The sequence below is a fragment of the Cydia splendana genome, chromosome 26, assembly GCF_910591565.1.
Source record: "Cydia splendana chromosome 26, ilCydSple1.2, whole genome shotgun sequence".
Taxonomy (NCBI): Eukaryota; Metazoa; Arthropoda; class Insecta; order Lepidoptera; family Tortricidae; genus Cydia; species Cydia splendana.
The window spans coordinates 902,337-1,041,117 of NC_085985.1; the positions used below are offsets into that span (position 1 = coordinate 902,337).

General features: G+C 38.6%; 10 protein-coding genes and 2 long non-coding RNA genes across 12 annotated transcripts; 7 read left to right on the forward strand and 5 right to left on the reverse strand.

Moving 5' to 3' along the window:
• Window positions 1-7,657: 7,657 nt before the first annotated feature.
• LOC134803230 (small nuclear ribonucleoprotein Sm D1-like) lies at window positions 7,658-8,210 on the reverse strand. Its single transcript, XM_063775921.1, has one exon. The coding sequence runs from the start codon at window positions 8,097-8,099 to the stop codon at window positions 7,719-7,721; it is 381 nt and encodes a 126-aa protein (XP_063631991.1). The 5' UTR covers window positions 8,100-8,210; the 3' UTR covers window positions 7,658-7,718.
• Window positions 8,211-10,060: 1,850 nt separating this feature from the next.
• LOC134803484 (small nuclear ribonucleoprotein Sm D1-like) lies at window positions 10,061-10,613 on the reverse strand. The gene has a single exon (XM_063776283.1). It carries the CDS (start codon window positions 10,500-10,502, stop codon window positions 10,122-10,124), a length of 381 nt encoding a protein of 126 aa, XP_063632353.1. The 5' UTR covers window positions 10,503-10,613; the 3' UTR covers window positions 10,061-10,121.
• Window positions 10,614-12,148: 1,535 nt separating this feature from the next.
• Window positions 12,149-14,862, forward strand: LOC134803148 (uncharacterized). Its single transcript, XM_063775854.1, has 5 exons — window positions 12,149-12,306; window positions 12,716-12,809; window positions 13,448-13,621; window positions 14,285-14,397; window positions 14,745-14,862. The coding sequence occupies exons 1-5, from the start codon at window positions 12,181-12,183 to the stop codon at window positions 14,802-14,804; spliced, it is 567 nt and encodes a 188-aa protein (XP_063631924.1). The 5' UTR covers window positions 12,149-12,180; the 3' UTR covers window positions 14,805-14,862.
• A 293-nt stretch (window positions 14,863-15,155) lies between these two features.
• On the forward strand, window positions 15,156-16,909 carry LOC134803094 (uncharacterized). The gene is made up of 2 exons (XM_063775803.1): window positions 15,156-15,294; window positions 15,380-16,909. Exons 1-2 carry the CDS (start codon window positions 15,291-15,293, stop codon window positions 15,763-15,765), a joined length of 390 nt encoding a protein of 129 aa, XP_063631873.1. The 5' UTR covers window positions 15,156-15,290; the 3' UTR covers window positions 15,766-16,909.
• A 1,424-nt stretch (window positions 16,910-18,333) lies between these two features.
• On the forward strand, window positions 18,334-19,223 carry LOC134803397 (protein D2-like). The gene has a single exon (XM_063776215.1). It carries the CDS (start codon window positions 18,398-18,400, stop codon window positions 18,956-18,958), a length of 561 nt encoding a protein of 186 aa, XP_063632285.1. The 5' UTR covers window positions 18,334-18,397; the 3' UTR covers window positions 18,959-19,223.
• Window positions 19,112-19,938, forward strand: LOC134803408 (eukaryotic translation initiation factor eIF1). The gene has a single exon (XM_063776228.1). The coding sequence runs from the start codon at window positions 19,244-19,246 to the stop codon at window positions 19,574-19,576; it is 333 nt and encodes a 110-aa protein (XP_063632298.1). The 5' UTR covers window positions 19,112-19,243; the 3' UTR covers window positions 19,577-19,938.
• Window positions 19,939-21,583: 1,645 nt separating this feature from the next.
• LOC134803097 (BRCA1-associated RING domain protein 1-like) lies at window positions 21,584-23,817 on the reverse strand. The gene has a single exon (XM_063775806.1). The coding sequence runs from the start codon at window positions 23,703-23,705 to the stop codon at window positions 22,125-22,127; it is 1,581 nt and encodes a 526-aa protein (XP_063631876.1). The 5' UTR covers window positions 23,706-23,817; the 3' UTR covers window positions 21,584-22,124.
• A 3,751-nt stretch (window positions 23,818-27,568) lies between these two features.
• LOC134803232 (dynactin subunit 1) lies at window positions 27,569-84,882 on the forward strand. The gene is made up of 32 exons (XM_063775925.1): window positions 27,569-27,762; window positions 28,733-28,916; window positions 32,165-32,298; window positions 35,147-35,179; window positions 37,349-37,399; window positions 42,497-42,608; window positions 43,950-44,063; window positions 45,561-45,758; window positions 46,889-46,988; window positions 48,268-48,378; window positions 51,039-51,187; window positions 52,306-52,485; window positions 53,256-53,390; window positions 54,455-54,587; window positions 55,127-55,327; window positions 55,676-55,760; window positions 55,890-55,995; window positions 56,822-56,984; window positions 57,140-57,306; window positions 58,560-58,697; window positions 61,350-61,535; window positions 62,870-62,998; window positions 64,305-64,427; window positions 66,012-66,151; window positions 66,641-66,765; window positions 68,846-68,884; window positions 70,223-70,258; window positions 76,822-76,906; window positions 79,959-80,121; window positions 80,807-80,926; window positions 81,392-81,600; window positions 82,637-84,882. Exons 2-32 carry the CDS (start codon window positions 28,743-28,745, stop codon window positions 82,719-82,721), a joined length of 3,924 nt encoding a protein of 1,307 aa, XP_063631995.1. The 5' UTR covers window positions 27,569-27,762; window positions 28,733-28,742; the 3' UTR covers window positions 82,722-84,882.
• Window positions 84,883-89,044: 4,162 nt separating this feature from the next.
• LOC134803214 (uncharacterized) lies at window positions 89,045-90,426 on the reverse strand. Its single transcript, XR_010145959.1, has 2 exons — window positions 90,357-90,426; window positions 89,045-90,169 (listed from the first exon to the last, which is right to left on the reverse strand). It is a non-coding gene; the product is annotated as an uncharacterized LOC134803214 (long non-coding RNA).
• Window positions 90,427-118,431: 28,005 nt separating this feature from the next.
• LOC134803181 (homeobox protein notochord-like) lies at window positions 118,432-126,117 on the forward strand. The gene is made up of 4 exons (XM_063775883.1): window positions 118,432-118,790; window positions 124,171-124,243; window positions 124,835-124,976; window positions 125,507-126,117. Exons 1-4 carry the CDS (start codon window positions 118,472-118,474, stop codon window positions 125,621-125,623), a joined length of 651 nt encoding a protein of 216 aa, XP_063631953.1. The 5' UTR covers window positions 118,432-118,471; the 3' UTR covers window positions 125,624-126,117.
• Window positions 126,118-128,567: 2,450 nt separating this feature from the next.
• Window positions 128,568-137,380, forward strand: LOC134803534 (serine hydrolase-like protein 2). The gene is made up of 6 exons (XM_063776333.1): window positions 128,568-128,726; window positions 129,387-129,548; window positions 130,529-130,743; window positions 135,491-135,717; window positions 136,402-136,509; window positions 136,806-137,380. The coding sequence occupies exons 1-6, from the start codon at window positions 128,675-128,677 to the stop codon at window positions 137,107-137,109; spliced, it is 1,068 nt and encodes a 355-aa protein (XP_063632403.1). The 5' UTR covers window positions 128,568-128,674; the 3' UTR covers window positions 137,110-137,380.
• On the reverse strand, window positions 130,567-132,567 carry LOC134803135 (uncharacterized). The gene is made up of 3 exons (XR_010145944.1): window positions 132,413-132,567; window positions 131,591-131,752; window positions 130,567-130,610 (listed from the first exon to the last, which is right to left on the reverse strand). It is a non-coding gene; the product is annotated as an uncharacterized LOC134803135 (long non-coding RNA).
• Window positions 137,381-138,781: the final 1,401 nt, after the last annotated feature.

The following is a 138,781-nucleotide window of genomic DNA, read 5'->3' on the forward strand; positions in this document are numbered from 1 at the left end:
TACATCGAGATACTACCCCACGCGCCCACCGCCTTTGAGACCATCGGTATTCGACATATACATACTTACATATAATAAGTTTATAATTACATATATGCTCACTCATGATGACTCTTGTTTTTTAAAAGTCTTCATGACTCGTTATTTCATAGCCAAGTAACAGTTATTTCAGTTATTTGTTTTACAAGGGGTCAAAGTTGTTGTTTAACCTCTCGTGCTAATGTTGATTCCAATATTGAATCACGAGCGTGGCGAGGGGTTCGAAAAATGGGATTTAAAAAATCGACATTTTTGGTTTAAACACAAGCATGCATTAAGTCCGACTCACGCTTGACTGCAAATTTCTAATTGGTTTTCCTTTCATCTATAGGTAAAGAACTATTTTGTGTAATTTTTTCAAAATTTTAGACCCAGTAGTTTCGGAGATAAGGGGGGGGGGGCATTTTTTGGCTATTTTCTTAAATAACTTCTAACCTATGTATTTAAAAATTATAAAAAAAATATGGCGTAAGCGATTGGCATTTTGGCTACGCGGCCTGCTACTCAACACTAGATGTCACGTGTGTCGCGAGTGACGAAAAGTATATTTCTATATTTCTCAACAATTTACAACTAATATTACAAGCAGGGGCCCATTTCTCGAACGATATTAGTCTAATATTATTAGTGTGTTGTCATGGCAACCCATACGATTTGACAGTTCGTGGACTAATAATATTAGTCTAATATCGTTCGAGAAATGGGCCCCAGAAGGAGTTGAAAATAGAGTTCCGGTTAATCCGGTTATAATATTTGTAACGCATTCCTGTTGCCATTCAACCGCCCAGCCAGCCAAGCCACGTCATCGCCCCACTACCACCAGCCCCGCCATGCTGCCTAGCCGAGCCTCGGAGTGGGAGATGACAAGCCAGCCTATAAAAGCCAGCGCACCCTCATTTTGGGTGTTCATTCTGATTGATAAACTACTAAGTGGAAACTCTGTCCGATTAATCATAATTAATTATAAATAAAATAAATCACCGATCACAAAGTATTTGACTTCTCGCCGTCCCATTTCACCTGCTAATTTACATTCAGAAATTGGGATACGAGTACCTACAATTTAATGATGACGCGAGCGGCAACAAAAAAACGACCACGACCACCTGACTGGAACACTGAACACGTGGCCGCTTCCGCCAGTGACGAAGACATCGAAATTACGGACGCTACTTACGATCAAGATGAAGAAGACGGTACGTCTACGCCACCAGCAAGAAAAATTCTTAAAAGTCTTTTGACCCAAGAAGTGCATAAAGCCTTTGAAGCCTTGGAAGACGATATACCGGTGCTAGCACGTACAAAACACCATCGTGCTGCATCCCTGATCCCTGAATTCGACCCTGATAATGAGGACTGTACCGTTCAGACGTGGCTTAAGAAAATCGACCAATTAGGAGACATCCACGGTTGGAATGATAAAACAAAATCATTCCATCTCCAGGACAAGTTGCGTGGCCAAGCTCGTAAGTGGTATAATCGCCTTGAAGAGTACGATCATTCATGGGAAGACTGGAAGGAAATGATTCTTCGTGCTTTTCCGAAACATCGAGATTATTCGAATATACTAGAAGAAATGCTTAACAGGAAGAAAATGCCGAACGAAAGCATGACAAAGTACTACCAAGAAAAAATCGCCATGTGTCATCGGTGCAAGCTGTCCAACGCCGCTACAGTATCCTGCATCATCCGCGGCCTCCCGCCAACCCTGCAATCAAATGCGAGAGCATTCCAATGCGATCAGCCGACGGAGTTGTACGAGCGTTTCCTGTCTGCGTTGGACGACTACCGTGCGCCATTTTATGGCGCCGATGTAACTCGTGCCGGTTCTAAGGACGGTACACGTCAGTCTACTGAAAAGAAAGCGCCGGTAAATATTGAGGCAGATCCGTGCCCACGCTGTAAGAAAACCGGGCATTTGGTACGGAATTGCCCTTTACCTGACCAGCGCACCTGTTTCAAGTGTGGCGCAAAGGGGCACATTGCACCACGTTGCCCAGATAACCTAAAAACTCGAGACGAGACGACTCCAGCTGTAAAGGAAATCAAGATGATTCAAAAGCATAATAACATCTACAAGAAGACCGCTCAAATCAACGACGTCTACGTGAAGGCCTATTTGGACACCGGAAGCGAGGTCAACGTTCTCAATTCGGAAATCGCAGATCTGCTCAACTTAGAAGTGAAACCATCACAAGTCGCATTTAAAGGATTTTATGGCGACAGGGTGGAGAGCAAAGGTGAAGTCGAGTTTAAACTACAAATTGACAGCCTGGACGTAAATTGCCAAGCATATCTAACGGACGTCGAGATGACCGATATTGACTTAATAGTTGGCCAGCCTATTATTAATAAGGACGGCGTGACCCTGATAGTCAACAGAGGCGCAGCCACTTTAAGTATCACCGAACAAGATTTTATGGCAAACATGGATGTGGATAGCGAAACCCAGCGCTTCAAGGTTGTTACCGCGGTGAAGGAATGCTTGCCACCAGGAACATCCATCATCAAGGTTCGCATACTTGGGAACCGACCTGATAATGATGTGGTCACACCTGCGCGACACCACGACTTGCACGGAGTTACCTACTCGCTGCCCGCTACTCTTCTTCGCGGCGAAGCTGGCTACCTGAAAGTCGTCAACACTGGCAGCAAGGACGTGGAATGGAGCGAGGGCACCGTTCTGCTGCGTGCCGAGAGCTGCATGGAAGCCCAGGTTAGTCAAAATTCCGATTTATTGCCATCTTCCTCAGCCCAAAATGTTTTATGCATCAGCTCAGCCGATTCAGCTAGTAAACAACATATTATAGGGGGTGTTAAAATAGTAGATTTGAAGATAGGTCCGTTAAATGAAACGCAGCATAAGGTTCTTGTCGATTTATTATCCGAGTACAGTGATTGTTTTGCCAACGACACGAAGAATTTAGGCTGTTCCAATTTAGTTCAAATGCAAATCAATTTGAAAAATGATAATCCTATTTACTATCGTCCTTATAGACTCTCTCTCAGTGAGCAAGCGGTCCTAAAGTCTAAAATAGCCGATTTATTAGGTGCAGGCATTATCAAAGAGTCAGAATCAAGCTACGCCTTTCCAGTTATCCTCGTTAAAAAGAAAAATGGCGATTATCGCCTCTGTGTCGATTATCGATCACTTAATGCCATTACTATACGCGATCGATATCCTTTGCCTAACATAGACGACCAGCTGTCTAGGCTGGCCGGTAAAAATTATTTCACTAGCTTGGATCTGGCTCAAGGATACCACCAAGTCAATATAAGGCCTGAGGATACACATAAGACAGGATTTATTACGCCTCAAGGACATTTTGAGTATACACGTGTCCCGTATGGTTTGGCCAATTCGCCGTCAGTTTTCATGCGCTTGATTAATAAGGTAGTAGAATCTGTAGGCGATCACGAAATTCTAGCTTTCCTAGACGATATATTGCTACCATCAATTGACGTCGAGTCCGGTATTGAACTACTAAAGAAAGTCTTGGTCCGTTTGAAAGCTGAAAACCTGAAATTAAATATGAGTAAATGTTCATTCCTGCAAAAAGAAGTTACCTATCTAGGTCACCAAATTTCTCCGAATAGCATACAACCTAGTGAATTAAAGCTGGCAGCCGTATCTCAATTCCCAGTCCCACGTAATGTGCACGAAATCAGGCAATTTATAGGCCTCTGTAGTTATTTTCGCAAATTCATATATAATTTTGCAACTATAGCTCGCCCGCTTACGACACTAACACAAAAAAACACTCCATGGGTTTGGGGCGAACAACAAGCACATAGTTTCGATGAACTTAAACGTAAGCTATGCGAAAAGCCCGTGCTAGCAATATACGATCCCTTACTGCAAACAGAGATACATACTGACGCGAGTAAGCTAGGCATCGCAGGTATATTATTACAGAAACAATCCGATGGCACCTTACGTCCCGTTATGTATTTTAGCCGCGTCACGAGTAGAGAAGAAAGTGTTTATCATAGCTATGAATTAGAAACATTGGCGGTAGTTGAATCGTTGCGCAGATTTCGTGTGTATGTATTCGGAAAAAGAGTGAAGATAGTCACAGATTGCACGGCTGTCACCGCCACGTTAACAAAACGCGACCTCATTCCCCGAATCGCGAGATGGTGGCTGTTGATACAGGACTTTGACATTGACATTGATTATAGACCGGGCGAGCGAATGAAGCATGTAGACGCACTTAGCCGAAATCCCGTGGATTTAAATTCTTTGATAACGAAAAGTAAATCGGAGTGTGTATCGGAACGTCCCTCGCCGGCCATAGATAGTGTCAATGTCAATCGCCTCGAAGTGACAGATTGGTTTCTTACGGTTCAACAACAAGACGAAAAACTTAAAACTGTGATCGACTTGATAAATAGTGGGTGTACGGACTTGGATATAGTAAATAACTATGCCTTAATTAATGATAGACTTTATCGTAAAACGCTCAACGGTAATCGGCTTATAGTTCCCAGTTTCGCGCGTTGGAAAATCCTACAGATGCATCACGATGACATCGGTCATGTAGGTCTGAAAAGATGTACCGAGTTAATCAAATCGGTGTACTGGTTTCCTAAAATGTCGCGGTTTATTAGGAAATACGTCTCGAGCTGTCTTCACTGTGCATATGGCAAGGGTGATTACGGAAAGAAAGCAGGTAAATTACATCCTATACCTAAACCCTCGGAGCCCATGAAAATGATACATATAGACCACCTGGGACCCTTTTGCAAAACAAAAAAAGGGTACCAGTATATGTTAGTAGTGACAGATTCCTTCTCCAAGTTTGTTATTGCGGAACCTACGCGCACTGTTAACTCTGTCGAAACTATACGCGTGCTTAGGAAGATATTCAGCTTGTTCGACGTTCCTGAACGGATCGTATCCGATCATGGGAAAGCTTTTACCAGTAGGTATTTTAAAAAATTTTCACTTGAAAAACAGTTTCGTCATACGCTGTGTACCATTGCTTGCCCAAGGGCGAACGGCCAAGTGGAAAGGTCAAACCGTACGATTCTTGACGCGTTAAGGGCTACTGACCCTAGTAGTGCTAGCAACAATTGGGCTAATAGTTTACCTAACATAATTTGGGGTATTAATAACACTCTGAATGCCTCCACTGGATACAAACCATTTGATTTAATGTTTGCTAGGGTCAGTAGGTCTGTGTGTGATCTTGCGGTTCCGGGTCAGGTTCAGGAACCCATACAAACTAGGCGTGAAAAGGCAGTAGCTCGAAACAAGGTTGCTAGTGCTAGGATGAAACGACAATATGACAAAAAGCGTAAAAACAGTGTTCTATATAAAAAGGGAGACCTAGTTCTCTGGAACCAGGCCCCTGTAAGTAGTGCTAGCAAGGTAAATTCCAAATTAGATGATTTGTACTCCGGTCCTTATATAGTGGTTAAAGTGTTAGGTAATGACAGGTACAAAGTTAGGAGTATAAAAGGGGTAAGAGGGTACAAAAAGTTCATGGGACTTGTCTCTGCAGATGCCATAAGACCATACAAAAGTGTAGCATGTATGTCAGATAGTGAGAGTAGTACTGATGAGCAATTAGAAACTGAGGACCTTATTGATCTCTTGGAAAGTTAGAATTTTAATGATGCATGTGTCTATTTATTCGATTATTAATAGTGTATTCTCTCCCCATTGCGGGAGCAATTGTTTCAGGACGGCCGAGTGTAACGCATTCCTGTTGCCATTCAACCGCCCAGCCAGCCAAGCCACGTCATCGCCCCACTACCACCAGCCCCGCCATGCTGCCTAGCCGAGCCTCGGAGTGGGAGATGACAAGCCAGCCTATAAAAGCCAGCGCACCCTCATTTTGGGTGTTCATTCTGATTGATAAACTACTAAGTGGAAACTCTGTCCGATTAATCATAATTAATTATAAATAAAATAAATCACCGATCACAAAGTATTTGACTTCTCGCCGTCCCATTTCACCTGCTAATTTACAATTAGCTGGAAGTTGTTGAGCATTAGACTTTTCGTTCGTCGCGACATCTATTATAGAGTAGCAGTACCATGTAGGCATGTACTGATAACTCTATGCTTATTATTTCTCTATGCGCACGCCTCACCTCGCATTCAATGCTCTTTCAACTCGCTCGCGAATCGCTAGTGTAATAGCGCCCTTACTAGCGGCATCTAGTAAACATATCAAGTACCTGTCTACTTTTTCAGTTCTGCTACTCGTCGACAGATGGCGAACGTTTTCCATGTGTTTCCACATTTTTATATTAGATGGCGCCACTTATTTACTGTTTATTGTAACGGGGTAAAAGAGCAGAAACTTTGGCAGAAATAGAGGAAAAGTGGACATTTTCAATCTCGGGCTAGACTCGAACTCGCGACTTTTCCATTATTTCCATTAACGGCCTCCTAGCCTAGTCTGTAGTGACCTTGCCTACGAAGCTGGAGGTCCCGGGTTCGAATCCTGGTAAGGACATTTATTTGTGTGTTTATCAATGGTTTATCACAAATATTTGTTCCTCAGTTGTTTGTGCTGGATGTTTTCATGTATATAAGTATTTATATATATGTGTATATTATATATATCGTCGTCTGGTACCCACAACACAAGCCTTAGGTAAGACCATGGATGGTAGAGACAAAGAGAATAGTACAGGTGAATTCAAAACTACAAGGGTGATTTTAGTCCCCAGGTAACTAAGGGACCTGATGATGAAGGCGGCCACAGGATGTCTGTTTTAACAGAACATGTATAACTTGCCTTCCTATTTCCTTCTGTCTTTGAAATGGTCACTTAGTGCCTCTTGCACCATCCCACTAACCCGGGGTTAACAGTCAATTTGAAATACATATACTTAATAGGGTATTATAAATGCGAATGTAACTTGTCTGTTATCTCTTCACGCTTCAACCACTGAACCAATTTAGATCAAAATGTGGCATTTTCAACTTCAACCTAAATGGTACCACTTTGTCAGTTGTGAAGTTATTTGGAAATAGCGCCTTATTGACAACCAACAATAAGTACCCTTTTGGTTGAGAATGACACAAATTTAGTAAGGAGATAGTTTGAGGCCTGGGGAAGGAAATAGGATAGTTTTTATCAACCATCATCATTATTGCAAGCTAACAAAGATGCGGGCAGAAAGAAGTGGATCCATAATTTGGTTAAGGCTTTTCAGAATAATTTTGAAGAGCAGTTAACATGTGCAATGTTAATAGTTTGCAATAAGCCTGATACCATAAATAAAAAACCGGACAAGTGCGAGTCGGACTCGCCCACCGAGGGTTCCGTACTGTTTAGTATTTGTTGTTATAGCGGCAACAGAAATATTATTATCTGTGAAAATTTCAACTGCCTAGCTATCACGGTTCATGAGATACAGCCTGGTGACAGACGGACGGACGGACGGACAGCGGAGTCTTAGTAATAGGGTCCCGTTTTTACCCTTTGGGTACGGAACTCTAAAAATGTTGCCAGAAACTTGTTTAGACTCGAGCAGGACAACCAAGCAATCTTAGAAAGGCTAGTAATAAATCACGGGCCTAGTCAAACCTAGCTTCAAAAATTATTTAAGCACACCTACCTTGAGGGATATGATAATTAGAAATAAAAACACCGGATTAAGAATAAACTTATACTTAATAATCACGCACAATCTTAGGTTGTAGCTTATGAACTAGTTTATCGTCGTCCGCGACCTCTGCCTCCTCGGCCTCCTCGGCCGCCTCTTGGGCCTCCGCGGCCTCTGCCGCGACCGCCGCGAGCGCCGCCGCCTCTCGGGAATCCTTCACGCTTGCCACGGCCTCTCGGCGCATCATCAATGAGAAGGGTCTCCAAAGGTAGACTGTCAGGCAACAGGTAGTACCTAATATTGTTCCCGCGGATGCTTAAAGTCTCCAACTGCAGTTCTTCTTTGTTTTTAAGCGTAACTTTAACAGCCTTTAAATGCGTGTTCATGGCGACATCGACGCCTGTGATTGTTCCGTGTACAACGCTGCCATTCTTCAGTTCTATAGTCACTGTTTCATGACTGAGTTTCATCAAAAAACGCACCAGTTTCATGGTTAAGTTTAATTTTAGCTAGTTAAATACAAAAACAATTCCGGCGTCTGCCCGCCTATTATAACCTCAAACCGCAAACAATGCAAGATGGCGGCGTCAATTTTTTTTTCTGATAAACAACTGACAACAGTAATGTAAAGTTACCATTATAAAAAATACGTAACTATGAAATTGAAGTCGGTTAAAAATGGTAGAATTTAATTCTAATTTTAAATTCTGTCGAATAAAATCTCTTTCTTCAGTGTTTAATTAATTTACTGGCAGGTTACTGTAACCTCTATTCTACTCTTTTGACGGACTTCAATACTTTAGAGATTTATTTGTAATTTAATGGTAACTGGGCAGTGTTCTTAAGTGTATAAGTTAATTAAATCTAAGCCGAAACAAACTGAAACTTTGTTTCTAGTCCTCGTTTCTGTTTTTTTTTTTTCAAATTTATTAACACAATAATAATGTCATTCGATGAACTATCAGCCATCGTTGGTATTGTGGAAGAAAATAAGACGGAGTTAGTAAACAAACCAATCTTTGCTCGGCTAAAGTTCACACTGGAACAGGTAAATTACTTAATATTATGTACTACTACAAACCACAAGATGAAGACCTTAAATACTTAAATGAAATGAACGCAGCATGTAAAGACCGGAGACTACAAGATGAGTAGATGGACCGATGATCGGCAAAACCGTGGTTGATTTAGCGTGACGAGTGACTGATCAGGTACTTGAGAGAGGCATTCCACTATTAGACGTCTTTGGACTTATGAAGATGTAGTAAGGTTAATGTGATGAAGACCGTCTAGAGGAGTATGTATGACTATTCGTTTTATTGCTAGCCTGAGGCATCTATCAAACAAAACCATAACATACTCATACTCATTTATTCATAATATTCTTCAAATATTACATGTCAACATCATAAAATAAAATACATGTTATCATCACATTATTGAGAATAATAAAAAATGTATGTCTAGAATTAAAATTACAATAATCATTATGTTCATTAAATTAAAAATACAATTGAAATAATATGTCAAGATTAAAATAGGTATCATGTCATGTTAGTAGGTACACAGTTATAGTTAGGTTAGGTTGCCTTCCTATTTCCTTCTGTCTTTGAAATGGTCACTTAGTGCCTCTTGCACCATCCCACTAACCCGGGGTTAACAGTCAATTTGAAATACATATACTTAATAGGGTATTATAAATGCGAATGTAACTTGTCTGTTATCTCTTCACGCTTCAACCACTGAACCAATTTAGATCAAAATGTGGCATTTTCAACTTCAACCTAAATGGTACCACTTTGTCAGTTGTGAAGTTATTTGGAAATAGCGCCTTATTGACAACCAACAATAAGTACCCTTTTGGTTGAGAATGACACAAATTTAGTAAGGAGATAGTTTGAGGCCTGGGGAAGGAAATAGGATAGTTTTTATCAACCATCATCATTATTGCAAGCTAACAAAGATGCGGGCAGAAAGAAGTGGATCCATAATTTGGTTAAGGCTTTTCAGAATAATTTTGAAGAGCAGTTAACATGTGCAATGTTAATAGTTTGCAATAAGCCTGATACCATAAATAAAAAACCGGACAAGTGCGAGTCGGACTCGCCCACCGAGGGTTCCGTACTGTTTAGTATTTGTTGTTATAGCGGCAACAGAAATATTATTATCTGTGAAAATTTCAACTGCCTAGCTATCACGGTTCATGAGATACAGCCTGGTGACAGACGGACGGACGGACGGACAGCGGAGTCTTAGTAATAGGGTCCCGTTTTTACCCTTTGGGTACGGAACTCTAAAAATGTTGCCAGAAACTTGTTTAGACTCGAGCAGGACAACCAAGCAATCTTAGAAAGGCTAGTAATAAATCACGGGCCTAGTCAAACCTAGCTTCAAAAATTATTTAAGCACACCTACCTTGAGGGATATGATAATTAGAAATAAAAACACCGGATTAAGAATAAACTTATACTTAATAATCACGCACAATCTTAGGTTGTAGCTTATGAACTAGTTTATCGTCGTCCGCGACCTCTGCCTCCTCGGCCTCCTCGGCCGCCTCTTGGGCCTCCGCGGCCTCTGCCGCGACCGCCGCGAGCGCCGCCGCCTCTCGGGAATCCTTCACGCTTGCCACGGCCTCTCGGCGCATCATCAATGAGAAGGGTCTCCAAAGGTAGACTGTCAGGCAACAGGTAGTACCTAATATTGTTCCCGCGGATGCTTAAAGTCTCCAACTGCAGTTCTTCTTTGTTTTTAAGCGTAACTTTAACAGCCTTTAAATGCGTGTTCATGGCGACATCGACGCCTGTGATTGTTCCGTGTACAACGCTGCCATTCTTCAGTTCTATAGTCACTGTTTCATGACTGAGTTTCATCAAAAAACGCACCAGTTTCATGGTTAAGTTTAATTTTAGCTAGTTAAATACAAAAACAATTCCGGCGTCTGCCCGCCTATTATAACCTCAAACCGCAAACAATGCAAGATGGCGGCGTCAATTTTTTTTTCTGATAAACAACTGACAACAGTAATGTAAAGTTACCATTATAAAAAATACGTAACTATGAAATTGAAGTCGGTTAAAAATGGTAGAATTTAATTCTAATTTTAAATTCTGTCGAATAAAATCTCTTTCTTCAGTGTTTAATTAATTTACTGGCAGGTTACTGTAACCTCTATTCTACTCTTTTGACGGACTTCAATACTTTAGAGATTTATTTGTAATTTAATGGTAACTGGGCAGTGTTCTTAAGTGTATAAGTTAATTAAATCTAAGCCGAAACAAACTGAAACTTTGTTTCTAGTCCTCGTTTCTGTTTTTTTTTTTTCAAATTTATTAACACAATAATAATGTCATTCGATGAACTATCAGCCATCGTTGGTATTGTGGAAGAAAATAAGACGGAGTTAGTAAACAAACCAATCTTTGCTCGGCTAAAGTTCACACTGGAACAGGTAAATTACTTAATATTATGTACTACTACAAACCACAAGATGAAGACCTTAAATACTTAAATGAAATGAACGCAGCATGTAAAGACCGGAGACTACAAGATGAGTAGATGGACCGATGATCGGCAAAACCGTGGTTGATTTAGCGTGACGAGTGACTGATCAGGTACTTGAGAGAGGCATTCCACTATTAGACGTCTTTGGACTTATGAAGATGTAGTAAGGTTAATGTGATGAAGACCGTCTAGAGGAGTATGTATGACTATTCGTTTTATTGCTAGCCTGAGGCATCTATCAAACAAAACCATAACATACTCATACTCATTTATTCATAATATTCTTCAAATATTACATGTCAACATCATAAAATAAAATACATGTTATCATCACATTATTGAGAATAATAAAAAATGTATGTCTAGAATTAAAATTACAATAATCATTATGTTCATTAAATTAAAAATACAATTGAAATAATATGTCAAGATTAAAATAGGTATCATGTCATGTTAGTAGGTACACAGTTATAGTTAGGTAACAATTAATTAGTTATTGCATTTTTCAGTGTCAAATAATTGCATTACAGTATAAAAAGTTCTATCAATAAGCCATTTTTTTAAGTTTGTTAATAAACATATTAGTACTATCCAACATTTTGATGTCATTGGGCAGTGCATTATAAATCTTTGGACCTAGGACATACATAGGACCTAGGATATACACTATATTAAGACACACCAACAATACTATGTATAATAACACATATTTATGTGATATGTAATAACTTAAGCGCCGAGCTATCTAGGAGTCGAAGTGGTCGCCATGGTCGTAATTGGCCGGAAGAATCATCATCATCATCAATAACTCAATAAGTGAACTAATGAACTTGTGATTTTCTGGTTTGCTACACCCTTTTCAGGGTCCATGTATATTTATAAAATACATGGTATGCAAATAAAGAACTCTATCTCTATATATCTAAGTACATTACAATACAATACTCTTTATTGCACATTACTGTGTATATTAAAAAGTAGGTAGGACAGGTAGGTACATAACAGGCAACATTATAGCTAAGAGGCTGTTTGATCGATGCGGTCATAGCCCTGTAGATGTAGTACACAATGGAGGACAACATACTTTCGGTCACTGCCGAGTTCTCGCTTGAGAAAGAGGAAAAAGTTACGGAAACAGAAGAAATCACTGGCAACCGTGAAATTCACGCCAAACTTACGTTTACAAAAGAACAGGTGGATGCAACAACTTTGTTAACATTTTTTTAGCCTATTTGTGTGTCCCACTGCTGGGTAAAGGCCCCTCTCCCTTTCCAATCCTCCCTGTGCTGAGCAAGATCCCGCCAATCCCGCTGGAACGCTTGTCAACATTATTCAATTTAATATCACAGTAGTGATCGCCTGTTAGCGGAGTTTAGGCGTATATCTAATGTCATTTCTGTAAAGGAAAATATCGTGTGGAAACCTGTATCAGTCGGCCACAATAGTAGATATTTAATCTGCCAAGATATTTAATGGTGTTTATGAAGTCCTCTATTCGCTTAGGTCTGGCATAAATACTACCCTTGTAAGAGGATACCTGTTTCCAACAGTAGCTAAGCTATATTTAGTTTTTACTTACAGCATTTCACCTTATTCATTATAGGAAAATGATTTGCGTGAGGCATTTAATCTGCTGGATTACACTGGAGAAGGGAAAATGAACGCTCAAGATTTTCGAGTGGCTATAAAAGCTCTTGGTATGATATAATAAATAACAATTTGAGGTGTCTAATGGTATTTATATCTAGGTCACAGTCAGACCTAACTGTGCAATTACACTGGGTAATTCACCGTAACTAAACGTTGGTGATTGCCTAGCAACCTCATCACAAGCGCTTATCTTCACCGTCGCCAGCCACTTTATGAAAGGAGGCTGACCGGCTATCCTAAAAAAAGTTCCCGGCGACCGTATAGTCTGTTCGGAAAGAGAAGAGTCGTGGAATGTATGGGGCCCAATACATTCCACGACTCTTTCCGAACAGACTCTAGATGGAATAACTCTTTTGAACTAAGACTTTAGTACAAACGTATACAGGGTGGCCAAAAAATAAGTGCATTCCCGTTGCCAGGGAAGCTTTGGGATTATACTGAGCAACTTTTACTATAAGACCAACCCCGAAATCGTGAAAAATAAATTTGGCTGTTTCATACATTTTGGCTGGTCCATTTTCTACGGGAGAGTAATTTTTTTAGTGATTTCGGGGTTGGTCCCACAGTAAAAGTTGCTCAGTATAATCCAAACCTCCCTGGCAACGGGAATGCACTTATTTTTTGGCCACCATGTAGGTATATCTCGAGCATATTATTTTGCTGACGTTTACTTACTAACCTCCAGGTTACGAACCAACGTTTGAGGAGCTACAGCAAATGATCAACGGCGTCGACAAGGGAGGCTCCGGAAAATTAAGCTTCGAGAATTTCCAGACGCTTCTCATGCGTAAAGTCATGGCGCTGGACACTGACGGGGACATCATGAAAAGTTTTCGTCTCTTCGACGTGGATGACACTGGTACCATTTTTTATTGCCATTGTGACAGGGTTCGGAGCACGAGCTTCTTCAAATTTATCAATGTGTTAATATATTCGGCAATTTTACACTTACTAATTCAGATATCTAAAACTGTTCTGTTCTACACATTTATGATTGATATGAGGACAATCATAACTTCCCGAAACAACGAGAACAGCCTCATGAGACCCAGGGTAAATATTGCGCTATTGAATTTGGAATCTTCTTTTATTTCTACATTGGTATGAGTTCAAAACTCGAATTGAATTGTATTTGTATCGCCCATATTGTTAACTACATCGGTAGACCTTATGCCTTTTGTAATTAGGTCTACCGATGTATTTATTAGGAGTGTTGCTGTTTGTACATGTAGGCTGGGACTTACGAGGCTAGATGATGGGAAATGGCGGCGGCAGATGATCAAGATGATCAGTGGCGGATTTGCAGTGTTGGCCGCCCTAGGCCCCAGGGGCCCAGGCCCTGTAGTAACTATTAGCCGCCCCTTTTTCAGCGCCCATCTGCCGCTCCTAATATATTGCCGCTCTAGGCCCGCCACTGATGATGTTGATTATGAGGTCTACAAACGGTCGATTAAGTTTTCGTAGTTTTGTTACGCATTTGTTGCAGAGTGCACATTTTAACCACTATTTATTTTCTGTGCAGGTTCCATAAGTTTTGAGAATGTGAAGACGGTTACAGAGATTCTAGGCACGTATCTTACGGATGAAGAAATTGAAGAGATGATGGACGATGCCGATAAAGATTACGATGGAGTTGTAAGTAATCATTTCTACATTAGAGTCTGTGCGGAAAGTGATGAGTCGTGGAATGTATGGGGCCCAATACATTCCAAGACTCTTCTCTTTCCGAACAAAATCTAACGTGTGTGAAATGGCCCTGTTTATTTACAATTAATACAAGTAATATAAGTAAAACTGTTGTTTTCCTTTACAAGATTTTAAAGTGTATTCCCATTTGTCTCCTCCCCACTTGACCGCCATCATACTCATACATGAAGCGGGACAACTGGGATTGTATTTGTTTTTAAAAATATTAAAATGTTATTTATTTACATTTTTTTTTTATTTTACTTACTTTATTATATGGTTATACTTTGTTTTAGGTCTCAGTGGAAGAATTCATGAAGATGATAAAGAGCAGTGTTGATATTGTGACTCCTTGATTCCATATTAGTATAATATTATTAATATTTAATAAATTTATGTAACATTTAACCTTTTCATTGCTTGTTAGTAGTTATTTTAGTTTAGCTCTGGCAAGTCTAGTAGAAAAAGATATTTTATAAGGATACATTGAAGCATGATTCACGAAACATTTAATTTTAAGTAGGTTTTATTACTTCTTTTAGTTCTTTTTCAATCTTTCTGAGTTTTTATATTAGTTTTATTTTTATATTAATCTCATTTACTATTTACCTTAATTTTAACATACTGTTATCACATGAAAGAACTCTAAAAAAATAAACACGGGCAGTAATGTTGCCACATTTTAATTTTAGTATGTTGAAAATGTCAAATTGTCAAAATTAACGACTTTTTAAGAACAGAAAGATTCCTGTTCAATTTGGTTGTTTTTAATTTTAATTTTCCTTACAAGTCGAGCAATTACAATTGTTTTAAGTATAAAATTAAAGCTAATCTTATGAATAATGGGTACGTACTTCAATAAATACATAACAACGATGTATACACACTAAAAGCATTCTGTTTAATAAAATAAAAACAAACTGATTTTCAGACGTCGACGAGCTATCATTAGTGGAGAGATGCGAGAATTTAATGACTGCGGTCGTGGAGACTCGCAAACAGTATGGAAAGAAATGTATTGACTACCAGCACAAAACTTCTCGCGTGGAAAACCAGTTGCTTCAACTGCGACTCGAAAGCTTCGCGAATTACGAGAAACGGAAGCTCCCTCAGTTCGATATCGACGACATGGCCCTGAACATCGAAGATATCAAGGCAGAGATTATGGAGAAGCAGATGAGGATCGAGAATTTGTGTAAAAGACTTAACGATACTCAGGAAGTGTTGTTGCAAGTTCAAAACGATAATGTAACGAGGAAAATGCATCAGCCGGTTACGATAGAGACGCTTATGGCGCGAGCTAAGGCTAGACAATAGACATGGAGGGGAGATGTAAGGTGCCCATGTATAGTCTGACAAAAAAGAATAGAAATTAAAAAGTGGCAATACCACAGAAAAAATAATAGTACTAGGTACAGAAGACTCACTCTCTAACAAAACGCGTCTGTTACGATCAGCACAGATATGGCCGCTAGGTGCCGACTGCGCCACACGCGGCTTATGGCTTTCCCCAAAATTGGGGCAAAACGGATGTAATTTTAGCTACCTATAGCAAAGTGACGAAATCGCGGAGTGAGCCACGCCTGGCAAAACTACAGTATTCATCGTCCCGTTTTCTTATATAGATTGATTTGAAAAGGACGACACAACAGTATCAGAATCAAGTATTTAATTTGTGATAAACTTAAAACTAAAATTACATACTAGAGTTTAACTAAATACTACAAATATTCATAAAATTTGTAAGCGTTAAAGTTTACCATGAAATGGGCTCGCCTCAGCATAACACTGACCCGAAAGTCAGCGCTGATCTTCCAGTGAAACCATTACAACAGTATTGCCACTTTTTAATTTCTACTCTTTTTTGTCAGACTATAGAGGTATCAGTGTCTACATAATTACTTGTTTGGCTGCATTTCCACCAGAGATGTACGAGAATGCATAGCGAGGAATGTGTTTGTTAAGAACCTATAGAATCATTTCATTTACCTAGGGCAATATTCTATTGGTTCTTAACTAATACATCTTTTACTATGCATCCTCGCACATCTCTGGTGGAAATGCAGCCTAAAGGTGTTAGGAAGTGGACTTATAAATTCATATAACTTGGAAAACTTTGTTAAATTTTGGCCCTGTCTAACAAACAAATCTTAAAATGACAGATAGGGCAAACATTTAAACTTTTTTTTTTATAAATGATGGCTTTTACTCCTAGCTAAATTTAGCAAGGTAGATTCTGCCAATGTTGCGGTGTTGACTTTTGACTTGTGAGACGAGAATGGTCAGTAAAATTTTGATTTTTGTGGAAGGATAGACAATTTTACTGTCAAGGACTTGTTACACTTGACAAGTTTATGAATAACTCCTAACATTACAAATATTTATGTATGTCTTCCAAACCTTGATAATTATAATTATGTTCTAATTCTTTAATTAAATATTAGAAACTAGAATTGATGATCAGTCCTTTTTGTCATTGACTACATTGCTCTTAGCCCTTACTTATCTTTCTGTAGTGCACAATGTTAGAAATCACTTTTCCAAATGTCCAAACATTGCCAAATATGAGATACATTACATATGACAAATCTAATTTTAAATTTAGTGATTAATTTTTGTATAGGTGGGTTAAAACATATTATTAATTCTAAAAGTGTGTAGACATGCATCTGTGCGTTGTAATATATATAGTTCGTTTTTTTAGCATTAGAAAGAACTTGAAAGAAGGTAAGCAATCTTGACATGTCTTTTAATTGAAAAACGCATTTTAAAAATCAGTAACTATTACTTATGAAAGCAGAAGAATATAAATGATCGTATTAGATTCATAATTGTTACATCTTTGCCGTAACTTATTTTTAAAATGTGTTTTTCAACTAAAAGACACTTCAAGATTACACCTTATTTCTAATGCTAAAAAAAACCAACTACCTATAGATCCGTATTAGAGATGGCACACTGCTTGTATGACATGTGTATGCACAGCTCCAGCATGTATGCCCACGCGCATTTCTATGTCTATGCGTATGCAGCCAGTATGTTCTGGCCTTAAATACTTCTTCAAAATATATTCCACAAAAAATTTAAATATCATTATACCACAATAGTTACAGCAATAAATATGTTTTGTAATTAAAGTATTTAAATATTTTATTTGACCTTTTATTTTTATTTATAATTACCGGCCCAAGTTACCGGCAGTTGGCATAATTGCAGGAAAAAATTATTAATACTACTTTTCTTGTGGTGCAATTTTTAGTATATCTTCATTGCAGTTGCAGTTGAGTATGTGCAATGTTCATACTTTATTCATCAGTCCTTACAGGATACATATTATTATAGGTATATCGGAGAGTTACCAGTGTTTGTTCAGATATTTTTAAGCATCTTGGCCGCTTCGATGTTTGATAGCGACTAGGATAGTCGTAAAAAGTAGATATAAAATAATCGCGATAATAGATATGAACTTTGTATTTCGCGGTAAGAGCGCTGTTCACTCATGATTAAAGTAGTTTGACTTGTATTGGAAATGCATTAAGGTTTAATTTTGATTGAAAGCTGATGAAACTGCGATTACAAATTTGAGTCTGGTAACACGTAAAACTAAGTTGTCAGATTAAAAAAAGATTAACCATAAACAATTTGGTTTTTATGAGTGGCTTTCTTTACAGCTGTATTTTTGTTATTAATTTAGTTCATTAAAATATAAAGCAAAATTGGTTAATTCAATTATTTTAATTTTTATCGCTTTAGTTCATACACCAAATTGTTTTATTAGTTATTTTAACAAATACTATTTGAAGTGGTTGTAAACAAGCTTAGAGGATATGATTAAGAAACATACTCCTTAATTTTTTTTTTGTTGGTTTCTTAGTAACGAGATAAATAGAATTGACTTGCTTGTATTGACGTTTTCCAAGGTTTTATTGAACAAGATTAAACGTATATAATGTCAGATATCCAAGGCATTTTTAAGCAACACTGTGTTTTACCTGATGTAATAAATGCAGCGCCTTCAGAGTTACTGACTATTCGATACAATAGCGGTGTTAGTGTTGAGACTGGAAAGGAGCTAACCCCTACACAAGTCAAAGAAAAGCCTGATGTCAAATGGGCGGCTAAAGATACTGAGTATTATCTTCTAGCTATGGTTGATCCAGATGCACCTAGTCGAGAGAAACCGAAGTTTAGAGAGTGGCATCATTGGCTGGTGGGAAATATTCACGGCGGTGACATGAATAAAAGCGAAGTGTTGTCTGAATACATAGGATCAGGCCCACCAAAAGGCACTGGTCTACATCGATACGTGTTTTTGATCTTTAAACAACCTGAAAAGAGTGATTATTCAAAAATTCCGAAATTGCCAAGTACCTCTGGAAAAAATAGAGGCAACTTCTCTATTGCTAAGTTTGCTCAGCAATTTAAACTTGGTTCACCCGTTGCTGGGAATTTTTATGTAGCTCAATGGGATAATTATGTACCTAAACTATATGCAAAACTTAAAGATTAATTTGTTCACTTTTCGTAACATAATTCTCAAAAGTTAGTGAATGGTCGGCATTAAATTTATAAGTAAAAATACGATTGTCTATGGTTTCGATCGATAACAATTTCCGCCTCCGCGTGACATTCTCATTTTTTCGGTCCGCCATATCGTCCGCCATTACATTTCTAGAGTTTGCGTAAATTGGTCGTTGCTGTGTGCGATCATCAACCTACATCGGTTATCAGTGACATTTTACGTGCGTCGTGTCGCAGCGTTTCGTTAAAACAAAGAGACTGTACGTTCAATCGTATGTCCATCCAGAATCTCAACACATTCGACCCGTTCGCCGATGCTATCAAAAGCTCGGAAGACGACGTTCAAGATGGATTAGTCCACGTCCGAATCCAGCAGAGGAACGGGCGTAAGACGCTGACGACGGTGCAGGGCCTGTCATCGGAATATGACCTGAAGAAGATCGTGCGGGCATGCAAGAAGGAGTTCGCGTGCAACGGGACCGTGGTCGAGCATCCCGAGTACGGAGAGGTGCTTCAGTTACAAGGCGACCAGCGCGAGAACATTTGCCAGTGGCTCACCAAGTCGGGGCTCGTTAAGCCCGAGCAGCTCAAGGTGCACGGCTTCTAAGCCGCGCCGCGGTCGTCCGACGACCCTAACATGTCCGCATCGTGAAATCATCATAGTCCTCTAAATAAAATGAGAACGTGCGCGTTATAACCCTATCGAAAATGTATTTAGAAAGTACCGATGTTTACAGAGAAAATCGTATAACGAGGCTTAGGCCTCCCGCGCCCTGTGCCTTTCTGACTCCCGTGTATAATAAAGTAAATATTATCGAGCAACGCTCCCGCGTTCCTGGAAAGCTTTAGTTGCAATTGTACGCCGAACGAAATAGTAATAATCACTTTGTTTTTTACGACATTAATACTTATTAAATTGCTGTAATGATTATATGATGTGTCTCGATTAAACATGTTTTTCTAAGAAAACTGGTTTCTTTATTGCCACGGGTACACTTGCAGGCTGATAACGGGACTCCAACGTCGACAATAGCAGGTAATAGTGAAAGTAGGAACGAGAGTTCGCGCCTTTGCGGCAATTCCTAATTGTCACGCGACGCGGACACTGCATATTTTTTGTTGCCATGCGACCTACTCTCATTACGAACTAAACTACGAGCATTACAAGTTTACAACTAATTTGCAAGGTGGTGGAATTGTATTTTTTTTAAATAGCATGTTTTTTTTTAACTTTATAAGGTTTATTATTCAGCTTCCTGTTAGTGGCAAATTATTCATACTTCCTAGTATTGAGTTGAGAACGTGCTATCCGAGAGAAACAATTCATTTGCCTTGTGTCTGACATCGATAACGTGACGCATAACGGCTCGGCCACCCGCGGACTTCGCCATATGACTCATTTCTCAATTTAGGAAACGGCGGTAGCCACGGCGAGGACAAAGCAATCAAAGCATCAATCATAGGTTTTGTATCTTTCTAGAATTGGTGCTTCAGCAAGAATGTCTTACTCAACTCAAAGTCAGCGAATCTAATGTAGTTCTGTCACCTTTATTCAATTACCCGCAGAGCGAGAGGGACGAACAGGAAAACGCTACGTTAGCCACAGGAAATCATAAACTTTATACCTAACTATACTTTGCGTTAAACTTAATGTCAGGTTGGTGACAGCCGCCCGATAGTTAACGGTAAACGGTCACCGCAACCTATGGACGCTAGCATTGCTAGCAACCCCAGGGGGTGTCACAAGAACGTGGCCGATGTGAAGCGTTTTATCCTGGTGGTTGAATTCGACTTTTACTCCTTACAATACGATTCTGGTATCTAATATGGTGACGAATGATCAAATTCCACCATATCTGGCTAGCCTAGATGACGTCATTTGAAAACAATGTCATTGACTCTCCACGTTCCGTCGGTGGCACAATTAGTTGACCAATTCTAATCCTTATTTCAAGGATATTAGAGTTTGCCAATGGTTGTTCAGTTTGTCACAGTACACAGTCAATTCATTATTTACAAATGTGTAACAACTGTTTCAAAACTCAATATCATTTATTGCACACCTATTACTAATAATATAGACCCTATAAGGGACGGCAACTTAAATAAATACTTTAGTTAGGCCTTATTATTATTATGTACATTTAAATTCTCCACAGATTATTCTGGCCCGATTTTGAAGGTGTAAAAGCTTTAGAGATGAACATAGGACACTTATAGTTCGTTTTTTTTGCATTAGAAAGAACTTGAAAGAAGGTAAGCGATCTATACATGTCTTTTAATTGAAAAACTCTTTATAAAAATCAGTAACTATTACTTTTGAAAGCAGAAGAATATAAATGATCGTATTAGATTCATAATTGTTACATATTTGCCGTTACTTATTTTTAAAACGCGTTTTTCAATTATAAGACAAATCATGATTGTTTACCTTATTTCTAATGCTAAAAAAAACGAACTATAGTTATGATTAACATAGGAGATGAACATAGGATACTTAGTTATAAAAATATGATATGATTTCAGCTACCTATTAGTTTTATGGAAGAGAGAAAATATGCTTGTAGAGGTTTTTTATTAAAGAATCAGTTATGAATGAATTAAATTAACAATAATGCCCATTTCTGGATGGATGGAGAACTCTGTCAGGAGTACTCTGCGACAACAGTATGCCAATCAAACTTAAGGGTAAAGTCTATAAAACAGCGGTTAGACCAGCCATGCTATATGGTTCCGAGTGTTGGGCTGCGAAAAAGACTCACGAAAATAAACTGCACGTGAACGAAATGAAAATGTTGCGATGGTCGGCCGGCGTAACAAGGCTCGATAGGATACGCAACGAATACGTCATAGGCTCCTTCAAAGTCGCACCCATAGGGGATAAGCTGGTGGAGAGACGAATGCGTTGGTTTGGCCATGTTATGAGAAGGGACGAAGAGTACCCAGTCAAAAAGGCCTTGGCTATCCCGGAAGAGAGAAGAGGAAGAGGGCGCCCGCTAGCTACGTGGTGGACAACCGTAGCCAAAGATCTGGAACGGGCACAGCTGAACACAGAGACAACCCAGGACAGGTGGTCCTGGCGCCTAAGGACGAGGAGAGCCGACCCCAAATGAAGGGATAAGGCAAGGAAGAAGAAGAATAATGCCCATTTCTCTTCACCAAGGTTCACAGAGCTGGTATTTCTCAATGCACTCAATGAGCCAGCCGATGGGCAGCACCTTCAGATGTGCCATGTTGTAGAGCGGCTCGTACATGTCCTTGTATATAATGTAATGTGAACAGTTGTACAGCTTGCCGTCCCTCTGAGCATGGTATGGTACCAACTTCTCTGCTTCCGGTATCGACTCTGGGTTTGGAGCTCGTCTGAGGGCTACTCCTCCTGCATCCGTAACCAACTTACTTAAAATTGCTTTGGTAACTTCTATTTTATCTGAAATCTTATATTTTGTATTAAAGTTATGGAAGTAAAAATGACAGCCGTTGAAAATTCCAGGCAAATGCTTATATTTGTTGTACCGAGCGTTTTTTGGGCCTCTGTATGTAGTTGTACCGACACCAAGCACTTCATACTCTTCAAAGGATTCTAAGTTATCATCGGTAGATGCAGTCACCCATTTTGTAGTTAAAATCCACAGGTTATTGACAATGCCTTGTAGGACTTCAAGGCTGGAGTCACAGATGCCATCTTCAGCATCAACTATGAGATGTGTTACTTTATTACTAAATTTTAGTTCAACACGGAGATTGCTGTGATGTTTTGTTAGGGCTCTCAGCTTATTAGTGATGGCATGAGACTGTGACACACAGTAAACCCTAATATCTTCACGATCCAGTTCAATCTGCCTATGTATAAGTTCAAAATCAAAACTATCTTCTGTTATAATTCTTTTTGCAGCAGCATCTTGTATAATAACTCTTATATCAGGAGCAGCAAGGGTTAGTGGTGTCTCTCCTTTACAGTTTCTAGCATTAATATCAGCTCCATGAGCAACTAGATCTTTCGCAATGTCTATGTGGTTGTACCGAATGGCTTCATGCAGCGGAGTTTCATTGCCCTGCCCTGGCACATTAACCAGCGTATTGTGTCTCAGTAAAAGCCTGACCAAGTCCTGCCGGCCGTTCTGCACAACCTCATGCAACGGAGTCCAGCCAGCATTATCTTTAGTATTGGTACTCGCTCCTTCGCTCAACAGTTTGGCTAGTTTATCAGCTTTTCCCATTCTACAGGCTATGTGTAACGCTGTCTCACCTTTGTTGTTTATTTTCTCCGCTATTTTACTTAGAAAAGATACATTAGAAGCTAGAGATAATGTCGAATTATTTAAAATATCTTGTTTGGAGGCAGCAGTTCGTTTAGGAGCTTTAGCATTAGATAAAGGCTTGTCAGATAAAGATTCACTGGTTTTAGCAACCATATCCATGTCGGGCGATTCGTCGACAGAGACGACAGAATCACAAAAAATATTTTCTTTGAAAGGCTCGATCATTGCCGTCAAGTTCTTCGCGGCGTGAACTGCAACATTCAATTTGTCGTCCGACCAAGTTGTACAGCCTTCTAGAGACACTTTACACTTCGGACAATGAGACATACTTTGAAAATGCTCGGAGCAGATCAAATGGAAACATTTACTTAGCGTCACTGGATTTTTGCAAAACTGATGGCATTCTACACAGAATAAACACTTATTCATGTCGTCCAGAGCTTTAAATAAATGATGATATTCTGTTTTAGACATTTTTAACACTATGTTACAGTTTTGGTACTATTAAAGTTATAAAACTTTGCTTTTTTGAGCGGGAAAATTCACAGTAGATTGAATGAAACATAGACATACCCATAACTTTATAAAACAAGGAGAAAGAAGATGGAAAGAAGACTGAGGCGCTACCGCGAAAACCGAAATTCGCAAATTGCGGGGATCTGTCTCTTTTACTCCAATGAAGGCGTAATTAGAGTGACAGAGAAAAATGCCCGCAATTTGCTAACTTCGATTTTCGCGGTAGCCCCTCTGACCATAGTAGACATAGACCATAGACCTATTACACGGACTAGCCTGGTTATGGTCCTTGCCTATTTAGTAAAATTTAATACCAAAAAAATCTATTTTACCACCCTAAAATCATGAATGATCACCAAAATTATAACACCATTTTAATGTGAAATGATTACCAATTTTATTACATTTTACTATCCTTTTAAAGGAAATGACACCAAACTAATCATTATTAACCCAAAAACAGTCAATGATTACCAAATTTCAAACCCCATTTTAATGTGAAATGATAACCAAATTTTTACATCTTGCTATCCTATTAAAGAAAATGACACCAAAATAATCATTGTAAACCCAAAAATAGTAAATGACCACCAAAATTAGAACTCCATTTTAATGTAAAATGATAACCAAATTTTTAAATCTTGCTATCCTATTAAAGCAAATGGCTCCAAAATAATCATTGTAAACGCAAAAATAGTAAATGATCACAAAAATTGTAACCACATTTTAATTAAAAATGTGCAAACATTTAATATATCGTTATCCTATTAAATTAATTAATCCACTACGTCACCTTTTTCTAATAGCATTTTATTTCTGTAACAGTCGCAGTTCTAACCTAACCTAAGCCACTTTTCTAGTAGCATTTTGTTTCTGTAAGGGTCGCAGTTCAAACCTAACCTAACCCACTTTTCTAGTAGCATTTCTTTTCTGCAAGGGTCGCAGTTCAAACCTAACCTAACCCACTTTTCTAGTAGCATTTCGTTTCTGTATGGGTCGCAGTTCAAACCTAACCTAACCCACTTTTCTAGTAGCATTTCTTTTCTGTAAGGGTCGCAGTTCAAACCTAACCTAACCCACTTTTCTAGTAGCGTTTCGTATCTGTATGGGTAGTAGTTGAAACTTAACCTAACCTACTTTTCTAGTACCATTTCGTTTCTGTAAGGGTCGCAGTGCTAACCTAACCTAACCCACTTAACTGACAGCAGTTTAACTTACTTTTCTAGTAGCATAACGAAATGCTACTAGAAAAGTAGATTAGGTTAGGTAGGTATGCGGTGCGGGCTACGGGGGGTTGAGCGGGAGGGGCTAGTAATTTTGGCATCAGTTTACTTTATTTGGTAATATGTATAATTTTTTTGGTAATCATAGTGGTTTATTTAGGTGAAAATATCGCATTAATTTGGTCTTCGAGATTTGGTGATCATTAATGATTTTTGGTGATCATTCAATATATTTGGTATTTGAATACAATTTGAAGTGCGGTCGTAATTAAAGTGGTGGTACTTTTGTATTTTTAGGCCTTATTTATTTGGTGTTCAGTAATTTTTTTTGGTAAGCATGATTTTTTTATTTAGGGTACCAAAGTATTTTTTGGTGGTCATTATATTTGTAGCCTTATAAATATATTTCAGTGACATAGACTGATAAAAACGAGAGTTCGTTATCAGCCTCTCTCATGAAGTTATAAGATGGAGTGAACTGTCACTTTTTTTGCCATACTAAATTTAACCTTATCACCGAGCCAGAAAGACGTTCGTACCAGACTAGAGAAAACGGTCCACTTGAGATAGCAAAGGTGGGTCGCGGTGTCTCACTCGCACATGTTGCCAATGTTAAAAATATACCATTGTGGTAGTATTTATGTCAATATACTACTGAATGTAAATACCTTCTTATATTATTTAAGTGCTATATTTAGAGTAAGGTTCTGATATCTTTTAAGAAATTTGTAAATAATTATGATGTCAATATTAAAACTGATTTAACCAAGCATGTGCACAACAAAAAAATAATAATTTTGATATGGTAGACATTGTAGTAACTTTGAATATTAATTGGTATCCCTAACGTGTGATGACATGTTATCAAAACACGTGAATGAAAAATTTCTTAAAAATGGTGAATAAATGTTGCGTTAAAGGTTGTAGGAGTGAAAGAATTTCTAATTGTGGAATATTGTTTCACAAGGAAGCCACAATTATTACATTTTGCGATAAAAATACAAGTCAACATTGTCAAACTCATTAGGGTGACCATGATGTCGGCACGATGAGAATCAGTGTTACACAATTCTTATTACGTACTTAAAAGTAAGTTTATATGACTAGGTATGTATTTATTTCGGCATGTTTAAATTGGTGAAATGAGAGCACATACAGAATAAATAATTGGCAAAATTGAAATCCAAAGTCCTTAGAGTTAGACCGAGAAAAGTCTGCAGCGATTTTGATAGCCAACGCGGGGCAAGTGTTATTTACGTCATAATTTCATAGAAGTTTGACGTTTAAAATTACACTTGCACTGCGTGGGCTATCAAAATCGCATAAACATTACAGATACATTTATAATAAAAGAAAAATAGAACTTTATGGTAATTTACTGACATTTGGGACGATACCAGAAACGTTACTGGGAATTTACCCTCTTTGGAAAATTTACTGGGAACGGCACATCACTAGTTTCTTTACGTTTCACGACTCTTCTCTTTTCGCACAGATGGCCTACCACCGTGAACACCGAGGTTCGCAAATTGCGGGCATCTTTCTCTTTTACTCCTATAAAAGAGTAATTACAGAGACAGCGAAAGATGCTCGTCAAACGATACAAACTTCGGTGTCTATGCTCCAGTGACAAGCGTCCTAGTTAAAAACTATAGCAAACGGCCGTAGCGGTCCCACGCTACCCTGTGGCAGTGGCGGATTTGCCCTAAGGCCGAGTAGGCCCGGGCCTAGGGCGGCCAGATATTTTAAGCGGCAGTCTATAATTATGATGGGTGCTGAGAAAGGGGCGGCTAGTGCTTGCTATGAAGGGCCTGGGACCTAACGCGGCAAAGACTGTAAAAGGCTCTCAGGACAGTGGGGGTGTCCTGAGAGCCTACCCCGAGCCGCTTTCGACGTGTTGCCTCTTTGTAGCACTTTCGTACGTAAGTGTGGCAGAGGGGCGACACGTCGAATGCGGTTCGCGGTAGACCCTCTGGTTCTGTCAGCATATCTGTCTCCCTATCTCTCTCACTCATACCTGTATTCTTGACAGACGTTACGGCGGACCACCTTCTGAGGATCGACCATGTTCGTGGTCAGCATCTACGCCTATTAATAACAGTTTTTAGAACAACTAAATTAAGTGTTGTGTGAAGCGTTGTACAGAAGAGAAAATAAAAACTATATCCATCCCTTTTTAGGCTATAATACTAGTACAGCGAAAAGACAGTATGATTCTTTATAACTAATATAACTATGCACGAATAAGAAAAGATCCTGGCCAAACTATATATTCAATGTTATCCTAATATCCCACATACATATGACTTATGGTCACCCTAATTAGAAAGAGATGCAACGGCCCACCTTGACTTCTCATGTGGACACACTTTTTGGCTAATGTACACTATCCGGTTTACTCTCTAGGTCCGTGGCCTCTCTATCGCTCTTGCTCATTTCGATTTTTGTTTTTCGACGTTTTTCGCTGTAGGGCCTCAAAAACTGTGATTCTTGGAAAACACAAGAAATAAAAAATTAATAAACAATACCTTGCACCGTTTTTTTTTTTTTTTTTTTTTTCAGTTTTAGAAAAATTCAAGCTTTTCTTTTCAATTTTCCATTCTGTGCAATAACGAAACGTTTCGCCATCAGAAAATTTGACGTATATTGACTTGACATTTCTTAATTTGCTAAATGTTCAATTTCGTCAATACTTTCGTGTATTATTGTTACTGAATTTTGTTAATAAACGTGAAACATGTTTTAATCTTGGACCATCTTGGAACAATTATATTCTCGTAAATAACATACAGGTATATATACTCTCGTTTTACAGTTATGAGCCATAGAGAGTATGGAGTAATAGTATTACTCATATGTTCGTTTTTTTTACTAGTTAGCTTCACCGTTTTACTTTACACTAAATCTATCATAATTCCTATACGATAGATTAAGTAATGTTAGAAATTATTACGTAGTATTCAATCATTTGCTGCTTATGAAATGACCAGAGAGAGCAAAAACCATGAGCAAGTTTTTCTGTGTTAACATTCAAGCTGAAACTCCTATTATTGAAAATATTCTTTCGTGTACATATGCAACTCGAAATTCTTTTCAAAATTATGTCTGGAAACCAATATGCATGTTTTACTTACTTACTAATTACAAAATAATGCAAAACACACATTTTGCATTGGGGTGAACTGTTTTAGTTAGTATTCATATGTTCATATGTATTATCTCTGTTAAAAAATTGCTATAGAGTCAGAGGTTTTTAGGCAAAGTATCAGCTTACTATCAAAATATTAAAAACTTATTTATGTTCAATATTTAGCCTAGGTGTGTACTTTTAAAATCAAAATTTATGTGATATACGACTTTGAATAAATGGGTATTAATTAACCTCTTGTTTGTGTATAATAAGGATGCTGACCGAATTTTGCGTTTTTTTTGGGTGTTGAGCTCACGGTTCAAAGTTATTCTTAAAACATTAATTTAGTCAATGTAATGGAGTCATACATACTTAAGCAATGCGATAGAGAGCTTTAAATTTTTTCAACAATGGCCTTTATTTAAAATAATATTTCAGCAAAATTGGGGAATCATCCATCACATAGATTTGGAGAAAAAAAATTGTTTTGGGGTTTATCGGGTATTGTGGACCCGAGGGGGTCAGAGGGGTTTGAAATGTTGTATTATCCTCTTTAAAGGGCATCATTTGGCTATAGTTTCGTACCAAATGCTTGGAAAGGCTATCCTGCTACACCCTTCTGAATTTTGCAGTTGATACAAGATGTCCGAGAAGTTGACACTAGGGCAGCGGGTGAAGGTGGTGGGCAAGGATGTGAAGGGCTCCGTGGCGTACGTGGGGCACCCCACCTTCGCCACCGGCAAGTGGATCGGGGTCATACTGGACGAGCCTAAAGGAAAGAACAATGGGACCATTCGGGGACACGCCTACTTTACTGTGAGTTGATTTTGTGTTACTATTATTATTTATCTGTTATATTTTAGTCAAAGACAGCCTGACAAAGAAAACTAGAAAAGAAAAGAGTAAAAGCATACATAAATATAACACAGATAGTTACTTCTTGTATAATTGTAAAAGAAAATGTAAAATGTATATGTCAGGAGTAAAGGCTATTTCAATTCAATTATATTTTAGTTAGTTTTGGCCATAGGCCTAGAGTACGTTAATTGTACGTACTGGGCATTTTTCGCACCATTGTGCCTATTTATTAAAATAAACTCAGAACAAAAAAAATAAACCCATGACATGACCCATGAACATGAGCATGACACAAACAAAAAAACTACATATACTATTCCTAAATAATGTTTTGATTGAAAATTTTAATTGTTTTTCTCTTTAAAAAGGTTAAATTTAAAACAAATAAAATGTGACGTCGCACGGGTAAAGGTACCTTATGGTGGTTGGCGCCTATGCTATTATTATCGCCGCTCCAATATTATTCCGGCGCTATGCGACGTAAGCGCCAGCCGCCATACCTTTTGCCGTGGAACGTCACAAATATCAGTTAAAACAACAAGAAGGCCCCGTTCGCACGGCAGCTTTTTCAACGCGCGTTAAAAAAGCGTTTGAATGACACAAATGGATAACCATGTATGTATTCACACGACAGCGGTGGCGCTTTTTATCAAACGTTTTTGGATTTTTGCCTTGGTCGTTAAATCGAATTTAGAGTGCAGACAGATTCAAGCGCTTTTTTAACGCGCGTTGAAAAAGCTCCCGTCCGAATGGGGGCGAACGCAATTTAAGTTTTTCAGTGTTAAATAGTAGGTAGTTTGATATTGTACTCATATTTTTTTCTGGAGGTAGTTTCACATTTGTACAGAACTGTGTGCTATCATTTTTATATTTTGACAAATAATTTATAGTGAAATAATTAACGTAATTCATAGTTTAGTGTAAATAAAGGATATCTTAAATCAAAAATATATTTGAGTGGAACAATTAAAGAATTAGTGTTAAAAAAAAATGAGTTTAGGAGAGATTGAACCCTTTGACTTAACGTCCAACTGGGCACATTATATCGACCGTTTAGAACAGTATTTAATTCTAAACAAAGTACCAAAAAAACACAAAGTCTCAGCCCTAGTAACTCTAATGGGTAAAGATGCCTACAGCCTGCTAGTTCAATTGTGTTTACCAAAAAGTCCTATGACAAAAACATTTAAAAAACTAGTAAAAATCATGAAGATACATTTAGACACAACTCCAAAGCTCAAGGAGCGGAAATTTAGTCAACGCATACAAAATACAAGTGAATCTATCATGGATTTCGCAACAGATTTGAGAAAATTGACAAAACTCCGTGACTGTAAGGATATTGACAGTATTCTATGTGACCAATTTATATTTGGATTGGTTGATGATGATGTCAGGAGACGACTTCTTAAGGAAGATAAATTGATGTTTACTAAGGCAGTCAAGCTAGCGCTTAAAATGGAGAAATGTGAAAAAGTGGCATCGAAGGAATCCCGTGCATTTAATGTAGAAGAGACTTTGCAAGAAGATACTAGCATAGAATGTTTATGTATAGATCAGTGCAATAGTATAACAGGTCCAGAAACATCATATTTGAGTGTAGAAAACAAAAAAGTCATTGGTCAAAGCAAACTTAGTGTTACGGTACTTCCTAATATTTCCATACCAAGTGATACTTCAAATTTTGAACCAGTCAAACCATTTCAAGATGGCGGTGAGAACTATAAAATAGTCAAAGCAGCGCTCAACTGTTCAATAGCTATCACAGAATGCCGTCTAGCTCTGATACAGGCGAATAAACAAGGATGCTATTACCACAGAGCAGAAACATGCAATACAGCTATAAAGGCAGCTTTAAACTATGCTATAGTAGTCGCAGAGAGTCGGTTAGCAGCGTTACCAGACCATAGTCAATATAAGGACAGTGTAGATATATGCAGCCGGACTGTGAAATCTGCTCTACAGTTTGCCATTGCTGTAACTGAGAATCAGCTTATAGAACCTGCTAAAAAAAGCATGGGCATAGACAAAAGTGAGGAAAAGCTAGTCAAAGGTAACTTAACCGTTGCTACTGCTAGTTGGTTTGTTGAGTCCGAGGAATCGGAAGATAATACCAAAAATCAGCGCCCAGAGAATATCAAAACTCCCGATACAATAGCTACTGACATTTGGCGTGTATCTGAGCAGTCACAAGTTATAGAAACTTTATCTAAAAATAATTTAAAAATAGAAAACGTAAAACCTCCTAATGTTCCCATAGCTACCCATAATTGGCTTGTTGAGTCGGAGATATCGCAAAGTAACGATACTGTGGTCTCTATAAGCCAGGACGTGAAGGTGGAAGATGAACTCATAGCTGTCAATCGCTTTGATCCAGATATATTGGAAGAGTTGGGTGCCACAATGTCAGATGAAAGTGTCAAGGTAAAAGGCCCATAGGCAAATGAGCAAACCCTGTTATCAATGTTGGACTTCAATGAAAATAAGGGTTGGCAATCATACGTACCCTAAATTCACCTTTAGTACCTAACTTCGCCTTGAATAGCGTTAACTCATAAGTCCTTTATCAATTGTATCATGGGATTTCATTGATAATCAATTTGCGTAATAATGTTCTATAATAAAATATCAAAATCAAAATATCTTTATTTGCTAGAATATGGTAACAAGGCAAGATCTTATGGCTAAGTTGTCCATGCATATTCAACCTGCATGCAGGCGTGGAAATTATTTACAGTTTTATTATTATTTAATACTTTTGTCATTACAAATTCTAAATTAAAAATATAATATTAAAATGTCAAACGACTCCATACAAAATAATGGATTAAAAAATAAATCTAAATTACTAACAATTACAATTTCACTGATACATGTAAAAAAAAAATTAAAAATAAATCTGTTTATTAAAAAAAAATAGCATTACAATTTCTTAAACCTAGTTACGATCTTTAATATTTAAAATTTTATTTACTAGGTGAAATACTCTTTAACGCTATAAAAATATTTGTCTGGTAGCCATTTTGATAATTTAGTTTTAAATTTAAATGAGGTATTATTTTCTAATATTATGTGTTCCGGCGGTGGTGGTGGCGGTGTAAATTATTTTATTGACTAGGTTATTGTAAAGGACTATACACATGTTGTAGCAGTTTTTTTGTAAATGGCTGTCAATGTATATTAATTTATTTCTATTTTTTTTCCAGTGCGATGAGAACTACGGCGTATTCGTCCGCCAGACTCAAATCCAGCTGCTGGACGGCGAGGACAACCCCATGGAGACCTCCGCAACCTCCGTGGACGAGCCCCGCGCCCCCGCCGCCAATCGCCGGCTCAGCAGGTGAGCCCTATTATAACGGTCTAAGGCTATCCCAGTAAATTTTAAGTAAAAATTGTTGTTTAACCGCTCGTGCTAATATTTATACCCGAGCAAGCGAAAGATTCCAAAATTGAACCACGAGCGTTGCGAGTTGTTCGAAAAATGGAATCTTGAGCGTAGCGAGGGTTTCAAAGCACGAGGGTTAAACAAAATTTGCCCACGAGTGAAACACAAAAATTTTCACCACACCAACCTGAAGTAAATATTAAATGTAAAATATCAAACAAAATCAGACCAAATCAAATCCAAATGAATGTTATTAAATATCTATCACCCAAAATCATCATTTAAAAGTCAATTCTACCAGCAAACATAAGAAAACAACTCAAAATTTGCATTTTTTTACTTTGCCTCACATGTGAATAAAATGAAACTTTGCTATCAGTTTTTGAAATGCAAACTTGCAAAGTAAGCCTTTCCGGGCAGGTGTGGTGAAAATTATATTGGTGGTTGCACGTAGAACGTAGGTTTGGAACCGGTTTATAATATACCGGTTAGTGAGTAATCCCAGTGTACACCGATTTATACCGTAGTCCATCTTCTAATAAAAAAAAATTGCACTTTGGTGGTAATAGCACCATATGTACTGTAATTACAGTATAATCATTATAATATGCATATGACTTACTTGGGTAAGATTTCTTACAGTATTCTAACATTAAAAAAAGTATCTTGATTTATTTAACGTTTATTTTATTTAGCAGTGTGGTGCGTAGCCAAAAACATGTAATTTCTAGGTTAGTCTCAAGTGTGTCTCACCCAGCAAAACAAAGGCATGGTCAACTATTTTCAAATATTATCTTACAGAGAGGGGAGGCCTTTGCCCAGCTGTGGGACACCAAAGTAAGCTAATAAAAAAAAATGTTACAATGAAAACATTACATGTTACGTTCGGCAAAAGGTACCTTATGGCGACTGGCGCTTACGTCGCATAGCGCCGCAATCATATTGGAGCGGCGTTAATAATAGCGTAAGCGCCAACCGCCATAAGATACCTTTACCCGTGGGACGTACATTTTCTCTAAATTGACTCTAATTCGGTGAGGGGCACATTTGGGAGTCTTAAGCATGAGTGTTTTATAGGGGTACTTGGTAATGTTTCTATTAGATCTAGTTTCCTACCAACGTTACGTGTTCGCATATTTTTTTCTAAAGAAAAACCGACGAGATATATTACGTCGGCCTTATATTATTGTCTGTATCTTTAGGTATTGAAAAAAGAGTAAACAAAATCTACCCTCAAATGGCTTCTTAAGCCAGTTGAGGGTAGATGAAAATATTATATGTTCAAATAATGTAGGTTAAAGTTAGGTCGTTCAGTGACAGATCCAGGTGGTATTATATTTGGTTGGTTAATCAATAAATGTTATAACTACCCGAAAATGTACAAATTATTTGTTTACTTTTATTTAAGTACCTAAAGATACAGAGTTATAGTTATTTTACCGCTCAGTCCGCGCCCAGCGGCCACTCCAAGCCCGGAGCGAAGCACAAAATGGTACACAATATACATTCACTACAAGCAAGTGATCTTCTTCTTTTGTGTTGCCAGACTTGTCAGTATATAGCCAGTGTTGCCAGGTGTAAAATAAAATTAGTTACATTAAAAGCCAGATTTGAAATTATAAAAAGGTATTGAAGTTCGTCTACGATAAGTTTGCACTAACTTGACAATGGCAATAGTATGTGTGAAAACTTGGCCCATTAATGACACAATGTTTATGAATAGGACCACACCATAGATACCTTAAATTTTGACTGAATATCTTGTCTATGGTGTCTATGGTCAATTGGTCATAGAATCCAACATAACAGACATCCATTAATCAGATTTTCAGACAATTTGCAGTAAGAAATAAGGTGTATTCCCATTTGTCGACGCCGGACACAAATGAGAATACGTGTCTTAATATGAATCGTTCCCAACTGTCTGCTTCGATGGCGACGGTCACGTGGGCCGGGGACAAATGTGAATATTTACACCAATAATAATAAGTTATAAATTTACTACTTCTTAGGGCTAAAAAAACATTTACTTTAAGACTTAAGTAGTTAGTAGTTCTGTAACTATCATTTTACTGGTGTTTCATGGGAGTCTTAAGGCACGTCTACACAGACCGAGCTGGTTCACGCGGCAATTTCCTTGCGAGGCGCCTCGTTCTGTGTAGATGATGCCTTTAGTTTATTTTTTCCGTTTCAAATGTAAACCGATCTGGACAAGTGGTTTTTGAGATAACCCTCACTAATTGCTCGTAACTTTAAGGAATTAGTACATATTATTATTTTTCATTAGTTTATACAGTTATATGTAGATAAAAATAATTGATTGTTTGAGATGAGTAAAGTCTAACCCCCTTATTCATAAACGCGCTACAAGCCTCAATTAGCTAATAATCATTTGTCTTTATCTGTCATTTTGACTTATGTATTTGTAAGAAAGGGATAAAACATAATTTAACTAAATCAGGCCCGTAAAGTTTTATGAATATCTTGCTTCGAATTTGACAGATAATGTACAGGCAGCAGCAGAGGTTGCTAAAGCGAACCAGGTGTTCAAAATGATCTTGACGCGACTTTATTGTTAAGAGAATAAGATCGTGTCAAGGTAACTTTGAACACCTCGCCCGCTTAGAAACTTCTGCTGCTGACTGTACAATAAATGCTTGAATGAAATACTTATGGATGGTCTAGGTCACTCTAGGACATATCAAAACCCGCTTGTCAGAGCGGAAGTGTGAAAACTAATAATTTAGTAGAGCTAGCATTAGTATTAGTAGTGTGGGTTCTAACCGTGTGTTTTCTTCGCTAGTATTACAGTGGCCCAGCGCTCTAGACCCACCACGTGAGTAATCACTGTACCCATAGCACAGTAGCTTAGTGCACCAGGTTGTGGTGTCTAGTGGGGTAAGATCGACATTAGGCGGCTCCACACAGTACGACCCGCGGCCATATTGCCTCGTGCGAGGCATGTCTCCACCGACCGAGCTGCTTCGCGCGGCAATTACCTCACGAGGCGGCTTGTTCTGTATGGGCCGGTCTATAATAAGGTGTTTGACTAACTGAATATTCAAATCAGCTTTTAAAAAAAATAGTTTCTGGTGTAACGAATGACATCAACTTAATATTCTGCGTACCACCAAGATACTCACTATTCTTATTCGTACATTTCGTACACCTTAGCGTTTTGATATAAATATAAGACACAAAAAACACACAAAAAATTGTGTGTTACTATAACGATCTTATCCCACACAAATATAAAGTACAAGTATAGCCGAGTGTCTGTATGTCATTAACGATTTTTTTACTCGTTTGAACGTCTCTAACTCTAATATTGCGATATATGTACGCTCGGCCAATAGCAAACTATCATAAGATGTCCAAATCCGGTATATCTAGAATCCTTAGTAACACCTGCATTGCCTAGTGCGGGGACCCCTGGTATCTCTGTAACCTATTGCTGAAATAAATGATCTTTATTCTTAACACTGTTATGACATGTCTACATACTGTTATGTCTATGTTAAATAGCGATGGTGGCCGAGTGGATATGACGTCAGACTTTCAATCTGGAGGTTCGCGGGTTCAAATCCGATATCGGAATCAGATCGATTAACTAAAATTCGAATTGACCTGATAAACACAGCTGATGAGCTTGTAGTATTCGCCTATAATTTGGACATCTATATAGTTTTCTATTTAGTTAATTATTTCGTTCTAATGAGAACGAAAGTAATGACTTTAGACGCATGTTATTGTACTTTTTCCTTGGTTTAAAATTTTCTTTATGTTTTGTAAATAATTTCACTGCACAAATTAATGTACACCACAATTTTTGTTACTTTTAGCTAATTTATTATTTATGCTCAGATATAACATAAACAAATGAACAAACGCACAGTGTGCAAAATAAAGCAGCCGTATATTTGACAGCTGAACTTGATGGCGCCGTTCAATTATACAGTAATTAGGTGGTCAAGTACTAAGGTTACGCAGTCTAGTTATAGGTACCTCAAAGCGTATGACGCCGTATAGCGCCATCTGATTCAGCTGTCTAATTGGCGGCTGCCTAAGTTTGCATCTTTTGTACGCGTCTAATTATCCATGTGTCTAAGAATTGGTTTTAGAATTGGCTAAAAGATTTTATACCTATTGTTTTTGTTTTAATGCTCCTATCTATGTTCGTATTAGACAATTATTTCTAACTTATGTAATTAATTCCTTATTAATTATCTTTTATAAACAGTATAAAAATATAGTTTTTAGGTGAATTAAATATGTTTTTTTTTTACGAAAATCGCATTAAAATAAAATAAGTTACCTAAATACTATATTTTTTTATTACTATTAAGTAATACGTTAATATGTAATCATTGACCTCTTTAAAAAACTTAACAAATAAATGAAATAAATCTTAAAAAATACCGCATGAGTTTTATAATCTGAAGAAACAGTTAAATCATAGTTTTTTTCAGCAACTCAAGAGATTCCTGAGTAAATAGGGTAATTCGTCAAATGGCCACCTTATACTAAAAAACTAAAAATGAATTCTATTCGCCTATAAACAGGCTTCATTTTAGTATAAGGTGACTAGTTATTGCAGGGTGGCCAGTTATTGACACCTTATAGTAAAATGAATTCTGTTTATAAGTGAATAGAATTAATTTTTATTATGAGGTGGCCAGTTATTATGCGGTGGCCAGTAATTGACGATTTACCCTACATATTATAACCTCCTAAGGCCCAAGGTCCTACCTATAGTTCGATGAAAATTTAAACCATATTAAAATTGGAATAGAGTTGCAATTGTTTCGTTTCCTTCAACTTTCAAACAAAACAAAATCAACTCTATTCCCTGCGTTATAGGTTCAAATTTCAGTGGCAAGTTTTGGATTTTTCATTTGTATGGCTGGATCTTAGGAGGATAAGCTTTTTGGTGTAGAAAGGTCAATGAACTCTAGTAACTAGTATACTACTAAGCCTAACAAATAACATTAACATTATCACAAAGGGTGCGCCGAAAGACGGCGCCGGCGGCGAAGGGCACCCTCTCGATGTCGAGGTAAAGATGGTGACGTCACTATATAGTAGTTACAGATGTATGTATAATGATTTTCCATCGTATTTTCACGGAAACGTACGAACGTGTCTTGTAGAGTTGTACGTGCTCGTTCACTGAAAATATCACTCCAAATTAGTACAATCTCACAAATGTACTAGTTCGGTTTTTTAGTACATTTAGTACAGTAGTACACCGAGACAAACTGAGCTTAATAATGTAACTGAGCCGTTTTTGCGGACATTTTGTGAAGTAGTACAATTCAAAATTTGTTGTCTCGCTTACTCCTGTCTCGCTCATATTAGCCGCGAGCCGTTCGGTCGTCTTCGTATTCACACGGCGTTAGTTCGTTCGGATCATTCGGATCGCTTTGCTCTCAGTGTCACTCCTCGCTCCCGTTCCGATTCGCGTGTAGTGTACTAAAATGTACTAAGAGCAGAATCATTAGGGAATAGTTCGGTCTAGTACAGTGGAGGGAATTGCGTCTTTTTTAATTTAGTACATGTACTACACAAGCCTAGTGTCTTGCTATTTCATTCAGTCTCGGTACAAAAAGTACTGAGATCGACTGAAGTAGCATGACAAATACCAAAGACATATGTAACTTCGTATAAGACGAATAAAGTCTAAGGAAAAAACGTGCCTCGGAATTCAAGTAAAAGTCATTCTCGAATAGATGTCGCACACACCTTTAGCCTATCCTCGGCTAGATGGCGTGACGACACCGTTTCATATTTAACAATTTTAACACATAGATATCAGTGAATGAACATGGATGAAAATGATATAAAAATAATAAAATCATTTATCCATATATATACATTTTTTGATAACTTTATACGTTTTAATTTTGAGTTTTAGTCGTGTGTCGATAGATGGCAGTAAATTTACAGTGACTACAATATTTACAATGACAGGACCCCTCTATACTATCTATTCTTTTTGCAAATACGAACGTTTCCGAGAGAATACGATGGAATACAATTATGATCTACATCCCTATATAATGCACCCTGCGCGCAGTACACGCAACGTATATGCTTGGTAGTTTACCTATTATTTAATTGGTTTTGATTTGTTCTACTTTTTTTTTTGCTAGAGTTAGACCAAGCTTAGTTGACAGCGATTTTGGTAGCCCAGACTGTGAAGGTGTTATTTAAAAGTCATAATTTTATAGAAGTTTGACGTATTAATGCATATTATTTTAATTGGGATATTTTTATAGCTTTACGTTTCTTTCTATATAGGGTATTTCGCTGGTAACTGGCCACCGGGCAATAACTGGCCACCTTAAACTAAAAATGAATTCTATTCACCTATAAACATAATTCATTTTAGTATATATTAAGGTTCAATAACTAGCCAACCTTATAATAAAATGAATTCTGTTTATAGGTGAATAGAATTCATTTTTAGTTTAGGGTGGCCAGTCTGGCGAATTACCCTAGGTACTATTAGTTATTGTAGTAGCCTCAAATGTAAATTAAAGCTTTGTGATTTTAGACATTTTATGTTAAAAGCTGTTTTAAAGCTTGTTACCTAAAAATGTAGCTATTGCTGTATAATTCAGTTGATTTTTTTTTCTGAGTAGGAAAGAGTAAAAGAAAAGTATGGAGCAGGGCCCTATTTCACCAACTTGACAGGTCCGACAATTGTCGACATCACTGTTACTGACGTCACAGGCCTCCACTAGGCTACGGTAACCGCTTACCATCAGACGGGCGGTGTGGTTGTTTGCCACCAACATGTAAATTAAAAAAAAACTCCACTATATCGCCAGTTAATAAGTATTTATTTTGCGAAGCTAACGACAATTGTCACAAGAAATACGACAATTGTCACGAAATTCCGACACAGAACTCATTTGCTGTCAAGAATTACTGAAAGATGTTTGAAATCTTGTGACAATTGTCATCGTAAACATCGCAAGAGAAATACCTGTTTTTTGCCAATATATGTTTTTTTAAATAATACAATGATGGTGACAAACAGGAATACGGCCCGCCCGATGGTAAGCAATAACCGTAGGCCATTGATGCCTGTGACGTCAGCAACTATGAGACTTGTCGAATTGTCGCACCTGTCACGTTGGTGAAATAGGGGCAAGGCGGCTTAGCACGGTCGCGTTTTTATCCCTTGTCACCATGCCTGTCACGTTCTAACAAGTATGTAAGTGCGAAAGAGACGCGCATAGTGATAGTCGATAAAAATGGAACCGTACTGAGCCCGCTGGTTGTCCAAGTCGTGTGGTCAATCGGAGATAAACGAAGTATGTATTTTGTGTTTGTTTGCTCTTAAAAAATGTTTTACCTACTTTTTCCTAATCAGATAACAATATCGATTATGCCCTTAAACGGACCATCTTTCTTTTCTTATACCTTGTATATTTAATGTTATTTTAAGAAATATAGTCGGTCAAACAACTCTGTCAGTAGAAAAAGGCCCAAATTCATATTGTCTATGGGACGATTATACCCTTCGCGTCTACATTAGGTATTTTAAATTTGCCGCGTTATTTTACTGACGGAAATGGCTTGACAGACTCTAAGTATGCGCATTTATGTATTACAAATTGCAGCATATTATTTATTTTGCATTTCCTGTGTTTCTTTTCAGTGCTTCTGTTTTATGCTATTTTTGTCTACAATTGGGTGGATCAACTATTTTTTTGTTTCGCTAGCCATCACGTTTTAATAACACGCATAAGTCGCATAACTATCACAAAAAATCGTGTTTAGCCCATTTCAACAACTTAAAATCAGATTTTAATCCTTTAACACTTTACCAGGTCAAGGGATATAGAATAGAATAGAAATGTTTATTTGCCAGAATACGTTACAATTAGGTCTTAATGCGTGCTATACCCAAAAGCAGTACAACGCTCTTCGTATACAATATAATAACGCCTTCAGGGTGCTGATGGGACTACCTCGTTTTTGTAGTGCGTCGGGGATGTTCGCGGAGGCCAGGGTGGACTGTTTTTACACCACAATGAGGAAACGCTGCACATCCCTGGTGCGCAGAGTACGGGCTAGTTCCAGCGGCATCTTGAGGGCGTTCGCAGAGAGGTTTGACTGCCAGTACCTGAATCACTGTCATATGATTCACGTACTGGTGTCCAAGCCTCTCTAAGGCTCTTATTGTTTGTTGTTTTAGTATAAGTTAGAATATAATGATTTAATTTATTTTAATTTAAATTATTGAATTTAATTTATTATAATTTATTTGAATTTTAATGTAAAATAGTTAATTTAATTTTAATCTTAATTTTAATATAATAAGTAAATGTAAATGTAATATGATCCTAAGTTGGTCGAAATAAACGATTTTTATTTTTTATTTTATTATTTATTAATTAGTGTCCGACCGAAGGTTCGGTTTCGGTTTCGGTTTCGGCCAGTTTCGGCCAAAAAATCATGTTTCGGCTGTAGTTTCGGTTTCGGCCAAAAAACGGCCGAACCTTTCGGCCGGGCCGAAACTTACGAAATGGTACTGACGTACTATGAAACTAAACTATGTGACAAAGACCACAAATTGGGGAATAAGTAGGACAACAATATTAATATGTACCTACATATACTGATTCATGTATAGGTACAGAAATTAATTGGTTTATTATAAAACACAATTCCACTAATGAGGGCGCTACTAGACGGTCGACGCAGTCTTAAGAGGCTGTTAATACCTATAACGCGCACACTGTCTAATTGTATCGGAGTAAATGAGATAGCACACTGTCGCATGTTACTGGGCCAGGGCAAAGGAATAATAAGAAAACTCATCATCTTCCTCGCGTAATCCCGGAATTTTTGCCACGGCTCATGGGAGCCTGGGGTCCAATTGATAACTAATCCCAAGAATTGGCGTAGGCACTAGTTTTTACGAAAGCGACTGCCATCAGACTCACCTTTGAACCCAGAGAGTAAACTAGGCCTTATCGGCACTAGTCCGGCTTCCTTACTATGTTTTTCCTTCACCGAAAAGCAAATAGTAAATATCAAATGATTTTTCGTATATAAGTTCCGAAAAACTCATTCGTACGAGCCGGGGTTTGTACCTTGCGACCTTCGGATTGAAAGTCGCACGCTCTTACCGCTAGGCCACCAGCGCTCAAGGAAATATCTCGCTTTTAATACAATGGACATTGGTTGGAGTCTGTGCTCAACTACTTATAATGAAGCCTGAAGCACGGCTTTGACTTCGCATGGAAGTTCGCCTCACTGGGGCACTTCGGACGTTTAGGCCCAGGTGAAGATCGGTACCCGGCCTTGCGATATTGTCAACAAAAAATTCGCGCTCGCTGCGCTCGCGTTTTTGGTTGACCCTGTATCTACATGTTGATTTGACTGGTTAATGAATAGAGTTAGACCAAGAAAATTATGCAATTATTTTGATAGCATACGCAGTGCAACTAGTGCAAATGTTATTTATACTTACGTCATAATTTAATAGAAGTTTTGACGTTTAAAATAACACTTGCACTGCGTGTGTTATCAAAATCGTTGCAGAATTATCTTGGTCTACCTCTAGTAAATTTCTTAAAAAACTGATCAAGTAACATCAATTTCGTTTCATTGGGTGTTGACAGCCCCATAATATGTGTGTAAAGGCGGTTTTATAACATTTTTTCAACGATTTTAACAAGTCTACAAAAGGTTCGGTTTCGGTTTCGGTTTCGGCCGAAACTAGAGCCAAAGCCGAACATTCGGTTTCGGTTTCGGTTTCGGCAAAAAAACATGTTTCGGTCGGACACTAGTCTTAATACAGTTTTATATTCAGTATTCAGCCGACATAAAGCCAACATTCCCCACATACGGCACTTCAAACATGTGTTCTATTTTCGATCAGTAAGACTGACATTCGATTGTCATTTTTGAACTGTCAGTATGGTAAAGGGTTAACGGTCCTCATTAAAAAATCCTCAATTCAAGCCTCATTGCCACCTTATTTATAGAGAAAAAAAACAAAGAGATGACGTTATAGGGCGTTTTTTTTTTGCAAGGAATAGTTGATTCACCCGCTTACGCTATGGGGCTACAGTATAACTATTATTTCCTCTTTTTGAAATCTCTAATTACATCATAATACTATATATTTCAGTTCTCGAACGTCACTGGCGAGTAGTCGGCAATCGCTGACGTCGTACGCGTCGCCGACGGCCGAAAGAGCCGCGTCGCCCGATCAGGCGGCGAAGCGAGCTTCATTTGTCGAGGTGAGTGAACCACTGCCGATATCAGCTGTCGCTCCGTCGGTGGAATAAGAAACGGAGACATATGTCAGTTCTCGAACATCACTGGCGAGTAGTCGGCAATCGCTGACGTCGTACGCGTCGCCGACGGCCGAAAGAGCCGCGTCGCCCGACCAGGCGGCGAAGCGAGCTTCATTTGTCGAGGTGAGTGAACCACTGCCGATGTCAGCCGCCGCTCCGTCGGTGGAATAAGAAACGGAGACATATGTCAGTTCACGAACGTCACTGGCGAGTAGTCGGCAATCGCTGACGTCGTACGCGTCGCCGACGGCCGAAAGAGCCGCGTCGCCCGACCAGGCGGCGAAGCGAGCTTCATTTGTCGAGGTGAGTGAACCTCTGCTGACGTCAGCCGCCGCTCCGTCGGTGGAATAAGAAACGGAGACATAATATAATCATGTCAGGTCACGAACGTCACTGGCGAGTAGTCGGCAATCGCTGACGTCGTACGCGTCGCCGACGGCCGAAAGAGCCGCGTCGCCCGACCAGGCGGCGAAGCGAGCTTCATTTGTCGAGGTGAGTGAACCACTGCTGTCGTCAGCTGCCGCTCCGTCGGTGGAATAAGAAACGGAGACATATGTCTGTTCTCGAACGTCACTGGCGAGTAGTCGTCACTCGTCAGTCGTTGACGTCGTACGCGTCGCCGACGGCCGAAAGAGCCGCGTCGCCCGACCAGGCGGCGAAGCGAGCTTCATTTGTCGAGGTGAGTGAACCACTGCCGATGTCAGCTGTCGCTCCGTCGGTGGAATAAGAAACGGAGACATGTCTGTTCTCGAACGTCACTGGCGAGTAGTCGTCAGTCGTTGACGTCCTTAAGCTTAGCCGACGGCCGAAAGAGCCGCGTCGCCCGACCAGGCGGCGAAGCGAGCTTCATTTGTCGAGGTGAGTGAACCACTGCCGATGTCAGCTGCCGCTCCGTCGGTGGAATAAGTTATACCTAGATTGGGAAGCTGTGAATATCGATGTTTGGTTCGAGGTTCAGAAAGGGTTTGATCCACACTTAATATTATAAATGCGAAAGTGTGTCTGTCTGTCTGTTACCTCTTCACGCTTAAACCGCTGAACCGATTTAGTTGAAATTTGGTATAGAAATGTGTAGTTGAGTCCTGTGTAACAGGTTAGGACATAGGTTAGTTTTTATTCCAGAAGTCATCCTTTAAGGGATGAAAGTTTGTATGGGGAATCGATAAAAAGCATATTGGATAAAAAATAAACTACCTAAACTAACTCCACGCAGACGAAGTCGCGGGCAAAAACTAGTAATATAATAAAAAAAAAGATTATTTAATGATGTTTTTCTGTTGGCAGACCGGATTCGTGGAGACGCTGACCCCGCAGTACACGCCGGGTCAGAGCATCACGTCGCCCGCGCTGACGCCGCATGCGGAGGACCGGCTGGCCAACCTGCAGGCGCAGCAGGAGGTAACATGACCAGTTTTGTTTGACAACGCAGCGACACCAATTAACTTCCTGATTATAACATTTTCTATTAAGACTCCGAGTTGGTATTAATTGACCGAAGCGAAGCGAAGGTCTACGTTTTGACTCGGGCATTTTGCTTTCGTATGTCCGGATGTTCTCCTCTACAGGTCGCAATTCTTAACCGATTCTCGTGAAATTTTGTGACCGAATTTTATGACTAAATAAAATTTTTTTGTCAATCCGGTTTTTGGAAATTTTTAAAAATGGCGGAGTCGTGATACCTGGCGCCTAAACAAATAGTCGTATCGATATCATAAGACTTTTTTCTTTTTGAAACATGTTTACAGAGTTAATAGCAAAAAATGCAGAAAAAAATTATCGCTGGTTTAGGCGGTATTTAGATATTTAATTTTAACTAATTTTAATTTGAGAAGGAGTAGCTAAATTTCGTCAACCCATCTAAGAACTATTTGGCTCAGTTTGTAAACGTTCGCTTTTTCTGTTTGCACAGAGGGTCTGGGTTCGATCCCCAGTAATTGTATGCTGGGATATTATAACTTTTTGTATTTTTTTACACATAAATTTCGTATTGTTTTTCTTTAATTTACTATACACCGTGTTTTTATTGAATTCCGTTAACTTCGGGGTATAGTTAAGTACGTTTATAAGAACTAAATGGCATAGTTAATTTTCAAAAAAAAAAAAAAATTTTGTTTTCTTATTTGTTTTTTTTTTGTTTAAAAAGTAATTAAATGTAGCATATAGCGTTGTTGTAACACGGGCATTACATTTAACTCAACCAAACAATTGAAATCTGTGACATATCAATGTCATTTCGTACATCAATCGACCGAGATTGTACTTAAGTTTAGTAGCAAATGTATGAACTCATTCTAAATACTAATCAATATGTAAGCCGGCCCTAAGGCAAGTCTACACGCTTGTAGAGGCCTTATAGTAAAAAAATAAATTATGGATTATCTCCGAAATGGACTTAATTAGAACATCGGTGTCTTTGAGAAAGTTACTTGATTTAAGCTCAGGAATGCACCCTTGAAATTAACGGAAATCAAAAAAAACACGGTGTATTTAAAGCTCTTAGCACCATGTTATTTCAAGCTCTGCTCGCGAGGTCTACAGCTCACAGAGCCACTAGTTGGTATTACCAGCCTCGTGATACTAAACGTTCTCGCTCGCTTTGCTCGTTCGTTTATATCACACTCAGCCGGCAATAGGGATGTTGACTGTATTTAAAATAAATGATTTCATTATATTCATTTCAATTATGGCAGATTTTGGACTTTATTGCTAAAGGCAATAAGGGTCGTAATACATGACTTTATGCTCTAAAACATAATAAGTCACTTTATGTCGTCTATGCACGACAAAGTCGAACTTTACGAGCATGAGAAGTGAAAAGAATGTTACTGATTGAAAGTGCTACCTTGAATAATCAATGTTTTTGACTTGACTATAATATGTCGCTGTTCTTTCCAGATAACCCAACTCAAATCCGAAGTAGAAGACCTAAAGGAAAAGCTGGAGACCCTCCGCGTGAAGCGAGCCGAGGACCGCGAGCGACTGCGCGAGTTAGAGCGAGTGCGACTGCAGTTAGAGCAGGCCAACGAGTTCAAAGCTCGCATCATGGAGTCACAGGCGCAGCTGCAGAGGGACTTGCAGAGGGCGAAGCAAGAGGTGAGGCCTGGAACAAATCGAGGAAGGCAATACAAAGAAAATAAGTTTTTAAGTTATATTAAAGTGTCTATGAGCATTGGTTGCCTAATAATAAACGTTTTCTTTTTGATAAAATAAGTATCTTCGTGGAATTTTAGCTTGGAGTAGTATAGTTGTGATCTAGTTAAATTTAGCACATAACTTGAGCTAATTAGAGCTAGTGCTTCGAGCAACACCGGCTTCCGACACATCGGAAGGGAGGGGCCCAAGCGATATCTCACCGTACAAATCTTTCTGCCATTTTTCGCGGGGGGAAAGGTGCACACAGTCGCACTTCTCACACACTTACATACAAAATCCAATCTGTAATGACGACACAAATACATAGAAAATGACACACGTCAAAGACAAATCTTGCAAACCTCGATCTCTTTTTGTGTACGGACGAGTGACAAGTGTCACAACACGCACACTAACACATTTTCGTTGAAGTATGTTATTGTATTCTGAGAGATGAGAAGTCGGATTTGTCGCTCGACCGATCCGCAATTTGTACTGAGCGAGCAAAATCGATAAATCCAACAATTACATGAGACTAAAATATAATAATTGTGTTTGAATGTAATTAAACGTATGATATGTAAAAAAAATATTACATGTGAAATGTAACACTTTCTTTTTGTAAATTTGATGTCCCCGACCTCTTTTTATAACAAAAAACCGAGCAAACAGGCATTTTTGTGCAGCAGTGTTCACGCGCGCGTCTGGACTCGGTCTAGTGAAAAATCCAAGTGCAACTAGTTTTATTACCCGCGCTAGATTAGATTGACGCGCTAATCTTGTACCTCGGCAGAGGGGAAATAGTGCGAATGCCGCCTCCCTTCCGTGTTGCTCGAAGAGCTAGTGCGACTGCAGTTAGAGCAGGCCTACGAGTTCAAAGCTCGCATCATGAAGTCACAAGCGCCGCTGTAAAGGGACTTACAGAGGGCGAAGCAGGAGGTGAGGCCTGAAATAAATCGAGGCAGGCATACAAATATTTTTAGTTTTTAAGACATATTAATGGTATAGTCGGCTGATAATCAATATTTATCTATATTATTTTGATATGATTAAAGAGATATTATATAAATACTGCTTGCATGTTTATTTAGGTTCGCGAGGCTCAGGAGGCCCTGGACAACCACAACGACGAGACAGCTGAACTTCAGGAGGCGGCCGAGATGGCGGCGCTCGACAAGGAAATGGCTGAAGGTAACAAAATAATTATCTTAACTTATCCTCATAAGACCCACGTACGTACGCACGGATGGGGGAAGATCGCGCAGTCTGGAGGGCGTACTCTGGAGTACCAAGTGGCCGAAGGCCGTCGGGACGCCCTGGGTACCGCAGGAGAGACGAAGTGCAGAAAGACCTTAGCGAACTGGGCGTCGTCGACTGGACAGAAACGGCTTTGGACAGAGTAGCATGGCGGTCAAGGCAAGCTATTATACTTAGTAACTTTATTTTTATTAATTAATTACAGTGAGACGCCTCATTCTGCTCTCGTATGTTTCTTTTCTCTTAATGAATGTATTAATTATACAGGATATTGACTCTTGGAGACCCTATACATCTCTAAGGATAACTTGATAAACTATATAATCTTATAGTTCTGACACCTAGAGACATTTACACCTCTAAATATTATAGATTTTTTTTTGTGTTTTGTATCTGTATTTTTTATGTAATTCGACATTAAGAGACCATATACATCTCTTAGTAATTGTAATACGTTAGATTGAATTGTTAGTTTTATTTTATAAAATTGTTGATGTTATTATTTTTCCTTGTATGTAAATTCAATGATGACGTGTAAAAGTGCCCTTGTGGCCTATTTGCTGAATAAATGTTGATGTTTGATGTTTGATGATGTTTGATGGTCTTTGGTGTCGGAGGCCGAGATCCACTTCGGGTCGTTACGCCACAGCAGTAAGTAAGTAGTATCCTCATAAGGCTCAACGTGTATAGAGAGTTATTGTAATAGTAAATTATGTGGTCACAGTAAATTTACTGTCACCTATCGACACAGCATTAAAACTATAAATGAAAATGTATAAAAAAATAAAAAAATATATATATTTATGGCTAAGTCATTTTTTTTTCTTTTTTTTAGAACGCCATTATGACTTTAACCCATGTTCTTTCACTGATATGTGTTAAAATTGTTAAATATCAAACGGTGTCGTCAACGCCATCTTCCCGAGTATAGGCCAAAGGTGTGGCGCCATCTATTCCAGACTAACTTTTTCTTGATTTCCGAGGCACGTTTTTTCGTTAGGCTTTATTCATCTTATACGGAGTTACATATATCTTTAGTGCAGTGCCCTGTTTATCAACTTGTGATACAAGTGGAAGTCCCTTTCTAACTAAAGCTGTCAAAAAGTGACATCCGCTTGTATTACAGATTACAAACTTTTGATAAACAGGGCACTGGTCAGGATCTCGACAACTAAGAAGGGAGTTTCATTTTTTTTTTTCATTTTTTTTTCAGAGCGCGCCGAGGCACTTCAACTAGAGCTGGAATCCTGCCGCGAGAAGTTGGAGGAGGCAACCTTGGACCTGCAACTCATGCGCGCTGAAATGGAGGCCTCGGGAAACACCCGTGAGTTCTGGTTTACTTCACACACGCTTGTAAACGGGGTCTTTTTACACGTGTAGGGCACTTTACCGCACTCTAGTGCGGTGATCAGCACTTTACGTGACTAGGTCGAATATTTAAAGGGCCACATGTACAGGGCCGTCTTAAACTATGCTGGGGCCCTGGCAAATAATAATTTGAGGCCCTTTTGGAAAGTAAAGAAAACGAATTAAACTAACATTTTTCTACTATGATCTTCTATTTATTATGGGTAAACAAATATTCAGTTCCTGTCTGTCCGTGTCCTCCGGGGCCCCCTGAGGATGGGGGCCCTGGGCACGGGCCCCGTGTGCCCGCATGGTAAAGACGGCACTGCATACTGTAAAACGTTGTACGATACACGTGTGAATAGGTAATTCGCAACTCTTGTCGATATGAATTTATCGCCATTCGTTGCTTTTCGCACTTGTATCGTAATGTTTCAATAAGCATGGCACAGTCAGGATTGGGATAGTATTATAATAATTATGCACGGGATTTTTTTGCAAATGCTTTCTCGGATATAGATTTTATTTAGTTAATTTTTACATTTTGGGTGTAATTTCTAAACATAGAATATTTTTTTTTAAATAATATATCAAAATATTGTTCGTTCGCCATTTGGGAGCTAAAAATACAATGAAATAAAAACTGTTAGTTTTCCATTGGAACTTGGGAAATTGTAATTTTTAACTCTCATTTTGGCGGCCATGTACACTCAAAAGCAATGAAAGTGACCCAATTTTTATTGCTTTTGAGTGTATTCAAAAGCAGCACACACGGTTATACAAAAATATTCGGGCTCCACGTCTCAAATTGCTTTATATTTTTACATTGTAAAGTATATAAGTACTGGAAATATTTTTAAATTTGAATTTAGATTATAAATAATATATTTATTTTATTTTATGTTATATTTATTTATATTATATTTTTATTTTATAGAAAAATTTAAACAGCTTATGGTTGTACGTATATATCGCAATTTTTATTTTGGGTCGCACATAGGTACCATTTATTATGTATTATATGCTCATATAGTTTCATATTTTATATTTTTATATTTATTTTATGCACGACTTTAACACATTCACTGCTTTGGGTGTTTAGAGGGTTGCTTATTGGCGGGGTTTTATTTTGGTTAGAAAAAAAATACATGGCGTAAATATATGGTTTTCTTTGGTTTAAGTATATGTTAGGAATTATTACATTAAATTTTTTCTGAAACGGCAATGTGGTGCATGTATTTTTCCACATTTTATGTAGTTACATATTTACATTATATTCTTGAAATTTAACAGCTTAAAATAAGATAGCAAGACTCTAGTTTTATTTTCAATGTTATTTTAGAATTTTAACGATAAAAAATGATGGGATTGAATAATCATACTTAAATGATTTTTACTAAGGTGAATGTGTTAGGTCATTGTATGTGTATAATATTATTTGCATGTATTTTGTGTCTGTGTTTGTGTTTACACTTTGTTTACAGTCTCCCGTCGACACGACTTACTCGTATATTTTATTGATTCTTACATATTTTTGTACCTACTATTATCCGATATTAGGTCACTAATATCGGAATAAAATAAATCTCAGATTAAAAAATACCTATTGAAAATATCTTTAGCATTTTCTTAATAGAATTTTTTTTATAAAGAAATTAAGAAAAGAGATAAGTAATGTATTCATTAAACTAGAAAGAGAGAATATAGGTGCCATTATATTTGCTTCACTCCCCTTCAAATTTCGAAACCTAAAACTAATCCATGAAATCGGTCATCAATATTTTATGGAGGTCAAAACATTTAACAGGCATTTTGTTTTAAGTCAAAATAAATATAACGTAAGCTGTCGCTAGACGGACACCTTTTTGAACTTTGAACAACCTTTTACAATAACCATTTTCTCAAAAATGGACGGCAAAGTCGACTTTGCCGTTTAAAAAATAGGTTGCGAAGCGCGTAGTTTATGGTCAGTCAAAAATTAAAAAGTTAAAAACATTGCAGTCTCGATTTTGGGACTGCAATGTTGCATACAAATTCCATTATTTGTCGAGTTCCAAACTTTTTAAAAGTTGAAACATTGGCCATATCAAATGAAGGCACAGGCCCATTAAACAGCCAAACAGATGATTAGTACCGCGACTATTTAGCTGTCTCAAATAGGTTGGCGTATTTTCGGCAGAAAAATACACTTTTATTTTTTTATTAAAAAAATAAAAGTGTATTTTTCTGTTGTGTATTTTTTTATTAAAAAAATAAAAAGGCGGCAAAGCTAATTTTTTCAATTGTTTCTACTTTTTTCTGTGAAAATATATACGTAAGAAACTGCTTTTGTAAAATATTTCTATGATATTTATATTTCTTGCACCATTTTTGAGAAAAGCACTATATATGACTCGGCTGGAAGGCTACTTGCTGGCTTCGGATTCAATTAAACGGACTCCCAAGGTCGTCCGTTTAAAACGAATCCTCAGCCTGCAAGTAGCTACTTCCGAGCCTCGATAATAATGTACTATTAACTACTACTCACATCCCAAATTACAAAAATACCGAGCCTCAAGCCCCGTTTCCCCCGACGCGACCGACGCACGGGAGCTGCATGTACCCGCCCCGTAACCGGCAACCGTGTGCGCTGACCAGAGCACCCGTACGCAGCCGCCGACGACCGCGCCGCCACCGGCTACGAGATGCGACAGCTGCAGCAGCAGAACGCCCGCCTCAGGGACACGCTGGTGCGCCTCAGGGACCTCAGCGCGCACGACAAGCACGCCATGCAGAAGATGAACAAGGTGAGACTATATAACACTTTAAACTCTCGCGTTTTGTACACATATTTAATTACACAAACGAAAGTAAAGGTAACTAAAGGTAAGAATATGAAAAAAGTGGTCACCATTTTGAAAATTTCATTTTTGGGCCGATTGCATCAGGCTTTAAAAGAGCCTCGTCGTTATAACAGACCTCAGCGCCTACTCAGCAGATAAACAAGGTGATTCTTGACAGACAGACATTTTTAAATAAAACTGGACGCCATTAGATGCTGCCAAAAGATGAACAAGGCAAGACGACAAAAATAGACAGTTTTATAAATAATGTAAACGCCATTTTGAGAGTTTACATTTTTGGGCCGATCGCATCAGCCTAGAGAGCCTCAACTTCGCGCGGCGGCAGCGGCGAGGGGCAGCCATAGGTGGGAGCAGAAACAGCCATCGGAAGTTTCGTTCCCACCTTTGGCCGTGCCGTAACGGCTGCAGAGGCTGTCATAAACATTAAAAAAAAAACTGTAGTAAAATCGACAAAACGAAAGCGCTTATAAATGTTTCATCTTCATATATCGACATCCGAATCTCTGATATACTTTTTCCCCATGTTAAAAAAAAAAGATTATGTTGCTTAGCGAGCCAATAATCGATAAAGCCAAAGAAAAACGCATTAGATGGTACGGGCACGTCCAAAGACGCGAAGAAGACCACCCGGTGAAACTGGCCTTGAACCTGCCTGTAACCCAGCCACGCGGCCATGGAAGACCACCCTCCACTTGGCTGACGACGGTCGAGAAAGACCTCAAAGAAGCTCAAATCGACACCAACGCCGCACGGAATCGTGCTCAGTGGAGGATGCGGACGAGGAGGGCCGACCCCAAGTAAATGGGACTACCGGTCTAGGGGAAAGAAGAATGTTGCTTAGCGAGCTTGGTGTGCAAAATGCCCCTTTTCTGATGAGAAGGTCCTAAGGGTGGTATTCCACCTGTCTAATTTCTTGGTCCTATGTGTATTTGCGTCTCACATTTTGCTTAATTTAATGAGAGAGTGAGCATAAGGACCCTTTTCTCATGGACAGTGATCATTGATAACTTTTTGACATTTGAAACAGTTTTAAACCTCTAAAACTTTTTCTAAATTTTCAGGACATAGAACAATACAAATCCGAGATTGCGGAACTGTCTCGTACCAAGGAGAAGCTGTCAACCAGGGTTGAGGAGTTGGAAGCTCAGGTTGCAGATCTCAGGGAACAGGTGGACGCTGCACTTGGTGCTGAGGAGATGGTGGAACAGCTGGCTGAGAAGAAGATGGCGTTGGAAGACCAGGTGAGAACATTAGGGTCGAGGAGTTGGAAGCTCAGGTTGCAGACCTCAGGGAACAGGTGGACGCTGCACTTGGGGCTGAGGAGATGGTGGAACAGCTGGCTGAGAAGAAGATGCCGTTGGAAGACCAGGTGAGAACATTAGGGTTGAGGAGTTGGAAGCCCAGGTCGCAGACCTTCGGGAACAGGTGGATGCGGAACCTGGTGCTCAGGAGATGGTGGAACAGCTGGCTGAGAAGAAGATGGCTTTAGAAGACCAGGTGTGACCACCAGCAGCGATTTATTGTATAAGTACATAATTTCCAAAACTAAGGTACTGGGTGGCACCTCCCTACCTCACAATGTTCTATCATGACGAATGATCATTTTTAAAATCCGAACCCCCGAAAACCTCAAAACGAGTACTATAGTCACTTTCACGAAAATGTAAATGATCATCATCATCATCATCATCATCATCATCATCATCATCATCATCATATCAGCCAGAGGACGTCCACAGCTGGACATAGGCCTCCTCCAAAGAGTGCCACAATGACCGGTCTGCGCCACCCGCATCCAGCGGACTCCCGCGACCTTTACCAGGTCGTCAGTGCACCTTGTGGGGGGTCTACCCACGCTGCGCCTTCCGGTACGTAAATGTAAATGATCGCCATCTTGAAATTCCAAGCATCATTTTCGAAACCACCACCCCCGGAAACCTAGAAAACGAGTACCATTTGTTTATGCAATAATATATTAATGTTTATTCATCCATTTGTATTTCCTGTCCAGGTGGAACAGCTCAAACAAGACGTGTCCGAGCTGGAAGCACTTCAAGAAGTCCACGAACAGCTGGTGGAGTCCAACCGGGAGCTGGAGCAAGACCTGCGCGAGGAGCTGGAGATGGCTCAGAGCGCCACTAGAGAGGTATGTTACTATATTGCTATAACTCTAAACCAGTGGTTCTTCACCGGTGATCCAGGGGCCACTGATGGTCCTTTGGAAGCACCTGAAGTGGTCCACGAATTTATAAAAAAAAATCGTTAATTTCTCTTTTTTTCTTAGCTGTTCATCTTGATATAAATATCTTCCACGGCTTTGGAGCCTAGAGAAAACGCACACCTTTTGATTTTGGATTCTTTGAAATTGTAATTCTACACAGGGATTTTTATAAAATAGTATTCTTTTTATTTCTCAATTTATTCCCCTATGGAACTGAGACAATGTATGCATTTAGGGTGAGAGGCAGTTTATTAATAGTGAGTTTAAGCATACAAATGAATTTTGTAGATTTTAGTCCAGCGTTTTTAAATTTTAAAATAATTTTTATTAAGTCCTAGGTGAAAGAAATAGGAAGTGTTGAGATTTTTTTTTATTTGAGAATAAACTCTTCATTTTGTAGTCGATTTACAAAGAAAATCCAAAACTTATTTGAAAAATAGTAGTTTGTGTTACAAGGGATCAAAATGATATATTTCCGTCAAGGACGTACTTTGAATCCTGAGCGTAATGAGGGATTAGAGTGTTAACGCCCAAGACGAAATAATTTTGATACCGTGTGACACATATATACTGCTTTTCACATCAACTATGAGGAAATTGTTATGTTCCAAAATATGTATTATTTGACCAAAAAAAAAATAGTATGCAAGAAAGAAAAAATCGTGTCCTAGAACAGAAAAGTACAACTTTGATCCCTCCTAGCAGGGAAGAAAAGTGCCACTTTGATCCCTCTGAGCGGGGAAGACAAAGCCCTTTTTCGAATAGGTGATGTGAAATAGTACGGGTAATATTATTACGCTCCGAGTTACACACAATGTTTTTCATCACACTTGCGATACAAAAATTAAGTATAAAGACAAAAAACTGTTAATTATGACACTAGAAACTTCATAACTCCCTAGGGAGAACGCTTTTTCTATAATTCCCGCTAAACCTGCGTGCAATTCCACTGAGCGAGTGTGATGAAAAGGATATTTTCTTTTACCCAGGTGGTGCGGGAACGAGAAGCAGCGTTTGAAACCATCATGGACCGTGACTCCACGATTCTCAAGTTCAGAGAACTGGTGCAGAAGATGACTGAACAGTATAATGAGATAAGGAACCAGCTGGAGTCCAAACAAGGTATTTAATTGATTAGTATTTTTTTGATGTTATGTATGCTGTGAACACTTACACAACAGCAAAATCAATTTTTCACCACACCAGCTCGGAAAGGCTTACTTTGTATACTTCAAAAACGAATAGCAAAGTTGCACTTTGCTATCAGTGATTCACATGTGAGGCAAAGTAATCAAATGCAAATTTTGAGTTGTTTTCTTATGTTTGCTGGTAGAATTGACTTTTAAATGATGATTTTGGATGATAAATATTTAATAGCATTCATTTGAATTTGATTTGGTTTGATTTTGTTTGATATTTTACATTTAATATTTGCTTCGGGTTGGTGTGGTGAAAAATTTTGTGATTCACTCGGGGGCAAATTTTGTTTAACCCTCATGCTTTGAAACCCTCGCAACGCTCAAGATTCCATTTTCCGAACCACTCTCTACGCTCGTGGTTCAATTTTGGAATCTTTCGCTTGCTCGGGTATCAATATTAGCACGAGCGGTTAAACAACAACTTTGCCCCCTTGTAAAATAAATAACTATTGTTTTTTTCAGGTTCCCCAGCGCCATCGTCCGAGCAGGACACCCCCGAGCCGTCCCGCTCTCCCCCGGTGGAGCTGGGCTCGCTGGTGCAGCTGTCCCGCGCCTCCACGCGCTCCGTGGACCTGCAGCTGCGCGCGCTGGAGCTGGCGCAGGCGCGCGCACGCGCGGACATGCTGGCCGCGTGCCTGCCCGACCACTTCATGCAGCCGGCGGGTGGGTATTATCATGAACAAGTATAAGTAAAGAAATAATGGTAACTAGCAGTACCGATAAATTCCGCTAAATGACGCTAGATGTCGACTACGAAATAGAAACAAATAAAATAAAAACAAGAAAAATAAAGTTCCCGCCGCGTCTGCCTGTCTGTATGTTTGTATGTTCCCGATAAAATCAAAAACTACTGGACGGATTTTCATGGGGTTTTCATCTAACAATATAATGATTCTTGAGGAAGGTTTAGGTGTATAATTTGTTAACCCGTGCGAAGCCGAGGCGGGTCGCTAGTTCATACTAAAAGTAATATATTTATCAGGTTTATTTTACTCCTGGTACTTGTTTCAGGTGACCACGACGCCATCTTACTGATTCTGCTGCTGCAGCGGCTGACCACCAAGGCGGACATCATTCTGGGGCAGATCAGGGAACGGTATGTTTCACTTTAACCCCTTCTTTGTAACTATATATTTAACAAAATGTATTTTTAACAAGCAGAAACGTCTGCGAACGATGCTATTAAACTTAGAATTTAAGACTGATATTTTTCTCTGTACAACAGGTTCCCGGCTGTCAACGTGTGGGACAGAGAGGCGGTGACAAAGACGCACACCGCCGTGCAATACAGCTTCCGATGCCAACTCGAATACCAGCTACACATGATACAGGTAACCGCGTGACGATTGTTCTCTGTACAACAGGTTCCCGGCTGTCAACGTGTGGGACAGGGAGGCGGTGACAAAGACGCACACCGCCGTGCAATACAGCTTCCGATGCCAACTCGAATACCAGCTACATATGATACAGCTTTTTTTTTATATACTACGTCGGTGGCAAACAAGCATACGGCCCGCCTGGTGAGAAACGCCTGAACGGAAATGTACAATTTTCTGCACACTTTTTAGAACAACGACTCACTTTCAGACCATGAGAAATGTAAATATATATTCTTGCTATATAATGGGGTTGGCCGGCAAAGTATTTAGCAGATGGCGCCAGCATAGCTTGCCCTATCAGTGCCCAGAATTGTACCAAAATTTTGTTATTTTTAAATGGAATTTTATGCCCTGCCACTTTTATGTCCAAATCTCATAGAAAAAGCGGCAAGTTATGATAGCGCCATCTATGCAAACCTTTGACAGTTGCCAACCCCATTGTTACAATAATATCCTCTCGAATGCCGGAACGCGGATCCACGTTAGTAGGTATTAAACTCTAATGATTAATTAATTAGAATTCAATACTTATTTTTTTTTTTTTTTTTTTATTATAATGTCACTTACAGTATACACCAAACATGACACAGCGCAGATCCACGTTCTGAGGATATTCGCTGTAATTTATTTTTCAAAAGCGTTTTTCAATAAAAAGCCATGTTAGATTGTTTACCATTCTTCTAATGCTAAAAAACGGCATAAAGTTAATTTTGAAAAGGGAATAATATTTTTATTTGATAGATTTAACACCTTTTACATCTGATTTTAATTTCTCCAGTGTATAGTATCGATGTGGGTGTGGACCCTGGACTCGTGCAAGCCGGAGCTGCTGCTGAAAGCTGCCAGCGCCCTCCCAGACGCGAGTCAACAGGAGAAGGCGCTGGACGGCGCGCTGCAGCTGCTGAAGACCAACGAGTTAGATGAAAACGTGGGGCTCGACGGTATGTATCACTACGCCTTATAAAACAACTAGCACAGCTGTATTTCACGACCGGTCTGGCCAAGTCGTGACCCTGCTATCTCGGGCTTGCTGTGAGGCTTAGTCAACTTGTGTAAAAATGTCCTATAGTACTTATTTATTTATTTTATCTCGCAGGTATCGAGCGCTGCTGGAGCTACCTGTCCGCCATGTGGTCGGCCCTCGGCCTCTCGGCGCTGGAGCCGGAGTACCCGCGCGAGGCCGTGGCGCACGCGTGCTGCGCGCTCGACGCGCTCGCAAGAGCGCTGCACGCTGACGCTAGCGCCCTACAACAGACTTTACTGGTATGTAAGGATGGGACCCCGGACAGTAGTAAAACACAGGAGTTCCGAGTAAATACTGTAATTTTTTCATTAAAAACTAGTATATATAAACTTGGGAATTTACGTGGGGAGGCTTACACGTGGAAGGTGTCCAGTAGCTTGACCTAAATTCCATTCCTTATATAGAGGAGAGTCATCTTACATCACTCTCCGTATATGGACTACATTCCTAACCTAATATGGAGGAGAGTTATATTACATGCCTCTCCTTATATGTAACTACTACCATAATATATTATGTTACTCATACCTACATTCCAGGTAAATCAGACAAGTATTGTTGCCCCATAATATGATGCCATAACTTATCTTTGAGTGTATATGCGCAAAGTAGAACGCATGCTTAAAAAGTCATGAGACTTTTATGTTGTTCTCTACACGCTGACGACAGTCCATTACACTACAACAAACTGTACTGATAAACCAAAAAGTAAAGTACACATTGACAACAGTTTCCAGGTAGCTATCGTTGCTCCTTACTTTAAAAAAAACATTTTTTTAGTGTACATACGCAAAGTAAAACGCACTCGTAAATAGGGTCGAAATTTTTACTGGGAAGACCGTCATAGACCTGTCGTATTTATAAGTAATATCAGGGAGACCGAGTTTTGCTGGGAAAACAATACAAACTTAAAAATATGCATTTTCTCAGAGATAAGACCTAGCTAAATCGATTTATCGCCCCCGAAAACCCCCATATAGCAAATTTCATCGAAATCGTTAGAGCCGTTTCCGAGACCCCCGAAATAAATATGCATATAAGTAAACAAGAATTGTTCTTTTAAACTTTAAAGGTATTACATGTCGTCCAGAAACAGTCAGAATGGAAAAGCTTCGCTCCTTCTGGTCTACCGACCTTGCGTAAGTGGAGTACAAACGCAATATTTAAAAGGGACGAAAAGGCTTTTCCGCATATTGGCCTTACATTGAATCACAAACGTACATAAACATAAGTTTTTTTTTTAATACCACACTGGTGGTAAACAACCATACGGCCCGCCTGATGGTAAGCAGTCACCGTAGCCTATGGACGCCTGCAACTCCAGAGGTGTTACATGCGCGTTGCCGACCTTTTAAAAACCTGTATACTCCTTTTTTGAAGAACCCCATACTGTAGACCCTCGGGAAAACTTCGGAAGGGAGCTCATTCCACAGCCGAAGCGTCCGCGGGAGGAAATTCCTCTTAAATCGTTAAGTTTTTATTTGTGTTGCAGCAAGCCGAGCACGGGCTGGAGTTAGGGCAGCTCCACACGCACATGATCGCGACGGCCGCCGCCCTGCAGCACGCGCTCAAGGCCGCGCGGCGCCGCCTGCCGCCCGCGCCGCACGCGCCGGTGCCGCTGCCCGTGCAGGTATTCTTTAAGATGGGTCCAGACGGTGCAGACTTGCGCTACGCAGACTGTTGCACGGACAATAGTTATTTGTACAACAAGAGATCAAAGTTTGATATTTCTTCGAGTGCTTATTTTGAGTCCCGTGCAAGCGAAAGATTCTATAATTTAGAATCTTGAGCGTAGTAAGGGATTCAAAAGCACACGAGATGTAAATAACTTTGATCTCGTGTAGTACACAAAATTTTTCACCCTAAGCAGTGAGAACATACCTAGAGGGACAGAGATAATAGAACCCAAGTATATCGAACTTGTATTAGACCCCGCATGTTGAAATGACTATAAAGATCACTTGAATGTCATTTTGTCTCACTCAGTGAGCAAAATGCGATTTTGCTCACTGTTTTTAAGAAGCAAAGTACCCTTGTTCGAGCTGCTGAGGTGAAAAAGTATGTGCGACTCACATCGTCCACACGATACAGACATGTTAGTTGTTCTTTAAACCTCGTGGTGTGCGGACGTTTGCAATGGCAGATATCAATCGACGGCATCGTCGGAAAAACATATCTCATAAGCCTGGGTCATATCCCTATTACTGTACTCTTTGGACTTAATTTTCCATACAGCTGGAAGGGAGTTATATAGATCTATAAATTCAACTAAGAATTCTCTCGTATATTTTCTTAAATCGTTCATTTTTATAATAAAAACAAAGCAAACTGTGAATTAATTAACCAAAGTTGTCGTAAGTTGACCCAAACAAGTCTGAACATGCGTCCACACAGTGCAGTAGTCGGCGCAAACACACATGTCTGCGCCGACTTTTTGATGCCAGATACAAAAATGCACAGATGTCGTTACAGACTTGAGTACGAATCACGTCCACACGTCCCATTTGCACCGACTTAAGTCTGTACAGACACGCTGCGCAGACTAAAGTCTGTGACGTGTGGACCCACCTTTAACCTTTTGACCCATTGATGTATAATATCTAAGGACGGGCACTACGGGCACTAAAAATGGTGCTAGTTCAGCGGTGTCACTCACGAATTCCAGCCAAGCGTGCAGTCTAATGCAAATAGCGCGCGTGATGCGAACTCCTCAACCAATCGCGTTGTACCGGTGTCACACCGCTGTACTGGCCCCTGTCATGCCTCATTATTATTGGCCGTAAAGCCAGTCCCTAGATATATATGTCAAGTTATGCCCGGCAAAGACGTCAAATGACGCTACTGCAGCCCGTTCGACAGGTTAAAGTGTCTTTTCTTCAATTTTGTTGGTTGTGAGACATACTAACATTGAATAATTTTACGGTTTAGACTCACTTGTGCTTGCTAGTGCTTGAGAAAGGAAACCTAGGCTCTCCGAAACATGTTGCGCGAGTGACTTAAAAACAAGTGAGTCTAAACCGTAAAATTATTCAGCGTCTTTTCTTAAGTTCGTAAGTTTTTAGGGTTCCGTACCCAAAGAGTAAAAACGGGAGCCTATTACTAAGACTCCTCTGTTCGTCTGTCTGTCACCAGGCTGTATCTCATGAACCGTGATAGCTTGCAGTTGAAATTTTCACGGATGACGTATTTTTGTTACCGCTATAACAACAAATACTAAAAAGTGCGGAACCCTCGGTGGGCGAGTCCGACTCGCACTCGTTCTGTTTTTATTGAAATCGGTCTCTTGCTCCACACACTGGGAATAAAAAAAAGCAATACTCAAAATTTCATTAGTATATAAATTAAATACTAACACATTTTTTGAAGTTTCTCAAGAAGTATTTGTCACACGGCTGTGTTGATGAGCTTAATGTTTTGAATTTAATTTGCTCTCAACTCAAAATTACATTACATGGCAATTTATGTCATAAAACAAACAGTGTTTTAATAAAATTGCAGAAATTGAAAAAACTGTTTTTTTTACAGTTTTTCGTAATGTAAGGTGGTGATACTAGTGCTCGACATGCTAATGCCCAATAGATGACACCCTGCTGCCACCTCTATTGACAATGACTTAAGTTTCAAAATGACATTTACTAGGACCGCGTCGACCACCAGCACCACCACCTTACGCTAGGAAGCACTTTTTTGCTTGAAAAACATAGTTTCACATTCCTCCAAGGAGTTCAAATGACATACTAAAAGTACATCTTTGACGACCGGTTAGGCCTAGTGGGTAGTGACCCTGCCTATGAAGCTAATGGTCCTGGGTTCGATTCCGGTTAAGGGCATTTATTTGCGTGATGAACACAAATATTTGTTCCTGAGTCATGGGTGTATTCTATGTAAGTAAGTATGTATTTATCTATATAAGTATGTATATCGTCGCCTAGCACCCATAGTACAAGCTTTGTTTAGTTTCGGCAGAGAAGAAATAATAGTACTACCGTACAGAAAGGACACTTCCTATAAACCCGAAGTTTGACAGCGATTCAGGGTCGAATCATGCTATCCCTTTCTAATATATGGCACTATCCCTTCGGCTATTTAGGGTTGTCAAAATTAAAGTGATTATCTTATCTGTGGTCGTGCACGCGCAAGGACGTCAAGTAGTGCCAACCCTAATAATGAGCCGAACGGAGCCGAGTTCGACCGAAGTCAGGGGTGTCTCCCCACTGGTTTAGGGCTAGGTTGATTTGTGTAAGATGTTCCCTAATATATCTTTCTTTATTTTTATTTTCAGTTGATCGAGAAGCTCCGCACAGAATCAGCAGCCACGCTGTCCCGCTGCGCGCGCGCGGCGTGGCTGGCGGCGCGCGCGGCGTGCGCATGCGCGGCCACCGCGGGCGAGCGCGGCGACGGCGCGCCGCTGCAGCACACCGTGCTGCTCAACGTGTGGACGCAGGCCACCAACAAGACTTACCAACAAGTAAGTTTTCACTTCTCATGCTCAAAAAGTGCACCTTTATGTCGTGCGTAGACGACATAAAATCGCATTTTATGCTCTAGAGCATAAAGTAAAATCATCTATTACGACCCTTATTGACTTAATAGCAATAAAGTCCAAATTCTGCCATACAAACTGCCAGCCCTGCCGGCGCGCCCCCGACCGGCGCGCCCCGCGCCTCCGACCGGCCCAAGAACAATTTTCTTTAGTCTTGAATAAATACGTTAAAGTAACCTAAAATATTTGATTTTTTGTATATTTTCCTCGCAATCGAAGTGAAAAGCAGAGTGTACAACAAGGGCATAAATGTCAATTTTTACCCTCGTCTACAAAAAATTGCCTCGGGTAAAAATGGGTCACTTTATGCCCTTGTTGTACAATCTACTATTGTGTGCAGGTTCGGTAGTTAGGGTGGTAGGTATTCCACCTGTCCACCGTGTATTTTGTCTCACATTTTGCTTAATGACAGAGTAAGACGCAATGAGAGTGGACCCATATATTGGACAGATGGAATACCACCCTTAAATAGAATTCTGGTTTCGTTTTTTGACAAATGTTCAAAATGGCGGTATTGGCATAAATAACTTAAGTGACAGTAGGGTCTATAGCACTTATGACCATTGTGGGTTCGCTGTGATAATGAGACAACGTTAAACTTTTTTTGACATTATGAAGTTTATCGCGGAGTCTACAGCTCGTACAGGCACAAAAGCTTGTACAGTCATCAGCAATAGTATTTTACACAACTAGGGCCGCAAAAATATATGACACGTTCTTATTTGGAGCGCAATAAGAGCGCGTCACATATTTTTGCGGTCCTAGTTGTGTAAGATACTATTGCTGATGACTGTACAAGTGTACAACACATATGTAGGCGACAGACCTACTAACCTTCGTGCTGCGCGCGTGCTGGCAGCCTGACCAGTATGTATGCCGCTGCCAGCGCGACTACTACGTAAATAGCCCCACATTATAATGCCATAACTGAATCCCGAATACAACTCCTGAAGAGTTACATGCGCGTTGCCGACCCTAACACTCCGCACCCTCGTTGAACTCTGGCAACCTTACCCACCGGCGGCGGTTAGCTTTAACAAATTGGTCTTCTTATGATTATGTATAAAGTCTTGCATTTGGTATATGTCTAATATGTTAGTCCAATGTCATTGCTTCTCACTCTCTCGTTAAGCAAAATGTAAGACAAAATACACATTGGACAGGTGGAATACTACCCTTACAAACAATTATTTTTCCTTTTATAAAGTGCATTAAAACGACTCATTTTAAAAGTATATTAAAACACCGTTTTGTCACAGGACGACCACGGGCCTGTACGCACGATCAAGCACGCTTTAGCTGCCGTGAGTGCTGACGTCAACAAACTGGCAACCATGGCCGCCGAGAAGGAATATGACATGATGTCACTGACCAACGTAGCCGACAAGGTAAGATAGAATATTATACATTTACAGTTAGTATGGATCAATTAGCAGCCGTGATGACGTCACCAACCTGGCAACCATGGCCGCCGAGAAGGAGTATGACATGATGTCACTGACTAACGTAGCTGATAAGGTAAGATAGAATATTATACATTTACAGTTAGTATGGATCAAGCACGCTTTAGCAGCCGTGATGACGTCACCAACCTGGCAACCATGGCCGCCGAGAAGGAGTATGACATGATGTCACTGACTAACGTAGCTGATAAGGTAAGATAGAATATTATACATTTACAGTTAGTATGGATCAAGCACGCTTTAGCAGCCGTGATGACGTCACCAACCTGGCAACCATGGCCGCCGAGAAGGAGTATGACATGATGTCACTGACTAACGTAGCTGATAAGGTAAGATAGAATATTATACATTTACAGTTAGTATGGATCAAGCGTGCCTTAGCTGCCGTGAGCGCTGACGTCACTAAACTGGCAACCATGGCCGCCGAGAAGGAAAATGACATGATGACTGACTAACGTGGCAGACAAGGTAAGATGTAGGTTAGGATACGTTATATGATTTCGCGGGCTTGGTTTCTGCAATTCGACGTTATATCTAAAATAATTTTTAAATACGGTGACATAGTTCACAACCATCCGCCAAATTGTCATTTTTGACAGGTTCGGGGCATAACCCACTGCGTCCGATTCATCCTTATCTCAGGCTACGTCGCGGGCAGAAACTAGTTTTTAGGGTTCCGTACCCAAAGGGTAAAAACGGCGGGACCCTATTCATAAGACTACGCTGTCCGTCTGTCACCAGGCTGTAACTTAAGAACCGTGATAGCTAGACAGTTGAAATTTTCGCCGCTATAACAACAAATACTAAAAACAAAATAAAATAAATATTTAAGTGGGGCTCCCATACAACAAATGTGATTTTTTTGCCGTTTTCTGCGTAATGGAACAGAATAAGTAATAATACTGCCGTACAGAAAGAATACTTCCTACAAAACCGAAGTTTGACAGCGATTCAGGGACGAATTATGATATCCCTTTCTAACTTATGGCACTATCCCTTTCGACTATTTAGGGTTGTCAAAATTCAAGTCATTATCTTATCTGTGGTCGTGCACGCAAAGGGTCGTCAAGGTGTGCCTACCCTAATAATTGATCGGAGCAATGCTGAGCCGCACGGAGCCCAGTTTGCACGAAGTCAGGAGTGTCTCCCCACTGGTAATGGTACGGAACCCTTCGCGCGCGAGTCTTACTCGCACTTGCCCGGTATGTTCTAATATGTATATGTGTTGCAGCCGACTCCGCCCGTGGTGCTGCGCGCGCAGCTCGTCAAGAAGCAGCTAGAGGAGACCAAGACCCTGACCATCAAGCTGGAAAACAAGGAGGCTGACATTAAGGAACTCAGAAAAGCGCTAAAGGTATGTTTATACTTATTTTTCACATCACCTATTCGGAAAAGGGCTTTTTCTTCCCCGCTAGGAGGGATCAAAGTGGCACTTTTCCTCCCTGCTAGGGGGATCAAAGTGGCACTTTTCCTCCCTGCTAGGGAGATCAAAGTGGCACTTTTCCTCCCTGCTAGGGGGATCAAAGTGGCACTTTTCCTCCCTGCTAGGGGGGATCAACGTGGCACTTTTCTGGTCTAGGACACTGTTTTTGTTATTTTTTGCATTCTTTTTTTTAGCTTGAATAATATTTTGAAACAATAATTTGTGTCAACACTAAGATTTTTTTATTTTCCTCATAGTTGATGTGAAAAGTAGTATATGTCACACGGTATCAAAATTATTTCGTCTTGGGCGTTAACACTTGAATCCCTCATTACGCTCAGGATTCAGTGACGGAAATATATCATTTTGATCCCTTGTAACACAAACTACTATATTCGAATGGGTAACTAACGTTTTGCTCCGTAACTAAGAGCTTTATTGAGAGCCATTCTCTCAAGCTCATTTCTTTAACATGTAAGTCTCATGGAAGTTTTGTAATTTAGTTTTTAGGGTTCCGTGCCTCAAAAGGAAGAAACGGAACCCTTATAGGATCACTGTTGTCCGCCCGTCCGTCTGTCTGTCAAGACCCTTTGTCTCGGGTACGCGTGGAGGTATCGCGTTGAAATTTAAACCATATACTCAGATCCACGGTCCCTTGAAGCTGTAAAAAATAAAACTTGTAAGTTAACTTTTAAAGCCAGAGATACTTAACCTTACATATCCTCCAGACTGAGCATAGTAGCTCTACCCCCTCTGCCACAAATACGGTAGTTTTACTCCATTTTCGAAAGTGTCTTTGTGTGACGTCCGTGTCTTTGAACCAATCACGGCACGGGACCTCGCTCACCTCGTCCCCCGCACCCCCGTATTTTTGGCAGCATCGGTTTCATGAAATAATTGCTCTAAACTCCGTGTAGAGGATTCCTAGTCTATGGTTAACCTAGACTGCTATATCTGCAGCTGACTGTACAGTATAAAACATTTTATAAAGGGCTCATTCTGTAGTGTGTTCTCTTTTTACTAACCTTCAACATTCGATCGATAATGTAATGAATTAATTCCGTCCAAATCTTTTTAGTTCTAGCAAAGATATATGTAACTCCGTATAAGATAAATAAAGTCTAAGAAAAAAACGTGCCTCGGAAATCAAGAACAAGTCATTCTCGAATAGATGGCGCCATGCCTTTGGGCTATTCTCGGGAAGATGGCGTGACGACACCGTTTCATATTTAACAATTTTAACACATATCAGTGAAAGAACATGGGTCAGTATGGAACAATAAAAATTAAAAATTATTTATCCGTATACATATTTTGATTGAATCGTGTGTCGATAGATGGCAGTAAATGTACCGTGACTACAAAATTTACTTTGGCAATAGCCCTCTATACTATCTATTCTCTTTGGATAATGTAATGAATTAATTCCGTGCAAACCTTTATAGTTCTAATATTTTTTAGAACAATAAAAATACTTATATAAACAGTATTCATTAAGTTAACATTTGTGTGCAGGCGAAGCAAGAGGAACTATCAGAGATGCAGATCCGTCGCGAGCTCGGCGAACGTAAGCTGACGTCTGCGGCGCGCGACGCGGAGCTGAAGGCCGAGCAACTAGCTCGTAAACTCGACGACGCCAACAACCAGCTCAAACGGTAACTTATCCTTATTAATTTCTGATCATTTTATTAATTCATAATTACACAGGTCGAAAACACAGAAATACAATGTCAAAAATTATACAATTAACACATTCAGGGCCCACGCCAATTCTTGGGATTAGTTGTCAAGCGGACCCCTGGCTCCTATGAGCCGTGACAAAATGCCGGGATAACGCGAGGAGGAAGTTACTCTTCTGTAATGACTTTTGTGCCAAAATAAAGCACTGGGTGCAGCTACATGCCCCATTATGTAAAAATCCGTTTTAATGTTAATGTTATGTTTGTACTAACCCTAGATTTAAGCATTAGTATGTTACTAACACATATGGACTTTTTGTTCGAAATAAACTGTTATTGATTGATTGATAAAAAGAAAAAAACTAACTTCATACACTTGTAAACGAAATAAACTGTTAGAAAAAAACGTGTAGAAAGGAAAACAGTAGAACTTGTTCATTTTAAAAACGTTAATTTTGTCCACAGGAAAGAGAAGGAGTTCGAAGAGACGATGGACCATTTACAACAAGACATAGATTCGCTGGAGAGCGAGCGCGGCGCGCTCCGAGACAAACTCAAACTGTACGCCAAGCGAGGCGGACAGCACCACGGTATGTTCACTAGCTTTATCCACTGCTCATTATGGCTCATCGTCAGGGGTTTTTAAAAAAAAAATGGTACCATTTACTTTTTTTCGAATAACCATCAACTTTTGTGTTATTTAGACTCAGTATAGAATCACAAGTAAAGCCTGACCATTAATATATGATCATTGTCAAGAGGGCGCTATTATTTTCATTTATATGGCAACAGTTCAGTATAGTCTGAACAATGTGGATTGGCAACTCGTTATTTTTACTTACATAATTTTATTCACTCTAATCATAATCAGAATCCAAGTATTCGGTGTTCACTTTTTTTATTGTCAGTTTTTACCGTATAAAATTCATGTATTTTCTTACGCGTCACCCTATACCTATGTGACTTCAAAATTACCTTACATAATAGGGACTGCTACATTGTCAATGAACAAAATTGATCGTCTCCAAAGCCCATAGCAAAGAGAATAGAGTGTATAGAGAGTCATTGTCATAGCCATTTTAATCTTGTGTCTATCGACACAAGATTAAAATTAAAAATTAAAATGTATTATATGTATATCTTTGCCCATAGCAAAGACATATGTAACTTCGTATAAGACGAATAAAGTCTAAGGAAAAAACGTGCCTCGGAATTCAAGTAAAAGTCATTCTCGAATAGATGCCGCACACACCTTTAGCCTATCCTCGGCTAGATGGCGTGACGACACCGTTTCATATTTAACCATTTTAACACATAGATATCAATTCAGTGAATGAACATGGATCAAAATGATATAAAAATAATAAAATCATTTATCCATATATATAAATTTTTTGATAAGTTTATACGTTTTCATTTTGAGTTTTAGTCGTGTGTCGATAGATGGCAGTAAATTTACAGTGACTACAAAATTTACAATGACAGGACCCCTCTATACTATCTATTCTTTTTGCCCATAGTAAATATTTTTCAAACACATCTTTGTACTTAAGTATTTCCTCGCTTGTATAACATAACACTACAATAACCAAGTCGTAATAACCAGACTATAATGACATTTTGATTTGTTTACCTGTCAGCTCTGATGTTAATTTGGAAATGTTTCGTAGCGAAATAGTTTAATTTCCCGAACGGTTCTTTTCCAGCAGTTTATTATTTACATTATTTACAATGTTTCGCTCTTGATTGTGTATAGTTTTGGCCATTTTTTGTCATTTATTATTTAATATTCAACACTTAAGTATTATTCAAGTAAACCGCCACAATGACACTGACAACAGTGACAACCTATCATTAAAATTATTGCCAGTGTAAGAAATTAGTTCCAACGAAATTCCGCAACATGTCGCGTGATCATATATTCCTGGTCAGGCTTTACTATTGAATGAGACAAAGAAAATATGTCTCCAGTTTTTTATACACATTTTGGGTGTCAGGGCTTTTAATGTATATAGTAGTATTTCTACTTGAAATACTTAACACAAATTAAAATATTTTCATAAATAGTTTAATTTGTTCTAGATAATTTATTCAAATTCGATTTTTTTTTGAATTTAGACCTTTTCTCTTATAAAAAAAATGAAAATAGAGGTTGACTATAATTTATTTTTAAGTTAATTGTTTATTTTAATTTATAATTTATGAAAAATATAGACTGTGTAGTAAAATTTTACTTATATTTTTAGATTTTGCACTTCTGCGTAAGTCTGATTTTTGTTGCGTATTAACAGTTTTTTTGTTGTTTTTGTTTGAACTCATTTCTATAACTCTTAGGTGCAAAGTACTTATATTATTTATTTATTTTTAAATAAGTAAGAAAATATATATATTTTGAAAACGTGCATCTAAGGGTTATACAATATACTCGTCATAACTATTTAAATTGTAATATTTTTATTATGTGTTAATTAGTCTTATGAAAATGTTGAACATAGTTAAACCACTTTAAAATAAAGTTATTTTAATTCTATGTAAATTTTGAAGCTTTTCAATACACGTTTCAAGTGCTCAACATTTTCTTAGACAAGTGCCAACACGTTTACGAGACGTGTGTAACGCGTGTGTAAAGAGTGTGTAACTAGTGTGTAACTGGTGTGTTTGCGCGCGCAGCGGTGGCGCCGCCGGCGGTCGTCTCCAGAGACTACTCACGTAAGGCTCGCCTACTAACGTTTGTCGACATCAACTCTGTTGAAATAACTACAGGGGCCCATTTCTTGAATGATATTAGTCTAATATTATTAGTAGGGCTCATTTAGACGATGCAAGAACTCGCATGCGAGTTTCATTACATTGCGGTTTTTGATCGGTCGTTTAAATTGGACGTAACAAACAGTCCGCAATGTAACTAAAATCGCATGCGAGTTCGCGCGCCGTCTAATTCAGCCCTAAAGTGTGTTACCATGACAACCCATACGATTTGACAGTTTGTGGACTAATGAATAATGATATTAGTCTAATATCATTTGAGAAATGGGCCCCGGAGTAATATACAGCGTGTTTTCTTCCTTTCAAGGGTGCATTCATGTGCTTGAATTTATTTCTGAAAGACACCGGTATTCTAATTACTCTAATTAGCTCCATTTTGAAGATAATCATTTATTTTTATCTGATAAGGCATTACAAGCGTGTGCACCTGCCTTAGGACCTGTTAACACATTGATTAGTGTTTAGTACGAGTTTATACATTTGTTGCTAAACGCAATTACTAATCCAGTAATTTTGTTGAATACTATCTCGGACGATCGATGTTCGAAATGACATTGATGTCACGGTTTTCAATTGTTTGGTTGAGTTTAATATAATGCCCGTGTTACAACAACGCTATATGCAACATTTAACTGCTTTTTATAAAAAAAAAAATCTTCGGAGAACAGAAAATGTAGGTATTTTAAAAGCGTGTTGTATCAACATAGTCGATGTCGATAAATTAAAATGGCTTAAATGTTGTCTGTCCTAACCAAGCATGTCTGATGCCTACCCGTATTAATAATTAATTAATAGGTAAATGGAAATGCTAACAACTAAATCGTTGAAAAATAACTTTGGTTGTGTTTTAATTTAATAGTTTATTCAAATTTATCACTTTAAAAGCCACCACCAGCCAGCGTAAGGAAACAAATAAAAATTTACACCATATTACTTTTCTATTCGTGCATATAAAATGCAACTTTCTCATCAGTTTTTGACGAATAAAGAGAACGTTTACGAGCTGGTGTGGGGAAAATTAATTTTAAAATTGTGTGTTTTCATAAACAAGGATTATACTAAAAGAAAAGTGTGTAATTGAATTCATTTCCAAAGAGAGAGAGAGGGGGGGGGGGGTTACGTTACGGTCGGTGGAGTTTCGAAAACTAAATCCCTATTTTATAAGTGATTTCCATATGTGTAATTGTTAATAAAAAACTTTATGTTCTTCAAGCATAGTTTTCTATGTACTTGTACAATGTGTATGAATGTAATGTATGTTATGTATATATATTTATGCAGCGGCAGTGACGCCAATACACGCACCTACGGAACTCCGTAAGAAAAAAATGTTCAATTTTTTTCACTATCAGTGTCGCATGATGTCAAGTACTTGTCGAGTCAGCTTCGAAAGTATAGTGACGGCCAAAGTGGCCAAATATACAGGGTGGAAAGGCACGACGATCCTTCCCGGAAGTATTAGGTCGTTTAAGTGATACAGAGACTATTGGTAATGGTAAGAATCGTTAATTGAGTAAAAAATAAAAATTGCAAAAATACTACTTTTTAACTGTGGTGATAACCCTATAGCATGTGCACATGACGGCTAGATTAAGGATCTCCGTCGGGAAAGCTCGGGACTTTACACTTTTTTCCGATCGTTGACAGTATCGCAATGATGTATGAATGACGCATAAATGTCAAATAAATCAAATGCAAGCAAAAATATTACAAACAATTTTATTACTTTCTTAGATAATTACTTTTTTCCAATATTTAATACTATCTTCTTTTCACATACGGTGTTCAAATGTACCTCCGTCAACGCCGCCGCAGCCCGTATCCGAGTATGTCGATGCACATGCGATATAGTGTATGCTCTTCGTCATTTATCCTCCGCAGAAAGCACCAATTAGCCTTTGTCTCATTTCGTCCGCAGTTTCACATTCCGTTTGGTTTGGTACACCATATCTTTTACACAGCCCCACAAATTTAAATAGCCACGAGCATCTAACATTTTTATTTGAAGAATATGACATTCAATAAGTATAGTTCAATGAAAATTTAATTTCAAACATCAGACGTCTTGTCTATTTCCTACCACGCAAGAAGGTTTGTTAGTTTGGTATTGAAGAAGTATTTATTCTTGATTTATTCTTAGTATTTCATTTTTGCAAGTTCATTTGGTGCAACTAACACAACCTACTTGTTATTTTTAATTATTTTAGATAGTTTCCAATTATTCGAAAATAATTTTGTGAAACGTGTTAAGAAACTAAAACCTTTTTATCAGTCAAGGAAACCAGAGATATTTATAAGACGATTGCGTACTTTTGAGTGGTTGTCAATGTCACCATTTGAACTGTCGTTGTAAACAATGTTGTGGTTAGTATTATTAATATTAAGGAATAACATAACTATTTCATTCAAGTATTGAACAAGTGGAACCACTAAGAAAGCGAAAATCCTGCAATGATTCTTACCGTACTGTAAGCAGACCTAAAAATGGTTAGATGGCAACAAATTAGCATAATTTCCTGTCGAATACTGATTGTTTACAAGTAAGTTCATTGACCCTGACACCTGTTAGGGTTAGAACAAAGTAGTTTTTTGCGTGGATGTTTAAAAGGTCATAATTTAGAAACGGTTGCCCATATTAACATAGTTTCTATGGAGAAAATATAGAGCTTAGGCTAAACTATCTCCCATTTCCGGAAAGGATCGTCGTGCCTTTCCACCCTGTATATTAACACAACCTTTGTTAAGGGGCTACCTGCGGTTTTCATCGCTTTTTGTCAAGTTTTGAATCGTATCTCCCACTTTTGCACTACAGAAATCAGAAATCAGAAATCAGAAATTTATTTGCTAAAAACATGGTCATTACAAAGGTATTTACAACAGAGGTATTGAGTCTCACATGCTTTGTCAGTAAAGACATGCAAATATAAACACTTATTCTAGTCTAAACTATTTTTACAAAACCATAATCAATACATTTAATTACATAAATACTTAATAGCTACGGGCAATTTCATTTCTCTTCAGGAATTCGTTAACAGAATAGAAGCATTCTTCTAGCAACCATTGCGAAAGTTTTCTTTTCAGTTCCCTTAAAGACAAGTTTTTGAGACTGTTCGGTAGAGCATTAAATAATCTGATGGCCATTGGATAGCAGCTGTTCTTAAATAATTTCGTTTTTATTCTCGGCAAGTACAAGTTATCTGGGTAACGGGTATTAAAGCTCCACACATCACTCACCTTTTTAAATAGGTTTGGATTTGTCTTTACAAAAATACACATTTCATAGATATACAGTGATGGTAATGTTAAAAGTTTAAGCTCTTTGAATAAAGGTTTACAAGATACATGCTGTCGTACATCACAAATATTGCGTATGCATTGTTTTTGTGCGATAAAAAGTCTATTTATATGCACCGAGTTACCCCATATCAAAATCCCGTATCTAAGTATTGAGCAAATGTAGCCATGATATGCTTGAATAGCAGTTTGTCTATCTGTTACTTTAGTCAAACGCCAAAGAGCATAGGCAAAGCTGTTTGTTCTTCCACATACTTTGTCGATGTGCGATTTCCAAGAGCACTTATCATCTAAAAGTATTCCAAGAAATGGTACTTGGTTATTCTCTACTAAAGTTTTTCCATCATATTCAACTTTTAGGTCCTGTTTTTTGCCATATATGTTGTGAAATTGCACATAAGTAGTTTTATTAATATTTACATTCAAATTATTACATTTAAGCCATTTAATTATTGTATAAATAGTATTGTTTATGTCATTATTATATTCTTCATTATTATAATTATCATTAAGGGGTACTATCAAAGAAATGTCATCGGCAAATAAGGTACAATCGTGATTTGATACATCAGGTAAGTCGTTAATATAAATTAAGAAGAGTAACGGGCCTAAGATGCTGCCCTGTGGGACGCCTACTCTATTATGTCTGTTTTTGGATCTTACCGAACACAGCTCATTTTTATCGGATAGAGTACTTATATCTACATGTTGTATTCTATCGCAAAGATAACTTTTCAGCCATTCATGGGTTTTACCACGAAGACCATATTGGTAACACTTGAAAAGAAGTAAGTTATGCTCCACGAAATCAAACGCCTTACTCATATCAAAGAAAATACATGTGCATGGCACTTTCTTATCTACATGTTCTAATATCTTATGGACTAAATTGAAAACCGCTAATGTAGTGGATTTTCCCTTTTGAAACCCGTATTGCTCTGGTTTTAGGACATTGAATTTATTTATAAAGCTTACGATACGGGCGTGCATGGCTTTTTCGAAGACTTTTGATATGACGGAAAGTAGGGCGATGGGTCTGTAGTTCTCAATATTTTGCTTATCTCCTTTTTTGTATAAGGGTTTGATTACGGAGATTTTTAATTTCTCCGGGAATATACCCCGCGCAAAAGACATGTTAATAAGATGAGTCAGCAAAGGCGTTATGACTAAAGCTGAGTATTTTAATATAGCAGTGGGTATTTGGTCAAAGCCCACAGAATTAGTATTACGTAAGGACATTATATATTTATAAACTTCATCTTGGCTCACCGGGTGTAAAAATAAGCTGGATATTACTGATTCTATACGGTATGGATAAGAGTAAGACCCATTTGTTCCCTTATTTAGATTTGTTGAATCGACAAAATTATCATTAAACAAATCCGCAATGGTATTCTGGTCCGTGATTATTGATTCGTCGTGTTTAATTTTATCAAAGGTCTTATCCAGAATTGATTTAAGATTATGACCGGTGTCTTTTTTTATTAGAGTCCAGGTTGTTCTACATTTATTTTTACTATGGTTGATTACTTTCGTATTCTGAATTTTCTGGGCTGTTAAGATACATCTTTTAAGTAACTTACTGTATTTCAAGTATTTTAGCTTAGAGCGGTCACTAGGCGAGTAATAATAACTGAAACGTAGTTTTCTTTTGACGGCTGTGGATTTTTTAATGCCTTTTGTGATCCAAGCATTCTGTTTTTTTGTGTTTGTTATTCTCACACGTACAACAGGGAAACATAAATTAAAGAGGAGGGTGTACAGATAGATTAATAAGACAAACGGCTATCGGTTCTTCAATCTTTTATCTCCATTCTTGTCTACCGGATTTTGAAAGAAATGAATACTTATTGAAGTGAAAACTTCTTTAGCGGCGCTGTGCACTTTTTGTGATGGGGAAAAAATGTTTAACTCGCGACAGGTCACGTGACCGTAAGACGTAAGATTCGTAAGACGGACACGTGACCTGATCGAAAAACTGTTACAATGTCATTGAGTTTTCACTTCTGCCGGCACTCCCGGAGTGCAACCCGTTGTTTTTTTTGTATGATTTTTTAATCATTGTCTAAAAACACACTTTTTTTCTTATCTAGATTGCTGTGAAGGATCTTACATATACGAAATATACATATTTGGGTTCGTCTTTGACGTATCGTAAAACGTTTTAATTTTAAACTAATTAGCACAAAAGTTATGCCGAGAAAACCAATTATTTGGCCTGAAATTGTCCAACTTTGATGCCAAATATCTCGAAGGTAATGAACTTTGAAGTAAATATGGGATACTACATTGCTTAAAGCCGTTGCTGTTAATATGATAAGCTACAAAAACATTAGAAAACTAAGGGATTCAGTTCGAGGGTTATTGGCGTGGGGGAGCCCCTTAACATAGAAATAACGATGTGTTCCGATATATTAGACCACTTTGGTCGTTACTGTGTATGTGATACTGACTTGCTGACTGTTATCATTGTTATCAAATATGTAGATCCATTTTTTTATTTGCATTTATTCTGTATGTTCAAGTTTAATTTAAACCTGTTTTACTATCTTAAATTATGTCCTTTTGGTTTGTCTTTAAACATTACAAAATGTTGTAATTCTTTAACCTTTTAACCGTCATAGATTTTTTCACCTAGCTTGCTCGTGTCGCTTAGTTACACGAAGTTTTGTCTTATTTATCAGACTACGGCGAAATTAGCCCTATTTTGTATGTATTATATATCAGTCTAAGGCGGTTAAAAGGTTAAAAACGAAGGGTAAGGTTTAACTAATAAGCTATGATATGGAATGGTTACTAATTTGATTTTGTCATGTCGCCATTATTACTTTTTAACTGTGAATGTAAAATTTTATCTAATGTTTACTTTCATACACTGCTTTATTTTAATTTAATTCAATTATAACTTTTATTTAATGTTTGCGATACATTGAAATGTTTAACTTCACAAGGCCTTAACAATTTTATTTATCAAAATTTTGCAAATTAGGCTTTTTATTTAATTTAAGTTGATTAATGTTCCATATGTATTTGACACAGCTAATCAAGTCCTTGTGAGGTTATATCATTCATGTGTATCAAATGAGAAATGACTTTAACAACTTCGTATCAAAAAATCTTATTTCTAATAGGGTATTTGACTGTATTTGAAATAAATTATTTTTCACCATGCATGAAATAAAGCATCAGAAGATTAATAGAGAAACGTAGACAGCGGTTATTTTTAGACACAATTTCTATTTAAAACCCATATAAAACTATAAAGAGTAGGTAATTTGATCGTGACGTCACATGCTAGTGTTTCATATAAATTCCATAGTAGTAATATCGTTTTGACAGTTCGGAAAAAGAAACTGATTTTACTAGTACATAGTCAAATACCCTATTTGAGTCTTATATGATTATCAGACATAGGAATCCGCGGGGCAAATTGTGAATTAAGACTTTATGTTTGTGCACTTATTACAACTAAATTTAGGCTGTTTTAAAACGATTAGGCAATTAAAAACTAATTTTTAACTATTTTGTTGTAATTAGTACCATAAGTGCACAAACATAAAGTCTTAATTCACAATTTGCCCCGCGGATTCCTATGGCTGATGATTATTAATCATTTTTATATATGTAATATATTTTCCAAGAATTATAAGAAATACGTTAAAGTCATTGCTCAATACAATATTCATTCGAATGCGATTCATGTTAATTTTGTAACTTGTGTCATGTCATGTGTACCTACCATGTAACATTTTTACTAAAGTGTCATTCTATGGAACTTGCTAACTATGTAAACAAAAGTCACTAGTAAATTCATCAGTTAGAGACAATTCCAATATGGCGGTTTGTTTACATAGTTAGCAAGTTCCATAGAATGACACTTTTTACTATTAATATTCTACTACCATGTAATTACAAAATTAACTACGCTACTTAATTTTTTTGTAATTCACTCAAAAAGAAGGGTTTGAAAAGACCTGTGGTACCTTATCGTGTCGTACAGATGTAGTGCATAACTATTTTCCATCGTATTTTCACGGAAACGTACGAACGTGTCTTGCTATTTCATAGTCTCGGTACAAAAAGTACTGAGGTTGACTGAAGTAGCATGACAAATACGAAGGTTTCCGAGAAAATACGATGGAAAACAATCATGCACTAAAGTGGCATTCTATGGAACTTGCTAACTATGATGTAAACAAACCGCCATATTGAAATTGTCTCTGAATGATGAATTTACTAGTGACTTTTGTTTACATAGTTAGCAAGCTCCATAGAATGACACTTTACATCTATACCTCATCGTGTCGTACCGTACTTATAGTTTTTTTTTTTTAACATTAGAAAAAAGGTAAACAATCTTGATGTGTCTTTTAATTAAAAAACACATTTTAAAAATAAGCACGGCAAATATGTAACAATTATGAATCTAATACGATCATTGATATTCTTCTGCTTTCATAAGTAATAGTTACTGATTTTAAAAAAGCGTTTTTCAATTAAAAGACATGTCAAGATCGCTTACCTTTTTTTTAATGCTAAAAAAAGAAACTATAGTCCATGTATTAAAAGTGCACGTGTTGTAGAAGAGACGCCGGTGAAGGTGGCGCCGGGCGTGGCCGCTGGAGAGGTCAACGAAGCCCTGCAACAGCAGTTGAAGGTGCTTAGCTGGTGAGTGGGTGTTCCATTAAAAGTGCACGTGTTGTAGAAGAGACGCCGGTGAAGGTGGCGCCGGGCGTGGCCGCTGGAGAGGTCAACGAAGCCCTGCAGCAGCAGTTGAAGGTGCTTAGCTGGTGAGTGGAGGTTCCATTAAAAGTGCACGTGTTGTAGAAGAGACGCCGGTGAAGGTGGCGCCGGGCGTGGCCGCTGGAGAGGTCAACGAAGCCCTGCAGCAGCAGTTGAAGGTGCTTAGCTGGTGAGTGGAGGTTCCATTAAAAGTGCACGTGTTGTAGAAGAGACGCCGGTGAAGGTGGCGCCGGGCGTGGCCGCTGGAGAGGTCAACGAAGCCCTGCAGCAGCAGTTGAAGGTGCTTAGCTGGTGAGTGGAGGTTCCATTAAAAGTGCACGTGTTGTAGAAGAGACGCCGGTGAAGGTGGCGCCGGGCGTGGCCGCGGGAGAGGTCAACGAAGCCCTGCAGCAGCAGTTGAAGGTGCTTAGCTGGTGAGTGGAGGTTCCATTAAAAGTGCACGTATTGTAGAAGAGACGCCGGTGAAGGTGGCGCCGGGCGTGGTCGCGGGAGTGGTCAACGAAGCCCTGCAGCAGCAGTTGAAGGCCAAGCCACTATTTTGTCTAATACAATTCTAGAAAGAGTTAAGAGGAAAGGGGACCGCCGGTTCTCGATACAAACGGAGTCCCCATTTTACTCTCTGGGTTTCGGAAAGTATTTTTACATAATTTGATGTATATAAACCGTAGGCAAAGCTATTGTAGGTAACGTTTGATTATCTTCGCTTTTTTAGAAGCGAAAAACATTTCATACATACATACTTTTAAATACTCCAAAAATCAAATGTAGGAGCATAGCTGGGCCATTTTATTTAAAGTGGTCCCCTACACTTTTTTTTCAAAATTGGGATTTTTTATGTTATTTCTACTCAGAATCACGAGCTCTTTCTATCCTAATAGGAGAAAAAAAGTGTCCCAAGGTTTTTTTTCCCATTCCGTTACCATTTTTTCATAGACTTTGTATGGCGGTTTCGGAATGGAAAGATAGAAAAATGTATGGAAATCTTAGGACACTTTTTTTCTCCTATTAGGATTAAAAGAGCTCATGATTCTGAGTAGAAATAACATATAAAATCCCAATTTTGGAAAAAAAAGTGTAGGGGACAACTTTAAATAAAATGGCCCAGCTGTGGTTGATATACGGCAAATTTTGTCAAAATACTTTGAATAATATTAACATCCAGAGAAAATGAGGACTGGTTTTGTATGAAAAGGCGATTTCGCACAAGTCCTCCACTTTCGTCTTTATAGATTAGATTAGATTGATTTATTTCATAATACAGATTACATTATAAAATGCAGGCATGTCAATCTACAGGAATTCATATTATGATCGTCAAAAACAGGGATGTCACAACAATATAATCAATAAAATATCAAATTAAAAGTGAAATGATAAGATTTTAAAATAATGTCAATATAGTATCTCCTGTGGTGGATCGTCAAAATCTATACATCATTCATAAATTCAGTAACAGAATACAACGGTTAATCAACAAAAAATCTCTTAATCGGCGTTTGAATGCTTGATCACACAGTTCATTTCTAACAACGGCCGGAAGTCGTTCATAATAGGTAGGTCCTATGACACGAGGGTTTTTCTGTGCTAGGGCCATACGGCGAGGAACCGTTCTTAGCCGTCCTGTGGAACGGACGTTTATACCCTCAACGTGAACCCGTTTAAATTCTGATATATTGTTTCTCACGTACATAATGATTTCAAAAACATATAGTGATAAATGCGTCATAATGCGATATTCAACAAATAGATCCCTACACGAGTGTCTAGTTTTCACTCCAGCCAAAATGCGTAGCGCGCGCTTTTGAATAATAAAAACTCGTTTTGCATCTGTCGAGTTTCCCCAAATTATTACTCTGTATGATATTAATGAGTGGAAATGTGCGTAGTACACAGATCTTAAGGCAACCTGAGATATAAGGGGTTTTAGTTTTCGTAGTGCAAAAACGGCACCACTCAGTCTAGCGCAGAGTTTATCCACGTGACATTTCCAGTTCAGGTTTGAGTCAATCGTGAACCCCAGAAACCGGTTTTTATCGCACATTGTCATTGGGGTATTTGCAAAACAAGGAGGCACTTCAAGATGACGTCCCGAGAAAAGCATAATGTTAGACTTAGTTATGTAATATGTTCAAGAGTAATCCATTTGCAGAGAACCACTGTTGCAGCTGCGTACACGCCTCGTTAACCCTTGCAATGAGTTCTTCGTATGTCTGGGCACTAGCAATAACTGTGGTATCATCTGCAAACAGCACAGATAGGCCTGTAGTAATGGCAGTTGGAAGGTCATTGACGAAAAGTAGAAATAAGGTGTTGCCGAGTGCTGAACCTTGAGGAATGCCAATATCAACATTTCCTACGTCAGAATCGTATCGTTCGTGGCCCACAAAATGGTCTCGCCGGAAGATCAGCGCTGACTTACGGGTCAGTATTATGCTGAGGCGAGCCCATTTTCGTGGTAAACTTTAACGTTTACCAATTTTATTAATATCTGTAGTTTTTAGTTATACTTTTGTATGTAAGTTTAAGTTTTGTAAGTAGCTTTAAGTTTACCACGAATAAAATGCTTGATTCTTGATTTTATCGTTTACCATTTGCATTTAACTATAATGTGGTGTAACGTTTTAAGTTTTCGTCTTTACAAGTGGTGTAACGTTTAAGAAAATGAAATAAAAAAATCGTAAATGAGAAATTTTGCGTTAAAATGACAATGTCAAGCTTGAATTTCCCTCAATTTACGCGCAAGATCCTTATAGTTTAAATTCTTGGCATTTTCATCGACCCTGGTCAATTTATCTAGGTACTTTGATTCCAAAATGTACGATGCCACGAAAAGTTCTATTAGATTAACAACCAATAAATTGAAATAAAACTATTGAAACGGATTATATCGCGTATATTGAATTCATACTACATCCCGACGTTTCGAACTCTTTATACCCTACCCCCTTATATCCCTTTATAACCTATAAATTTTCAGGACCCTGGACCGCGAGCGTGCGGCTCGCGTGGCCGCGTGCCGGCGCGCCGAGACCGTGGCGGCGCGGAACCTGCGGCCGCTCGACAACCCCGGAGCCCCGGCCGCCGTGGCCCGCCGCCAGGCCGCCGCGGCGCTGCAAGCCAGGCTCGACACATTGCAATCGGTGGGTGCATTGGTTACACTTATGTGCACTTAGGGCTCATTTAGACAATGCGAGAACTCGCATGCGAGTGTCATTACATTGCGGGTTTTGATCAGTCGGTTGAATTGGATGTAACCGACAGTCCGCAATGTAACTAAACTCGCATACGAGTTCGCGCGCCGTCTAAATCGGCCCTTAGGCAGGTCAAATATACCACATGTTTTCGTACGAATTTTACCCTTACCGACTTTTACAAACGCGCAAAATAATTCTTACCTTCATAACAAATAAACTTAAAAACTTATAAACTTTACATTACAACGCTAGAAAGATATCAGCACTAAGTAGTTTGGAAAAAACTCGTATCTTGTTCCGTCAATGAAAAGAAAAATGTGGTATACGAGTATATGGTGTGGTATGGGACGCATACAGAGTTACTGCCTTTCAACTATAAGTAGTACGTAACGTAGGGGCTGTCCATAAATTACGTCATCGATTTTTGACGATTTTGGACCCCCCCCCCCCCCCCTATAATTATCCAAAAATCATGCTTCAAATGACTCCATTTCCTCCTACTTCATGCTACCGTCATCCGATGTCCAGACCCCCCCCCCTAATTTGAAATGACGTAATTTATGAATAGCCCCGTACGTAAGTAGTAGTAGAGTAGTGAGATAAATATTTTAATATTTATTTTTTATGACAGGAATGGACGCTATTCGTAGCTCGCTCAGGGCTCGTCAAGTTCCCTGAGGACCCGAGCAAGTACGCCAAGACGTTAGACCAGCATAAGGAGAAGCAGAGAGAGATGAGGAGACAGCTAGAGGTCAGTTATCTCCCTCGCACACTTATTTTTTAAATAAATAAAAAAATCGATTGTTAATGGGTTTGATAAAATACCCAACAACTCTAAAAACGATTCCTTTGATAACCATTATGAATACCTAATAAAATACTTGGCCTAATATAAAAACCCCGAAAACCTTGAAAATGACTCCTATGGCCATTTTTAGATGAATTAGATGCCTGCTGTTTTCCGTGTATTAGGATGGTATTCAATTTCCTTGTCCAATTTGTGTTGCGTCTCCAATTTTGCTTAATAAGAGAGTGAGACGCAATGATACTGGACAAAGAAATTGGACAGGTGGAATACCACCCTTAAGCACAACCTATTTTGAACGGAAATTTTGTTGTTTTAGAGATTCAATTTTGTGGTTTTTAAGTGTATAAAATAACTTAAGAAATATTTGTGTGTAAACAGTATTATATTAATAATTAAACCTGTTACTAGGAGCGTCTAATCGCCCTCCAAAACGAAGTCCGCGAGCAACTGCTCCTGCACCGGCCGTGGCGCTGCGTGGAGGCTTCCCTCGCCACCTTCCCCGCGCCCGACCTCACGGGCGCCCTGGCGCCGCGGGCCGTCCCTGTCGGAGCCCTGCAGTACCCTGCACCTACCAATACTGAACATACCGTGTATGTCACACCGAGGCAGCTCGCCACGTGAGTATTAAGAACACAATTCAAATATTCAGTAATATGGTTTGGAAGTTTATTGTAAAATCTTACACAATTACCCATGAATGACTTTTTAATTTTATGGAGCCGTTTGAAGGGCACTGCGAGCTTATGTTTATTTCTAGTATTAATATTATGAATTTCACAATTTTTCCTAAAGTTTACAATATTTTTATGTACATACAGAATATTCTCATAAATGTATTGACAGTGCACTGTCATTATGTCAATTTCCTTAAATTTACCTCTAAGTGAGTCTCTATGGTTCATTTTGTATATAGCTCGAATAGCCCTCTTCTGCAGAACAAAACACAGTAAAATACCATATGCCATAATGCGAAAATAATGGTAAATAATACATTAGATTTGGAGATGTAAAAGGTCCCTAAAGTAGAAAACATTCATAATTACTAGCTTTATTTGTTTTATTACAGTTTGTTTAGTAATATTCAAAATCTCCTATTGTAATTCACAGAATTACATTGCAGTATTCATCATATATTTGTATGAAGTGAAAACTCAATGACATATTGTAACAGTTTTTCGATCAGGTCACGTGTCCGTCTTACGAAGCGTCTTACGCCTTACGCTGTCGCGAGTTTAACATTTTTTCCCCATCTCAAAAAATGCACAGCGCCGCTAAAGAAGTTTTCACTTCAAAAACACAAAGGTGATATAGTATTGGCCGGTACTGTAATTGTATGTATGGGAAGTTTCATAGTTCATTGTCGCCATTGACAGGCGTGGCTCACTCCGCAATTTCGTTGCTTTGCAACAGGTAGCTACAAGTACATCCGTTCCACACCAATTATGGTGGCTAGCCATAAGCCGCGCGTGGCGCTGTCGCCACCTAGCGGCCATATCTGTCCTGATCGTAACAGACGCGTTTTTTTAGAGAGTGAGTCTTCTGTACCTAATACTATTATTTATTCTGTGCCATTGATCAGTCCTTCATTTGTGGTCGGCCCTAAATCAAGCTCGTCCATTAATATATCCTCATAACATAACCATTTGCCGACAGGCTGAGAGAACTGGTGGCCGAACTCAAATCCGACGACGTGAAACTGGAACTCAAGCCGCTGGACACCACGGTCTGCGCTGCGTAGACCCTTCAATTATATGGTACACGTAACTTAGGTTGGTTGTACCTGTCCAATTTCATGGTCCAATGTGCATTGCGGAGTCTCTCTCACTAAGCAAAATGTGTGACGCAAATACACGTTGGACAAAGAAATTGAATCAGAATCAGAATCAAGCAATTTATTTGTGATAACCTTAAAACTAAAATTACATACAAGAGTATAACTAAAAACTACAAATATTAATAAAATTGATAAGCGTTAAAGTTTACCACGAAATGGGCTCTCCTTAGCATAATACTGACCCGAGAGCCAGCGCTGATCTTCCGGCGAGACCATTTGTGGGCCACGAACGCAGCCGTACGACACGGCCCTATCATAAGCTGAACGCAGCCTTTGCAGCAGCGACCGGCGCCTCTTGTCTACTGTCTATGGCAGTAGCTGAAAATGACATTTGACAGGTGTAATACCACCCTTAGGAACAAAAATCTGTCAACGAAATGAACTTTCTGTCAATACGAAAAGCCGTATAAGGGGCGAATCAACTTTTTGATCGACACAAATCTGTCCACAACTTATAAACTTCGTTGTAAAATTTCACCTTTAGCTTAAGCTTGCCCTAGTGGTAAGGTAAAACCATGTCAATGAGGGACTAGAAAAAGTTGATTCACCCACATATACTATAATGATTAATGATTATCCAATCTCTAGAAGTAGAGATGTCACGCGATGAACTATGTTATATGTCCGTACAAACTACGATGACATACAAATAGACGATTTAGAGTTTTCCCAGTGAAAATTTTATTGTAAATCAAATTTTAGTAATAGGAAATTCGTGCACTTGACCTGCTACTCGGTAGCTTAGTTGTGGGTTCGATTCCCGGATATTTAATTATTTATTAACGTACGCTTGGAATACATTTTAGCAATGTAAGTATAAAAGACATTATGAAAGAATTTATTTACTTTAATATGGCAACTAACGCTGAGATTACAGAATGATTAAATGATTTGTTTAATGTTATATTTATTGTATGTTTGAATGTATGTTGCACACAACCTTGGAAATCACTGTACCTAAAGTGAATTTCAATAGAAATTGCAAAGAATGTAAACAACAAATTTACCGACATTACTTCGTAATATCGCACTTTTTAAGGAAAACCATGATCAAAGACATATGTAACTTCGTATAAGATGAATAAAGTCTAAGGAAAAAACGTGCCTCGGAAATCAAGAAAAAGTCATTCTCGGATAGATGGCGCACACACCTTTGGCCTATGCTCGGCTAGATGGCGTGACGACACCGTTTCATATTTAACAATTTTAACACATAGATATCAGTGAATGAACATGGGTCAAAATGATATAAATTTTTTTTGATAGTTTTATACGTTTTCATTTTGAGTTTTAGTCGTGTGTCGATAGATGGCAGTAAATTTACTGTGACTACAAAATTTACTATGGCAGGACCCCTCTATACTATCTATTCTCTTTGCCATGATGTTGTTGTTAGTTTATATACTCAAATATTTTATTTATATCAAGTTCTAATTGAAATATTTGTTAATTATTAAGATTTCAGGGAAAAAACCTTCCTAAAAATTATATTATTTGCCATTTACATTGAACTCCACTTTAAATGTTAATAGTTCGATTTAGTGTAAATTTAGGATTATCTGAAATTGTATATGAATATAGTTTCAAAATGTACTATAAAGTCTAAAGGGGCCCACTGATTAACAGTCCGCCGGTCGGTATCGGCCTGTCAGTTGTTCGGAACTGTCAATTTTTTGTTCTAACTGACAGGCCCATACCGTCCGGCGGACTGTTAATCAGTTGGCCTCTTTAATGGGGACAAGACAATGAGATTATAAGGAGACTTCGCATCAAGATCGATATGAGTGGAAATACATATATAAAGACTCCTAAATCTCAAAAAGCAAGTTGGGGGTTGTATACTTTAAATAGAAATGCCCAATTAGAGGTTTTTGCATTGTCTATGGGATTAAAAGAACAACAAAATATATTGGTAACCTGCATCGTGATATGGATTGTTCGTGTTATATTATAAATAATATTGTGACATTATTTATTTTCATGTTTAATTTCTAAAAACATTCGACGCACCAGCTAATTTGTAATATAATAATAAATATAATAATCGTTAAAGTTTATATCGAACATGTACTTACACTGGAAATAAAATGCTTCTTATTTAATAAATAAATGGTTTTCATTTATTTTAAATATTATACAGTCCTTTTTACTAAAAATAATCTAGTCAATTTTGAATTTAACCGACTTAAGTCTTTGTGCTTAGTTGGATAGTTGCTCAGTCATCCGCGAAAAAAACAAAAAAGTTTTTCGCGGATTAGCAAAGTAATATTTTGGTTCTAATTAATATGGATTTCCGCAAAGTACAGGAGTCGGTTCCCTAAACATAAGTATCCACTTGTCTGTACAATTAGTACCTATGGCAACTTGGGTACCTAAGTTGGGGAACCGACCGTACCTAACTATGTTTGTACAGGTCAAATCTTGCAAGTTTAATTTGACCCACTTCCCAACTTCCAATGAAGCTGAAAATTTGCATACATATTGTAAGTCGGGTGACAATGCAATATTATCGTACCATCGAGCTGATCTGATGATGGAGACAGGAGGTAGCCATAGGAACTCTGTGATAAAACAACGCAACCTAATTGTGCTTGGGGTTTTTAGAATTGTCTCGAGTATTAGTTGCCTGTGGAAAGAAAAGTACAGTCAGCGATAAAAGCTTGTACAAACTTATTGACATTTCAAAGTACTGAGAGTTCAGAGATTAAGTGTTCTTGTCCTTCAAAGGGCCATCTAATTGACATGTATGTGTACTGACTGAGTGATAATCCGTCGCCATGGCAACGCTTGACCGGCCTTTGATCGGCGATGTCTTCATTAGAGACCTAATAAAGGGTTCATTAGATAAGCCGGTACTTTAATTAGTTACAAGTGTAGTTACCAGTTATTTGGTAAGTACTTACTAGTGGCTCTGAGCTGTGGACCTCGCGAGCATAGCTTAAAACTGAATAAATGGTCCACCATTTTGAAAACATGTCAAAAACTGAATCGACAAAACAATTATTGAATCAATGCTCACAAAATTTCACGAGAATCGATTGAGAACTGCGACCTGTAGAAAACATCCGGACATTTGAAAAAAGATTTGCCTAAGCTGAAACTTTCGGTCAAAAAAAATCTCTAATAAGACTTTTTTGTAAGTATTTAGAAATTATTAACTTTTATATAAGATTTACGTCTGCCCCCGCGACTATTATGTCCATCCCCGGGCCTCAAACTATCTCCATACCAGATTTTAATCTAAATCGCTTCAGCGGTTTAGGTAAATGTGAAGAGGTATGTACAGACAGATTATTTTCGCATTTACCTCTATAACATTAGGTAGTATTGGTAGTATAGTAGGGATTTTGATGTGTTTGCGGTAGCTCTTGTACTTGTTTTTAACCGTATTAAAAAAAAAGTTCTGATTGAGTTGGATGCGGTTTATTTTATAAAGTTACAAAAACACAAAACACGCAATGAACGCATTTAAAAAATATTTCTTGAAAACATATACAGCTAATTCAAAACAAAAAATGTTGCTGGATTCCACTTGTAAACCAACATGTAAAAAAGTTATTAATAAAATAAACACTGCCACAGTTTTCAATATCACAATAAAAAGCAACTTTCAAGTGTCTTGCAACATAGACGACGGCACGTGCTCGACAGGGCGCCGGTATTTTTATGAGTGCAAATCGCTGTGTATAATAAAAGTTTACAAATTAGGCGCTCCCTTAGGGGGATTATATTAAAACCTATCAGACCCTTGCGACAAAACGAGAGTTCAAACATATTGTTACAACTCCCCTTTAGTTTACAAAGGATTTTCAACTTTAAAACAGTGGTATAAGGTTGGTATTAGCGTTATGAGGGAACGTGACAGGACTTTTTTTGTCGTGGGGATATAGTGTTGTCATGAATTGCCCTAATCCGTGGCGAGAACCGACGCCAATGGGAAGGGTTCCGTTACTTCCGTTAAAGCTTAAGTAAGTATGTTTTTTTTAAATCAATATATAGGTATGTTAAACTTGTATCTGTGTTTTTATTAGTTTTCTAAAAAAAAATCTAAAAAACAAACAACGCCGCAGCATGCATTTACTAGGCTGCAACTGTGCATTTAACTGTGTTATTTTAGTGTGTAGGTACTTATCGTAGGCATGATACACACTACTTACAAGTATTGCCTAAATCGGCCCTTTCTACGCACATTTTTACTACTTAAAAGTTATTCAATGTCTGTACACTGCGAATCAAGTCAATTTTTAATGAATAAGTATTCAGCCTCGGGCACATTGAACTATTATTACTATGAGTTGTTGCCGGCCGACAAACTATGGAAGCGGAGCCTAAATCTCGCAACCTAACGCGTAAACGCCATGAATTTCACGGCGCTTACGACGTTTTCGTCACGCGGTAAGTACAGAGGGCCTACTGCGAACCACGTCCGAAGTGTTGCTTCTTTGTCGCACTTATAAATTCGTACGTAAGTGTGACAGGGAGGCAACACGTTAAACGTGGTTCGCGGTAGGCCCTCAGGTTGCGATTGCGACAATTTCATTGTTCGGTATGGCTTCTCTGTATTTATTTATTTTATTTTATTTTAGTACATGGAAAACCAACAGCGCTATATATATCCAGAAATTACAATAGAATCACAGAGCCAATTATAGGTTCTCACATATAGAAATATAATAAATTATAGAAAGTTTTTGCCCAACTTAGTTACTTACACACACAAGTTCACAAAGCACAAGAACAGATGATCTATATTCTATATGTATATGATCTATGTTTACAAAAATAAATAATATATGAAGTAATAATAACTCAATGCTCAGGCATGGGAAGCGTTGGGGTAGTTGGTATGAAATCTATTTCAGTTTGATGATATTAATTAAAAGTACCTATCTAGTAAAACCAACCGTCTCTAGTTCCCACGGACCCCTAAAACAGCATACGGGCCACCTGCAGCGGGGGTCCATCCCCAATGATCCCCATCGAGTGGGTCCCACTTGTCGTTGACATCGCTACATGCATTACTTGCGCATTTATGTCGCTGTTTAATGGGGTGTCCTTATGAGACAAACCGGCTAATATTTATGGATGTTAGCTTTGTAACTATGAAGTTAGAAACACGTAAGGTGCAGGGAGACAATTTCGACAGCAGGGTAAAAAAAATATATTTAAAATTTAATCTGTTTATTTTTCAATCGAGAGGTTAGTTGTGGGTTAGGTGTGTGTGTGTGGGTAATTTCAACTAATCGAAATATCTTCCAAGTTTTACATTATTAACTAGAGTGCCATATATGTCCAGATAGCGAAAAAGTTGTGTTGTGTGTGTTGTGTTTGACTCTTAGTTAATAATGTAAAATATGGAAGATATTTCGATTAGTTGATAATATCCCGCAGTCCAAATGGCCCCCCTGCACCTTATCTACGTGTTGCGAAAACAAAATTATATTTTAACAATCACCTATTCGGAAAAGAGCTTTTTCCTCCCTGCTAGAAAGGATCAAAGTGACAATTTTCTGTTCTAGGCATTGAGGTATTTACATAATACCTCAATGGTTCTAGGACACGATTTTATTTCTTTTTTATTTACAATTTTTTTAGCTTAAATAATCATTTGGAACATAATAATTTCCTCATAGGTGATGTGAAAAGCACTATGTGTCACATGGTAGCAAAATTATTTCCACCTCGCTACGCTCAGATTTCAATTATAGAATCCTTCGCTTCGTTCAGGATTCAATGTACGTCCTCGCCGTAAATATGTTATTTAAATTTGCTCCCTTGTGACACAATTTAACTATTGGAAAACGAATGTGGCATTTTATATAAATAAATAAATAAAATCCACAGAATCTCAAACATACCTACATGCTATATGATATGAGCAAATACGATATTACAAAGCCAATTTACATTGTTTCCGATAAAACAATTCATAACACAATATCAGCCAAAAATATGCGCCGTTTAATTTACAAAATAGTTATCGTGGAGTTCAAACGAGAATAATTTCATAAAGTGGCCTTTGATGTGCGCGCTGAGACACACCGTCGAGCTGAACGGACAACATGCTTGGTGACCGGTTCTCTCAGTGTGGCCGATTAAGGTCCATTCCAGACGGACCTTAATCGATGTCTAGGTCGCAGGCTAGAGATCATGCTTCATCAAGTCGGCCTTTACCCAGGGGCGTATTTTGAAATTTGGCGCCCCGGGCCAATACGTATCGCCGCCCCAGAATTAGGATTGTTCATTTTTTTTTAAATGTTCTATTTCGAAAACCATTTCGAGATATAAGGTTTTCAAACAGTTTCCGACATTTGCTGCGATATAATAATTGAGGATTGAAGATATTTCAACAAATATCCTTATGACCTTAGTTTGACCTTTCTCGTTGGCTGAATGTAAAGTCATCGCATAATAAAAGTTATCGGACCATAGTAAATCAATCCGTCACTCACGTAATTGTCAAAGTTATCATTGTCATAATGAAATTTTTCAGTTAAACCGCTGCGCTGGTTTGTTATGATTTGATTTATAATTGATACCTAAACAGTAGTTTTCGTTGCTTAATATATCAAAGACCTTGTTCCTACGTGTGGGAATGATTCACAAAAATAATTGTTCGAATCCGCGAAGACCTACGACGTGAAACATGGTGCCGTGAATTGAACTTGGAATACCTACCTACTTACACACAGTATTGCTGTGAGGATCACGTCGATGTAAGTATAAAATTAATATTATTTTACTACAATTATTTAAAAGCTCACTTTGTAGGTAGGGTCGCGGGGACCTATGTGTTTTCTGTGGTAATGTAGCCAGAGTATATAAAGGCAAACCGTTAAACAGAGATGGTGCCTACTAGAAAGAAACACTATACAAGAATACATAGTCATACTCAAAATTCAGCCTGAAACTGCTTTAAAAAGATATAATTTCTAATTTCCAGGTACATGTTGCAGTTCAAGCTGCTGATATCATGGTGGACAAGACTTAAGTTAATAGTTGTGAATAATAAAACATGTTTTTGTTTACCTACTTTTTTATTAATTTAGGAAATATATGTATATGTTTCCCAAAAAAAAGTAACTATACATATATGTATGTTCATCATGTTCTGCACGAGCAGCTGACAATGATGGCTTCTTGTTGACGAACCAGAAGAGAAGTGTATGGTTTGTTATTTACTCTGTTCCCAGGCATTATTTACTGTCGTAAAGTATTATGACGATTAATATGACGTTCGTTTCGATACAAAATGCTCAACTTTGTTCAGGGCCCAAGTGCCTTAACAAAATCAATCTCCTTCGTACATTACGTATCCCACAGCCGTATCTAAATAGGAATCACATGATGACCTGAAATTATAGGATATAATTAGCAAAATTGGCATGTACCTAATATAGTACAATATCCAAACAATGGTGACAAGCCGGTAGAACCCACTGGGTGCTAAGCTACCTTAGCAATGGACGCTTATAACGATTTTATGAATCCAATCATCTTACGAATCGAATCAGTTAAAAAATATATGATGTAACTTACATTTGTATTTTTGCTCCCCTGATTTCAGCCAAGTTATGGTTGGAGTTGGATGCTATATGGATACATACTCCAAGAAAACTAAGTTATATTATATAACTTAGGCAGATTTCTGGAATCAGCTTTCACAAATTTATAGCGTAGGTATTTTGAAATTATTGATTTAGGGATTCAAAATAAACGAGTTTTCCAGACGATATTATTTATAAAAACGCGTGACACTGACATTGTAGACAGGTGACATTACAATCAATTGACAATTACAACTATTTTTTTAATGTTTGTTATTGCTTGTGCTTTATCAAATCAGCCACTACATGTAATTTACTAGAAGTCGTATCTCATCATCATCATCATCATCATCTCAGCCATAAGACGTCCACTGCTGAACATAGGCCTCCCCCTTGGACCTCCATACGTGCCGGTTGGAAGCGACCCGCATCCAGCGTCTTCCGGCGACCTTAACAAGATCGTCTGTCCATCTTGTGGGTGGACGTCCTACGCTGCGCTTGCTAGTCCGTGGTCTCCACTCGAGCACTTTTCGACCCCATCGGCCATCTTCTCTGCGTGCAATGTGGCCTGCCCATTGCCACTTCAGCTTGCTAATCCGGTGGGCTATGTCGGTGACTTTAGTTCGTCTACGGATCTCCTCATTTCTGATTCGATCACGTAGAGAAACTCCGAGCATAGCCCTCTCCATAGCTCGTTGAGCGACTTTAAGTTTTGAGATGAGGCCGATAGTGAAAGACCACGTTTCGGAGCCGTAAGTCATCACTGGTAACACACATTGATTAAAGACTTTCGTCTTGAGGCACTGAGGTATGTCGGACGAAAAGACATTACGTAGTTTCCCGAACGCTGCCCAACCGAGTTGGATTCGGCGGTTGACCTCTTTCTCGAAGTTGGACCTACCTAATTGGACTACTTGTCCTAGGTAGATGTACGAGTCAACAACTTCGAGTACCGAGTTCCCAACAGAGACTGGGATGGGCACAACATTGGCATTTGACATAAGTTTCGTCTTGTCCATGTTCATTTTCAAGCCCGTATCGTATCTCATATTTTCAATAAATTATAAATATTCAACCGAGCCGTGAATTAATAAATCATTCAAATTGGTATCTTAAATTAACCTATATTTTCAGAAAATAAAATAAAAATGGGGGTCTAATAAAAATGAACAATCCTAATTCAAGGAAGAAAAACAAAATGCATTCCGCCAGGGGCGGCTTATGCCGCCCCTGGGGGTTGACTTATGTCGCCCCTGGAGGTTGGCGCCCCGGGCCATGGCCCGGATGGCCCTAGGGTAAATACGCCCCTGCCTTTACCTGTAGTAAGTAATAATAAGTTATAATTCGTACTGTACTTAGGTACTAGGTCTGAGGCCCGTGGCTAATTCATCGAATGGCAGCAATGCGGCCTGTGCTCACGACCTCTCGATTCCGATTGCGTACCACTAAAACGTAATGATTATATGCTTTTTGCGTACCACGATAGACAACTTTAGTGATGGCCAGTCGTCCGCCTTTGCCCCCTGTACCTGTATTGACGTAGTTATATCTCAGGACGGGCCTTACGAGCACTAAAAATGGTACTATTAGTTCAGCGGTGTCACTCAGGAATTAGCCATTCGTGCAGCCTAACGCAACTAGTTGCGGCTAATCGCGCGTGATGCAAACTCATCAACCAATCGCCTTGTAGCGGTGTCACACTGCTGAACTGGCCCCATTGTTATTGCCCGTAAGGCCAATCCTGAGACATACGTCAATGCCCTGTAGGTACACAATGGCGATGGCTTGTTATGGACCATCCTTGACCACTGTGTACTGGGGCCTTTAGGCTTTAATATGGATGTCCGAATTGTTCTCTGCGCGGGCGACCCGTATGCAGCGCTATAATAAAAATATTCAATAAAGCGCGGTGGCAGACAGGTTAACTTTTATATCGCGGGCCGCGGCCGAGGGGCGGTTACAATTAATACTCGTATATAGGGACTCATGAAACATTAATACAATACCTACAGAATGGACAATAACAATCAGAACAAATTTGACCGGGTATTCCAGACAGTTTTAGGGCCACTTGCACCATCTCACTAACTCGGGGTTAACCGGTTAAACCTGGAGTTACCATGGTTACCAATACAATTTGACACTGAGCTAACGGTTTAACCGGTTAACCCCGGGCTAGTGGGATGGTGCAGTGGCCCTTTGAAGTATTGTTACTTAAGTTTATCAATAATGACGCCCCCGCTTAAATATTTGTGGTGTCTCCTCCGTCAGTGCCATAGTCTAATAAAACATGGTCTTCCATTCCCAGAGTGACACGGGGCTACGTCACAACAACATGGCCGCTATATATAGCGCTATCGCATATTATCATATAGCGCTGTCGCATGATGACGTAAGCCCGTGTCAGTTAGGTGACCTAGAAAAGACGGGAATGGAGTACCAGGCGGAGTATATTATTATACCATGAGTGCCACAATAATCTAACAGATCGCGCTAGCGAGCTACAGCGCTACTTGTAGAACGCTACATCGCGCTCACGGAGTCCTATACAACTTCTGGTGGACTTCGGTCCCCAGGCATAACACCCGCCTGGAGAGAGTACTCTCTATTGGGCCTTGGGCCTCTCTACCTTCCCACAGATTATTCATCAACAACAATTCCTTAATTTTCATTTTTAACAAGCAGAAACGTCTGCGAACTATGCTATATATACTATAAGCTTAGAATAAATTTAAAAGTGGAAAAATTACTGTCTTGGGTTAGACTTGAACTCACGGCCTCTGCATCGATACTCCAGCGCTCTGCCATCTGAGCCACCAAGACCTCATCCATAGTCAGCAAGACAGTAATTTTTCCACTTTTAAATTTATTCTAAGCTTAACAATTCCCTACTTATCTAGCAGCATAATAGGTAATGTTACCCCCATCTCTAGGTAAGTATGTGACGGTGAATCTGGCTAACTATCCAGCTCAAATTATGACGTGCAATTAATTGAGGGTAGACGTAGTACGGCGTACCTTTTCACTCACGAGGTGAGAGAGAGAGGTAGCAAGATGGTTGATAAAGTGTGGGGGTTATGTCATTCTAGTTTCGAGTGGAGGGATGCGACAAGGAGTAAATAAGGAAACGGAATGGATATTCCATAATTTCATTATTTAATCAACAGTTTTCGTTTCACTGATTTAAACTTTCACGATTTTAAACATTATTAAATAGCACAACGGGACTTAATCGCGTATTTAAGTTTTAAGATTTACCTCCGACGTTTCGAGGATGGCGTTGTCCCCGTGGTCTCGGGAAGACTGGCTAAAGTTGTCATCAACATCTTCTAGCCGCGCGAGTTTTTCGAACTACCCGCACTTGGACTTGTTTGTCAGTTTTCGTTTCATCTCACACTTTATTACGAAATAGATGAAAACAAAAAATGGGTAAAAATCGTTAAACGTTGAATCAATTATATATTACAGGTACATCTACATAAAAGATCAGATTTTCTAAGTTCTCATAAACCTCCTAGATCTCTAAACAAAGCTCCTAGAAATGGGAATTCGCCGTTTTTCGAAAAACCCTATCTTAAGATCACTTGCACCATTCACTAACCCGGGGTCACAGAAAACCGTGGTCTGTGCCCGGGGTTAACCGGTTAATATTTATTGGTTAACCGACCAAATACAAAACCGCCTGGGTCAGTCACTGAACGACCTGACTTTAACCTACATTATTTGCTCATGTAATGTTTTCATCTACCCTCAACTGGCTTAAGGAGCCATTTGAGGGTAGATTTTGTTTACTTTTATATGTTAATATTTAAATGCCTTCTCCGACGTCGCTCCGTGGCTCATGCACTGCGCATGATTAATTATAATGTTGTTCCGAATTAATAACGCCGCAAATTGGTTCGGGGGTAAGGCTCCGTGTACACTGTACACCAAAGGTTACTTACTAGAGTCTGTTCGGAAAGAGAAGAGTCGTGGAATGTATTGGGCCCCATACATTCCACGACTCTTCTTTTTCCGCACAGACTCTAGAAGTAACTGTATTTACCGAGGAGCAGTTTATCCAACATATTTTTCAAGACCTTACGGCACTTCTTAGCAATGTGCGAAAAAGAATGTTTAAATACCTATTGCTAAGTTCTCATGATACTTATTCACAGTATTTTTTACACGTTTATTACCAAACATCTCACAGTTAGTTTCGATTTCTATGATACTTCAAATAGACGCCAATGAGTGACGTAAACATTAAATAAAACAATCGTCAACAGTTAAGAAAGACTACAACCCTAATCTGAACAGGAACATTATAATGCAGGCTGTACAAACTCACCGAGAGACCCCGAGAAAGGTCGAGAACGAGACAATTTTCTCATGAAAGTTTCCAGAAATTTAAAATTTAACAAAAATTTTGAATGTTCCACAACTTGCACATTGCTACCTAAACCCCATCAGTCCTAAAGAATACATAAAAGGCTCATGTGAACGCCGCCTTACCTACATAGCCGGGTCCCGTGGTAAATTGGGAAATCGTTATCCATCTCCAATGCGAACAATAACAGGCTCCGTATTATTCGGTTACGCGGACACAGACCGTTCCATAAAGTAGACTAAGCATGACTCACGTTAGACCGGGCCGGGTCCGGGCCGGAGCTTCCGGCGCATCGATTTCTACGGAAAGCATCAAGTGATCACCTGTCATGGGGCTGTCCATAAATTACGTCATCGATTTTTGACGATTTTTGACCCCCCCCCCCCCTATAATCATCCAAAAATCATGCTTCAAATGACCCCATTTCCTCCTATTGCATGCTACCGTCATCCGATGTCCAGACCCCCCCCCCCTAATTTGAAATGACGTAATTTATGAATAGCCCCCATGTCATAGAAAAGTAAGCTCCGGAAGCTCCGGACCGAACACGACCCGGTCTAACGTGAGTCGTCCTTAATTCGGTTACCGACACAGACCGTTCCATAAAGTAGACTTATATCGACCGGGATGATGGACCGTGATCACCTTTAGAGATCCCTCTTAGGGATAAGTTCCTTGTACTACATTTATGTTCTATCTGATGTACCTTTATTCCTCTATTTCGTTCAATAAAGTGTTTACTTACTTACTCATGACTCACGCTAGACCGGGCCGTGCCCGGGCCGAGACGTCCGGCTTTTCATTTTCTATGACGTCTGATCGGTGATCACGTGGCGCTTTCCATAGAAAACGGAGTGCCGGAAGCTCTGGCCCGGCCCCGGCCCGGTCTAGCGTGAGTCATCCTTTATACTTACTTTTTGTATTGTTTTTCAAATATCGGGAGCTCGAAAACAATACACTGAAGGTAATCACGGTCGATATACGACGACCTGTCTGGTCTAGCTGGGTAGTGACCCTGCCTATGAAGCCGATGGTCCCGGGTTCGAAACCCGGTAAGGGCATTTACTTGTGTGATGAGCACAGATATTTGTTCCTGAGTCATGGTTGTTTTCTATGTATTTAAGTATTTATATATTATATTATATCGTTGTCTGAGTACTCACACCACAAGCTGTCTTGAGTTTACCATGGGGCTCAATTTGTGTAAAAAAAAAGTCCTATAATATAATATTTATTTATTTAAAGTAGATACATATTTTTAATAAGGACATTAACAGTCTTTATTTCTGAGTCGTCTGTCACCGACGGTGGATGTCGTTATGAATCGTTCGGAGCTGAAATTGCGTGTTTCCTGAAAACGATTATTTAAATATTTAATTAATGATGGCCGCCTTGGATGGCTTTTGTTATATTATTTAGGAAGTCAGTAGTTGTTAATGTAAATTATTAGATGGTGCCTTAAGTTAGGACTCTATTTTCGTGGTACAACCAGCAATACTCCTAACTGTACATCGGTGGACCTTAAAAAGGCATAAGGTCCACCGATGTACAGTTAACAGTGTGAGCGATGGGTATGTACCGACCTACTTAGTATATGTTCTTACTTTTTAAGACTGTACCGTAACATGTACGGGTTAGCATCAAAAATAGGGGATCAGACTACGTACGTACGTTGGAACTGGCCATCAGGTACATACTTTTCTATATGACTGCTGTATTTTAAAATGTATATTTGACAGACTTCAATAAAAATTGTCCTAGAGGAATATTTGTTTCAATAGGTTATGGGCCCAGCACGCTTCCACTGCGTATAAACACTATAGCAAATAATTCTGCACTATATAGGACTGTAGGGATTTATCTCTATTTAAAAAAGTATTTCGGCGGTAGATACGGACGATCAATTAAATGCCGCAATATATTGCAAATCACATGCGATTATCGATGTATGTATTTGTAAAGATTTATTTGTAATAAGATGTTTCTTTAATCAACCGCAGATTTTTATTTATTCACCATCATTGCGTTCAAGTTAAAAGTCAAAATATAAAAAAATAGAAATCAATCTGTATCTTTAATAATTTCTAAACAAAAACACCCCCACAACATCAAATTCAAATAAAATTCAAACGAACGCATAAACCCATTACCTCTCTGGCAAAAAAACAAGCATCCGAATATTCGCGCATAGACAAGATTTAATTGTTTTTCGGCGCGTGGCGACAATGGATGATAAATGACGACAAAGGCCGGTTTATTGGCGCGGGTGGCGTGCCGCCGGCACAGGGCGGCGAAGGAGTCGCCAGTATAAAACGCTTTTTAGACTAAAACATACAGAAAAAAAATACATAGAGTACTCACCCCATACATCAGTTTTGGTACCAAAACGACTATTACTCGTATTTTCGCAGTCGACATCTAGCATCGAGTAGCGGAATTATCAGTACTGCTACTATCTGTACCGGCCCTAAACTCCATTTTTAGGGTTCCGTACCCAAAGGGTAAAAACGGGACCCTATTAATAATAATAAATAATAATAATAGCGACCTCACGTACCCGAGTGCTCCTGGGGAGTTCTGTTACCCGCAAGGAGGGTGGGTGGGACAGGATTCTCTGCCTCTGGCTTACCTTAGCCGGCCGGCCAGAGTGGAGTCGTTAGAGCTATAAGCTCCAGGGGTGGAAGTGAAATATGCATAAGACGCGAGTTGGCACAGTGGCTGTTAACAGCCACTGGGTAGAAAGCGGCGCACACCTCTCGACACCCCTGAGCCGCTCACACCGGTGTTGCCCTTGAGCCATCCTAGATGTCGCTTTTTGTGGGGGCCCATCTTGTGAGGGCGAGTCACCGTCTGCCGGAAATAAAATTGCATACCGTTTTATTAGGCAGGCGTCCGGTTTTTTACCCCATAGCTCAGTTCTTAGTCCATCGCTTTCACCCAATAACCTAGTTCATTTTAGATTCCATCAACTCTCAATAGTCCTTACACCCTGGCGGGTGCTGCCTCTGCGTGCGTCCCATGACACGGGCAAGGGCAGCCTCCGCTCGGTGTACCCCTTACATTTCATTAAAGTGTCAAAAGGGCCTCTACGTGTTGGCTTCGGCTCCGCGCACGCCTCCCAAAGGTCCGGAACACCATTGTTCCGTGATGGGAAAGACATACATATAATAATAATAATAAACTCTTTATTTGGCAGGCAAGAAACCCAAAAAAATAAATACAATACAATATAATAAAATGTGTAAAAGTAAATATAAAATACAGTAAAACTTACAACCTAAAACAATGAAATAAAACATTTACAAACTTTTGCACTAAAGATGGCCGTTCTCAGACCGGTGCAGTTTTCGCCAATGTTTGTTAAATTCGTCACTGTAGTCTTTAGCTACCAGTGACAGAATTTCATTGTCAGAGGCTAGCAGTCTCGCCCGGAAGGCAGCCGACCTGGCTCTCAGAATGGCGAAGAAGTCAGGGACTCTCGCGTCCGCAAACATACCTTTCGAACTGCGAAACTTACTAAGACTCCACTGTCCGTCTGTCCGTCCGTCCGTCTGTCTGTCTGTCACCAGGCTGTATCTCATGTACCGTGATAGCTAGACAGTTGAAATTTTTTCACAGATGATGTATTTCTGTTGCCGCTTTAACAAGAAATACTAAAAGTACGGAACCCTTGGTGGGCGAGTCCGACTCGCACTTGTCCGGTGTTTTCTATGATGTTCACAGGAAAGATGCGACAGGCTACTTATAAACTATAGAGGTATCTACTAACTAAAATAAAACATTTGCATTCTAGTCAATTTAATTACACACTGACACGAGACAACTCCACGGCACCCCTGTGCCGCTGTGATTCAGTATGTACATAACACATAATGAGATAGCGACTGCGTTATTATAGCCATTATTAGCTTTATGGTGCTCCGAGCTCGGAGCGGGCTCTATAGCGTTATACAGCGCTGAATAGCGTAGTTATAGCGCTGAATAGCGTGGTTATAGCGCTACGAAGCGGCATGTAGCTATTAGTAGCGATTACCGAACGCGCTTTGGTAAAGGTATTGTTACAGATTGGGATGCGCTGTCGCGTTAGTTTCTGGGAATAATTTTGGCGGTTGCAGACTATTAGCATTGTATCTACTTTTACTTTATATAAAAGACGATATTAACTTCATATATTGCATTTAGACGGCAATATACTCGTACATGTCAACAGAGAATTGCTAATGGGGCAGAAAGGTTCTGGAGTGGAGACCATGTACCGGAAGATGCAGCGTGGGAAGGCCTCAGACTAGATGGACCGACGATCTGGTTAAAGTCGAGGGAAACTGGTGGTTGAGGGCAGCGAATGACCGTTCGCTGTGGAGATCCTTGCCAGTCCAGCAGTGGACGTCTTTCATCTGAGATGAATGATGATACATAACAAACAACACTACATAAATCCATCTCATAAGTTCTGTCGCATAAATGCGTCCAGTAAAAAAAATTGCTATTATCTTAGATACCTACTAAAACGACAGTTCGATTGGTCAAATTGATGATTGATACAAAATTAGTATAATTTGGCAGTAAATCGGACTATAATTTTAAGTTACGGGAATATAAAAATACAATTTGGTTCGTTGGTACCTATTTCTTTTGACCGAATAACTGCGACACACAAATTATGTCCTTTCAAACGCTTTTAAAACATAACAGTAGATACCTAATTAAGTGCTTTTAGGGCCATTTGCGCGTTCCAGGGTTAGCCAACTAACTCAGAGTCAACCATTTATACAGGGTTAAACCGTACTGTATAAACGGTTAACTCCAAGTTAGTTGGCTAACCCTAGAACGCGCAAGGGGCCCTAAACGAAATAAATACAATACCGTAAAACGGGGTGAGTAGGTTTCGCGGGGAGAGGTGGGTTATGAATGGGGAGAGAAGGTTTGAGAGGGGAGTGAGAAGGGATTTTAAGGCTACTGCTACAAAAATAATGTATTCCAAATGGAGCTATAGTAATACGCATAATAAAAAAAAATCGATCCAACAATCTTTCAAAATCACCTTTATATGAAAACCCTTCTCACCCCAAATACGAGGCACTACGGGGTGAGGTGGGTTTTCCTCTTTATCGTCAAAGCTATGAAATTGAACTACCCAAAATAAAAGAACACTGATTATATACACCATTCAGTTTTCATATGTAAAAATAAAATGTTATCGAGATTTGAATTTCAGTTTTGACCCTACTCACCCTATTTTACGGTACATAATAAAACAACAGAGATGAAATGCTACGTGGCAGACATTCGAACGACGAAGTTTTTCAATAACGAGAACGTGATGAATGTCGAGCGAAATGATGGCGACTGGCGCAGTCGGCAGGATCACATGTACTAGAGCGTTTTCCAAAAAAAGTGTACTTTCATTCATGTCTTCAAAATATTGACTTCTTGGGCTCATTTTACTCAGAATCATTTGTACATTCACACCTCATACATGAAAAAATGTGTCCAAAGATTTCCTTTCCAGATCGTCACATTCTTGCATGAAATTTTTTTTTATTTGTATGAACGTGACGCACTGGAAACACATTTTTTTTATACAAAATTTTGAGACACATTTTTTCATGTATGAGGCGTGAATGTACAAATGATTCTGAGTATAATGAGCCCAAGAATTCAATATTTTGAAGACATGAATGAAATGTACACTTTTTTTGGAAAACGCTCACTAACGCTTTTATAAGTCTGTATCTTAAGGTATTTAAATAAAAGTAAACAAACAATTTGTACATTTCCGGGTAGCTATAACATTTATTGGTTAACTAACCAAATACAAAACCGCCTGGATCAGTCACTGAACGACCTTACTTTAACCTACATTATTTGATCGTATAATGTTTTCATCTACCCTCAGGCTTAAGGAGCCATTTGAAGGTAGATTTTGTTTACTTTTATTTAAATACCTAAAGATACAGAGTTATAGGTAATACATTTATTTGTTTAACAAGGGAGCAAAGTTGTTGTTTAACCCCTCGTGCTAAAGCCGGGTATTCATTAGGCAACATTTGTTAATAAACTGTTTATGAATTAGATCACCATGTTTTGCAACAAGTTTACCGTAAACACTGTTTCTGAAACTTAGCAGTCCACACTAGTTTAGTTGTTGCTAAGATGTCGCCCGAGGAGGTAGTATGCTCTGTGTGTTGGACTACACTATTTCCATGTTTCTAAACACGTCCACACTCGATGACATCTGTTTATAAACTGAATGTTTCGTCTTGCTCTCCATCTAGAGTGGGGAACACAGCAACATGTTTATGCAACAATATTTCATCATCTTTGTTTATAAACATGTGTAAGATTCATTAAAATTACTAATTATTAGAAACAGATTTAATGAAATAGAGTTGAATAATCTCGATAATTTAATAAATTTAAAAGTAACGTGATTGATAGTTGACCTTTGTAAATAGAAGGTAGTTGGAAGAAAGAATAAAAGACGACTGGCATGGCGGTTAACGGGCATTCGGTTACGGGCAGAGGTGAAGGGAGGACGATTGTGAAGTGAGGTGATTGGAGATTGAACTGTAACGGAATATTGTGATCAGGAAATATATTGCTGTTATGGAAGAAGGAATTTTTATTACAGATCAGAAGTGGGATGTACCTACAAGTCAGTATGGTATTCCTGAATGTATTATATTATGTAGGTATTAATATTAGAACTGATTGATTTAAATCTTAATTGCCCAATTAAGTTGTTACAATAGTAACAGTGGTGTAAAATTATTATAATTATATACCTATACATATATTAGTAACACTTATATTGGTTGTTGTTTAGTTGAACTTAATTATCATTTCGTATATCCTATGTTAGGAAGTTTATGTTTAACGGGCGCTTAGAAACAAAGACACCGTTAATTTTATCAAGAACAAAATAATTGGGTAAACCCATTTCGGCCTAGTCGATCACTCGAGAGCATTATACTGCAAGTTTTCTCTTCAAGACCAACAGTTAGGTTTTTTTAGTGTTTGCTGTAATGACTATCCATAATATAATTAAAGCATTCATTACATCGCGGGTAGCGTGAAACCTTTGGAACACCGTTTTATTTTGAATAGTTCGGATACCTTTATGATTATTTACAGGTGTAGATCGGATTCTTTTAGTCTATGTATGTACCGCTTATTTGGTTACAACTTTTACCATATTTTCAATATATTACTTATCAATACGTCAGTATTATATAGCGGGGTTAAGTGTTTTCGAAATTATAAACTACTCAGACTGTAAATAAGTAGGAATGATACTTTTACTGGTAGTTACCGACCCGCCGACCTAGCCGGAGTTACAATCGCTGTCGCTTCGACAACGAAAAGCATTATGTATCTATATCACTCTTCCATATTAGCGCGACAGTGACAGTTGCGTTCCGATCGCTACGGAGCGTAAGCGATTGGCATCTTGGCTACGCGGCCCGTTTCGTATTCCGGATCCCGTTTCGAATATCGGATCCATCTCGCGTTCCTGGATTTGGGTCCGTGCCGGATACTGGAACCGTGCCGGATGCATACCTGATTGGTGCCGGATTGGTACCGGATCTGTGCCGGATTAATACCGCATGTATATCATTTGCCGGATTCGTGCCGGATCTGAACCGGATGCATGCCGGATTGGTATCGGATCAGTGCTGGATCCCGAATTTGTTCTAGATTCCGTTTCTGTACCAGTTTTAGAATTTTCTCGTTTCGAAAAGCCCGTGTTCCGGATCCGTACCGGGATACGGATCTGTTTTGGATTTAAGATCTGTTTTAAACGTCCCGCATTCTACCCCGGAAGCAGTAACGTAAATTAAATAAATAAATAAAACAGTTGAATTTAGCTTAATAAGAACAATTTATATTTGTCTACTATTAACAATCCAAAGATTTAGAACTCTTCCATTGTTGGTGTTGTTTTCGAGTTCCAGACTATGGACCATGAGGAAAAAAACATCCAGGCGGCGCTTGAAAACTCCTGAGCGTGACGGAAAATCGAAATCTGATGATGGACAAGAACGTCGAAGCCGAAGTCGCAACCGCCGCCAGTCCCCGAGGAACAACAGACGGAGTCGCAACCGGCGAAGCCGCAGCAGCGGCAGACACGGCCGAGGCAATGAGAGGTGGCTTCGAAGATCAACACGGAAGGACAACACGGCCAGGATTGCTTCCACGTGGAAGCCGCACAGAACAGGAACGGATGGCTTGTATATCTTTGTCGTCTTCAGTTGTAGATTTTAATAGATGTCGTTTATTGCTTAAACTGCGAATATTTTGGTACAGTACCTTAAAGTTATTTGTATTGACGAAAGTTGTCTCGAGGTACGGGTTCACAGATTATGGGGGTGGAATCGTTGTCCAGGCAATGCTGTGGTGTCCTGTAGTTCGCTCAAGTTAGTTGTATGGGGCTCGTTAGCCTAATTTATAAGTTTTGATCTTGGTTGTTTCCTCTTTTGGCAAAATGTGACGTTAACGCTGGTAAAGGAAAGACTAAGTTACGTTTCTTCAGTATTTGTTCATAATTTAGTATATTAAAAAAAAAAAAAAAAACAATAACGATCGATGCGCTATACGCTATACACCGATATTAGTACTTACCTACGTAATAATGGGTTGAGCTAGGGCAATATAGGTTGATTGGCGCTGTGGTATATCCATGATATTTCGAAGATATTTAAATGAGTGTTAGGTTATTTCCTGACACTATTTAACTGTGATTTGAATGTACGCTGTAAAGTTGAGTTTCTCATCTTCCTCTGTCGGTTGTCAGTCTGCTCATCCAGAATAACACCTAAGTACTTTATAGACGAAGTTTTTCTATTGTTTTACAATTACATGACGTCTGGTAGGTACCAGTGGTAACTAATATATGAATAAACTTTTGACACATTTAGAGACCACGAGGCGGAAGCAGCTGTTTTATACACGCACACATATCTCGTTTAGTCTGCGTTTAGAGTTACAAATTGTATTGAAGCCAGTTCGTCACCAAAGCTAGACCGCTTTCTGTGAAGGCGCTTACTGCATCCCAGGAAGCACCGTGAAATAGTATTGCCGTGTTATCTGCGTAGCACAACGTCTGCATTGGTCAGATCCAAGAAAGTCAAGTCGTTAATGTAGATTAGAAACAAAGTTAATCCAAGTATATGTAAAGTTGTTTGTTTAAAATTACCGACTTGTTCTTTAACCCTAACACATGTGTGCGGCCTGACAGGACAGTTCCGCGTATCCGGGAAATCTACAATTTTCTAATTATTATTAGAATAATTTCAATCGACGGGAATTTTTTTTTCAATCTTATAAATCTTATAATGTTGGCGGGATCATTTTGGCTGGTGTTGATTGAATAACCAAGGTTGGGCCTACACTAGTAAAGTATTCATTATAACCGTGTATTGATTCGCTTTCAGTATCCTTGGTTTTAAGAAGTTCGTTGCATTTTAAATATTTTAGCTTGGTTATTGTAGCAAGCAAAGCTCTGCTGATTGCTGTTGATCAATTCGTCAATTGTGGTTGGTGCAACTGACGCTTTAAGTGGCAAGTAATATAACGATATGATGATAATACCTACATATGATGATAAGTATAATATTATCGAATTATAAAATTGCTGGATTATTTTAATTAATGAGTTACGTATTAATGAGTTACGTATTAATGAGTTACGTATTAATGAGTTACGTATTAATGAGTTACGTATTAATGAGTTACGGATTGATGAGTTACGGATTAATGAGTTACGGATTAATGAGTTATGGATTAATGAGTTACGGATTAATGAGTTACTGGATTAGTGAGTTACTGGATTAATGAGTTACTGGATTGATCAGTTACTGGATTGTTCAGTTACTGGATTGATCAGTTACTGGATTGATCAGTTACTGGATTGATCGGTTACTGGATTAATCAGTTACTGGATTGGTCAGTTACTGGATTGATCAGTTACTGGAGTAATCAGTTACTGGATTGATCAGGTACTGGATTACTGGATTAATCAGTTAATGAATTATTGAGTTATTGGGTTATAGAGTTATTGGATTATAGAGTTATTGGATTATAGAGTTATTGGATTATAGAGTTATTGGATTATATAAATATTGGGTTATAGAGTTATTGGATTATAGTTATCGGATTATAGAGTTATCGGATTATAGAGTTATCGGATTATAGAGTTATCGGATTATAGAGTTATCGGATTATAGAGTTATCGGATTATAGATTTATCGGATTATAGAGTTATCGGATTATAGAGTTATCGGATTATAGAGTTATCGGATTATAGAGTTATCGGATTATAGAGTTATCGGATTATAGAGTTATCGGATTATAGAGTTATCGGATTATAGAGTTATCGGATTATAGAGTTATCGGATTATAGAGTTATCGGATTATAGAGTTATCGGATTATAGAGTTATCGGATTATAGAGTTATCGGATTATAGAGTTATAGGATTATAGAGTTATCGGATTATAGAGTTATCGGATTATAGAGTTATAGGATTATAGAGTTATCGGATTATAGAGTTATCGGATTATAGAGTTATCGGATTATAGAGTTATCGGATTATAGAGTTATCGGATTATAGAGTTATCGGATTATAGAGTTATCGGATTATAGAGTTATCGGATTATAGAGTTATCGGATTATAGAGTTATCGGATTATAGAGTTATCGGATTATAGAGTTATCGGATTATAGAGTTATCGGATTATAGAGTTATCGGATTATAGAGTTATCGGATTATAGAGTTTATTGGATTATCGAGTTGAGTTTATTGGATTATCGAGTTGAGTTTATTGGATTATCGAGTTGAGTTTATTGGATTATCGAGTTGAGTTTATTGGATTATCGAGATGAGTTTTTTGGATTATTGAGATGAGTTTATTGGATTATTGAGATAAGTTTATTGGATTATTGAGATGAGTTTATTGGATTATTGAGATGAGTTTATTTAATTATTGAGTAGAGTATTGGATTATTGAGTAGAGTTTATTGGATTATTGAGTTGATTTAATGGATTATTGAGTTGAATTATTGGATTATTGAGTTGAGTTATTGAATTATTGAGTTGAGTTATTGGATTATTGAGTTGAGTTATTGGTTTATTGAGTTGAGTTATTGGATTATTGAGTTGAGTTATTGGATTATTGAGTTGAGTTATTGGATTATCGAGTTGAGTTATTGGATTATCGAGTTGAGTTATTGGATTATCGAGTTGAGTTATTGGTTTATCGAGTTGAGTTATTGGATTATCAAGTTGAGTTATTGGATTATTGAGTTGAGTTATTGGATTATTGAGTTGAGTTATTGGATTATTGAGTTGAGTTATTGGATTATTGAGTTGAGTTATTGGATTATTGTGTTGAGTTATTGGATTATTGTGTTGAGTTATTGGATTATTGAGTTGAGTTATTGGATTATTGAGTTGAGTTATTGGATTATTGAGTTGAGTTATTGGATTATTGAGTTGAGTTATTGGATTATTGAATTGAGTTATTGGATTATTGAGTTGAGTTATTGGATTATTGAGTTGAGTTATTGGATTATTGAGTTGAGTTATTGGATTATTGAGTTGAGTTATTGGATTATTGAGTTGAGTTATTGGATTATTGAGTTGAGTTATTGGATTATTGAGTTGAGTTATTGGATTATTGAGTTGAGTTATTGGATTATTGAGTTTAGTTATTGGATTATTGAGTTGAGTTATTGGATTATTGAGTTGAGTTATTGGATTATTGAGTTTAGTTATTGGATTATTGAGTTGAGTTATTGGATTATTGAGTTTAGTTATTGGATTATTGAGTTTAGTTATTGGATTATTGAGTTTAGTTATTGGATTATTGAGTTTAGTTATTGGATTATTGAGTTTAGTTATTGGATTATTGAGTTATTGGATTATTGAGTTTAGTTATTGGATTATTGACTTATTGGATTATTGACTTATTGGATTATTGACTTATTGGATTATTGGGTTATTGGGTTATTGGATTATTGGGTTATGGATTATTGGATTATGGATTATTGGATTATTGGATTATTGGGTTATTGGGTTATTGGATTATTGGATTATTGGATTATTGGATTATTGGATTATTGGATTATTGGATGATTGGATGATTGGATTATTTGTTTATTGGATTATTGGATTATTGGATTATTGGGTTATTGGATTATTGGATTATTGGATTATTGGATTATTGGATTATTGGATTATTGGATTATTGGATTATTGGATTATTGGATTTTAAAATTATTGGATTATTGGATTTTAAAATTATTGGATTTTAAAATTATTGGATTTTAAATTATTGGACTTTAAAATTATTGGATTTTAAAATTATTGGATTTTGAAATTATTGGATTTTAAAATTATTGGATTTTTAAATTATTGGATTATTGGATTATTAAATTATTGGATTATTGGATTATTAAATTATTGGATTATTGGATTATTAAATTATTGGATTATTGGATTATTAAATTATTGGATTATTGGATTATTAAATTATTGGATTATTGGATTATTAAATTATTGGATTATTGGATTATTAAATTATTGGATTATTGGATTATTAAATTATTGGATTATTGGATTATTAAATTATTGGATTATTGGATTATTAAATTATTGGATTATTAAATTATTGGATTATTGGATTATTGGATTATTAAATTATTGGATTATTAAATTATATAAATTATAAATTATTATAAATTATAAATATTATTATAAATTATTGGATTATTGGATGAAAAAAAGACGGAAATAGAGAATGTTATGTTGTGATGAGACACGTTTGTGTCATGAGAGTGATTCGGTAAGTAGCACATTAAAAAATAAGAATGGAATCAAAAAACAAGAGAAATAATGTGCTACACGTAAAATTTGATTAAAAAAATGGTATGTTGTGAGACACGTTTGTGTCATGAGAGTGATTAAAAAAAAAAAGACGAGAAATAATGAGTAAAAAAAAAAATAGCAATCGAATATGTTAAGTAATGTACTTTATATGTATTGATGCATAAAAATTATTGTATATTGTTGTATAATTATTGAATAGAAACTTAAATATTTCGATGGATTTATTGGATTTGAAATAATTATGTGAAGATATAGATTAATTCAATAAATAATAAGAAAAATGTATATAGACAGACAAAGAAATTGTATTAAATGGGTAATGAAGGATTAATAACTTTCTTACTGAATGCCCGATGATTTGACATGCCGAGTGTAAGATTAGATGACAGACGCGATTAGTATGACTGTGCATGAGGACATGCACAATGTCAGGATGGGCGAGTGTAAGATTCATTAAAATTACTAATTATTAGAAACAGATTTAATGAAATAGAGTTGAATAATCTCGATAATTTAATAAATTTAAAAGTAACGTGATTGATAGTTGACCTTTGTAAATAGAAGGTAGTTGGAAGAAAGAATAAAAGACGACTGGCATGGCGGTTAACGGGCATTCGGTTACGGGCAGAGGTGAAGGGAGGACGATTGTGAAGTGAGGTGATTGGAGATTGAACTGTAACGGAATATTGTGATCAGGAAATATATTGCTGTTATGGAAGAAGGAATTTTTATTACACATGTTTACAGAGGTGATGAAACATCGTGCAACACTGTTTATAAACAGTCATGAAACAGTGTTTATTAACAAAAGTTGCCTAATGAATACCCGGCTTTATATGCAACTTTCCAATCAGTTTTTGAAATACAAAGAGAGTCATTTCGAGCTGCTGTGGTGAAAATGATATCTTTATACCCAAATACCGCCGGGGAGACAGTGTGGAAGCGGATCTGCTTCAGCTTCAAGCCGATAATCGGCAGGAAACGGCGCAGGATCGGGAAAAGTGGCGCGCTCTCGTTTCGGAGGCCAAGACCCTCTTTGGGTTATTCTTATTAGTTAGTTAGGTAGTTATAGTTAGTTATTGACTACGCCTTAAACGAGCAATTCTTGTTTATATTATATATTTCGGGGATCTCGGAAACAGTTCGATGAAATTTGCTATATGGGGGTTTTCGGGGGCGATAAATCGATCAAACTAGGTCTTATATCTGGGAAAACGCGCAATTTTGAGTTTCTATTATGTTTTTCGAGCAAAGCTCGGTCTCCCAGATATTAACGTTAAAAAGGCCCAGATATTAAGGTTAAAGGGTTATATATTGTTTAATCACTTATGCAGGTGTCATCATAGCTCATCTTCACCCTTCTACATGTCATAAACCACCCTCATTTGTCGTAACGGCTCGGCCACGACATCGAGCGACTTGCGACGGCGGGAGCGATAACCATAGGTTGGAGCGTGACACAGGGATCGGACCTTTCGCTCCTACCTATGGTTATCGCTCCCGCCGTCGCAAGTCGCTCGATGTCGTGGCCGAGCCGTAAGTCCAACGAAGCAAGTTTTCATTTCACTGACACTGAGGGCCTACCCGAATCACGTTCGACGTGTTGCCTCCCTGTCACACTTACGTACGAATTTACAAGTGCGACAGAGAGGGAACACGTCGAACGTGGTTTGCGATAGGCTCCTGGTGTTGTATACACAATATTAATCCCCCCCCCCCTTTTCCCCTCCTGTTTAAGCGACCCGCAATCGTATGATGCGCTTTTTGATACGCGCACCCTCTTTCAGGGTTGGCGATGTCTTAAAAATATATTTTTATTATTTTGTGTTGTTTTTTTTTTATTTTCCAGTAGGTAGGTATTGATTGTTTAAAAGAAAAAAAAAGGATAAAGGCAAAAACATAAACCTAACAAAACTTTCGTGAGACACAGACATATTAAATATATTAAGAACGGGTCACTCACGTATTCTAAGTCGTAATACGTGAGTGACCTTCTAAATATATTTAACATAACAAACCATTTATCTTTTTAAGTACTTTTAAGGTACCTTTATGGATAGTTTATTGTATTCGTTCTATTATTTTTTAAATATTTATTTTTAAATTATTATATTATTTAGTTATTGTTAATGCTGTTATGTTTTTAGATTACTCTTTAAAAAACGATATTTATAATAAGGAATAAAATTGCTAATTTTTTAAGACCTGAAATATATATATTTTTTTTAATTATATTATTATGTGTGTTCGTCACCTTAGGACCTAGGTAATACATTTATCACTTGCTATTTTGTAGTCATTCTGTACTTAGGTAGGTATGCTACGTTTAACAAGAAGATAATTGTAGGTAGGTAGGTAGGTAGGTAGGTGCTGACCTGTGGGCGACGGCAGCTGACCGCGATAGGCCTTTCAAATTACAAAAACGCGCTGTTCGTATCATTAGCGGAAAGTCACATGATCATCCCGCAAAAAGTTTATTTAAAGACCATAAGATACTCACTCTTCCAAGTGTTTACATTTTAACTGCTTGTAAGTATGTTAGGGCCAACGTGGATCGATACGCTACCCATTTGCAGGCCCGTAGAAAAAACCGGTTAATCGTCCCGGGGTGCAGGCTTGCAAGGGCTCGGAAGTCTCTTGGCATCTTAGGCGTAAAATTATATAACTTGCTACCCGAGGAAATAAAGATGGCAAAAACTGAGAAAATGTTTGACCGAAATCTTAAAATAATGTTAATTGACTTAGCATGCTACAGCGTCGACGAATTTGTCGAAACGTGCACTGACCCAAAGTAATCTACTATACCTACTTATACACAATTATAAAAATAGTATACTTAATTTATGAAATTAATAATTTAATAACTTATGTTTGTTTAAGCTATATGCGATCCTATTTGACTACTGATTGTTTACTTGATTTGTTTCGCTTAAAACATGTTGTTTATTTAATAGATTAATAAGTAATTAATATAAAAATTCCTGTGCAAATGCTGTACCTACCAACCTACCTACTACTGTTACTAATTTATTTGTACTGACTTGTAAAACATTGACTTTTATCAATAAATATCTTGTATCTTGTATCTTGTATCTTGGTAACTATGTATTGTATTGGACCATTTATTTTATTTTATAAATAATTTTTAAAACCATTTTTTTTTTCATTGTATAAAGACCCTTTTTATTATATCTGATTGCCATTTTTAAACTATTGAAATTTATCAATAATTTATTATAGTTTGCCTTATTATATATTTTTTTGTAATTAATCCGTTAACTACCTACATTTCGTCCGAATAAAGCTTTTTAATATAATTAAATTTAATAAACTAAATCAGCTTGTCAACCCTACCCGTCGTTGTCAATAGGGCTGTCCCCTGCGGTAATTAAAATTCCACGTCCTAATATCGCGGGCCATATATTAAGTGCCCTAATCGGCGGAACAGACAGCCCTGCGTTTTATTACTTTTTTATAAGGCCCACGACAGCCTCGAGTGCCTGTAATGTTTAATTATTTATTTGAAGGGATCAAGCGTTCGAGTAGAGACAAAGCATTTAGAGAAACAAATAATAAATACGGATATTTGGTGATAACATAAACAATCCGGACAAGTGCGAGTCGGACTCGCCCACCGAGGGTTCCGTACTTTTTAGTATTTGTTGTTATAGCGGCAACAGAAATACATCATCTGTGAAAATTTCAACTGCCTAGCTATCACGGTTCATGAGATACAGCCTGGTGACAGACGGACGGACGGACAGCGGAGTCTTAGTAATAGGGTCCCGTTTTTACCCTTTGGGTACGGAACCCTAAAAACGGCACGTTTGTTGTATGGGAGTCCCACTTAAATATTTATTATATTCTGTTTTTTTGTATTTGTTGTTACTCGTATAGCGGCAACATAAATACATCATCTGTGAAAATTTCAATCACGGTTCCTGAGATACAGACAGAGAGACGGACAGCGGAGTCTTAGTAATAGGTCCCGTTTTTACCCTTGGGTACGGAACCCTAAAAACCGATGAGGGTTCCGAAATATTATCACTATACACAATACCTTATAACTTACAAAGTCACCGCCGCGTCTGTCTGTGTTTATGTATGTTCGCGATAATTTAAAAATTTGTGAACGGATTTTCATGCGATTTTCACCTATTAATACAGTAATTCTTGAGAAAGGTTTAGGTGTATAAGGGTCAAACAGATCAGTGTGTTATGTCTTTCCTGTAGACATACACAAGAGTTAAGGGCTATAAAGGTTAATTTTCTTATTTAACCCTTATCCACGTGAAAAGGTCCTCCTTTTATTTAGAGAACTATGATAAAATCATTGCTTACATGCCCACAAGCTGTTAACTATTGCCCACAGGAGAGAAAACTAGTGTGTTATCGCGAACAGCACATTTTTCTCTCCTGTGGGCAATAGTTAACAGCTTGTGGGCATGTAAGCAATGATTTTATCATAGTTCTCTAAATAAAAGGAGGACCTTTTCACGTGAATAAGGGTTAAATAAGAAAATTAACCTTTATAGCCCTTAACTCTTGTCTCTTGTGTCTTGTCTTGTCTTGTCTTGTCTTGTCTTGTCTTGTCTTGTCTTGTTGCCTCATTTGAATTTACCAGTCGCTTTTCGGTGAAGGAAAACATCGTGAGGAAACCGGACTAATCCCAATAAGGCCTAGTTTCCCCTTTGGGTTGGAAGGTCAGATGGCAGTCGCTTTCGTAAAAACTAGTGCCTACGTCAAATCATGGGATTAGTTGTCAAGTGGACCCCAGGCTCTCATGAGCCGTGGCGAAATGCCGGGATAACGCGAGGAAGAAGAAGAGATAGCCCTTAACTCTTGTGTAATTCTACAGGAAAGACATAACACAGTGATCTGTTTGACCCATTAATAGGTGAAAATCGCATGAAAATCCGTTCACAAATTTTTAAATTATCTGTTTGACCCTAATACAGTAATTCTTGAGAAAGGTTTAGGTGTATGATTTGTTAAGGTTTTGTGTAACCCGTGCGAAGCCGCCGGGTCGCAATTTCACATACATATTTTAGAAAGTTTAAAAATCTTTCCTTAAGTGTGACTCGCACTTAACTAGTTTTTATTATTCATTGTTATGCAGTATTTTTAAAATATGTTTCTTTGTTGGACATAAAGCAAGTCATAATGTATTATTTGTCATATTCTCATTAGTCCTAAACGTGAGTAGGTAGGTACGTATGGATAGGTTAGGTTTATTTTATGGCAATCCTGAAAAGTTACGCGTTTCTGAACCAAACATATTATGACAAATATTACCTAACGAAAATGCGGACAAACAATACATTATGACTTTAAACTTATTGGGAAACAATAGAGACCCATAATAATCATTTATTTAAATGGGGATAAATAGTTTATAAATACACGAATTTGGACAAATAAACTAATTAATGGTAACAAATTGAAAAAAGGGAAAAATAGAAGTTAGAAATTTTACAGCCTAGGGACGGAAATTTAACCCTTAAAAAGTCTAAAAACACAAAAAATAACCATTAACCATATAATTCCAAAACAAATGCCTGTAGGTACAGAGTTTTTCAATCTTGTGACGCCGCAGTGAGCTCGACAAAAAACGAGGTTAGAAACGAAACCTCAATTTCCTACAACTATACAGGTGGTGGGCTGACGTGCCCAAAATGCGCTGTAAGTGAGCCACCTAGGGGCGCACCAGAGAGTGGCTGACTACACTCTAATAACACGAGTTAAAAATTGCCTATCCAGAGCACACAGTCGCTGTGGCCGAAATCGGTCAGGAGAGCATCATCAGTCACCTGCAATAATAAGTTACTCTTTGAAGGCCGCAAAAATATGTGACACGCTCTTGTGGCTCTACAAATAAGATCGTATCAGATATTTTCGCGCCCGTCGAAAATAACATATTTTTGCAGGTGATTGTACAGAAGCAGGTAATTAATTTAGAAAACTCAGCATCAATAGTATCGGATGAAACAACGCGACAAAAGTATCTGCCACCCAGATATTTCCAAATAGCTTTTTTTTTAGTAAATATTGAATTATTTATAAAATTTATTTAATGCAGTAAAATCTCGTTACCAGTAAAATTGTGAATTGTGCAGTTTTGCGGCTGAGTTCCGAATCCGACGGCTTTCAGTCGAGATGATACTCACCTACCAAACAGATTGATGCAAATTTAATTTTATTTGTTTGGTACATTTGTTTTCAATCTCAAATTATGAATTGACTATTTATTTCTACTTTTATTTTTATTGTTTTGAAATGTTAACTCAAGCAACTACTTCGGTTTACTAATTGGTAAATTATTTTGTGTTCGAAACCTTGTGTTGACTACCTACGAGTACACTTTATTTTCATCTGTGTTTTTTTTTTATATCCTACTCAATCTCATTTATGTACACACGCAGGGTAAAATTTAAACTACCTATCTACTTACGGAATATACATATATTTTACCTAATATAATTAATTATAATACGGATCATGAGAGAGCAGAGAGAGTGCTAAAGCTGAACGATCATAAAAGTACCCGAAAAGACTTTTTTTTGTATGGAAGCCCATAATCATTTTCTTTATATACCTTTTTATGGGTAATTTAATTTAGGTTTTGTTTGATAACATTTGATATTTTTCAATCGCTTTTCGGTAAAGGAAAACTCTTCAGAAAACCCGACTAATCCCAATAGGGCCTAGGTTCCCCTCTTGGTTGGAAATATAGGCAGCTGCTTTCGTAAAAACTAGTGTCTACGCCAATTCTTGGGATCAGTTGCCAAGCGGCATGCAGGCTCCCAAGAGCAAAAAGCCGAGATAACGGAAGATACGATCCTCCTCCAGTCCAATTATACTGTGATTTTCCACCCAATCCGAAGTCCCCCGAAGTCTGCCGACTCCACCCGAGTATCTCGATTGTTTTTTTGTGCCCGCTTATTGGCCGGGCTGCGAGCACAGCTCCAACTGCAGATAAGGGGGTATACAACGTGTAACATCAATTACATACAAAAAACTATAAAACATACATATTATAGGTACCTACCTACCTCAAAAGAGAAAGTTTCAGAAAATATTGAATACTTAAATAAATAGCCATAAATGTATTAATTTCCGCTACATAAAGGTTGTCTGGAAGAGATCGCTTTTTGGCGATAAGACCTTGGTTAGAGGGTTTCGTACCCAAAGGGTACAAACACGGGACCTTATTACTAAGACTCCACTGTCCGTGTGTCTGTCACCAGATGATGTAACATAACAAAAAATACTAAAAAGTACGGAACCCTCGGTGGGCGAGTCCAACTCGCACTTTTCCGGTTTCTATTATTGGATAATTTTATTTTAAAATTAGATTATAGTCTTTTATCAAAAAAGAGATGGCGGGATTACCTCGACGCTTTTGGCAGCGACTGACGGGAGAAAGGGGAGGGTTTGCCCAACAGTGGGACACAAGATGTAGGCTATTTATTTATGTACCCCCTTATTCATCAACGCGCTACAAACCTCAATTAGCTAATAATCGTTTGTCCTTATCATTTTGACTTATGTATTTGTAAGAAAGGGATAAAACATTATTTAACTAAATCTAAAGTTTTATGAATAAGGTGTCCTTTAGAATAAATTTTACCGTTATCAAACTGCACAACGGGACTTAATCGCGTATTTAAGTTTTAAGATTTACCTCCGACGTTTCGAGGACGGCGTTGTCCCCGTGGTCTCGGAGAAGACTGGCTCAAGTTGACATCAACATCTTCTAGCCGCGCGAGTTTTTCGAACTACCCGCACTTGGTCTTGTTTATCAGTTTGACTTGAGCCAGTCTTCTCCGAGACCACGGGGACAACGCCGTCCTCGAAACGTCGGAGGTAAATCTTAAAACTTAAATACGCGATTAAGTCCCGTTGTGCAGTTTGATAATGTTTAATAATCGTAAATTTTACCGTTTAGTAGATTCGCACGCTGTATATGCAATTGCGTCGTGCTGCAAGTGAGCCGCGCTCAGCCATTCGTCTTGTTGCAATTGCTACGGATTTATTAGGTCATTACCTATGAAATTGGCGTTTTGTTCGGAGAATTTCAACGAAACACGAATTTCCATACAATTAATTTTGCGGATATTTTTTTGATGGCTAATTCAAACCAAACAAAATTTTTCCAGTAATTTTTGACACCTTTAAGGTATGTTTTCAATATCTCCATTTCTTGAAAATTGGTACCATTAGAAAAATATAAGTAATTTTAATACTCGAACCGACAGCACATGAAAAGACCTATTTTCAAGGCTTAATTCTGAACACTTAACAATAAAAAATAACAATTAATTGTATGTAAAATCGTTGTTTATTGAGTGCACTGTAGTTTTATTGTAATTGTGTATGTACTTTTGTAAAAAAAAAAAAACTAGGATCAGACTTATATCTATGAACAAAAACGCCAATTTCATAGGTAAGGACCTAATATATGCACCGAGAGTTCGCACTATGCAGCTATGTTACCAGATATCCTACACTATGCTATGCATTTTGGTATTAGATAAACCGATCAAACGCTGTACCAAAAGTCCTTACCGTATGGGAGAATAGAGTGTATAGGGGTTTATCATACACAGTGAATTTTGTAGTCACAGTAAATTTACTGCCATCTTTCGACACAGGATTAAAACTAAAAATTAAAAGAATAAAAATACTAAATATTTTATATTAAATATTTTTATTCGTTTTAATATTTTTATATATTTTTTAAACATATTAATTATTCATTTATTTTAAATACAGCGAAATACTCTTTTTAAATAAATAGGTATATAATACATATATCATATGATATATACTCGTAGTTTGTCAAAGGAGTGTCTCATTTCAAACATAGACAGAGAGAATCATACTATCTTTGTCTTACACTAGTACTAGCACCCAAAAGAAAAGGATGAGTATAGTTTTCCTGGTTCTTACTGACTGACAAATTGGTTTGACCATAGTTTGACCAACTATATATAATACGAGATGGTGTGGTGTGGTGAAAAATCACACTGCCTCCTCCATGGCTTAGTCGCTCCTTAACCATGCCGCCTCCATCGTTACTACTGTTCGCAGCTCCGTGGCATCGGCGCACAGATTATGATATTAAATTGTTTCACGGGGAGGGGGCAAGACGCGCAGGGCCGGGCTTAAAAGCCGGATCAAAAAAAAAATAAAGCGTTATCATTTGATATTTACCACTAGCTTTTCGGTGAAGGAAAACATCGTGAGGAAACCTGCATACATCCGCGAAGAAATTCAAAGGTGTGTGTGAAGTCCCCAACCCGCATTGGGCCAGCGTGAGGATTATAGCCTAAACCCTCTCGTACTTGAGAGGAGGCCTGTGCCCAGCAGTGGCATATATAGGCTATTTGTTTTTAAAGCGTTATTCTCAATCTTACTTACAACTAAATACATGCATTCTTCAGCCAAACCACAGAGTGAAATAAGAGAACGTTCGTTTTTTGTGAAGGGTATATATACTTGGTCAAGCAGATCTTGTCAGTAGAAAAAGGCGGCAAATTTGAAAAATGTAGGCGCGAAGGGATATCGTCTCATAGAAAATTTGAAGTTCGCGCCTTTTTCTACTGACAAGATTTGCTTGACCATCTATAGGTATGCAAGATTAGTGATTCTTAAACGGTGGTCCGCGAGCCACTAGGGAACCCTGGAAGTACCAGAAGTTGTCTCCAAGTTAAGTCCTCACTGGAGAGTTAGGCACCCCTGACTTAGATCAACCCAACTAGAGTTAGACCAAGAAAAGTCTGGAACGATTTTGATAGCCCACGCAGTGCAAGTGTTATTTTAAACGTCAAACTTCTAAGAAATTATGACATAAATTACACTTGCACTGCGTGGGCTATCAAAATCCCTGCAAACTTTTCTTGGTCTAACTTTACAAAGTCTAAAAGCCCATTAAGCTAATTAAGTGATCCGACATTGCATCCACAACGTCTTGCGCTATCCCTACTTGGGTATATTATAAATGCGAAAGTAATTAACTCTGTCTGTCTGTGTTTGTCTGTTTACCTCTTCACGCTTATACCGATTTTGATGAAATCTGGTATGGAGATATTTTGAGGCCCGAGGAAAAACAGGATAGTTTTTATCATGAAAATGTAACGTAGTACGTCACATTTTCACACACGAAATGGACGTTTATTATTTGGCGCAGACTTAGATGAGATACGGACTCTAATAGAGCTCAGATTTTGGTATTTTTGTTCTCGGAAAGCAACTTTAATTTTTTGAAGTGGAACTGTTGATGTATTGTACCTATACCATGTGTATACTATACCATACAAAAATCACATGATGTAAGTATATTACTAAATTAGGTAGATAGGTACATGCAGGTGAGACACATATGCTCCTAGCTAATATTCCTATTATTAATCACTAGACGAACAATTGGTGTATCACTTCACAGCTAAATCATAATGAAAGCAGCGAACATCATTAGATTGCAATTTGCAATCGGCATCACGCCGAATGCCTCCCTGGCTCAATCAAAGGCTTTCGGGACCGCAAATCACTGCGGGACCACTCCCTCCTAAATCTGGCCCCGCCCCTCCGCGCACGCGCCGCCCCGACCAATCACAGCCCTCAAACTCCCCCCACCACCCCCCCAAATCGCACCCTCAATTGACCGCTCTATGCGATGTCATTTTTTTCCCGCCAAACCGATCGTTTGACGTCGCCCCGCCTTCCAATTTTAAAATACGCTTTAAATCATAAACCGCAATCGCGTCGCGGCGGCCAGTCGCTTAATAAACTCTAGTCAATTAAAAAAAAAATGTGATCGTTCTAAATTTGAAATGTGAGTTTGTGTAAAATGGAGCGTCCGTCTGTGTATCCGGCGAACTTGACGGATTTGTTAGCTGTGTCGTATCAAGATGGCTTCGATCGGTCGTCGCCTGTGTCAACGGAAGATGATAGTCAGTTCGGAGTGGATTTGACAGGGAAGACTAGTTTGGCGGGCAAGTCGTTTACGATCGCCGCCATCTTGGGGCTGTCGGGGGCAGAGCAGGATGCTATGAATTTGAGTGTGGAGCGACTGCGGAGCCCACAGCTGGGCTATTGGGCTGGGCAGGAGATCCAGAGGCTCAATGAGGGGTTCTGTAGGAGCATGGCGCCGTCGGGGCTCCGGCAAGGTAGGGTTACAATAACATAGATGTGCAAGTTGCGGAAATTTTCTAAAAAGTTGGAAAGGTCTCGGAAATTTCAGGAAATTTTCTAAGGAAACAAAAGAAACTTTCTTTTGGAAATGTTTTCGATACCCATAAAATATGAGAAGTTTCCAAAATTTTAAAAATTTCACAATTTAGGAAAGTTTCCGACGGCACATCACGGCCTACCGCAAAATACGAAAATAAAATTTCGTTATCTGCATCTCTATCGCTCGATTATATACAAGCGATCGATTATAAAACTCTTGTAGTTTTAATGTAGGTACGTTACAATGTAGTGAAATTAGTGTGTTTAAGTAGTTATTTATACCCCGCGGTGGCAAAAAAGTGGCTCACGTTATGTTAAGCGATCCCCGCAGCCTATGGGCGCTTGCAACTAGGTGGAGATACACAAGCGTTGCCGACCCTTTTGAAGAGGCTCACTAACATTTTAATCAAGGCTAAAGGGGCTCACAGATTACCAGTTCGCCAGACGATATCAGCCTGTCAGTTAAACGCAAAATTTTGCTCCGAACAACTGACATCGTCCGGCGAACTGGTAATCTGTGCCCTGTGGGACCCTTAAATGCCTATATTTAATTACACAAACGGGTCTACCGCGATATAACCCGACCCCCGTTTGTGTAATTAAATATGTGTAGGTACATAACGCGAGAGTTTAAAGCCTTAAATGCCTAATCATTTAGATTTAAGTACATTGCACGGAATTTAGACTATATTTGCAAGGGCAGACTAAAACCAAAATCTAAAACGTTTAAGTTGTCTCGATAGAAGAAAATCACAAAAGCGTAATATCTAATTTTCATTAATTTTCAGTTCCACCTCTAGGTATAATCGTTATCATACCTGTAGGTACTTATAACTATATGTAGGCACCATACTTATCTTGGTCTATCTCTACCTACTATTCCGTGCCGTCGGGACATTGGCAATTTTACATATCAAGCTTTTATTTAGTTTCACCTGACCGTTGTCTGTCTGTGTGTAATCAAATCTTGCAAGTTAAATTTGATCCACTACCGATTGAGCTGTATTTTTGCATGCATGTATTTATCGGATGACAATGCAATATTATGGTACCATCGAGCTGATCTGATTGTGAGGAGTTATGTTTTGTGCATGTCTCTAATAATGTAAGCATATAAATAGGTAATAGGCTTGAGTCGGTCCTGAACTAAGAACTATTAAGAATGAAATCCCATCAAGGACCGAAAGGAACTAAATCTTTTTGCACGCTCTTAATCGGTCTTTAGGTCCTTTAGTTCAGTAGGATTCGAGAGCGCTTGACTCAGTGAAACGTAAAATGGACGGAACGAAACGGTTGTCAATGTCGCTGGCACGAGTGTGAACGAGATGAAAGAACGACGTGACACTCCTAAGCCCGTAAAATATGAAGGAAAATCAAATATATTTCGACATATTTGATATTTTATTAAATATGTTAAGGTGTTTTAATGTTTAATACCGACACATCGTATCGTACAAGTTGAATTGGATTCAGTTACCAAAGATTGGAAAGAAACCAATGAAAAATCGACTCCTATTCATTCCCGGCTCTCAACGACCGAACTGAACTAAAGGAACTAAAAGACCGAACTAGTTCGTTTGACCGATTGACCGAGAGCGGAGCGCTCTCTGTAGTGACCGAGCAGGCACAAGCCTAATAGGTAAGGCTTTCTGAATAAATGTCAGTATTTACGCAATACTCGTGTTGTTACTTGCTGCCCTACTTCCCGCTCCACGTACAGAACATAACTCCTCACATGATGATGGAGGCAGGAGGTGGCCATAGGACGGTCAAACAGATCACTGTGTTATGTCTTTCCTGTAGACATACACAAGAGTTAAGGGCTATAAAGGTTAATTTTCTTGTTTAACCCTTATCCACGTGAAAAGGTCCTCCTTTTATTTAGAGAACTATGATAAAATCATTACTTACATGCCCACAAGCTGTTAACTATTGCCCACAGGAGAGAAAACTAGTGTGTTATCGCGAACAGCACATTTTCTCTCCTGTGGGCCTGTGGGAACTCTGTGGTGAAACAACGCAACCTAATTGTGTTAGGGGTTTTTAGAATTGTCTCGATGAGTATTAGTTGTCTGTCGTAAGAAAATTACAGTCAGCGATAAAAGCTTGTACTTACCAAAAATGAAATTTTTGGCAAAAACTTATTTGTTATCAAATCGAAAGAAACTAATTTATCATACCAATAATAAGATTTTACAGTACTTTACCGCCCTAGTGCGGTAATTGGCACAATACGTACATATTTCGTAAATTTAAAGGGCCATATGACTAACGACCGGTCTGGCCTAGTGGGTAGTGACCCTGCCTATGAAGCCGATGGTCCCGGGTTCGAATCCTGGTAAGGGCATTTATTTGTATGATGATACAGATATTTGTTCCTAAGTCATGGTTGTTTTCTATGTATTTAAGTATTTATATATTATATATATCGTTGTCTGAGTACCCACAACACAAGCCTTCTTGAGCTTACCGTGGGGCTTAGTCAATTTGTGTAAAAATGTCCTATAATATTTATTTATAATATTTATTTATTTATATGTACTGTAAAACGTACAATACACGTGCGAAAAGGTAATTCGCAACTCGTGTCGATTTAAAACACTCCCTTCGATCGTGTTTCAACTTATCGCCACTCGTTGCGAATTCCCTACTTTTCGCACTTGTATTGTAATGTATACTATTTCATCACACTGGCTCGCAAAATGTGTTATTACCAATACGTTGGCGATGCGGTCCGTAAACCAGGGCTGTACTGTACGTCCGAAACTATACTCTGTATCTTTAGGTATTTAAATAAAAGTAAAAAAAGGGGTCGAAAAGTGCTCGAGTGGAGACCACGGACTAGCAAGCGCAGCGTAGGACGCCCACCCACAAGATGGACAGACGACCTTGTTAAGGCCGCCGGAGGACGCTGGATGCGGGTCGCTTCCAACCGGTACGAATGGAGGTCCAAGGGGGAGGCCTATGTTCAGCAGTGAAATAGAAATAGAAAATATTTATTTGGCATAAAAACATACATTAGGTACAGCAAATTAAATAAGTACAAAAAAAAACGTACATCAAATAGGATGCCGCTCAGCATAAGCAGTGTCTGTAAGACACGGCGCTGGTTTTCAGGGCACCCAAAATTAAAACTAAAACTTAAAACTAACCACCAGTGGACGTCTTATGGCTGAGATGATGATGATGATGACCTAAAGATACAGACTATATCAGGCAGAAGTCTTATTTATTTTCCTTTTCCTCACAAATGTGATTAAAAATATTGTATGTGCCACGGGCGGTGGTTATTTACGAAAACAAGGTAATTAAGTTTAATGTACACTCGTTCGTAAATTCTGGTTTACCACCCTTAACACATTCATTGCCACTAAGTGCTACGGGTTACGCTCGCAGCGCGTAGCCACGGTTTTGCCGTATGTAGCGCGTAGTCGCTTCGAACAGTGTACCCGACAGTCGGGTTCTTGGCCCTGAATGTGTTAATACACAATACCTACGGCTCGATTCGGAAAATGAATTAGACTTCAACAAGTTACGATACGGATAATTTAAAGATATTTGTAATATAGATATGTCAAATTTGACGTTTCCGCGATTCTGGAGGTCCTCCTGAACGATTTCGACAAGTTATGACTTAGATATCCAAGTCACATCTAGTCGATATCTAATGTAGATCTAGTTGATCTCTAAATCGTCTCAAGATCTTGTGATTATCTCGAAATCCGAATAGGCCTGCTATATATACTATTGATTGTCATTTTGATCGTCAGTTTCTACAACCGCTGCTACGGCCTACGGCGCAGCACACGTAGCGTTATTTTTACCCGTCTACGGGAAGGGTTATTAACTTGAGGCCAATTCTAACTAACATTTTGAATTATACCTATATTGAAATCTAAATTATTATCATTTTATTATCATTATTTATGAGACACAAATGCGAACGTATGTTATTCTCAACAATATGCCGCAGTAATATTAGACTAAAGTGGTATCCAGACGGGCCTCGACCGATTTGATCAGGAAAATAATTGGCGCCAATCTCATCTAGCGTCCATACGTACACAATTTAATCACCAATTTTAGAACCATAAACAAACGCACGTACAGATCCTAGTCTTCCATAGATGCTAGCTTCGAAAATTGGCATTTTTTGTCCGCACCTCTTGATTTGATCGGGCAATGGAATCGCCTTAAGGCACGAAATGACTGACTTTATATCTTGTCAATGGCGGCGAAAAGTATAAATTATATTATTTACTTAAAACTTTCGCGTTTTGAACACATATTAACTCACATTTATCGACGGCTCTTTATTTTATTACCTTTATTTGCCGACGTTTCGACACAGGTTTCACTGGTCGTGGTCGCGGCTAACTGATGTCCCAGCAAAATGTCAAAACAGAGATTTGTGCAACTACCCGACGAAAAAGTTTGGGGTAGACATCACATTTTCAAACCACTCACTACACATAAATGTGAGTTAATAAGTATAAATTAAGCGCAAGCAAAAGAGATTTGAAGGAACTATCGTAAGGGCTTACTAGATCCATACGGCCGCCGGGCACTTGCGATCGTGATCGGACCCGATGACTCTTGTAAGGGTCATTTTCCGTTTCTCGAAATATCGGAATATCGTTAACAATATTTGAAAAGATAAAAAAAACTTTCGTCTCGAATAGCCAAAAATATTTAATGTTTTATGTTTTATTGATAGTTTTTGTTTACACTTAAACTATTTTTTTTTCAAATGTTGTCAACGATATTCTGATATTTCGTGAAAGGGAAAACGGGCCGACACCGGATCTGCAAGCGTGGATCTAATAACCGCTATTATAGGGATCATCGTCCGACCCAACACGCAATGGTCGAGCACTGTGCGGCTTATGAAGAATTTCCTCCCGCAGACGTTCTCCAAAAAAGTAGTGTACAGGTTTTTAAGGGGTTGGCAACGCGCATGCCACATCCTTGGAGTTGAAGGCGTCTATAGGCTCTACGTTCTACGTCTACCGCCTACGGTGATCGCTTACTATCAGGAGGGCCATATGCATGTTTGCCACGGACGTGGTATAAAAAAAATAAAGGTAGAGCCTTATCACAGAGTTGAATGCGAGGCAAACGCGCAACGATTTCGTTGCGAGCGCGTAACGATCTAGCCGCGAGAGCTGGCAACGAATTTTCAACGAGTTTGCTTATATTTAGTGGTCACCTCGCTTTCTCCTCTCCTCAATTCGCCGGTATGATTTATAAGGCTCTTCAACAACACAACATCAACACAATCACAACACAATTGCATCAAGTCAGTTTATGTTGCAGATAGTCCGCGGCCGGAGACGAGGCCGCCGCAGCTGAAACCCCCTCGCAGCCACGCCCTGTCCTGTAGTAGCAGGTAAGCACTACGTAATCTTGACGGCTCGGCCACGACATTGCGCGACTGGCGACGGCGGCGGCGGCAACCATAGGCGGAAACGAAAGGTCCGATCGCTGTGTCTCGCTCCAACCTATGGTTGCCGCCGTCGCCAGTCGCGCAATGTCGTGGCCAAGCCGTAAAGCTTTAAGGCCTTTAAAAAAGTACCTACACACACTCTTGAATTTAGTAACTGTGACACAGAATAAGTAATACTACTACCGTACAGAAAGGACACTTCCTACAAAACCCAAGTTTGACAGCGATTCAGGGACGAATCATGCTATCCCTTTTTATGTATGGTAATCCAAATTTTATATTAAAGGAAAGAAAGAAAGAAGAAGGGAGAAGGAAGGATGTATGGTAATCCCTTTCGGTTGTTTAGGGTTCGCAAAGAGACATCAAGTTGTGTCAACCCTAATAGTTGCTCGGAGCAACGCTGAGCCGAACGCAGCCGAGAATGCCCGAAAAGAGGAGTGTCTCCCCACTGACTGTGACTGAATTTTAGTCCTTAGCCGCATAGTGACATCTATCGTAAGAAGGTTCTATCTTAACGGTGGTGTGGTGTTTCAGTTCCGGGCGAAGCAAACGCATCAGAACCATCTTCACTCCGGAACAGCTTGAGAGGTTGGAGGCAGAGTTCGAGCGCCAGCAATACATGGTCGGCCCCGAGCGACTATATCTGGCTCATGCGTTACAGCTCACAGAAGCACAGGTCAGTATTGGTGCAGGTGTTGAACTGCTGGAGGCAGTGCGTGGACTGAGCGGCTGTATCTCGCTCATGCTCTAAAACTCACAGAGGCACAGGTCAGTAATGTTGCAGGTTTTGAGCAACTGGAACCGCTGGAGGCAGAGTTCGAGCGCCAGCAATATATAGTCGGCCCCGAGCGGTATATCTCGCGTGTGCCCTACAGCCCACAGAGACACAAGTCTTCAGACTGAATAATATTTTCTCCTATTTGCCTTGTCAACGTATTCACGGCCTATCGAAACAACGTAAGGGTCTGAATTCAGAGCGTGATAGTAAATAAATATATTACTATTTGCTCCTTATACTTAAGTAGATCAGATTTCTAATGGTTAAGCTGAAGGAAGTCTTTCATTTAGCTATCTCAGTTTGGGGCTGCTGTAATCTCCCCGCTCCTACCCAGCACACCCGTATTTTTTTAACAAACAAGAACCCGAATGAAATAATCACAATGGCATAAAACAGAACAAATGAATATCAGTCTATTTCTGTTCCAGGTGAAGGTGTGGTTCCAGAACCGACGCATCAAGTGGCGTAAGCACCACCTGGAGGTGACGCAGCAGCGGTTAGCTGTGCTGCAGAGACACAGACCTGACGGAGACGAAGACCTGTAATCTTAGAGCCACTAGCTAGAGTAATCCTTGAACCTGTCAACACTGCTGTAGCCGACCTGCATCATATTGTGCTGTGACCGAGACGAGGACCATTTCAGCATTACCAGAGTTGAGAACTAGGACAGATAGTGACACAAGCACCGCATGGAGGAGACGAAGACCTGCAATCTTAGAACCACTAGCTAGAGCAGGGGTCTCCAAACTCCGGCCCGCGGGCCAAATCCGGCCCGCGACACGTTCCAATCCGGCCCGCCACCACCCAAAAGCGAGTGCCCCCTGTCCGGCCCGCGGGAGCCAGGTCCCAGGGGTTGAGCATTAATTGAGAGTGGAACTGTTCCTAACAGCAGCAACCAGACACCCTCCCCCGGCGCAAAAACCCGAAAGTTTCTGAGGTGCAATATGGCCCTTAGGTAAAAAAGTTTGGAGACCCCTGAGTAGAGTAATCCTAGAGTGATATGACAACAAACGATCGGACCTGTAACCTTAGGAGTAACGCTTAATATTTGGATAGATTGTGACGTTTACCAGACCTGGAAACGAGGACCTATGTTCCAGGCTGGAACTTCCGGAAGTTACTAGACTTACGTCAAAAGATAAGCAGCCAAGAATCGACACAATAAGCACCTTCACTCGTAATGAGATGTCCTCTTGAGTCTTGGCTATACCAAGTCTAGAATGACTTGGGACTACGCGAGAGTTTTCATAAACAAAATCTAAAGTAAAAGGGAATATTAAATCTCCATAATGCTCCTAATGTCTGGAGAAGAATTACGACGAATCAAGTGGTTATTTATTAGTCCTATAGTGGCAAAATGATGTATACATGTTTTGGTGCGAAAATTGACTTTAAAAATGTGAGACTACATTAAAAGTGATTTAAAATTATAGTTTAGTGTAGTGACTACAAATAATGGTAAGGTGAGAAGTCTAGGTGTTTAAAATATAAGAACTTTAAGTGTTATCACGGACGATTTGTGGGAACATTATTTGCGTTAATAATTTAACATAGTTCGTAAAATTATAACATAGTTTACATGTGGCTTGCTATATACTAAAGAAATGTGGTTCTTCTATTTAAGCAGGAAAATAATCTATCCCAAAGTCTCAAAGGTATCAGTTGTATCTAACAGCCGCAACACACTACCGCACCGTGCACCGCTCCGCGAACTTGGTGCGGTGCAGTAGTGTGTTGCGGCTATAATACCGAGCACACTTGGTGCAACGTAAACGATTCTCAATCGAATGAACTGGAATCGGTGCGCCAATTTATTTTTTGCGCCCACATCACACAAATTGACAATCAGATTGTGCCAAAAATAGCCCAGTCTGGACTGGCCTTAAGGTGTAACATATCATAAGCTCACCGATGACGCAACGGAATTGTATATCATTTTCCGTATTCTCTCAGCTCTTTCGAGTCTTATGCGTAAAAAAACACACAAGGAGGGCCCAGCGGGGCTCACCGTGAGCTACTTTGTCTATTTGCCTCTCTATTACTAGAATATTCAAGGCGATAAATAAGAAATTTCGTTGTCTCTCTACCTACTTATACTGCCGGTTTTAAATTCTTTTGAAGTGTTTGCAAGCCCCAAATCTTATATTTAATACATTTATATGTATTGGTAGTGTAAACTAGTGAAAAATACAATCAAATTATCACCATTTACCTATAGGTAGTTCTTGAGAGTACATTCTTCATCAAATATATCGCGGCGGCCAAGGTGCTCACAAATATCTGAACACGCCTCTATTGTCAATGCGTTAGAGTGCATGTTTAGATAATTTTGAACACCACGGGTGCCGATATATCTGATGGCGGCTGTATTGTCTTTCTTCTTATTAAAGCCACTGTCAATCATCAGCGGTTTCCTTTTCGGCATCGCCAAACCATGACTCACTTCCCAAAACCGAAATTTCGTAATCTGCCTCTCTATCACACTTGCATAGATATTTGAGCGATAGAGAGGCAGATAACGAAATTGCATTTAACGCGGTATTGGCTTTAAGAATGTCGAGTCAACGATTCGAAAAATTCGTTCTGTTTGCAGCGTCAAATGAAGTTTATCGATATTTTTTTGCATTTTTTTGTGGGCAAAGATCTCTGTTGATCTGTAAATTGTGACGATTTGATTGGGAAGCTCGAGTGGTGTATAATATATTGGATAAGAAAATGTACATTTTGGTCATTCATTAAATAAGATCTTTTAAAATAAATCCTGTTTCTTTTCAGCCTGTAAGCTAGGTAATTTGGCCCTTTTAATAATACTTCGCAATGATATCTACGCAAAATACTGCGTCCATTTCGGTTTATGAAAAGAAAAAAAATACGCGCCAAATATAACTGTCTGTCAAACAACTTAGTCAGTAGAAAAAGGCGCGAAATTCAAATTTTCTTTTTTAAATTTGGTGCATTATTCTACTGACGGAAATGGCTTGACAGACTATATTATAAGGTAAAAAAAGATATGAAACCAGAATATTTCGGCAAATAAATAGGACGAAGTGTGTAAGGGTGGTATTCCACCTGTGCAATTTCTTTATCCGCTGTCATTGCATCTCACTCTCTCATTAAGCAAAATCTGAGACGCAATTCACATTGGACAAAAAAATTGGATAGGTGGAAAACCACCCTACGCAGTATTAAAGTCTGTCAAGCCATTTCCGTCAGGTAAAGGCGGCAAATTAAAAAAAATGTGGGCGCGAAGGGTAATTAATCATCGCTTAAAAATTTGAATATCGCGCCTTTTTCTAAAATATATAGCCCGCTCCACACTCGTGCGCGAATAGCGAAGTATGGAGGGAGCATGAGTATTATATTCTTTGGGAGGGAGCTTTTGGCGCACGCAACGCATGGCAAAAACTTGTGGTATCTGAACATAATTTGTCACTGTCAGTGTCACTAATGTCAATCAAATGCACGTCAAATCAAAATAACCTATAAACTTTGTTTTAGTATTCTTTACACATCGATTTAATCACGATATAAAATATTTACACGTTACAATAAATCTAAATAAGTTAAGTGATAAATTTGCTCAATTAAGGAAGACTATGAAAGTTTTAAGAGAGTGGACAATCGACGCACCATGGGGAAAAATAGCAAGTAAGTTACCCCAGTTATTATTGTTATTATTATTTTAAATGTACTTATTGTATAATTTGAGATAGGCTTACATATTTATAAGTTTGTAAAACATACTACAAATACTCACATGTAGAGATACAGGCTAGGAAATGACCTCCAAAATAGTAACGATGATATTACACAACTGCGAATCAAATATGTCAAATATCACAACTGATTGAAAAAAATTGAGTGACACCGACATAACCAAAGGACATAACATAACAGTCAACAGAATAATCAAATTCATTTGTTTTATTCCTATTTCACTTGTTTTTACAAAGATAAAATAAATAAATAAATAAATATTAGGGGACATCTTACACAGATCAAACCTAGCCCCAAACTAAGCAAAGCTTGTACTATGGGTAATAGGCGACGATATACATACTTGTATAGATAAATACATACTTATATACATAGAAAACAACCATGACTCAGGAACAAATATTAGTGTTCATCACACAAATAAATGCCCTTACTGGGATTCGAACCCAGGACCATCGGCTTAGCAGACAGGGTCACTATCCACTAGACCAGACCGGTCGTCAAAAAAATCAGAGAGGTCTTTAATGAATTAAACAAATTAACAAACAAACTTTACCATCATTATGGTTAACACATTGTACGGAATTACAGTGATATCATGGGGCAACGAGGCAGGCTTGCCAGTACTGCTGGTACACGGAAGGCAGGACAGCGCCGCCACCTTTGAGCCGCTACTACAGTTGTTGCCGGACTCGTACCATTATGTGGCTCTGGACCTACCCGGACATGGGCGCTCTGATCCTTTCCCTACAGGTGGGTGTATTCGCAAGTTACGGAAGTTACCTAAAAAAATCATATGAAACATACAAAACTATGAGATTTATCCATGTGATAATTTCGTAATTTTGAAAATTTTCAGATTCATTATTTGACACACCAGGACGGCAATCTATTGATATATTTGAAAGAGAGTTTAAACTAGAGAATGCTGTACTTCTCTGTGTAGTCTGTGTTTCTTAATAAAGAGTATTTGTATTGTATTTTATTTATTGTATTGTACTTCAAATCACAAAAGTTCAACTCTGTATTGTATTTCTAAACAGCAGTTAGTACCTACAAATCTTTGTAATATATATTTAATCCCATCAAAAACATTACAATATGTAAAAAGATGCAAATCTCGCAACAAAAAAGTTTTGAGATGTAATGTGAAACCAAGTCGGTTATTTTAGTCAGTGCCAGGGGGTGTTAAAACCATATCAATATTAGATTTCTTTGGACCTTCGCGTTGGACCAAAAATGTGACGTCATGGAAAGGGCCACTAGGAAAACGGGGTATAGGAAAACCTGTGACTAGATGGGAAGACGAAATAAAAAATATCGCTGGTCAAAACTGGATGCAAATAGCTCAAGATAGAGATGAGTGGAAAACTCTGGAGGAGGCCTTCACCTGCGAAGACGGGGTTCTTGCTAAATATTAACTTTAAAAACTATCCTAAAATGTCATAATTGCAAGAAATAAAAGGCTATTTATTTATTTATATTTATTAGATTTCTTTATTTCTTAATACCTATAATGGCTTGGACATGTGAGAATGTTTATTTTATGGAATATATTCTTAAGTTTCATGCAAGGGCATTATACTTTATACAGAATTACCATATTAGGCTCTATGTCGTTGCACTCAATAGCCAGGTCCACACAGAGCGAGCATACGCGCGAGGCAATTTCCTCGCGCACAAACCGGCCAGTGTAAACGTCTCTGACTATAATCTCTACTTTGCCGGCGCAGGAGTGATGCCAACGAGGCTGCATTTCGTAGGCGCCGTGCACCTGCACGGCGCCTACGAAATGCAGCCTCGTTGGCATCACTCCTGCGCCGGCAAAGTAGAGATTATAGTCAGAGACGTTTACACTGGCCGGTTTGTGCGCGAGGAAATTGCCTCGCGCGTATGCTCGCTCTGTGTGGACCTGGCTATTGAGTGCAACGACATAGAGCCTAATATGGTAATTCTGTATAAAGTATAATGCCCTTGCATGAAACTTAAGAATATATTCCATAAAATAAACATTCTCACATGTCCAAGCCATTATAGGTATTAAGAAATAAAGAAATCTAATAAATATAAATAAATAAATAGCCTTTTATTTCTTGCAATTATGACATTTTAGGATAGTTTTTAAAGTTAATATTTAGCAAGAACCCCGTCTTCGCAGGTGAAGGCCTCCTCCAGAGTTTTCCACTCATCTCTATCTTGAGCTATTTGCATCCAGTTTTGACCAGCGATATTTTTTATTTCGTCTTCCCATCTAGTCACAGGTTTTCCTATACCCCGTTTTCCTAGTGGCCCTTTCCATGACGTCACATTTTTGGTCCAACGCGAAGGTCCAAAGAAATCTAATATTGATATGGTTTTAACACCCCCTGGCACTGACTAAAATAACCGACTTGGTTTCACATTACATCTCAAAACTTTTTTGTTGCGAGATTTGCATCTTTTTACATATTGTAATGTTTTTGATGGGATTAAATATATATTACAAAGATTTGTAGGTACTAACTGCTGTTTAGAAATACAATACAGAGTTGAACTTTTGTGATTTGAAGTACAATACAATAAATAAAATACAATACAAATACTCTTTATTAAGAAACACAGACTACACAGAGAAGTACAGCATTCTCTAGTTTAAACTCTCTTTCAAATATATCAATAGATTGCCGTCCTGGTGTGTCAAATAATGAATCTGAAAATTTTCAAAATTACGAAATTATCACATGGATAAATCTCATAGTTTTGTATGTTTCATATGATTTTTTTAGGTAACTTCCGTAACTTGCGAATACACCCACCTGTAGGGAAAGGATCAGAGCGCCCATGTCCGGGTAGGTCCAGAGCCACATAATGGTACGAGTCCGGCAACAACTGTAGTAGCGGCTCAAAGGTGGCGGCGCTGTCCTGCCTTCCGTGTACCAGCAGTACTGGCAAGCCTGCCTCGTTGCCCCATGATATCACTGTAATTCCGTACAATGTGTTAACCATAATGATGGTAAAGTTTGTTTGTTAATTTGTTTAATTCATTAAAGACCTCTCTGATTTTTTTGACGACCGGTCTGGTCTAGTGGATAGTGACCCTGTCTGCTAAGCCGATGGTCCTGGGTTCGAATCCCAGTAAGGGCATTTATTTGTGTGATGAACACTAATATTTGTTCCTGAGTCATGGTTGTTTTCTATGTATATAAGTATGTATTTATCTATACAAGTATGTATATCGTCGCCTATTACCCATAGTACAAGCTTTGCTTAGTTTGGGGCTAGGTTTGATCTGTGTAAGATGTCCCCTAATATTTATTTATTTATTTATTTTATCTTTGTAAAAACAAGTGAAATAGGAATAAAACAAATGAATTTGATTATTCTGTTGACTGTTATGTTATGTCCTTTGGTTATGTCGGTGTCACTCAATTTTTTTCAATCAGTTGTGATATTTGACATATTTGATTCGCAGTTGTGTAATATCATCGTTACTATTTTGGAGGTCATTTCCTAGCCTGTATCTCTACATGTGAGTATTTGTAGTATGTTTTACAAACTTATAAATATGTAAGCCTATCTCAAATTATACAATAAGTACATTTAAAATAATAATAACAATAATAACTGGGGTAACTTACTTGCTATTTTTCCCCATGGTGCGTCGATTGTCCACTCTCTTAAAACTTTCATAGTCTTCCTTAATTGAGCAAATTTATCACTTAACTTATTTAGATTTATTGTAACGTGTAAATATTTTATATCGTGATTAAATCGATGTGTAAAGAATACTAAAACAAAGTTTATAGGTTATTTTGATTTGACGTGCATTTGATTGACATTAGTGACACTGACAGTGACAAATTATGTTCAGATACCACAAGTTTTTGCCATGCGTTGCGTGCGCCAAAAGCTCCCTCCCAAAGAATATAATACTCATGCTCCCTCCATACTTCGCTATTCGCGCACGAGTGTGGAGCGGGCTATATATTTTAGAAAAAGGCGCGATATTCAAATTTTTAAGCGATGATTAATTACCCTTCGCGCCCACATTTTTTTTAATTTGCCGCCTTTACCTGACGGAAATGGCTTGACAGACTTTAATACTGCGTAGGGTGGTTTTCCACCTATCCAATTTTTTTGTCCAATGTGAATTGCGTCTCAGATTTTGCTTAATGAGAGAGTGAGATGCAATGACAGCGGATAAAGAAATTGCACAGGTGGAATACCACCCTTACACACTTCGTCCTATTTATTTGCCGAAATATTCTGGTTTCATATCTTTTTTTACCTTATAATATAGTCTGTCAAGCCATTTCCGTCAGTAGAATAATGCACCAAATTTAAAAAAGAAAATTTGAATTTCGCGCCTTTTTCTACTGACTAAGTTGTTTGACAGACAGTTATATTTGGCGCGTATTTTTTTTCTTTTCATAAACCGAAATGGACGCAGTATTTTGCGTAGATATCATTGCGAAGTATTATTAAAAGGGCCAAATTACCTAGCTTACAGGCTGAAAAGAAACAGGATTTATTTTAAAAGATCTTATTTAATGAATGACCAAAATGTACATTTTCTTATCCAATATATTATACACCACTCGAGCTTCCCAATCAAATCGTCACAATTTACAGATCAACAGAGATCTTTGCCCACAAAAAAATGCAAAAAAATATCGATAAACTTCATTTGACGCTGCAAACAGAACGAATTTTTCGAATCGTTGACTCGACATTCTTAAAGCCAATACCGCGTTAAATGCAATTTCGTTATCTGCCTCTCTATCGCTCAAATATCTATGCAAGTGTGATAGAGAGGCAGATTACGAAATTTCGGTTTTGGGAAGTGAGTCATGGTTTGGCGATGCCGAAAAGGAAACCGCTGATGATTGACAGTGGCTTTAATAAGAAGAAAGACAATACAGCCGCCATCAGATATATCGGCACCCGTGGTGTTCAAAATTATCTAAACATGCACTCTAACGCATTGACAATAGAGGCGTGTTCAGATATTTGTGAGCACCTTGGCCGCCGCGATATATTTGATGAAGAATGTACTCTCAAGAACTACCTATAGGTAAATGGTGATAATTTGATTGTATTTTTCACTAGTTTACACTACCAATACATATAAATGTATTAAATATAAGATTTGGGGCTTGCAAACACTTCAAAAGAATTTAAAACCGGCAGTATAAGTAGGTAGAGAGACAACGAAATTTCTTATTTATCGCCTTGAATATTCTAGTAATAGAGAGGCAAATAGACAAAGTAGCTCACGGTGAGCCCCGCTGGGCCCTCCTTGTGTGTTTTTTTACGCATAAGACTCGAAAGAGCTGAGAGAATACGGAAAATGATATACAATTCCGTTGCGTCATCGGTGAGCTTATGATATGTTACACCTTAAGGCCAGTCCAGACTGGGCTATTTTTGGCACAATCTGATTGTCAATTTGTGTGATGTGGGCGCAAAAAATAAATTGGCGCACCGATTCCAGTTCATTCGATTGAGAATCGTTTACGTTGCACCAAGTGTGCTCGGTATTATAGCCGCAACACACTACTGCACCGCACCAAGTTCGCGGAGCGGTGCACGGTGCGGTAGTGTGTTGCGGCTGTTAGATACAACTGATACCTTTGAGACTTTGGGATAGATTATTTTCCTGCTTAAATAGAAGAACCACATTTCTTTAGTATATAGCAAGCCACATGTAAACTATGTTATAATTTTACGAACTATGTTAAATTATTAACGCAAATAATGTTCCCACAAATCGTCCGTGATAACACTTAAAGTTCTTATATTTTAAACACCTAGACTTCTCACCTTACCATTATTTGTAGTCACTACACTAAACTATAATTTTAAATCACTTTTAATGTAGTCTCACATTTTTAAAGTCAATTTTCGCACCAAAACATGTATACATCATTTTGCCACTATAGGACTAATAAATAACCACTTGATTCGTCGTAATTCTTCTCCAGACATTAGGAGCATTATGGAGATTTAATATTCCCTTTTACTTTAGATTTTGTTTATGAAAACTCTCGCGTAGTCCCAAGTCATTCTAGACTTGGTATAGCCAAGACTCAAGAGGACATCTCATTACGAGTGAAGGTGCTTATTGTGTCGATTCTTGGCTGCTTATCTTTTGACGTAAGTCTAGTAACTTCCGGAAGTTCCAGCCTGGAACATAGGTCCTCGTTTCCAGGTCTGGTAAACGTCACAATCTATCCAAATATTAAGCGTTACTCCTAAGGTTACAGGTCCGATCGTTTGTTGTCATATCACTCTAGGATTACTCTACTCAGGGGTCTCCAAACTTTTTTACCTAAGGGCCATATTGCACCTCAGAAACTTTCGGGTTTTTGCGCCGGGGGAGGGTGTCTGGTTGCTGCTGTTAGGAACAGTTCCACTCTCAATTAATGCTCAACCCCTGGGACCTGGCTCCCGCGGGCCGGACAGGGGGCACTCGCTTTTGGGTGGTGGCGGGCCGGATTGGAACGTGTCGCGGGCCGGATTTGGCCCGCGGGCCGGAGTTTGGAGACCCCTGCTCTAGCTAGTGGTTCTAAGATTGCAGGTCTTCGTCTCCTCCATGCGGTGCTTGTGTCACTATCTGTCCTAGTTCTCAACTCTGGTAATGCTGAAATGGTCCTCGTCTCGGTCACAGCACAATATGATGCAGGTCGGCTACAGCGTTCCGGGGTAATTAGTAGTGTTTTTTCATTAAAATATTACATGACAAAATATCCAATAAATTTTGTTATTTTCCAGGTTTGTTTTTCAACGCGGTGTACCCTCACCGGATATCGAAGATGATTCTCCTGGACCCCGGGCCGGCGCTGTCCCGCCTGCAAGTCCACGACCCTCAAGAGTACTTCGCCTCCTTCCACCAGAAGTACTATGATAACTATGACAAGTTCGCGCAGAAGAGGATCTACAGGTGTGTTTGACATTCATTTTTAACTCCCGATGCAAAAATAGTGTGGATCTAGTTTAACCACTATGTGTCTGTTTTTTAGGGTCCCGTACCCAAAGGGTAAAAACGGGACCCTATTACTAACACTCCACTGTCCATCTGTCTGTCTGTCTGTCTGTCACCAGGCTGTATCTCATGAACCGTGATAGCTAGGCAGTAAAAATTTTCACAGATGATGTATTTCTGTTGCCGCTATAACAAATACTAAAAACAGAATGAAACAAATATTTAAGTGGGGCTCCCATACAACAAACGTGATTTTTTTGCCGGATTTTGCGTAATGGTACGGAACCCTTCGTGCGCGAGTCCGACTTGCACTTGGCCGGTTTTTTTTTTCTTGGCAATGTGTTGAATGTGTGTCAGACGACCGGTCTGGCCTAGTGGGTAGTGACCCTGCCTATGAAGCCGATGGTCCTGGGTTCGAATCCTGGTAAGGGCATTTATTTGTATGATGATACAGATATTTGTTCCTGAGTCATGGTTGTTTTCTATGTATTTAAGTATTTATATATTATATATATCGTTGTCTGAGTACCCACAACACAAGCCTTCTTGAGCTTACCGTGGGGCTTAGTCAATTTGTGTAAGAAATGTCGATGAAATGAAAGAAATGAAAGAAAGAAATGAACGGATTTTTTTTGTCGGCAGTAAGCAGCGCGCTCTGGAGGCGGTGATGAAGGCGCGCGGCTTCACCGAGGCGCAGGCGCGGCTCGCGCTGTCGAGGAATATGGTCAAAGTCGGAGAAGACCTCTATGAGTAAGTCTCACTCTTCGAACGCCTTAGCGCTGTCTAGGAACCAACTGCGCAACTCTAATGCTCAACAACATAAGACTTTCCGGTCGGTGCTACATCTATTGTCACTTGACAGTACTACTACTGCTACTTAAAGTACTGATAATTCCGCTACTCGATGCTAGATGTCGACTATGAAAATACTAATATTTTTGGTACCAAAACTGATGTATGGGGTGAGCACTCTTGTCTTACTATATTTCTCTATGCTTGTGACACAATCTACTATTTCAATGCGTCGACATCCCTATTATTTTCAGATTAAGCTGGGACCGTCGCCTCATATGCCTCCCGCCGCCAAACTACCCCCCCTCCTACTACTACCAGCTGTTCTATACCCCCACACCAACCCTGCTCATCGCTGCCAAAGAGTTCCAGGGTGGTTATACCAACGGCGTGAAGAAAACGCTGAAATTAATCAGTGATTTGGAGAAAAGTCTGGATAGTTTCACCGTGGTGACGGTAGAGGGCGGCCATGATGTGCATTTTACTAATCCGGAGCGGTTTATTAAAGTGCTTTGTGAGTTTTTGGATAAGAAATTTGAGTGTAAGTCTAGACTGTAGAGGAAATATCCTCTACAGCATAGACTTACAATGTGTAACCAACTATAAAAAAAAATGGTGTGTTTAGATTATTCCAAATACTTTAGTTTGAAAGGTGATTTTAAAAATGGACTGGTTTTAATGTTATTATGGAGATTATATCAATTCTGGAAAAATTTATAAATAACCAAGTAATTATGTACCTATATATGCCCATTTTTTAGGGTTCCGTAACTCAAAAGGAAAAAACGGAACCCTTATAGGATCACTCGTGCGTCTGTCTGTCCGTCTGTCACAGACAATTTGCTCAAAAACTACTGGACCAATGAAGTTGAAATATGGTACACATATGGAAGTCTGTGACCCAAAGACGGACATGTAATAAAAACAAATGAATTTTAAGCATAGGGAGCACTTTTAGAGGAAATTTGAGAAAATTAAAAAACAAAGTTTTCCAAACCATATCGTGTTACATATTAAATAAAAGGGCTTAATTTGAGGATTGCAGATATATTTTTTCTATAATTTTATATGAAATAGTTTAGAAGTTATTTAAGAAAATAGGCAAAAAATGACCATCCCCCCCCCCCCCCTTAACTCCGATACTACCGGGTCTAAAATTTATAAAAAAATAGACATAATAGTTGTTCACCTCTAGATGACAGGAAAACCTATTAGAAATCTACAGTCAAGCGTGAGTCGGACTTAAGAAAAAAAACGCGGTTGGGCTGTTTTAGGGACACAGCCGTAATGGTTTACGTAAAACGTGGTGTAACGTCTGAAACAGCTTTTGCGAAGGCCGAAGGCCAAGCTACGCGTAGGGCCGAAGGCCCGAAGTGTCCCCCAGAGACTTTCTGAAACTCACGGCCGAAGGCCGAGTTGCGGGAGGTTAGTGCTCAAACACAGAACAATTATAGTACAAGTGTCTGAATGCGAAGGTCGAAGGCCCTGAAGGCCCGGAGCCTCTGACATGTGCATGCTTCCTGCAAAGGAGATCGTCGATTTTGTTCTATGTTTTGTTAAGCGATTGGGCCCGATACCTATAGATTACTGGAAAAACGTATAAGAAGTCTGCAATTAAGCGTGAGCCGGACTTAAGAATAAGAATTGCGGATAAGCTCTATCAGGGCCACAACCGCAATTGTTTACTTGAAACGTGATGTGGTCAGCTAGTGCGAAGGTCGAAGGCCAAGCTCTGCGTTGGGCCGAAGGCCTGAAGCATCCGAGAGAGGTGCGCCTCCACGTAAGGTCGAAGGATGAGCTGTAGGAGGTTAGTGCTCAAACAGAACAAATAATTGGTTTAAGTACGAGTAGCTAAATGAGAAGGCTGAACTGTCGTATATCAGAGGGTCTACCGCGAACACCGAAGTTCGCAAATTGCGGAGATTTCTCTTTTACTCCAATGAAACCGTAATTAGTGTGACAGAGAGAAATGCCAGCAATTTGCGAACTTCGATTTTCGCGGTTATAGCCCTGTTATCTTGAAATAACAGAGATCCGCCTAACCAATGCAAAAAATGTAGGCACTATGCTTCACACAATACTTGAACAAAATTAAAAAAATATATTGCGTAACTATCCTCTGATACATATTTATAGATTATTAACTATAAGATATATTAACTCACATTTATAAATGGGTCTAACGCAAAATTTATTTATTTATATGTGTTCAAAACGCGGAAGTTTTAAA

Bases quoted from the DNA above. Each gene is read 5' to 3' on its own strand.
- LOC134803148 (XM_063775854.1), top strand. From the start codon at position 12,181: ATGGAGGACAACATACTTTCGGTCACTGCCGAGTTCTCGCTTGAGAAA. The intron at 12,307-12,715 runs GTGGATGCAACA...TATTCATTATAG, and splicing joins TTACGTTTACAAAAGAACAG to GAAAATGATTTGCGTGAGGC. The intron at 14,398-14,744 runs GTAAGTAATCAT...ACTTTGTTTTAG, and splicing joins ATAAAGATTACGATGGAGTT to GTCTCAGTGGAAGAATTCAT.
- LOC134803397 (XM_063776215.1), top strand. From the start codon at position 18,398: ATGTCAGATATCCAAGGCATTTTTAAGCAACACTGTGTTTTACCTGAT.
- LOC134803097 (XM_063775806.1), bottom strand. From the start codon at position 23,705: ATGTCTAAAACAGAATATCATCATTTATTTAAAGCTCTGGACGACATG.
- LOC134803534 (XM_063776333.1), top strand. From the start codon at position 128,675: ATGAAAGTTTTAAGAGAGTGGACAATCGACGCACCATGGGGAAAAATA. The intron at 128,727-129,386 runs GTAAGTTACCCC...ACGGAATTACAG, and splicing joins ACCATGGGGAAAAATAGCAA to TGATATCATGGGGCAACGAG. The intron at 136,510-136,805 runs GTAAGTCTCACT...TATTATTTTCAG, and splicing joins GTCGGAGAAGACCTCTATGA to ATTAAGCTGGGACCGTCGCC.
- LOC134803408 (XM_063776228.1), top strand. From the start codon at position 19,244: ATGTCCATCCAGAATCTCAACACATTCGACCCGTTCGCCGATGCTATC.
- LOC134803230 (XM_063775921.1), bottom strand. From the start codon at position 8,099: ATGAAACTGGTGCGTTTTTTGATGAAACTCAGTCATGAAACAGTGACT.
- LOC134803232 (XM_063775925.1), top strand. From the start codon at position 28,743: ATGTCCGAGAAGTTGACACTAGGGCAGCGGGTGAAGGTGGTGGGCAAG. The intron at 55,328-55,675 runs GTGGGTATTATC...TACTTGTTTCAG, and splicing joins CCACTTCATGCAGCCGGCGG to GTGACCACGACGCCATCTTA. The intron at 66,152-66,640 runs GTAACTTATCCT...TTTTGTCCACAG, and splicing joins GCCAACAACCAGCTCAAACG to GAAAGAGAAGGAGTTCGAAG.
- LOC134803484 (XM_063776283.1), bottom strand. From the start codon at position 10,502: ATGAAACTGGTGCGTTTTTTGATGAAACTCAGTCATGAAACAGTGACT.
- LOC134803181 (XM_063775883.1), top strand. From the start codon at position 118,472: ATGGAGCGTCCGTCTGTGTATCCGGCGAACTTGACGGATTTGTTAGCT. The intron at 118,791-124,170 runs GTAGGGTTACAA...TTTATGTTGCAG, and splicing joins GCCGTCGGGGCTCCGGCAAG to ATAGTCCGCGGCCGGAGACG. The intron at 124,977-125,506 runs GTCAGTATTGGT...TTTCTGTTCCAG, and splicing joins TACAGCTCACAGAAGCACAG to GTGAAGGTGTGGTTCCAGAA.